Source organism: Acomys minous (genome assembly GCF_964271855.1).
Source record: "Acomys minous genome assembly, chromosome: 15".
In the NCBI taxonomy this organism is placed as follows: Eukaryota; Metazoa; Chordata; class Mammalia; order Rodentia; family Muridae; genus Acomys; species Acomys minous.
This window is the reverse complement of record NC_140497.1, coordinates 785,864-930,042: the sequence shown is the minus strand read 5'-3', so window position 1 is coordinate 930,042 and position 144,179 is coordinate 785,864. Positions and strand designations below refer to the sequence as shown.

At 36.0% G+C, this 144,179-nt stretch overlaps 1 pseudogene across 1 annotated transcript; it reads right to left on the bottom strand.

Moving 5' to 3' along the window:
* Positions 1-2,739: 2,739 nt before the first annotated feature.
* On the bottom strand, positions 2,740-3,116 carry LOC311585043 (large ribosomal subunit protein eL42-like; annotated as a pseudogene). The gene has a single exon. The product of its transcript is annotated as a large ribosomal subunit protein eL42-like (transcript).
* Positions 3,117-144,179: the final 141,063 nt, after the last annotated feature.

The following is a 144,179-nucleotide window of genomic DNA, read 5'->3' as shown; positions in this document are numbered from 1 at the left end:
CCTTTCCCCTCCCCCATGTGCTAGTCCTCAGCGAGGGGGAGCCATCCTCCCCTACCAACTGACCCCAGCCTATCAAGCCTCACCAGGACTGCCTGTATCCTTTTCCTCTGTGGCCTGGCAAGGCACCCCACCAGACAACAGAGACTGACCCTTCTTCTCTTATTAGGGGACCCATATGGAGACTTAACTGCCAAGGCACAGTCTTAAGATCTCTCAGAATTGTGGTACCCAAACTTGGCAGAATAATGCTGCCAGTGCCACGTGCTTTACTTCCATGAACACAATGAAGAAACTGACTCTGGCTTCATAGACATAAGCTGTGTTCCAGTAGCTATAACTCACTGACCTCAACTTCACCTTCTGCTAGAGAAAGGGTGCTGGAAGTGTGGTTTCCGCGGCAAATCCATAAAATTCCACCCAGTGCATAAAGACACACAATGTGGCTCCAAACACAGGAATTCTGCTATTCTGATAAAAAATAACCTCACCACAGGAAAATCACTTATAGGCCCCTGGTGGTTGGGCTGGAAACACATCTCTGGTTCCCACAATGGAAACTAAGGATCCCCTGCATCTCTTGCTACCCAGAGCTGTCATTGGCAGAGATCAGCATTAAAGACATTGTGGATATGATTGATAACTCTACACGGTGGGGTCGGCTCCAGTCTGAGAGTTAGAAACAGTTTAGTCTGGTTGTCTTTGGAGTCCCAGGCTTGCTGCTGAACTTCCTTAGGAACCTGGTTTAGCTGTTTTCTGACTTCTCTCATGTGTGTGCATCCTGACTCTTTCCCTCATCAACTCCACCTGAAGCTCCTGCTCAAAGCTTATCTTCCTTACTGCTTCTACTCTGGTGAACAGCAGTGATGGTTGCTGGTAATGGCAGCACTGAAGGTGAAATTGACCAGATACAAACCATTCTACTAAAAATAGTTTTAATTAAATGGAAACAAAAATATGAATTTCCATATTTCAACAAAATATTAAGTGTAGCAACTTCCAATGATTTAGTAGTAATGGTAGAATTAGCAAATGTCTCTGCTTCTTTCAGAGACCCTGAAAAAGGGAATCCTTGGTTAGTAGAGACAGTAAGTGAGTAAAGAAAGGGAATACCTTATGTACTTTTACAGAAGGTGATGAAAAATAGTCTAACTGACCTAGGATTAGAAAGAGAGAAACAGGAGAGTGTGTGTGTGGGGGGGGATTATTCACGGGCAATACAGAATACAGAAGAGGAAAACACAATGCCAGAGTCATGAAATAAAACATCACAATATCCATGAACACACTCAATGTCATACAAGGAAGAAATATTCATGTTAAAAAAAAGAAGAAGCAGCAGCTACAAAGCCATCGCACACTAGAGGACCAGGAGAACTTCTGCCTGACTTTTACTGTGTCCACCTGAGCCCACTGTACTATGGAAATTTACTATTGGAAGGATTCTGTCTTTTTTGGGGGGAGGGATATTGAGTAAGCTATTTTCATCACCAGCTGGAGACAGAAGCTGTTGTGATATCTTTGCCTTTTGTGTTTATGGATGACTCTACTAATTCCTTTTCAATATTCTTGACATTAAATCCATTCAGGAGTATTCAAATGTATATAGTAAATGTGAGAAGTGTGAGTCAATCATCAGAGCAAAATGGTACAAAGGCAAGGTGAACAACTGGTCTATTATAAGTAGTCTCTTGAATGATAACAGCTGTGCTCCAGCTTCTAGACATCTTTTTCTGTGAATACGTTTTAAATTCATTTACATTGTTTCGTGCATTCCTGTTTCTGTGTGTCATTATCTATAGTACACATATCTTCTCTCTAAAACTAGTTTCTAAAATGCTCTAAGAATCTGACAGTTTGGCTGATTTACCTTGTGTGTTACAATCGGCCCACATCATGGTAGCCATAAAATACCAAGGGAAGGAACCTCCTCGATTATAAAGTACTTTTATTTCTTAGTTGTAGTAACATTCTTTTACCAGTATTAACATTATTATATCACAAGTAGTAACAATAAAAACTATTTACCGCCATTTGTTATAACAATTTTAAGGAGACGTTTGACTATCTTTCTAGTCATAAAATCATGAAAATATGGAAATTGTTGTTAAATGTCCCTATGTTGTCCATAGTCCCTATGGAGGATTTTGCAAGGTGACATAACCAATTAGCGGAACAGCTTGTGCGCAGATCCAATATTCCAGACAGGTGACCCAATGCCCTTTGCAGTGTGTCTTCTGATTCTGAAACAGCAGCTGCATTTAAATCAGCCACTCAGTCATTCTTATTAAATAAATTTAACCGTTAATTTAGTGAATGTAAGAAATGAAAAGATCTTGATTGCTTAAAGCATTTCTTATTTCGCTGTGTTTGATTGTGGTCTTTTGGAGATTTGCTCTTTTCTGATGTCAAACAGAAGTGGGGAAGACAGGAGGTGGGCCCAGCCAGAGGAGTGGGAGAAAGCAAACTGTGGACTGGATTTAGTACATGAGAAAAGGACCTATTTTCAATAAACACAAAATAAAAACATTTCCTATATATAATAATATCCAATAAATTGTATGCAAAACCCCCAAACTTCATTAATAATCATAATGGAATAATATCCAGTGGAGAAAAATAATAGAGTTTTGATCTCCCGATTTATATTTTGCTGGACAATTAACTGTACAAGGAAGTTTAATTTCTTTTCTTTCTTTTTTCTCAAAGATCATGATTTATTGTCTTCATAACAACATCGCCTTAGAACTGGATCACTTGGCCCTTTCACTTCTTATTGCCTCCCAGTTCAAAATGTTTGCGTCTCTAATAGCCAGCGTTCTCTTGGATCTGCAGTTGGGCGCAACACGCTCCAGTCTCAACACGCTCCAGTCCCAACACGCTCCAGTCTCAACACGCTCCAGTCTCCTTTGTAGTTTTAGCCTTTTTGCGGAAAATATGCTTAGTCTGCCCACTGCAGCCGCTCTGCTTCCTCTCACCACAGTGCTTTCCCTGGCAGAGAAAGAATCCTTGCCCTTCTTGTACTGTGTCACTTTGTAGGGTTGGTGCTTGCCACATTTCTTGCAGAATGTCCAGTGGGTCTTAGGAACATTCACCTCACAATTCTTGTCTTCAAACATAATAAGTTTATGTAGAAAAAAAGAGAGTGCTATCAAATGAGCAAGGGCAGTAGAAATATGTTTGTTTAGCACCTATAAAATTTGCTAATTCATTTCAATAAATTGTATTTATTGAAAATGTTGGCTCTTGTAAGAATAATCCATTCTTAATTCATGCACAGTGCACACAAACACATTCTTATATATTGAGGAATACTTATTTGTAAAATCAAAGTAAAGCTCTTAAGTGAATTGTGCATGGGCTTATCAGATTGCGGGTGATTTTTCTTTGACATATACGTAGTCAGTATTTCAATAGTGAATACTTATTTCACATCTAAAAAAAATGTGGTTGTTATTTTTTAGGACCAAATTAATGGCTCAAAATATTTCTTTAAAATTATTGATTTCTCTCAGAAAATTTCTTTTTTTTAAATTGTATTTTATTAATTTATTCATATTACATCTCAATGGCTATCCCCTCCCTTGTATCCTTCCATTCCTCCCTCCCTCCCATTTTCCCCTTACTCCCCTCCCCTATGACTGTGACTGAGGGGGACCTCTTCCCCCTGTATATGCTCATAGGGTATCAAGTCTCTTCTTGGTAGCCTGCTATCCTTCCTCTGAGTGCCACCAGGTCTCCTCATTCAGGGGACATCATGAGTCACCAGAGTATGAGGCACCAGAGTACGTGGGAAAGTCAGTCCCCATTGCATGTCCTGTCCATTGGATAGATCTAGGTAGGGGTTTGAAATTTACAGCCTGTATTGTCCTTGGCTGGTGCCATAATTTGAGCGGGACCCCTGGGCCCAAATCTGCCTGTCATAATGTTCTTCTTGTAGGTTTCTAGGATCCTCTGGATCCTTCAACTTTGCCATTCTCCCATGCTTCTCTCATCTAGAGTCCCAATAGGATGTCCTCCCTTCTGTCCCAGTTTCCTGGTTAGTGAAGACTTTCATGGGACATGCCCCTTGGGCTAGTATGCAGATATAAGTGAGTATATACCATTTGAATCTTTCTGCTTCTGGGTTAACTCACTCATTATGATCATTTCTAGTTCAATCCATTTATCCACAAATTTCGGGAATTCCTTGTTTTTAATAGCTGAGTAGTATTCCATAGTGTACATGTACCACAGTTTCTTTATCCATTCTTCTACTGAGGGACACTTAGGGTGCTTCCATGTTCTGGCTATTATGAATAAGGCTGCTATGAACATGGTTGAGCAAATTTTCTTGTTGAGTGCTGGAGCATCTTCTGGGTATATTCCAAGTAGTGGAATAGCTGGGTCTTGAGGAAGCCCTATTCCCAGTTTTCTGAGCTAGCACCAGATAGATTTCTAAAGTAGCTGTACTAGTTTGCATTCCCACCAGCAATGAAGGAGTGTTCCTCTCTCTCCACATCCTTGCTAGCATGTGGTATCACTTGAATTTTTGATCTTAGCCATTCTGATGGGTGTAAGATGGAATCTCAGAGTTGTTTTGATTGGCATTTCCCTGATGACTAAGGAGGTTGAATGGAAAATTTCAAACTCAATAAAACATCCACATATTATTACTAATTTAAAATTAATTTGCAAATTGAGAAAGAAAATTTATAAAATTTAAATTATACTGTGAACATTATGATAGCAAGAACAGATAAGCTTCTCTTTTACCAGATTTCAGCCTTTGCCTCACTGGGTCAGATGGTCTTCCTATGTGCTTTCTTTTTCAAGGCACTGCTCTTTAAGAACAGACACTCTCGCCCAATTCTAGGCTGAGAAACTAACAGAAAGTGTTAAAAGTGCCACAAACTAACTTAGAGTAAAAGAAAGTTTGCTATCAGAGATTGCTTATGTCTTGTCATTTTTTCATAAAGATGGGAGTGTCTGTCAGTCCCAATCTGAATGTGTCACTGAACATGCTAACTAGTCTTAGCATTCTTCAATCTGGAAAACATACATGAGCACAAGTTCCCAGCCTCTTTGGAAGGAGATGGTAATTTGTCCCTGCTCAAGGTTATCCACTAGAGCCCATTTAATGCTTGGCTGCACCTTGCTCTCATGTGCTGCTCTTGAAGTCCTGCCCTCCTTTTCCAGTGTTCCGAAATCAGAGGTGCATTCCAGTCTCCAGCGTGACAGATGCCTGCTCAGATGACTGTAAGGGGACCTCCTCAGGGCTGGCTTTCCAGCTCTTCATTCAACACCCCGCAGCTTGCTTGTTTTAGCTGCCTGACCCCTAATCATGAGGCCCAAGAGTAAACAAAAGGACACAGAAACAGAAAGGAAAGAATTGTTTTCACTATTCAAAGACTTCAGACCATAATAAAGTTGTTTTTTTTTTTTAGAGGGGGAGGGTTGTGACATATATTTGTAGAAAAGTAAGTTTATTGTACGTAAGAATTCTGATTAATTTATTATATGTGCACAATTAGAGATTTATCTAGAAAACTGTAGATGTGAACTTACAGATAAGTGTGATTGTGAGGATTATGTTTAGAGGATCATTTACTATGCTGTAAATGCTTGTAAAAACAAAGTTGTTTTTAGTTTTAAAAGCCATGAGAAAGTTGTTCCTACCTTGATTGTATCCTGTCAGCTAACCTAGTCAAGATGGATGATTTCCTGGTGAAGTTGGGCTATTCTTAAAAACGGCTCATTATTGTAAGATATTTCACTCAGATATTCTTACAAGGCAATAGATCCCAAGATTAAACAGGCTAGAGGCTGCTTTCCACTTTTGTAGGAAATGCTTGCTTGCATGGATGGCTGAGACACCTGCTGAACCTCAGTTACAATTACAAATTAAGTCTTGCCTACATTCAAACAGCACATGAGGTAATTTGGCCTCCCAAAATTATAACTTTTGGGGTTTGTGCTTTGTAATCCTTGGTCTAATAAAACTGATGCCTTACCTAGAGAACTCTGATTTTGGTCCTGGCCAGTTATTTTTTTAAAGCCTCCCCTTTACTAAAATCAAAGCAAGGAAGACTGGTGGAACTCTATGTGACCCCAAACATATAACAATAAGGAGAGAATGGACCTGGTCAAAAATAAACATTCAGAGGATCAGTTTACCTGCTCCAATTAGACAGTAATCTAGACCATGGGAAAGAAACGAGCAGTTGGAAAAAAGATAATTCTGACATCATAAAATTAAATTAATACAACATATTAATTTAGGTACTGAAAAGTAAAAGTCTTAAAGGACATCTACTCAAAATAATAATTAATTATGTATTATGAAAGGAATAAGGACTGTCAAAGAGGTGTCAAAAGTGTCTCAACATTGGCCAAAAACATGACATCAGGCACAGCACTTCGGAGCCCTCTCCTTGGTCATAATAAAGACCACAGTGGTATTCTGAGCATAATGCTGCAACTCCTAACTGAACAGAAATATAATGTCATGGATAAACTTTCAAATTAGTCAATATATTGAAACTAAAAAAATGAACTTTACAGGTGACATCTGATAAATAAATGAAAGAAATACAACAGATAAATAAGACAAAAAATTTTTAAATTACAATAATTATAAATAAGAGGCATATAAACTCTAATTTTATAACCCTTTATAATAAGTATCTGTGTTTTCTAATGATTAACTTTATAGTGTATTTACATTATATAAATTTGTACTACATATGTATAAATAAACATTTTAGATGAAAATTGAACATCTAGAAACATTTCCATAGGACATTGATCTAAATGTGAAAAATATTAACTTAGAATAATATACACAATATACTATATAATATATTTAATTGCATATATAGAGAGAGGGGGTAGGGAGAGTGGAAGATATAAAAACTTGGTATAAATAATATAAACTCTCCAGATGCTATGTGTTGCTAAAAGAAACATAAAATACTGTGATATAAAATAAACAAAATTAACAAGAAATTAACAAGCACATGATGAGAAATATTGGACAAGAATCCACCAAGGTTTCTTTTAAAAATCATTATAAATGAAGCAACATGTATACCAACTACTGAACCATGCTTCATTTTTAATTTTATAAAATGTTTTATAAAATAATTTACAAATAAATAAAAACAACACTCACAAAATATGAGCTAGGCTTGAGGTCTGTGTATCTCACTGAGCTTCTGTACTGTTGGAATAATCATTCTGAAATGAAGCCGTGAAGTTCACAGCAAAGTTCAGTGTGAAATATATTTTTATACTCACTCACTACCAAAGCCAAAAACCAAGTGACAGAGTCAAAACAACAAAAATTATCTTTATTTTATCTTTTACACACAAAGCAACACAAAAAAAGCATGAAAGGCTAAAATTGAGAGTTTGAGAAAAACTGAGTGCACACAGTAAGCACGAGTTATGAATGAGCTACATTTAAAGTTGTAATGCTCGCTGCTGTGCTTTTTGGACAGAGGAAGCTGTAATGATGTGGAAGTAAATTTATAGAATTTTGTACACACTAAGACAACAATGTAAAAGTGAAAAGAAAGATATATTACTTTCTAAATAGCCTGAGGCCACTTTTTAAAAGATGAGATTAAATTTTCTCTTCCCTTCACCATAGTGCAGATGTAATACAGAAAGATTGCAAGAGATGATATTGAAAATAAAGCAGAACAACATAAAACAAATGCAAGGAGACATTTTCATCATCTGAAAAGCAACTTTTATAAGTACTTATACAGAGTAGAGGTTAGAGTAAAACACTATATTAAGTTTAATACAACTAGATGACACATATGCAAAAATACAAATGAAGTAATCTTAAGAGTCTGTGAACTAAATTTTTATAATATATGAGAAATAGCTGATTATATAAAGATATTCATACTGACTTAAAGAATTTGGAACACTAATAATCAAATAAAACAAAAATATTATTGAATAAAGATATTGATCATACTTACTCTCACAAGCACCCAAATTATAATTATAACTTGGACCTATGAGAATATTTTTATGTATTAATTTTGAAAATATTATTAGAGAAATTTACATAAAATGAAATTTATCATACATTTTATACTTAAAAATAATCAGTGGCTTGAAGTCACTTTCATTACAGATATAAAATTTACTTCAGAGCTCTGATTAATCAGCTAAATTGCAATGCATGGTTAAATGCTTACAAAGCTAGCAATGAACCAAGTCCTGAAGAATATCTGTGGATACAGTAATTACCCAGTGAAAATGAACATCACTGCAAGTGGCCACACGTGTCAAATCTTGCTCATTCGTCTGCTTCAATCTCCCTGTGTGCACCCTTGTTGTCACTGATTGCAAGTGCCGATCAGGAACACAAACAGGAAAATGAAATATTTTTAGCTATTATGAGCTAACAAACCTTAGCTTGTTTTGTTTCTTCACAATCCTATAGTTTCACTTTAAAAAATATTTTTATGACACACAAAATTATAGTTATTAAAAGAACATTGCATTACATGCATAGATTTGAAGTTTATGAAATTATATTGTGTTATACACATAATAATCCTTAATATAATTAACTTTTATGAACTTATGTGCTAATTAGTCATTTTCTTGTTTGCATTACAAAAGTGCTGTTTTTCTCAGGTCTAACAGTTAGCCATTTTGCTATTAGTTTTCTCTTAGGCACGAAGATGCATTTCCTAGTTACCATGCTTTGAGTAGCCTTGACTCACTCACACTGAGATCACCTCTGTTTGTTTAGCTTCCTTTCCTAATGCATGCTTCATAGAAACCAGGAAGGAAAATTCCTAAAACCTGTAAAATCTGAAATTGAGAATCTTCCAGAATTAAATAAAGCCTTGGATGATGATTTGGACAGACGATGCATTTAGAGTGACTTTTTTTTTAATCTCATTAGCTCAAACAATAGAAGTCACATAATATACTGTTATATTCTCTGAATACTGAACCTGTTTCCTAGAAGAAAGAAAAATTTACACTGGCAAAATATATAATCTTTCCAGTTAGTGCAGGATATCCAAGCCTCTTCCAAATATTGTATAGAATTTGTATTCAACAAATAAGTTTGGCAAAGGACTTTGATTTGATTATGAATATCATGAAAGCATGAAGTTTTAGAATTTCTGGTTTTTATATTCCTCTCTCTCTCTCTCTCTCTCTCTCTCTCTCTCTCTCTCTCTCTCTTAAGTAATGAAGAAACTTAAGTAATGAAGAAAAAGAAAATGAGAAGACTGAAGTAGGGCAAACGTTTTTCCCTCACTTTTTAAATCTTGAAATGTCCCCTGGTTAATAAGATTTATGACCAGGGCTTACTGGACTTGGCCTCAGGGCCGTTTTGTTTTCACTGTATCCATTCTGGCCTTTGGATGTCTCTGTTCTTCCTCACAGACTGAACTTTTTACCTCCAGGAATCCCTGTGCTCTTCTGACCTACAGAAAATGGCAAGTGTTTTCTCATTGTATCTCTACCTCAAATATTATAGTAATTATTCTTATTTCAAACTTTGCTGATTTATTCCAAACTTTATGGCCAGTGAAAAAGCACAGAAAAGGACAGAAACATTCCACATTTAGATGAACATGTGCACTTCACTAATAATTTAAACTAAACACATAAACAGAGAAAGGTTGGGGGGTCGTTCCGTCTTCAATTGCACATTTGTCTTCTTTTTTGTGTTTACTAAATTTCATATAAGTTATGTTTCCTGATTTTGTGTCATTACATTGCCTAAGATATGGATTTTTCAAAGTATAGTATTCTTGAAAAAATGTTCCAAGATGTTCATGAAAATGACCTCACGGTATTAAAATAAACATACAGATTCTGTGGTACTGTATTTCAAAGTAAGTTTGTGCAGGGCACTGTGAGGCTGCTGTACTCTGCTGCTGCTCACCATTTGCCTCTTGTTCAAGACTCATCCTTCAGAAAATTAAGAAAAAAAAACTCTCCATAGACACCCTTAATACATTTTGTAGGAGTCAGATGATGCACTGTAGTGTTGACTTGCTCATCCTGTAATAAAAATCAGACATATAATTGACCAAAATACTTGTAAACATTAAATAGTTGAGATGGTCACCATGGAAAATCATAGCAAAGAGACCCCAACCCTGCAATCTGTTGGGAGAATAAGTCAGGGCCTTATCATCTGAGCAGCCACCTTCCCAGCAGCCTCCTATACTTGTCTGTTTCTGGGCCGGTGACATAAAAGAGTGGTTTTGAATCTGCTGATGTGCAGCATCTTTTGGCATATTTTTAACGTATTTTTAAAACATTTTATGGTAGGAGAGAGATGAAATTTCCCATCTCTATAGATGTGTACTTATGAAAGGAGAATTTCCACAGCAAATGCACAGTGTGCTTAATCCTAAATTAAAGTAGTTGCTAGAATGTTATTCCTTAACCCTGAGGCATGTGCAATTTCTAAAGAAACAAACTCAGTGTTTAATTAACTCTGAAATCCTCCCGTAAATGGAGCTTATGTGTGTATGTGTGAGTGTGTATGTGTAAAATTCAAGGCAGGATGAATTTGGAGAAGAAAACTGCTCGAAGGGCTTGCCTCCTACAGAAGCCAGTTGGCCCTATCTGAGTTAGACAGACTCCACACAAGGTTACATGGACTAAATTAAGGAGTGCGGAGGTTCATCCAGAGTGCACAGATTAAAATTTTCAATAGACCTAAAAATGTCTCTAAGGCATGAATGAGCCCGTCACTTCTCTGCCTCTTCAGCAAATGATGGATTCACTCAGTGCCCATAACACACCCTGTGAGCTATGCCTGGGTTGCTCCGTTCTTCTCTCTCCAGTCATGCTGAAGCAGAAGTTGTGGTTAAACAAATGTGCTTTCATGGAGCAGAGTGCTGTGAAACAGAGCTGATTAGGGCCTGACACATCGAATTAGATGGGGGCATGAAATTGGCAGATGACTCTATTGTTTCTGCAAAGGTTCCTGCCTCGCCATTCTCCTGACACAGTGAGGAACTGATTTGTTTCACTCTAATTCAGGAACTTTGGCTAGAATGTGGTAAATATTAGTACAACTCTAAAAATTTTGCTTTGAAAAGAATCCTGCCATGTGTTTATTCTCAACTAGTTAGACACTGAATAAAAAATGAACTAACCCACAGGAGAACTTATTATTGAAAACATAGTTTCTAAAAGTAACAAGAACAATAAGATAAATAAAAATAATTGTACATTAATTTTCATTTTTGAAACTTCATAAATTAGCTACAAATATTATTTAATACATGACTCAATAATTTTACCTAGTCTATAACCTAACCATTTTCTAAGAGTAGGGAGACTCATATGAATCTTTATGAATCTTATGCTCATATGTCACATATACACACACATCCAAGCATGTGTGCATATGCATATATAATATGTGTGACTGTATATTTACAACATACAGATAAATAAACATTTTCAATAATTTACTCAAGTGTCTTGAGTAACTTTTTTGTAGAAAGTCTCTTTAACCACTTTCCAGGCAACTATATTTTACTTGTCTTTCAGCTCAAGAGAACAAGGAAATAGGCCTCTTGTGTTATCTCTCCATTGTGAAGTCAATAGCATTTTACCAGGCTTATGTGCATAAAACAGTAAGAGTTTACCTCAGAAAGAAAAGGCAAGAGGAAAGAAAACAGGAAGTATGACATTTTAAGTCATCAAGTAGCTGCATCTAGCCTCCGTTTTTTTCTCAATGCATCACATTGACATTGTGATGAAGGGAGGAAACTGCATGTAACTGGAAAGTTCTTGAAGGAGTTATGGAAGCACAGTGCTCACTGAGCAACGTTGTAGTGCACTGCTAAGACCAGGGCTGTGCTATGTGAGCGGCGAGTCCATGTGAGCCTCTGTTAAATACTCTGGTTCTTACCCCTGTCTTCCCTGCTCTTTGGACTAGTACCATAGGTGTTTAGTCTTTGATATTTAAGTAATGAAATGATAAAACATGAAAAACAAAGCAATTATTCATGAATTTCTCATTTTCTTTGATATCTTTTGTTAATTTAAAGTCTAGTCTATTTTCTGGGAGACTTTGGGATTATTCCAGAATTCTAAATCTTGATAAATGATTGAACAAAATTTTAATTTCATTTTCATTTTGAGAAAGACTGAACTGATATTTTGGTGAAAACTAATATTGTGGTTGCTGTGAATTTAGACTGTGGTAAGGAGCACAGTTCTGTTTTTATGGAATGTATGTCATAGGCAATATATGAGTGTGGTGGCTGGAGTTTTTTCCCATATTTGACTGCATATGTAAAACAGCAACACTTTCCTGATGAGTATGTTCACAGGGATATGATGGCTGAGGACCACCCACAATCATTATGTGGTATGAAGTGGTCTGGGTATGAATTCATAACTTTTATTGTTCCCACCACTTTTCTTACTACATTGGCCATGGACATTTGCAGTGAAGAATTTCAAGGACTTGTGTTAGACAGAGCAAAAGGATGCACTATGCCAGAGTTGAAGCTTAGAGGGGACTCAGAATTAGCATACTAACTGGGTTCTTCCTCCAACACTTGTGATACCTGTATCAGCTGTTCTCAGATGTATCTATCTTCAGACACAAAGAGGCATTGTCTGGATTTCTGCATTGGATAGATTTCTCCTGATAATACTCTGTGCATGAACTTGCATTTATCTGGCCATGTGCACATACATGCTTTAGATGTGCAAATTTAGCAATAAGTAATGGGAAATATAGTACAGCAACTAGTGTGAATGCTATTATGGCTATATTTTAAAATTACAGAGGAGTTCCATTTAAATTAAATGCTAAGATTTAGCTGCGTTACATTAAGCTACATTTCATTAGAACATATTATCTTTTCCTGATACATTCTCATGAAACAAAATAAAGAGAATCAATGTCCTATATCGAGGGAAGATTTTAAATTAGTTAATCAGTGTAAAACCTGAATATTGAAATGGAGAAATGTTCTTTGTGTAATCTGCCTAAAATTAAGCAAGAGAAACAATGCTAAAAATAAAATCTAACAAGGCCACTTTGACATAAGAAAGCCCACAAGGCCTCAACCTTTCACAATGAACTATAGATAACTAAGAAATATTGAGGGTGGAAGGGATAACTAAATTTCAAACACAGCAGCTTGTCTACACAAGAGAATATAACTAATTTATTATCAATTTATACCAAATTTTATTGATACAAAATACAAATCCATTGGAAAAAATCATTCACACTATGAATACAGTTCTACTTAGATGCACACTTGAACTTTAATTTTCACAAGTTAATATAAATAGTATTAAAAAACATAAAATTGTTATATAAAATTAGTGACACAACTGTGATAATTACATATATAACTATAAAACGGTAATAAAGATATTAATAGAACTATTAATTTTTGTAACAGGTTAGCATTATAATGATGTTCATTCAGATGTCCAATTAATTATAATATTGGAAATATATGCAGAATATCAGTTAAAATCGTCTCATGCAATAAATATTGAAGGTGTTGTCAGTCTGTTGACAGATATTTTGTGGACACATCCTATATAATAAATGTCTCCTTATAGTTGTGAATATAATGTGAACAAGAATTATAATTATCTGTGTTTATACTCTTTATACTATCTTTGGAAACCTAAAAAGTACACAAGCAGAAAGATATTAAAATAATCCTAGCCAGGTGTGGTCTGAGCATTTCGGGAGGCAGAGGTAGGTGGATGGTTGTGAGTTTGAGGACAGCCTAGTCTACAAAGTAAGTCCAGGAAGCCAAGGCTACACAGAGAAACCCTGTCTCTAAAATCCAATAATAATAATAACAACAACAACAATAATAATATAATCCATGCAACCAAAAAGTGCTTTTGATAGAATAGACCAGTGCCTCTCAGAAAGCTAAACAAAGCTCAGAACACATTGGATTTTCTGGATGGACCCAGTTCAAATTATATTACTACTGCAAGTAGTTTCTCAACATTATAAGATATTCACATTTCCTTAAACAGCATACTACAACCCCTTTCTAATCATATGGTCCTCTAGAGATCGAAGAAGGTTCCAAATGGTGGAATAATGTAACTTATCTTTGTGTGTCTCATTTATTTTATGTAACCATATATCCTCCTGGTTTATCTGCATTGGCACAAATTATAGGTTATCATTTTATGTCATGATACTATATTACTGTGTGCAAATATCATATTTTCTTTATTTTAATTTATAGTAGATGGATGCTTAGCTTGATTATATATTTTAGCTATTATGTACAATGCTCCAGTGAACTTGAAGTACCGATATCTTTTAATCATTCTAATAAAAATATATACTCAACTGTGGGATTGCTGCATCAGAGTATAATAACTTGGGGGAAACATTCAGGTATGAAATATTTTGGCTTTCATGCTCAATGAATCTGTTTCTCTAGCAACACCCTCTCTCTCCTTCTCTCTCTCTCTCTCTCTCTCTCTCTCTCTCTTCATACATCTAGTTCATAGAGCTATAATGTTACCTTTTTATTATCTTATCTATTTATCATCTATTCTTCTGTATTTTTCTCACCAATCTATGCACCTATATACTTTAAAAAATCTTCCATTCATCTCCCTACTATCTATGTATAATATGTCCATGACCAATCCATATTTCCTGATTGTTCTCTCTTTCTATAAAATAAATCAATTGTTTGACTTATATGATGGTATGCATTCTAGGCCTGTTAATTGTTTGGTTAAATTTTTTATACTTTATACTAGTATCATTCTCATTTATGGCGTAACTCACTGGTTCAGTGATTTCCTGAAGATTATCCACACACAGAAAAAAATAGGAAACACTAAAGTAAACAAAGAGAATGAAAAGAAATTTTCATCCTCAAGAAATTTAGCAAAATAATTTGTATGAACCAGGCCATATTAATGTTTAATGCAACTGAGACATACAAATTAAATTTAAAGGCATAATTTTAGAGAAAAAGTATTCTATAATAAATTATTATTGTCTACATTGTTTTTATTTTCTCTTATACTAGTAAAAGAGTTGAAAAATACCTGGCTTTGAATGCAGATCTCAAAATACAAAATGCAGCAAGAAGTGCCCTTGAAACTGAACAAATGTCTGAAAGGCACAAAAGATCGGCAAATTCCAGGGCATGTATGTACACGGCAGACAGATTACAGCTTGACTATTTGTAGAGAAGCAGGCAGTTGTAAAAGTCTTAAATTTACTTGAAGATAAAGTTACCTGATTAAAAAACTTACAAGGAGTAAAAATTGTTCTTACACATAAAACTTAAATATATAATGTTACTCCAAGATAAAATTTAGTGTAAAACCTTTCCAATATTAAACCAAAATAATAACAACTGAAGTAGCCTGAGGTGGCTTTTAGCATAATATTTTCTATTAAGTCACAGACATTTAGATAATGAGGAACTTGTGGTCTGGTGTGGTGGTGTTCAGTTGTCATCTCAGCACATATGATGGAGAGGTAAAGTGTTATACATCCAAGGTCAACTTGGTTTACATAGCAAGTTCCAAACCAGTGCGGGCTCCATTGTTTCAAAAGAAAAGAATAAAGTGTAATATTCATATGACATTGAACCTAGCTGCAGTATCACACTGTAAGCAAAAATGGTATTTTTGAAAGGAAGAAAGTAATTTGAAATAGTGAATAATAAGGCTTATAATAAATTTATATCACAATAATGTGCCTTACTTAACACAGAATGAATGGAAGAAAATATTAAAGTGTATCGCTTCCCATTCATTAATAAATCATTATCTGACTTTGGTTTGCTATAAAATTCATGTTATACTTTCTACTGATTAATGTAGAGCTCAAATGCACCCCTTGTTTATTCATTAGATGACATGAGGGCACTACCTTCATGCTTGTGCTTTATGGCTCCTTTAATTGATAGTAAAAGAACAATTAATTAAAAACAAAATTCATCTGAATGGATTATTATGAATCATATAAATATTAAACTACTTAATTTGGATTAAATCTTCCTGTCAAGTGGAATGAGTGAAAATATTGACATAGTTAGTTACATTATAATTTATAACATGGAAGGGAAGAGAGGCCAGGGCCATCAGTAGGACATATCATTAAATGATTCCACACCTTTACTTAAAAACAGACATTAAATAGAGAATTAGGACAGGAATTTGTGTCTAAGGTTGTTTGTCAAATGTGCCATGTCTTATTGTTTGGTTATGATACCAAATTCCCCAATGGACCCTGTTTTTTACCCACATGCCAGATTTCTCATAACTAGTGATATTATCGTTGTGACTATAAATGCTTTGTCATGTCCCCTATGATTCGACAAACTACATTCAAGGAGGCAATTAAAACTTTACAAATCCCTACAGAAATGTGATGATTCGAAGAAGGGTAGTGATAATCACTGCTTTAAAATTTAGTTGTATTTTCTAGAATAGCGATGTCTGAGGGACAAACAGGTTTACTTTCCTGCTATATCAACTATGCTAAAATCAGAGAGATCAACAGAATCACCTTATAAAATACTACTGATTTCCAGGATTTTACCAATTTATGGAAACATGCTAATTATAGATCTTTAAAAAATATTTCAGAAAGAAACTGTTGTAGTTATCAAGATTCTAGAGTGACTATGTGGGTGTAAAGATCACCAATTGATTATCAATTAATGAATGGGCAGATCCCGAGAATCCATAATGAAAAACAGAAGCCAGAAATGAAAAGTTGTAGAAAGTGAAAGACAAATGCTTGCAATAGGCATAAAAGTCTCACAGTTTAAATGGACAGAGAGAGCCAAAAAGGAGGCATTTATGATATTGAACATTTATCTTTTAATAGACAGAGACTTTTAATTATATTATTTTCTTCCCCTCCTCTGAGCCATTTTATAGGACAAGTTTCTTGAAGCTTAAATCATAGACACAGGTTATACAAAGTTACCTTGCTATTATCGGTTAAATCAGAATCCATAATCAAAACAGAATGGATAGATATTCTACCCACATTTTGGCAGCTAAATTCTTGCTGAATTTACTTGGGTCCTATACACTGTCAGTTTCTCTATCTGTGAGTGTGTGGGAAATAAAAACTTTTGTATCATTCCTCAGAAACAATGGATATTTGTCTTGTGGAAGTCTGAAGGTATGTTCACCCACATCTCATTTTCAGAAGCAATGAGCTGAAATCACACTGGAGGATATAAACACTAAAAATAGAACTCTCGGGGTAGGATCTATCAAGAAGGAATGGAAGTTTACAGAGTGAGTTAAGAGTAGAAGTGCAGATTATCTGCTGGTGGTCTTTTATTGAAGGTCAGAGGGCCTGATTTTGGCAGAACACAGGATGTCTCAGGCATGGCCATATTGTAGCACAGCTGCAAAGAAGGGGGAAGAAAAACAGGAGGAAGAAGTGGAGGAGGGGGTAGAAGAAGATTGGGTGTGAGCTATAAATTACTTCACAAATTATATGCCCCATAGTTTATGCATTCATACCTCACATGAATTATGCAAGCACAGTGCCCTAAAAGGAAGCTGGGTCTCATATTTTGCAATTTTGAGAGTCATTCTTCAGAAGACAAAATGTTAGATATAGAAAAATGTAACGTAAAAACTTAAATATTTTCTATTGGACAACGATTATTTCAGACAACATGTTATGAAACAATAAGATACTTTTAAAGAGATTAGAGGACCATTTCTAATAATAGGGCTTAATTTCCTATAATAAACCACTCTAAGATGAAGGTCAATCCTTCAGAGAAAATGCATTACCTGAGATGAGTCACATCCATAATAAGTCAGTGAAAAAACTGATTGAGATGTGAGCAACACCAGAAAAATAAAGAATAAAAATGCTCCAAAAGACACTGACACCTTTGCCAAAAGTCCTTTCATGCAGCGTGAGGGCTGCTAACATGTGAAATGGATTTTGTAAGTAGAAGCCTGTGTCTGTGAACCAGTGAGAATTACAGTGAGTTGAGCTGATGGATTTCATAAAGTTAATCAAAGGAAAATGATTATGAAAATGAATTAAATGATGTCAGCTATGGGTATATGTGCACTGGATACAACATGGCACAAATGGAATAGAAAGGTGATGAGGACTGAAGCTGAGGAAGTGGCCTGGTGATGTAGTACCCTCTGTGGCAAGCATATTGCCTCAGGTTATTGAACAATATGTTGAGGTGATGAGATGGGTAAAATATTGTTTAGTGAGGAACAAAATTAAATGAGAAACTTGAATGGAAAGTAAGCCCCAGAAGGCATGGATTCAAAAAAAAACAAAACAGGAAACAATGACTCCATTTCAGAAATGGGAAAGGAAATCTCCTAGTAAGAAAGTGGTAAGAAAAGAGAGGGAGCCAGGGAAACTAACGAATGTCGTAAACACTCAGAGAAAATGGCATGGAAATCTAGCCAATCTCCACCTTAGTCTAATAAGTGTGATAGTATCATCAAGCCTGGCTAATAAGTGAAGGCTGATAAAAAAGTTTCCTTCAGCTAAGTCTATACACGTAAGTCAAAACTTATACAACAACACCGTCTAAAAACCGAATCTCACTGGGAATGGTGACGCACTTATAATCTCAGCCCTTGGGAGGCAGATGCAGGGGCGTATTTGAGTTTAAGGGTACTTCGGTTTATGTAAGGAGTCCCAGGCCAGCCAGGTTTACACAATGTGACCCTTTCCAACAAACAGACAACAAGCAGACAAATAAAATTGGGTCTTTTTGCAAAAGCAATAGAGATGTCAAGAAATTGGGAGCAGGTAGTGGCAGCACTTTGGGAGCATAAATGGGAACTATAGCCAATCTTTGAGGTCAGCTTGCTTGCCACTGAAGAGCAGAAGGAATAGGCAGAAGAGGCTTGCTGAGACCTGATGGCTAATACTCAATATCATTACAAAAATAAAAAAATAACAACAACAACAACAACAACAACAAAAAACCCAAGACCTCTGACATCCATCCTCCGCACTGTGAGAAAGGATTAAAGGCCTTTGTATTTGTTTGTTTTCTTTGGTCATTGTCTATAAAAACCCAGGAGGGGCTAGAACATATTATATACCTAAAAAATACCTTGAACTCCTACCTCTAACCCCAAATATTATGATTGCAGTCATGTGTCACCACAGCAAGGGCACTATGATTCCATCCCAGGCTTCACGTGTTATAGGTGAGCACTGTATCAGCTGAGCCTAATCAGAAGCATGGAAAGGGATCCTTAAGTAGATTGTACACAGATGATACATCAGTTATTATGCATTTCTAAGACGTGATTAAAGTGTTGGTAGATATCACTTCACTCGAAGTCTTGTGTGGCGATGGGAACACTAGGGATAAAGGATGTCTCTATTTCACCTTTCAAAAGGTAGTTGTAATTTTCTCGAAGTCCAAAGATTATCAGAGCCAAAACGGAGTTGAAACATCATAAAGGCATAATTAAATGCTCAGTCATATGCCTCATCTTGTATTTCTAATATGTTTCTTCAAAGTCCAACTCTTTGGTAAGATCTCATTTCCAAGATCTGTGTCTATATTTGTGGATGAGCCACACACACTAGAATTTATAATTTAGTATATAGGCTCATTGTAAGGTCCTAAAGACCTGATGATTAAAAAGAGAATGAATGAGAGACAATGCCTAGAAAACACCCACCAGACTTCTCTGTGTTCTGAAACAGACAATAGAATTTAAGTCAATCTTTCCAGATAACTCTCACGATACAGAAACATATACATATCATTGCACTTTCATTTAATTTTTTTATAACACAGGGTTTCTGTGAGTAACTTACTTTGTAGACAAACCTGGCATCAAAATCACCAATATCCTACATCCTCTGGCTGCTGCGACCAATGGCATGCCACACCACGCCTCGCGTGTCATCAGCAGGTCTGGAACGGGTGTAATGGGTGAGGATGGTGAGACCCAAGCCCCAGTCCTCTGAAGGAGGACTTGTCCCCTTAACCATTGACCATCTTTCCAGCCCATACTTATATTTCTCATTCTGATTAGGTTTTTGATGGCTGTGTGATGTTGGATAGTTATTTCCTAGCAGTTTTGCTCCTTTATTTATAAAATAAAAATAAAGTAACACATTAAGGAATTATTTAGAAATTAAATTTGTTATTTTGTTAAAGATTTTTTTAATTTTCCTGGTTTACAATAGGCAAAATACAAAAGGAATCACTTTTCTTCTTATTATTTTTGTCATTACTAGTGTGTTCAATTCCTGCCTCCAAGAACACATGTTACTACTTAGATCACTAGACTCAGAAGTGTTTCTTGAAGACCTCTTATTGACCCTGCCCCATGTTTGTATGTCCCCAAGTTGACTGCTGATTTATTTATTAGGTACCTAAGACATTGCTATGGTGAGGTAAGGAAGCTGTATAACCTCTGTCTCACAAGGTGTCCTGGAATAACTGTGGCCCCAGGAGATGATGTCTTAGAATCAGCACGACATTTCATATGTGAAACAACTGTTTTAGAGTAACGTAGCAGAGTGCTGGACCAACCCTCCTCATTCTTATTTACCCTGAAGGTCAGCACTCTAGAGTGAGCACCTGCAGAGACTTCCTCCAGGCCATGGTCCTTCTTGGAGCTTCCTTCCGCTTAGAGACTGGGTGACCTGGAAGGAGGAAACCCATGTTTCTGCACAGCATCAATCATGGAAAAAATATAGAAAGTCTCAGAAGATTGAACAGCAGGACCACCCCAGGATGCATTGGAAAGCCACTCACTAAGTCCACGTTCACAGTGGCTCTCCCAGACATGGTCTTCTGGGTATAACAGACACTTAAAGAGAGAAAAAAAAACTTTTTCTCAAACACTATCACTATTCCTTGTAGCCCCTTTGTCGTGATGAATTTCTAAACTCATAATACTCCCATTGCCTTAAAAGCTGGGCCCTTACTACTCAGTAAAAATCCTATTTCAGTATTTTTTTAAACCTGAATTTTGCTTTAGGACAGTGTAAATATGGTGAAGAGTGTTATGAATTTTATTTTTAATCTCTTAAACTTTAAACTGTTTGGGATTGCATAATGCAATTATTTGATCAGTGTTCATGTCTAATTTATTATTTATAGGCATATTTGGGTGTTATCTGAGGCTGTTAAGTTATATTTAGAAAGTAAAATTTTTATTTATTAATATTAAAAAAAAGAACATTATTCACAAATCATTTGATTTTCTTCATTTATTATTGTATCTATGGCTAAGCCTAAAATTTGGGAACTATTTCCAATTAAACATAAGTTCCTGAACAGCTTCATGTTCTCCTTTTGAAACAGGATGAAGCTTGACATGTAAGGTCTGTTTGTCCTCACTCTGGAAGGTCTGTGCTTTACTGGGATTCCAGTGACTGACTATGGAAGACGCACATTGTGAAGTAAGCCGATTGGCATAACCATGTATCTAGAGTAAAACTTCATTAAAAAATGAGTGAAAGTCACAAATTATAACCTGCTTTCTACATTAAAAAAAACAAGAAAACAATAAATACATTGTGCTTTGAAAAAGGAGGTACATATCAAAGCATATTTTTTCTTCAATAGTCAGATCTTAGTAAAAAAAAAAATACAGGCTGATTTTGTCATATTCAGTATAATTAAAATAACTGAAACAAATTAACATTTTTACTTGAGTTCAATGATCAGAAATTTAAGTATTTAAGTGAAATCCATTCAAATATACTTTAAAGCAATCAGATTTATTTTTATATATAGAAACATATTAAATAGGATCCCTTAAGGGAAAAAAATACCTGTCTTTTAACTTAACTTGTTAAAAAGTGTATGTTCTGGTATTATTTGTGACTAATATCAGCAATGAGTTACAAAATATTATTTGCTAAAACTTGTAACAATAAAAACATTTGGTTTTAAACTGACAAACTTTATTAAATTAGCCACACTAGTGATGTCAAATACACATATGTCCCACTTAATGAGAAGCAGCAATTATAAGATGTACAGAAATTGTCTCCCACTGCGTGCAGGAGCAATTTAGTACACAGTCTGGAAGCTCAGTGGCTGCCGGCCTTCACAACTAACCCAGAGACCTCTGGGTGCTGAGCTGGAAAGGATGAGGTCTGATTCCCACTTCCTCCTCTAAACAGAATGTCACCAGCACATCACATTCCACCCACAGTGAACCCCTCGCTAATGATTATAATCTTCACATTCAATCAAGTGAACTCTGTGACAGGCAAACAGCTGAGCAAAACTGACAGTTCAGACTGTTGCCAACCAGAACAAAACTCCACAAGGTTTACTTGTAGACGGGTATGTCCAGGAGGAAGCAAACTTTCCTAACAGAAGGAGCTGGCCATGTCCGTTGGACGACAAGGCATAAACCACATGCAGAAATTGATTTCTTTTAAAGGTCACTTTCACACTAACAGCCTCACCATCCGAATTAAGTTGTCAGTTCTTTGGTCTAGGACAAGTATCTGGACTAAAATTTTAATATTGCAACACTTTATTCAGATGCTCTCACATTATTTCTTTTATTTTTAATTCAGTTCATCTTTATTTATATATACATATTTTTATTTTATTGGAAAGAGCTTTTGTTCTCACCTAATACACTGTGATTGTGGTTACCCTTCTCTCTACTGCTCTTCAGTTCCTCCCAGCCACATTCATTCCATTTCTGCCTCCCATTAAAATATAAGCAGGCTTATAAAGGAAAATAATAAAATAAAATATAATAAAAACAAATACTAATTTATCAGACTGGGACAAAACAAACTGAAGGAAATAAAGTCCAAGAAAAAGCACAAGAAATATACAAAGAGCCACTCATGCATACACTCAGGAATCCCAAAAAGCACTGAACTGGGAGACATGACATATATGCCAAGGACATATAGGGTGAAAAAAGGAACAGAAAAATATAAATAAAATAAAAGTAAAAATTATATGTACACACACACACACACACACACACACACACACACACACACACACACACACACACGGTAAAATTGAACAGCAACAAACAACAAAAATCCATGACATGACATGACAGTACTAGGAAAGGGGCCTCTAAAGATGACTTTGAGTTTGCTTTTGTTGGCCTCCTGATGCAGGGAATGCAGCCTACCCTTAAAAGCAGACTTCTTCCTTGTAAGACGCCCTTAGAGAAAACAGAAATTTTATTTGTGAATTGTTATGAATTGGAGATTGTAGCTGGCTTCAGGATAGGGCATGTGTGCACATCTCCTTTCAGTTCCTGGAGCCCAACTGTTTCAGATGCATGCAGGCCCCATTCATATTGTCTCAGTGTCTGTGAGTTTTCATGTGCTTAGATCATTTTTATTAAGAGGACTTTGTTTTTATTTTCAGTGTCCTTTATCCTTCTGGCTATTGCACTCTTTCCACCCGTGCTTCAAAATGGTTTCCTAATCCCTGAGAGGAGGAATTGGTGGGGTCATCTCATTTAGAGCTGAGTGTGTCAAGGTCTCTTACTCTGCATAATGTCTGGCTGTGAGTCTCTATATTTGTTTCCATCTGCTGCAAGAGAAAGCATCTCTAGTAGTGGCTGAGTAAGGCACAGATCCATGAGCATAGCATATGTAATTAGGAGTCATTTTAGTACAACATTGGTATTTGGTTTTATCCTAGGTCCCTGGGCTATTTGGTCTCAAGATCCTGGTTACCAGTGCAGCATTGGTTATGGATTCTGTTTTGTAAAGTTTTGTAAAGCCTTTAATCCAATCAGATATTGGTTGCCTACTCTTACAAGCTTTGTGCTGTAGATGCGCTAGCATATCTTACCGGCAGGGCACCATTGTAGATCACAAAGGGTTTGTGGTTAAGTTGGTGTTTACACTTCTTTAAGAGGCTTCAGAGTTCCTTCCTGTACTGAAGATGTTAGCACACAGGGGTAAAGACTATATAGGCTTCGGCTCAAATTCTCTGTGTTTTATGAGTTGTGTAGATATATGCTGTCTTTAGCAGTAGGGCCTTGTTTGATTGTGAGAGCACTCTATGGTCTTGTCAACAGGCTGAATTCCTTGGGGGTTCCATGAGACCCCTTTGAGCACAGCTCAGTTCGATGTAATCCATTCCAATACTGAAGCTACATTTGATGACAGTAGATGTCCAGTTGGGCTTCTGCCTCTCCCTTTATTTGGCAGTTTTGTTTAAACACCTTCATGAGTGTATATATTTTAGGAAGTTTCTATTGTATTAAAATTCCACACGACCCCTCAAATCGCCCTTAATTTTAGCTGTTTCTCCTCCTATTCCTTCCCTATCCCCTTCCATCCCACTGCTGCCTCCCCCAATCCTCCTGTAACTGTCTGATCTATTTTCCTTTCCTAAGGATCTATCTTCCCCACCTCACTTTATACCTAACTACCAAGGATCTATGGATTGTACCTTGGTTGTCATTGATTTAACAGTTAATACCCACATATAATTGAATACATACCATATTTGTCTTTCTGGGCATGGGTTATCTAACTCAGGATGATATTTTTTTTCTAATTGCATATAAACACTTCCATTTGGGTATAAAGGAACACATAGCATATCTATCTTTCTGGGTCCATGTTACCTCATTCAATGTGATTTTTTTTTTCCAGTTGTACCCAAACGATTCCATCCAAATCTAAGAATTTAATTATTTTATTGTCTTAACAGCTGTGAATGGTTCATTGCGTAAACATACCACATTTTTTATTCATTCATCTGTTGGTGTTTAATTACTGGCTATTATGAGTAGAGAAGCAATAAACAGGTTGAGCAAACTTCTCTGGGGTATGATGGAGCATCCTTTGGGTGTATGCACAAGAGTAGCGTAGCTGAGTCTTTAGGTTTATCAATTCCCAACTTCCCGAGGAACTACCACACTGATTTCCATAGTGACTGTACAGTTTTGCAATCCCACTAGCTGTGGATGAGTGTTCTCCTTACTCTACGCTTGTATTATTGATCTTTGACATTCTGACAGGTGTAAGATAAAGTATCAAAGTACTTTTGATTTGCATTTCCCTAATGGCAAGGCTGTTAAATATTTGTTTAAGTGTAACTGGGTTAGTTGTTTTCTCAATATCTAGGTTTTTGAATTCCTTATATATTTTGGATATTAGCTTTCTATTGGATGTATATTTGCTCAAAATCCTTTATCATTCTGAAGGCCACCATTATGATTTCTTTTCAATAGAGTGTTTGAGTTTGGTTTGTTCTTTGTTTTGTAGGTCCTTTGCTATAACCTTAAATAATTTATTGAGATAGCTCTAAACTTTTATCATAGATAGTTTTAATTATGAACACTGCTTTTATGACTGTTTTCATTGTACTCACAGTATTTTCATTCAATTTTAGGAATTTTACAATTTCTTTCTTGATTCTTTTATGGTTGAGTCATCACTCATGTGATATTCAGTTTCCATGATTGTATATATATATATATTATGTAGTTTTTTGTCAACATTTCATTTTATTCCATATTTCTTGAACTGAGTACAGAATATCATTTTAATTTCCCTTTTTGTGTGGCTGCTTTATGTGGTATCATTTTTAGATATTTTAGAGAGTTTCTGGGTTCCCTGAGAATGAAGTGTATTCTCTAATATTTGGAAAATATACTCTAATATATAGTAAGTCTGGTTGCTCTGTGACATAATTCAACCCAAATGCTTATTTTTCCATTTTTATTAGGATAACCAGTATATTGCTGAGCCTGGGTAACTGAAGGAGCCCACTGTTGTTGTGTTGGGGTTCTCCTATAATCTCCCTCCTAGTAGAACTTGTGCATGAAACTGTTGGTATACACTTAGGAGTGTAGTAGTCTCTTGATAAATGGCTCATTTAATCCATGTGAAGTGAAATTTTTTACTTTTTGGACTAATTCTGTTCAAAGTCTGTCTTGTCAAATATTACAACATGATCATGTTCTGCTTTTATTGGAAATGTTTGAATGTTGTGCAGTCTCATGGCTGTACTTCTTTTTGATAGGGATCAGGGGAGGAATTGGAAGAAAGAGGACGAGGGATGGAGGTGATTATAAATATATGTAAAAATAAAAATAAAATAAAATGTGAAAAGAGATAACTATGCAAAAGAGTTGCTTTTTTCTAAATAAGGTTCTCTGTGTAGTCATAACTTTCCTGGTACTTGCTTTGTAGAACAGGCTGGCCTTGAACTGAGAACCAGCCTCTGCCTCAGATTGATGGCATGTGCCAACAATGCCAAGCAAGAGTTAAGAATTTTTAAAAGGTAAAATATGGCAAAAGTGAGTAAAATAAAAAGTGAAGTTTAATGAAAGTATGTTGGATTCATGACGTCATTGGGTCCTTCAGTATTTCTTCCTTGGTTAGGTGGGTTTTGAACTCCTTCTTCCTTATGATGCTTTTTGTAGCAAATCATGTTCATTGGGAGTTTTAATTAACAACTCCAATTAAAACCTATAAACCAAAAGTGAAGTATATTTCCCCAGTGCAATTTAAACAAATTACCATTTGGATTGAGATTCTGAAAAAAAATGTGCTGAATTTGAACACTATGGTTAACTTGCTGTAGCTTGGCTTAGCATGAATACTGTCCTAGGCACTCTGGAGGCCTCATGTCAGCTCCCATGTGCTTGTACCACACTCATCTGTAGCTCTTTCTTGCACTGCTCAGTTCCCCTCTTTCTGGTCTGTGTCATCAGTGTGAAAGGAGAAAGGAGAAAGGAGTGGAGTGTTTTAACCCTTGATGATAATTCCTAGGATCCTCACTGGATGCTAATTATGGATGCTGCATCAGACATGAGGTGCCACACTCAATCCTTGAGGCCTCAGAGCCTGCACTGCTCAAGAGCTCTGGGCTTCTGGAATCATCCTTATACATTTCTCCTTGACAGGTGACTGGAGAGGCGAGATGGTCAGCTGTTTTCTGTGGTTCTCAGTGACTTCAGTAGGAGTTATGATGACACTTAATCTCTGCCTCAGAAGCTGTCAGTGTGACGCCATCGCACTAATAGTTTGCACAGTCCATCCAACTCATTGTTCTCAGAGCCCTTGTTTCTGTCCCCGCTGACTAAACTGGACCCTCAACCTGGCCACAAGCAACTGCCACTTCAGATTTTCCCCTCAGTGTCTCCTCTGGACTCAATTCATCCATAGTTGTTTCCTTTTTAGGAATGAGATGATTGTGTGTTTCCCTGATGTTATCTTTCAGGAAGTTCTCCATGATAAAACTTTATTTTTTTATTTTTTTATTTTTTCTGGAACATAGAATGTTTATTTTTTTTCCTCCTTTATTAATTTATTCTTGATACATCTCAATGGTTATCCCATCCCTTGTATCCTCCCATTCTTCCCTCCCTCCCAATTTCCCCTTATTCCCCTCCCCTATGACTGTTCCTGAGGGGGATTACCTCTCCCTGTATATGCTCATAGGGTATCAAGTCTCTTCTTGGTAACTTGCTGTCCTTCCGCTGATTGCCACCAGGTCTCCCCGTCCAGGGGACATGGTCAAAGGTGAGGCACCAGAGTACGTGAGAAAGTCATATCCCACTCTCCACTCTACTGTGGGGAGTGTTCTGTCCATTGGCTAGATCTGGGTAGGGGCTTAAGGTTTACCGCCTGTATTGTCCTTGGCTGGCGCCTTAAGCACATAACTTCTCTAGGTTTCTCAGAAGATAACTTGCTATCACAGGAGCTGTTTACAGGCAAGGCAACCTTGCCATGTCTAGTCTATTTCTGTAATATTTCCAATTACAAAATTTTTTATTTTCAAAATACAAACCACCAAATATCCTATTTTTATTCAAGTGACAACTTGTGAACTTTGAACTACTTAGGAAAATATTGTGCCAAGACATCGATACTGCTTCAGGACATCAGCTATTTCTAAAGAAGTGCACATTCAAAGAAACACTCAGCACGTATACGTAAAAACGAGAACTAGTGTAATGATTAGAAGTGTTATTGATGATTTTGCATGATTATGCAAGGAGTGAGAATGAAAAGTTTTAATCTCTTTCCACGGCTCTGTAACACATTGCTTGAGCTGTCGACATTTTATTAGAGAGGAAAACAAACGAGGGAGAAAACAATCGAGTACTTTAAGCTTCAAATGATGGAGTGATATCAAAGGAGGAGATTAGAAGTGTTGTTTATTCTTCCCTCATTGATTCTGGTCTGTAGACATTTAAACCGATGAAACAAACAGGCTGAAAATGAATGGGAGCTGAAGTCACTTTTTCAACTTTACAGCCGTGGAAGCAGCACACAGTGGCTTATATTCCTGAAACTCCTGCCATCTGGCTGCTCCTCAGAGAGATGACAGTGAGAAATAGAATGATCAACTTTCTAGAATAACTGAGAAGTAAAGACTGAAGGATAATGAAGCCCAGAAGAAGCAAGGACAGACATGAAATCAGAGTTCTGCCGTCCGAGTATATTCATAATTTATGACTAGCAGGAAAACATGGGTCAGTACAGGCACACACACATACAGACATATACAAACACACATGGAAAAAACACACACGCAACACCCATACGCACATGTGTGATTGGGCACATATCTACATGCATAAACACACACATCCACACACAAAGACATACAAACACACACGCATACTCAGAGGCAATCACAAAGACACATACACAATCACACAAATACACACATATGGACATGCACACACATGCACACATGCCAACACACACACACACACACACACACACACACACACACACACACACACAATTATATCCTCATGAAGGCAATGTAGGAGCCAAAATTTTTGTCGACAGGGTCTCATGCCATCCGGTCTTGCCTTGATTTTCTATATGTATCAAAGGGTGACTTTAAAGTACTGATTCTACTACCTCTATTTTCAGCATCCTGGTATTACAGGCATGTGTCACTACAGCTAGCTTATATTGTTCTTGGGGGGAAAAACGCAGGGCACTATGCATGGTAGGTAAGCATGCTATGAACTGAGCTATACCACAAGTCAGGCCATTAACTTGCTTTTATTTTCATGTAATATAGGATAATGCCATATGTAGACCTCGATCATACTAAATAAGTTGCTATATGCCTTGTGCTTTGACATTACCCAGTGACACAGAATAGCAAGACAGGAAGAGGTGCAGAGGGCCCTGGGAGACAGAGGTGGTACTGAGACTGTTATGCTTTTAGGCAGCCTTCTTTCCCTTGCGCCTCATCCGTTCAGCAATCTACTTCTCTACTCATACGAGGCTGCAGATGTACATCTGTACTTCCTATGGGGATTTTGGACAGTAAACCTTCAATAATATTCAGACTTTATTGAAACTAGAAATGAAGGACAAAATAGAAAAGATATTCCAGGGGTTATCAATGGAGGCTTCTGGTTTTTGGTCTTCAATTCTATGTTGAAGTGGAATGTTTCTGAACATTTACAAATGAACTAAATATCAGAATATGATAGTAATTGCGTCTATAAGTTTGTTTTAAAGAACACAGTGAATTCAGCTGACTTTTCCATCACAGTTGTGCAGTTCTCAGAAGCATGCTCTCCCACAGCAACAGTCCAGACCACTCCCATATGTGTATGGTAAATTCTTCTAGGATGAAAAACAAAAGGTTGTGCATTGCTGGAGAAAGCAGGGTGTCTTAATTGCCAAGCTCTATACAAGAGTGAAAGGAATGCTTTTGCTCACCCAATCTAAATTTGACGTGAAAACTTATATTACCACTTTATTTCTCAAAGCTTATTGAATGTGATTTTCTCATAAAAAACACCCACAGAGCTACAGAGCTGACTCAGCAGCAGCACTTCCTTTTCTTGTTGAGGAACAGTTTGATCCCTAGCTCAGACATGCCTGTAATTTCAGTTCCATGGAGCCTGACTCGTCATCTGACATTCATTGACTCATGTGTACTCATGATGAAGGCAAAACACTCATTACATTAAATAAAACTACTTTAAAAATTACCCGAGATAGGTATATCATGAAAACTCCGAAAGACTTTATATAAAGACTGAAGCAAAAATCAAACCAGAAGCAACATTACTTTCCGTAAGGTTGGGTTATGTCACTGGCACTCAGAAAGCTATCAGTATTGTGCTTGGCTTAAAATTCCAACATTGTTGGGAAAGACATTGCTGAGACCCCACCCCATCACCAGAGCTGCTGGCAGCTGATGGCTAATGAGAAAAATGATAGTTACTCTCCTTGGAGAGCACGACTGCTTGTAGGCTTTGGTGGGGGGGGGGGCTGTTCCTAATGTATGGCTGTACACCTATGTGCGTTTGGGAAGCACTAAATGAATTCAAAGTTATTAACAACCAAATCAGAACATATGAAGGGACATATTATTGGAAGAGATAGGTGATAAGGTATCTGGAGGGAGGTAGTGATGAGTGTATGTGATCAAAATTCATTTTACATATATATGGAATTTTAAATTAAAATTATTATTAAAAATGGTGGAAAATTCCTTAAGAATGACATCTAATCTAAGACTCACCTCTAGCCTCCATGTTCAGCCACACTTACATGTGTATGCATCTATATATGTGTTCATCTTCACACATACACACACAAACACACTTTATTATATATAAAGTGTTTGTATTTCAATAACTTCATCAGTCATGTTCTCCTAGGTAAACAATGCCATGGCCCATGCGATACTTCTGGGGCTATGGGACTGTGGGAACTTTACCTCTCAGTGCTCCCTAGATACTTAGGACTCAAAGCCCATGTGTTTGTTCTGACTCACAGAGAACAGTGTAAGCAGATGGATTCCATACCACAGTCGGCCCGTCCTTCCAATTGCCATTTTCCTTCCATATTCCTACTTCAGAACTGGAGCTCATACAACAAGGCAGGCTGACTAACACATCCTTCGTTCTTCAGATATAAATATCAAAAAGGATCTAATGCATATATTCATTTGTAACGAAATTGAAATATTTAAGTCAGATTTCTAAGGTCTCTTATATAAGTTGTTTCTTTACATAACAGTTATTTCTTTTTATAAATGAATACACATGCCACAAAATATTCTCCCACAGACCTGATCTTCTGTTGTAGCAGCAGAATTTTGTGCATATTGAGAGAACTGTTGCACAAGATCTTGCCAGAAGAAAATATACTGTGTTTCTCTGGAGTAGATATTACTTTCTTTCACTTAAGAATATGCCATAAATGATCAAAACAAATCAAAAGACATTTTTCCCACTTTTTTTTTTTAAAAGTGAAATAGCAGAAATTTAAAAATAGGATATTTGTCTTGCAGTTTGGTAGGAATGCATTTTCATTAACGGTAAACTATTTCTCTTTTATACTGACAAGCTGGTTTACATTTCAGATATTTTTAATTTTCTTCACAAATCTGCTTTTTGCATGTGAAATATTTTTGTACAAAAACAAATACCTTAAAAGTAACATATAAGAGGCCTTTGCCACAGACATTAAAATAGCACAAGGTGTTCAAAGCCTATAGTAGATAGCTTATACCATTAATCCTATTATTTGAAACAATACCAAATGTACAAAAAAAAAAAGTCCAAGTAGACAATGAGGAACTTTTGTTTGTCCTAAGCCATTTGAGCCTTTTTATCCAAGATTCCAATAACTATGAAGTTAATGTTATAAAAGTGTCCTGGGAATTCATTGTAAAACAAACAAACAAACAAACAAACAGAAACAAAACAAAAACCAAACTATAGAATTGTCACCAGTACCATACTCAGACCCCAACCACACTGCAACAACTCAACAAAAATTCCAGTAATGTCTTTTTCGACTAGAAATCCCTTAAGAATCACGGTGGTATTAAGCTAGTGTGGGGGGGGCGGGGGTGTCTGCATACGTGTGTGCATGTGTTTCATGCAAGTGCTCTTGTGGATGTGTGCAGGTGTTTTGTTTATGTGGGTACATGTTCCTTTCTGTGTACATGCATGAGGGGACCAGGAGGTGCTACCTGTTATCTTCCTGGATTGCTCTCTACTTTACTATTTGCAACAGCATTTGCAAAACCATCTAGCTTTTTATAGATATGGCTGCAGATTCAAATCCGTACTTGTAAAGCAAGAATATATGGATGAGTTTTCCTACCAATCTTCATATTCATATTTGACTTCAAACTTATCTTTTACTGTGGAAAAGTTATATAACTCTCAGCACCTATTAATATTCCTCACTAGACATATATGCAATTTGACCTTCCCTTTGACCTTGGGTTGAGTTGAATTTGATCAGTGTGTTGATACTCAAATGGAACATGTCTATCATGAGGTGATGTGTTTTCCTCATCACCACCTGTGGGCGGCATAACTTTGCTATTTTTAAGATATATCTATTAATATTTTATGTGTACGGCTGTATGTGTGGGCAATATATGTGTGCAGCGCCTGCAAGGATGAGAAAAGGGTGTCGGATACCTTGTAGCTGCAGTTACAGGTGGCTGTGAGCTGCCATGTTGATGCTAAGAACTGATCTCTTAACTCCGGTACGCCCATGTGACTGCATCATCAGGATGCAGCCAAGAGTTTCAATGTCATCTCCGAGTTACTAGGCTGATGCTTTGATCAGCCTTTTACTACTTCTTGGCTCTCCCTGGAAGCCCATGGCACAGACTAAGACACAGATCATTCACACATTTCCTTCTCAGCTTTACACAGGTACGTTTCGCAATTAGATACAGCTTATAACTTCCCCTTCCCCTCCCCTCTTCTCTCCCCTCTCTGCCCGCCCTCCGCAAGTGGAAGCATGCTAACATTTCTGATTCTATGAAATTTTCTCATAGGCCAGCATTTAAGTTCATCAATTTCCCTATGTTATCTTTAATCAAGTGAGAGGACGTTGCTGTGATATTTTATATCTGGAATCCTATTTTAGATATATGATAAGTTTCCATTTCAAAAAGGCTAACAATTTTCTACAAACAGAATCCCCTTTGTGTTTCCTAGAATCATCCTTGGTGTAGGCTTTTCGCTGTCATCAAGAACCACACTTTAGCTCTCTAGCAGGCAAGTCAAGTGGCTTTGTACATAAGCCCTGGAAATTGTACTGGCTAGATATCTTGTTCTTACATAAGTTTTATCTTTGATTTCGCCACAAGATTTTCTTGTCTGCTCATATCCTAGCAATATCTCTCAGCTCATTCTTGTTTGATGGAATACATTTTTCCTAGTCTCATTTTAAAAACTGAACATGTTATTTTGTTGTCCATGCCTCTCCTTGCTTCTGAACAGGTGTTAGAAGCAGAAGGGAACACTAGCTTTACACACTTCATGCAGAAATTTAACATGTAACCTTTCTACCATTTTTCAGGTTTTAAGGATAAAGTACACAATACAACAAGATTAACTCTGGATTCTATTTCCCTAAACCTTCAAACTGTTTTATAAAGGAAATACACCTGCCTCTCCATATGCTACATTTTTACTTGAATACCTAAAGTACTCTCACATGTGCATAATAGTCAATGATTATAATAGGTGAGACTAAATTAGAAAAGTGGTAAACAAATGGTAGCTCTTAGCAGTATAAATTTAAAAAGGAGCCAACTGACAAATACATACACAATTACAAAATTCTAATGCAGAATAAAGGATGAAACATAATTTAAAATGCATGGGTGTGTGTCTGTAGCTGAGGATACACAAGGCTTCTTCTGTGTTCAGCAGTCCCTTCAACACAAATGTCAGCTGAAGAGTACTCTACTTCAGGAGCTGGCAATAAAGTCAGTTATAAAATCCTGTGAGTATTTCAGTAGAATAATCAGGTAACAAAATAAAATAATTTTTATTAAGTTATTTTAGCAAATTAATAAATTATAAATTAAAGACTGACACTTAGGAGTTCTTTATTTTTAAATAATAACTCCTAAATTCATCATATTTATTCATACTTTTTTGATTTTTCAAGTTACACATGATATATTTTTCATTGAATTGCTTTTTTTGTTTGTTTTGTTTTGTTTTGTTTTGTTTTGTTTTTTGAGACAGATTTTCTCTGTGTATACTTGGCTGTCCTGGACTAGCTTTGTAGACCAGGCTGGCCTCGAACTCACAGTGATCCGCCTGCCTCTGCCTCCCAAACATTGTGTTTAAAGGTGTGCACCACCACTGCCTGGCTAAATTGCTCTTTTCAGTCAATATATTAATGGACTAAAGAGCATTATTCAGAGAAAAAATCAACACTTTATCTCTTTAGACAGGTAAGTGTATCTAGTTTTACAGCATAGATTTATTGAAACAATAAGGATTATTAAAGTTAGATAAACATTGGTGGTATAAATGAAGGTAGAGATGAAAATTAGCAAAATTTTAGAACATACTTATTTTCATAATTCTCATATTTTAAATCTTAAAGTTATACTAGGTATGGGAATATTGAAGGAATCATAAACAATTAAAAATGGAAATATTGAGTTCACAGAAAGTGAGACCAAGAAGTTAAGAATAGGCCATGACCCTTTGGGAAAAATACTGGTATAATTCTACTAAAGAAACATGGCAATAAAAGGACTGTTAATAACTTATTCCCAGACTCAGAGGTCAGTACATCTTTCATCCTGCGTGAGAGAAGCTACTTCTTACAGAATAGGCTGAAGGATTCTAAGGGGCATGTGTAATGGATGACCCCAAAGATAAAAAGACTTCTAGGTACAACAGGATTGATGAACATATGACTCTGTTGACTGGGAGAATATGCCTGCAAAAGTTCAAACCAGAAAAACAAACAAACAAAAACAAAACAAACAAACAAACAAAAAACTAGCAATGACAAAGGGAAGTAAACACAAAGTTGTGTTAACCAAGAAACTATTTTCAACTGATACCTGATACCTTCTGGAAAAGAAAAATAATTTACTCCAACAGAAAGCCACTGGATATATCAACTACACTGTACAGCAGACCCTATGCCCAGGAGAAGTTGACCAAGATAAAATAAATATCATATTTTGTTTTGTTTATTTTGCTTTTGTGGCCTTTTTGTTTTCTTTTGTTGTTGTTGTTTTGGTTTGGTTTTGGTCTTATTGACTTTTTGTTTGTCTTGATTTTTATGGTTTCTTTTTTGTTTACGAGAAAGATGGGGGCATGGAACTAGGTGGGTAGGGATACTGCTATTGTGAATACAGTGGTGCTGAGCAAGTTATATGCAGGAGGATTGTGAGTCCTTTGGCGTATCCTTGGTCATATAGTAGATTTATTTTCATTATTTTGAGACAGCACAAGGTTCTTAGGAACACTTAGCTCAGATTGTGATGAAATTGAGATATTTTTCTTTAAAATACCTTTATTATAATAGTACCGCAGTCATTTATCACTTGTTAATGGAATATAGATATTTTTATTTATATTGAGTGACTATTTTAATAATCAATTAGCATTTAAATGTTTAACTAAGATTTTACAATCAAGTATTCTCTGTGATATTTCTGAGAATTCTTTCTAGTTTGAATACATGCCCAAGGACAGTCATGGCACCCTTACTAAGAGTAAATGAGGGATTCTCAATTTTTCTTTTCTTTTCAAATGTTCACATTTTAACACCTTTTCAACTGTCTGCATCATAACACTTCACAGAACTGGTCCTGCTGAGTTTGCTTCACAAGACTCTATAACTTGGAGTTTCAAAATGGAAATCTAATTTTCCTTCTACACTTAAGATTTAGAACTTTTTTTTACCAGTACTGAGATTTTCATCTTTTCGAGGCAGCAATTTTTTTTTCTGTAGAAATATTTAGCAACTGTGGTATTTTCTATGTCTGTGTGTTTTATTTTGGTTTGTGGGCCTCTCTTGTTCTCTAGAAGTTCATCTATACTTGAATAACAGGACGCAAAGCTATTACTCACACTGCTGACTCCTCCTTACTTAATGACCATGACACTAACAGCAACAAGGTTGGTAATCATCTCTATTGATATTACACTTAGTATATACCAAGTTCTAGTATGAAACACACACACACACACACACACACACACACACACACACACACACACACATCATACCAACTCTACAGCTTGGGCACATACTCCATCTTACAGGTGGGAAATATGAAGCACAGAGTGGATAGACTGTATAAAAGTCACAAAGCTTAAAAAGGGGGCTTCCAAGGAAAGCCACGAGAGATGACAGACCCTTTTAGAACTGTGCACTGCTGTTATCTACAAAGTTTATTTCTAAATGTGTCTTTCAGGAATTTTTCTTCCTTTTGAAATTTCAAATGATTATTAAGTATTTACAAGAGCTCCATCATATCTCACACACTCTTACTGAAACTTTGTCAATTAACTTACCTTGTTAGTTTTATTGTTAAATCATTCAGTCTCCCCCTTAAAAACCATGTGATGTGATCAATCTTTAGACATAATATCATAATTTATAGTTTTGATTATATGCTAGTAAATAGAATGTTGTCTTGTTTTCTATTGCTATAACAAAGGACTGAACAAAAACAACTGGAGAAGGGAAGGGCTTATTTAACCTTCCATGTCTGGATTATAGTCCATCACAATGAATTTAGGACATGGGAGTTAAGCAGGGCAGAAATGTGCAATAAAGGGCCGACTAAAAGGCCATGATGAGATACTGCTTGCTCTCCATGCTCATGTTCATCTTCTTTTTGTATATTTCCCAGAACTTGCCCAAGCATGGCAGCACCTAGAGCAGACTGGGACTTTATACAGTAACCATTAATTTAAAAAATGTCTCATAGACATGTCCAAATGCAAATCAAGTAGAGATATGTTCTCAATTGAGGTTCCTTCTTCCAAGATTAGCATGGCTTATGTCAAGTTGACAAAAACCTAACAAGTGTAAATGAATGAGTTATGCTGATTGTTTCTTCTAGATTGAAATAAGCATCTTTATTATATGTGAAGTATACCTACATTATAAGAGTCAAAATGAAGTCATTAAATATACTCTACATTTTTCTTATGAAAGCGTTTAAGATGTTGCATATTCTGAGCTATATTTTATACAATATGTTGTTGTTACCCAGTCACTATGATCTGTTGAACAGATTCTTCTCATCCAACTGAAACATATTAATCTTTCAGCTCTTTAGTCTAGAGTACTTATCATCTTACTGTCTGCTTCTATGAGTCCTACTTTTACTTGTTAAATATATGCGATGAATACTTTTGCTCCACACAGTTTTTGCCAAAATGTTCTCTTAGTTATTACTTCCAGAAAGAGGGACATTTACATGAAATATATTCTTCCTACTTTGTTTAAAAATAAGTTAAGATAATACTTCACAAAATTAAAGGAATCAGAAACATACTTTGGGGTTTGTTTTCAAGACTTCTCCTTGGGAATGTTAATAATCCACTCAGATTGGGTCAATTTTTCGTAAATTTAGCACTTTCTGAAAATTGCATGGCATAAATACTAAGAGATAATGTCAGAGTAAAAGTCTGCATATCTCAGTAGATTCAGATCACATTCTGTGTTTTCAGAGAAAGTGCCATAGGTGGATGACCTGTGTGTTGGCTCAAACCTTGTAGGTCTTGGTTAAATACAGTGGTGTGGCAGTCTTTGAATCTATAGCACTTTTGAATTAAACGTTCACACTGCATTTAACTTTGTACTGAGCCTCATGAGTTGTATAGCTACTTTGACAAATACTTTAATTTGGATTGTCTCAAAGAACAGGAAGAAACATATACATGAAAATTCAGGAACAGAAGTTAAGATGATAAGATAAAAAACGCCATTCCTTTGAACAATGTAGTATAAGGCTCTCTGGATCCCTCTGGGGTGACATAGGGAATGGAACACTAGTGCAACTGATGGACACACAGAAAGGTGATACTCTTCAATCCTGGCACAGCTACAGCTGGCCCAGAGTGCCCTATGCAGTTACTGACTCTAAAAACTCTAGGTTAGTGCTTTCTATAATAAGTAGATGGGATTTTCAATGTACTCTACCACAAAGCAAAATACTTTTGTTCCAAATTAGAGTGTTTGCAAAACAGACACTGGGAAGGGTGTAGTTTTGTCTATGGAAGATATGTAGAGGGTTAATATCATTTTGACAGGAGTTAATCAAAATATGAAGAGTGAAGGAGGAGTTCACCAACTTGAATATGCAAAGAAGTTTCTGGCAGCCTAACAATGGTTCTAAAGTCAATGTTTTCTCATTCAGGAAACCCATGTGGGAAGAAATAGTTGGGTTCTTTATCACCCTGTTCTCAAATTTCCAAGAAAATGAGACTCAAAGTGATACCTTGTCCAGCTTCTGACTAGAGGTCACCCAAAGAGCAATACTAGTTTGACTCAAGACTTTAAAGAATTAGCAGACAATGTCTGGTAGCCTCCTGCATGCCTGGCACCAAAGCTCTGCTCTGCTTCTTCAGTTTGTTTCTAATACAGTCAGCAAGCAGAAAGTGAATGATGTATAGTCCAGGTAAAAGTCTCCAAGATTATATTAGTGTATCCTTACACTGAAGCTTTGAGGAAGAGGGTCTTTACTGTTACTTCTCACAGTTTGCTAATTCCCTCAGCTCTCTTGCTGTGAGTACTAGGTAACTTCTTCATTCTTAAACCAATAACTTTGCTCAAGGAGTGCTTCATTTTTGATAACTACATTGTCCTGGAGTTACTAGACCTCTGTTCCAACTCTGCACCAATTTGTTCCAGGGAGACTGCCATAGTTAACAATGTTTAACATTCTCTCTCTCTCTCTCTCTCTCTCTCTCTCTCTCTCTCTCTCTCTCTCTCTCTGTGTGTGTGTGTGTGTGTGTGTGTGTGTGTGTGTGTGTCTTTCTCTTCACTTTCTATGTGTATGTGTATGCATGTTCATGAACAAACACTCCATTGCATGAAAATGTTGGTTGGTAAAATTTCAACTTACAAGAACTGGTTCTGTTTTCACACCCCAAAAGTTTGCAGGATCAAACTCAGCTCATTAACACTGTCAGCAAATGCCTCCATGTCCTTATTAATGTTACTAGCTTACTCTATTTTAAAACATGTTTGGGATTTTATAATTTAAAAAATAAAATGCACACTTGACGCAATACTCATATATATTGTATAGTTTGATTTAGGGCACTAGGGAAAAAAAAAACAGGAATACGGCTTATTGGATTTCCATAAATAATTGAGTGATATTTGAACACAGGAATGTCACAGCGACAAGCATTGCTTCAGCAAAAATCACCTTAACAAAATAATGATAAATGCTTTTTTTCTATATATTTCCCTGTATCCCTTCCAAAAAAATACAATCATACATATTTGCTGTTATTGGCACAAAACTTGGCTATGGCAGCGGTTTCCTTGGAAGTGTTAAAAATTGCTTTGCATTTCAATAATTCAATTGTTTACAAGTCCACATCCTCTTTGGAAGCTCAAAATTTCTGTTTTGTATACATTTTTTCCTGTATATTCGAAAAACAGTGAAAACTAATACAAATATAATTTTATAAGTAACTTTTGCAAAGCACATGTACATACTTCTATTATTATTACAGCTTAAAATAACTGCCAAATTCTACACTGGAATTAGCTCTGAAATTAATTGAATTCTATCAATCATAAAACAGTAGTCTTACTTCATTTTTGTTTATCGGATATCAGATTTCTAAGTAATAGCAATCCTATTTGTGTAAAGGTAATTTAGCCTCACTTCCAGGTCAAAATAGGCTTGCTAAAGTAAACATTAAAAAAGAAAACATTTTTATGATTTGTAGCATGTAAAAATCAATATAGGAGATTATGGTCCATATGCTTTTAAAAATAGTGGGCAAACTAAATAAGAACCGCATGATTTTAGGTCATGGAGTCAAAATCCTTTTGGGACTGTACCTAAAGCAAATTCTACTTTTGGAGTTGAGAGAAACTTATAGAAGTTTAGAGTGGATAAAATGTTTTAGTTCAGACATTTAAAAGAAACAAAACAAAGTATTGAACATCTGTTCAATGTAATCACATTGGGGAATACAACATCTTGAAATGAAACTCCAAGAAAATAAAATCACAACTTTCCTGAAGTGCGGTTGGGAGTGTAAGTTTTACTGCCTTTGAGTGACTTCTGTTGATAATTTTTCAGAAAACTTTAAAAAACAAAGCCAAATCTCAACAGCATTACAAATGATAGATAGCAAACAAATGTACAAGAGAGCATAATTAATCTGTACTTGAATCTGCCTTTATGTTTCTAGTGCTTACTGCCTGGATGGAGGTCACTATATCCATTTTATCTTCCTATGTCTAGTTTATCCTTGATGGCTGACAGAACAATAATGTGGGCACTTGGTGGTCTGGAACACACAGGCACCATTGATTCAACCAATTCAAAACCTGGCGCATAAAAGAAAAATAATTTAGAGGTGTGCTCTTTCCATAGCTTTTCTTGGTCACCTGATCCGAGGATCACATGACAATAGGAGGATTAATGATGGGGAGATAGCATCAGATAGCTGTTGAGAGCTACTAGCCTTTGATGCTCTTCCCAGCTTAGATGTAAATCATATACAATGAAGACGTAGAACATTAAAGATTGAAATTCTGTAAAACCGGTTGAGCTGATTAGAACCAAATTACTGATGCTCCATCTGATAGGATTCTGATTTCTTTTTTAACTGCCTCACTGAAAAGCTTCATTTCACAAAGAATCCATGTTCTGCCATCCTACGGGATATACTTTATGTATGCACAGCAAAGAGATAGTTAAAATATATAATCATTTTTTGAGAGTTTAATGCCACCATTAAAGAAAATTGGAAATTTATAAATGAAGGCATTAGGAAAATATGCCTTCAACCGATCATGCAAATATAAGTTGTGTTATTTGGCTGAAAAATGGAAAGTTGGGATTTGAATCTCTAGATTTTTATACATACATACAGACAGACAGATGTAAATATATAAGAATGAAGAGCTGAAATTTTATGTCATATTTTATATCATAATTATGTCAAAATTTATGTCATATTCTATTTATGTGTAAACACTATGGGTATTATCTAGCCGTAGGCAGGGAATGTGGAGTGTTTTACACCTTTATAAACTTTATTATCTTAGTTAATGTGAATGTATCCTTGGTGTATCTAAATTCTTTCATAATGAACTTGTGTTTTTATTTTATTTCTTGTCTTTTATAGATTTACTTTGAAAAAAAGCATACCCAAGTCTTGTGAATACATTGTTATTTTACTATCTTTTTTATGATATCACTTTGAAAATAATTCCAATTGTTGACAAGGTAACCTGCTACCATAATATTACAAATCATAAAGCTTTAAATATAATGTACAGTTTCAGATTCTCTGTATTAGAGATAATAAAATCCCAGATGAAGTTGTAATTATTTTGATAATGAGCAGAAAATATGAATTAGACAGTATTGCAAAGAATAGGTATAAGTAGATAAAATACATTCTGATAACTATACATCTTACTGATTATTTCAACAATGTCATGGAATTGAGTGGGGTTTTTTTCAAGCTCCTTTCTAGAGTGAATGGTGGTCACATGTATGAATGATATGTTCTCATTGTGGGCCCTGATGATTCTCTGCATCACATTTATGCTAAAATTCAGCCTGCAAGAACAGCCCCATCTTCAGCATCAAAATGAGTGTAGTGAAGAGAGGAGAGAAGGAATGAATACCATGGTGTCCTTAAAGCCTGTCATTACAGCTAGTGTGTATTTCCTCTGCCCATATCATACTGATCCAGGATGAAGAGCCAAGCTGGCACCAGTGTGAAGTGGATGCTTAATCATTGTAGAAAAAATAATAACAGCTCTCCTGGCAGCCAGAATGTGTTATTTCCAAACAGAATACAAATAGCACTCAAGTAAGAACCATGGTACAAGCTTATCTTGGACAGTACAAGAACAAAGAATAGCATGGTCTCATCAATGACAACATAGTAAGCTTCCACACAACATGATTGCTGCTCTTTACAGGGACAACTCTCTCCCTCATGTAATGTCCTTTCTAGGTAAAACATAAGATGTATGCAATTGCTAGGTTTTTTCAGCATCCAGGAAGAATCAATCTAGAATATCCTATATCTCAGACATCTCTCAGGAATCATGCACGTAGGTCTTAGTTCACCAAATCCTGACTCAAATGCCCAGAGGCTGTAACAGACTGTTTGGGACATAGTTTCCTTTCCCCCAGAAAGTTAATGAGGCCAACTTGTTAGATTAGAAGTATGTACCCATGTAGTCAACATACTGATGATCAATTACTTTTAAATCGTATTGTCCCAAAATATATATAAAGAACTCAAGAAATTAAATACTACCAAACCAAATAACCCAATCGAGAAATGGGGCATGGAACTAAACAGAGAATTCTCAACAGAGGAATATCAAATGGCTGAGAAACACTTAAAGAAATGCTCAACCTCCTTAATCATCAGGGAAATGCAAATCAAAACAACGCTGAGATTCCATCTTACACCCATCAGGATGGCTAAGATCAAAAATTCAAGCGACACCACATGCTGGTGAGGATGTGGGGAGAGAGGAACACTCCTTCATTGCTGGTGGGAATGCAAACTAGTACAACCACTTTGGAAGTCTATCTGGTGCTATCTCAGAAAAATGGGAATAGGGCTTCCTCAAGACCCAGCTATTCCACTCCTTGGAATATACCCAGAAGATGCTCCAGCACACAGCAAGAAAATTTGCTCAACCATGTTCATAGCAGCCTTATTCATAATAGCCAGAACATGGAAACAGCCTGTGTCCCTCAAAATAGAAGAATGGATAAAGAAACTGTGGTACATATACACTATGGAATACTATTCAGCTATTAAAAACAAGGAATTCCCCAAATTTGTGGATAAATGGATTGAGCTAGAAATGATCATAATGAGTGAGTTAACCCAGAAGCAGAAAGACTCAAATGGTATATACTCACTTATATCTGCATATTAGCCCAAGGGGCATGTCCCACGAAAGCCTTCACTTACCAGGAAACTGAGACAGAGGAGAGGACATTCTAGTGGGACTCTAGATGAGAGAATCATGGGAGAAAGGCAAAGTAGAAGGACCCAGAGGGTCCTAGAAGCCTACAAGTAGAACATTATGAAAGGCAGATTTGGGCCCAGGGGCCCTGCTCAAACTAAGGCACCAGCCAAGGACAATACAGGCGGTAAACCTTAAGCCCCTACCCAGATCTAGCCAATGGACAGAACACTCCCCACAGTAGAGTGGAGAGTGGGATATGACTTTCTCACATACTCTGGTGCCTCACCTTTGACCATGTCCCCTGGACGGGGAGACCTGGTGGCAATCAGAGGAAGAACAGCAAGTTAGAAAGAAGAAACTTGATACCCTAAGAGCATATACAGGGGGAGGTAATCCCCCTCAGGAACAGTCATAGGGGAGGGGAATAAGGGGAAATTGGGAGGGAGGGAAGAATGGGAGGATACAAGGGATGGGATAACCATTGAGATGTAACAAGAATAAATTAATAAAGGAGGAAAAAAAAAGAAAAAAAAAGAAAAATAAATAAATCGTATTGTCATGTTTAGGGCATGCTAGCAATTGTGACCTATTTTTTTAGTGTTTGTGCTATTCATACATTGTTGCATGACTAATTAAAAGCTGCTTGAAAGATTTTCAGAGATTAATATTTCTTCATATTTAAGAGAATTTTATATAAGTGTTTTTGTGACATGTTTTTGTTAATTCCAGAATATATTCTTTCATTAAAGACACAATTTTTTTCTCAATTAAAGGGAATGTAGAAAACATATTTACTGGGTTCTCTAATGGTAAGCATATATTACTTGGAAGTAATTTATTCAAACTAAACATTTTGAGAGTTCATTTTAGCAACCTTTATCATATGTTAAAAATTAACCTCCAAACTGACAGCTAAGATGTGGTGTCTTTAAACAGAGCTCATATGAATTAGTGGAATTTTTACATGCATTGACTTATTTATTCACCTTACATCCTTATCATGGCCCCATCCCTCCTCTCATCCCAGTAACACCTTGCCTCCCCCTCCCACATTTCCCCTACCCTTTCCTCAGCAAAGGGGATCCTTCCTTCTTATCCACCCAGCTCTTCAAGTCAGATCAAGACTGAGAATGTCCTTTTCCTCTGTGGCCTGGCAGGGCAGTCCTGCCAGGGGGAAATGAACAACAGAGTCTATTAGAGACAGACCTGTTGCCCTTACTAGAGGACTCACATGAAGCTGAGCTCCGCATCCTGTAGAGTCCCTAGGTCCAGTTCATGTGAGGTCCTTGGTTAGTGCTTCCGTGTCAGCAGGCCTCCCTGGGTCTGGGCTAGTTGGTTCTGTTGGTCTTCTTCTGGCACTCCTTTCACCTCCAGGTCCTTTTCTCCTCCCCCTCCTCCACATTTCCATAAGACTTTCTATGCATCACCCAATGTTTGGCTGTGAGTCTCAGCATCTGTGACTCACTGGGTGCTGCTAGGTGTTCCAGAGGACAACTCTGCGAGGCTCCTTTCTACAAGCATAGCAGAGTATCCTTAATAGTGTCAGGGGTTGGCTCTCTCCCAATGGGGTGGCTCATGGGTTGGCCAGGCATTGGTAGGACATTCCCATAATCTCTGATCTATCTTCTCTATCTTTATCTCTGCACATCTTTTAGACAGGGTAAATTTGTGGGTGGGTTGGTTTCCCTCCAATAGGAGTCTTGTCTAATTAGAGGATGTCCTCTTTAGTCACTATGGTCCCTATTATTAGTCCTCCTCATATTCTCCCAGGAGCTTAGCCTGTCTTAGATCTACAGCTTGTCACAGAGATGCCCCACCCCAGAGTTTCTTTTTTCTACATTTTTTTTGTCTTGCTGGCCCTGCTCTCTCAGGTCAGATTTCCACCCTGATATTTCTCTGTGCTCCTTCTCCTACTTTGTTCCCTGTCTTTAACCACTACATCTGTCCTTTCTATTTCCCCTACTGACTGACATTTGAGCATCCTTCCTTAGATCTTTCTTGTGCCTTATCTTGTTTGGGTCTGTGCATTTTAATATGTTTATCTTGTACTATATGGCTAAAATCCACTTATAAGTGAGTATATGTCATATGTGTCTTTCTGGGTCTAAGTTACCTCATTCAGGATGAACTTTTCTGGTTCCATTCATTTTCCTGAAATTTTCATGATTTCTTTTTTTAAAATTAGTTTGTTCACCTTTCATCTTGGTTGTATACCCCTCCCTTGTTGCCTTCCAGTTCACCCTCCGTCACTCAACCCTCTTCTACCCATTCGCTACTCCTCAAAAAGTGATAAATAGCCCTCCTCCCCTAACATCTGACCTCAGCATATCAGGTATCCTCTGAACTGCCTGTATCCTCTTCCTCTGTGGCCTGGGAATGCTGCCCCACCAGCGAGATGGTCAACATGTGGTCATCAGAGTCCATGTCAGACCTAGTTCCTATTCCCCATATTATGAGACCCACAAGGAGACTGTGTTTCCTGTCTACTACATCTGAGCAGAGGGTCTATATCCTCACTATGCATGGTTCTTGGTTGGTGCACTAACCTCTGCAGCACCACCATCGCCCAGCCACCCCCTGTCCAGATTTGTGGGCTCCTCCAGGTTCTTCTGTATCCCAACTCTTACATAACACTCTCTGAGCTTAACCCCAAAGTTTGGCTGGGAGTCTCAGCATCTGCTTCGATCCACTGCTGGGTGGAGACGTTCAAAGGACCTCTATGGTAGACTACCATCCTGTTCCTTTTCTTTAACCACTTCCAGGATCTATTTTATTTGCCCTTCTGAATGAGAATTAAACACTATTCCTGGGGTGATTCTTGTTATTTAGCTTCTTTAGGTCTCTGTAATTGTTGTGTGGTTATCCTGTATTATGTGGCTGATATCTGCTTATAAGTGAGTATATGCCATGCGTGTCTTCTGTGTCTGGGTTACCTCACTCAGGATGATATTTTCTAGTTCCATCCATTTGCCTGCAAATTTAAAGATTTCCTTGTTTTTGATAGTTGAATAGTATTCCATTGTGTAAATGTACCAGAGTTTCTTTATCCATTCTTTGGTTGAGGGACATCTATGTTGTTTCCAGATTCTGACTATTACAAATAAAGCTTCTATGAACGTAGTTGAGCAAATGCCCTTGTTGTGTGGTGGAGCATCCTTCCTGTCTATGCTCAGGAATGGTATAGGTGGGTCTTAGCTAGCACTATTCCCAATTTCTGAGAAAGTGCCGGATTGATTTCCAAAGTGGTTGTACTAGTTTGCACTCCCACAGCCATGGATGAGTGATCCTTTTTCTCCATATCCTATCCAGAATGTGCTGTCACTTGTGTTTTAGATCTTAGCCATTATTAAATGTGTAAGATGGAATCTCAGAGGTGTTTTGATTTGCATTTCCCTATGACTAGGGATATTGAGCATTTAAGTGTTTCTCAGCCATTTGATATTCCTCTGTTGAAAAGTCTCTGTTTACCTCGGTATCCCAATTTTTAATTGAGTTATATGGTTTGGTGGTGTTTAATTTCTTGAGTTCTTTATATATTTTGTATATTAGCCCTTTGTTGGATGTGGGGTTGGGAAAATCTTTTCCCAGTCTGTAGGTTGTCATCTTGTTCTCTTGACAGTGTCCTTTGTTTTACAGAAGCTCTTCAGTTTCATGAGGTCTCATTTATTAATTGTTGACCTTAGAGCCTGAGATGTTGGTGTTTTGTTCAGAAAGTTATCTCCTGTCTCAATGAGTTCAAGGCTCTTCTCTTTTGCTTCTAACAGATTGAGTGTATCTGGTTTTATGTTGAGGTCTTTAATCCACTTTGGACTTTAGTTCTGTGCATGGTAATTAATATAGGTCTATTTTCATTTTTACATGTAGACATTAAAATAGACAAGCATGATTTGTTGAAGACACTATCTTTTTTCCATTTTATATATTTGGCCTCTTTGTCAATAATCAAACATCCGTAGGTGTGTCAGTTTATTTCTTGGTCTTTGCTTCAATTCCTTTGATCAACCAGCCCATTTCAATGTCAGTACCATGTTGTTTTCATTACTGTTGCTTTATAGTACAGCTTGAGATCCTGGATGGATATTCCTTTTGGAGGATCTTTTATTATACAGGATTGCTTTAGCTATTCTGGGTGTTTTGTTTTTCCATACATAGTTGAGAATTAATCTTTCAAGTTATGTAAAGAATTGTGTAGGAATTTTTATTGGAATTGCATTGAATCTGTAGATTGCTATTGGTAAAATGGCCATTTTTACTATGTTGATTCTCCAGAATCCATGAGCATGGGAGATCTTTCCATCTTCTGATATCTTTTTTAATTTCTTTCTTCAGAGATTTGAAGTTTTTTCATACAAGTCTTTCACTTGTTTGATTACAGTTACACCAAGATACTCCATATTATTTGTGGCTATTGTGAAGGGCATAGTTTCCCTAATTTCTTTCTCAACCCATTTGTCATTTGTATATAGGAGGACTACAGATTTTTTTAGTTGATTTTGTATGTAGCCACTTTGCTGAAGGTGGTTATCAGCTGCAGGAATTCCTTGGTAGAATTTTTGGCATCAATTATGGATACTAGCATATCATCCACAAAAAGTGATAATTTGAATTCTTCCTTTCAAATTTATCCCCTTGATCTCCTTTTGTTGTGTTATTGCTCTAGCTAGGACTTAAGTACTATATTGAAGAGATAGGAAGAGAGTATGTAGCCTTGTCATTTCCTTGATTTCAGTGGAATTAGTTTAGGTTTTTCTCCATTTATTTTGATGTTGGTTATAGGCTCACTCTATATTCTTTTATTATGTTTAGGTATGTGCTTTATATTCCTGATCTCTCTAAGACTTAAAACCCCAATGGGTGTTGAATTTTGTCAAATGCTTTTTCAGCATCTAAGGAGATGATCATTTTTTTTCTTTCAGTTTGTTTATATGATTGATTGCATTGATGGATTTCCATATATTGAACCACTCATGCATGCCTGGGACAAAGCCTACTTGGTCATGATGAATGAAATTTTTGATGTTTTCTTGGGTTCAGTTTTCTAGTATTTTATTGAGTATTTTTGCATCTATGTTCATAAAAGAATGTGGTCTGAAATTCTCTTAGTTGAGTATTTGTGTGATTTAGGTATCTAGGTGACTGTGTCTTCACAGAATGAGTCTGGTAATGTTCCTTCTGATTGTAATTTGTGTGATAGTTTGGAGAGAATTGGTATTAGCTCTTCTTTGAAAGTCTGGTATAAATCTGTACTGAATCTATCTGTCCCTGGGATTTTGGCTGATAGACTTTTGAAGACTGCCTCTATTTCCTTAGGAGATATAGGACTATTCAATTTGTTTACATGATTTTGATTCAATTTTGGTAACTGGTAGCTATCAAGAATATTGCCCATTTCATTTCGATTTTCTAATTTTGTGACATATAGGCTTTTGAAGTAAGATCTAATGATTCTTTGAATTTCCTTAGTGTCTGTCATTATGTCTCTCTTTTCATTTCTGATTTTGTTGATTTGAATAACCAGTGGTTACCGGTTATTGTTTTTTTTTTGTTTTTTTTGTTTTTTTTTTTTTTTGCTAGTAATGGTATAGTATGAGTTTTTCTGATGTGGAGTTTTTATTTCTGTTGTTTTCCTGGCTATAGTTAGCATCTTTGGGTTGAAGTTTTCCTTCTAGTATCTTCTGTAGGGCGGGATTTATTTAAACTTGGTTCTGTTGTGGAATATTTTGTTTTCTCCATCATAGTAATTGAAAGTTTTGCTAGGAGCAGTAGTCTGGGTTGGCATCCATGGTCTCTTAATGTCTGCATCGCATCCGTGCAGGTCCTTCTTGCTTTCATTGTCTCAGCTGAGAACTCAGGTGTAATTCTGATGGATTTGCCTTTATATGTGACATGGCCTTTTTTCTTGCAGCTTTTAATATTCTTTCTTTGTTTTGTACATTTAGTGTTTTGATTATTATGTCTCAGGAGGAGTTTTTCAGGTCTAATCTATTTGGAGTTCTGTAGGTTTCTTCTATATTAATGGGCATTTCTTTGTTTAGGTTGGGGAAGTTTTCTCCTATGATTTTATTGAAAATATTTTCTGGATCTTGGAGCTGGGAGTCTTCTTTTACTTCTCTTCCTATTATTCTTATGTTTGATCTTTTCATAGAGTCCCAGATTTCTTGGATGTTTTGTGTCAGAAGATTTTTAGATTTAAGATTTTCTTTGACTTATATGTATTTCTTCAGTCACATCTTCTATCCCTGAAATTTTACTCCATCTATTATATTTGTGGGTGATACTTGCGTCTGCAGATCCTCTCTTCTTCCCTAGATTTTCCATTTCCAGGATTGTCTCTAGTTGTGTTTTCTTCATTGCTTCTATCTCCATTTTTAGGTTTCAACCATTTTATTCATTTCCTTCTCCTGTTTGATTGTAGTTTCCTGTCTTTTGCTCATTTCTTTAAGCAATTTGCTCAATTCTTTCTTTGTGTATTCCTGTCCTAGTTTGAGGAATTTATTTTCCTCCTTTCAGGCTTCTATCATTTTCATAACATCGTATTTGGAAACTTTCTCTTGTGTGTCAGATGTGGCAGAATCTCCAGGTCTGGATTGGTGGTGGAATTGCTGGTTTCTGGTGGTACCAAATGGTTCTGGGAATTGTCCTGTTCCTATGTCCTCTTCCTATTGTGATGTCTCTTGTGTTACCTGTTTTGGTGATCTCTGATGGTCAGAGTTTGAGTGTAGGTATAAACAATGGGGCTTCAGTCACACACCCTACTCACTTCTGATGAGGTCACTGTCTCTGCTGGCTCCCTGTTTATGAGCTAGGGAGGTCAAGCACCTTTGTTGAATTCATTGTCTCAGTTGGCTCCCTGATTGTGAACCATGTAAGTCAGGCAACTGGGGAGCAAGTGGAAAGATATCCATGCAGAGAGCTGCTCCAGTGGTCCAACTTACCTCCAGGGGTCTGAGGACAATGTGCAGCACAGTCTCCTTGTGTGTTCTATAATGTGGGGAGTAGGGTCAACCTCTCACATGGACTCTGGTGCCCAACTGGTTGATCACTTCTCCTTGGGGAGGTTGGCCTTGTCAAGCCACAGAGGGAGAGGATACAGGCAGTTCAAATGAGACGTTACAGGCTGAGGTCAGATGACAGGGGAGGAGGGATCCCCTTTTCTGAGGACAAGGATAGGGAGAAGAGATGAGGGACATTGGGTGTGACCCAGAGGCAATGAGGCAGGGGGCTACGATTGGGATATAAAGTGAACAAATTAAAAATAAAACTATTAAAAATTGAAAATATTTTCTATGTCTTGGAGCTGGGAGTCTTCTTCTTCTATTCTTAATATTTGTATGTTTGGCCTTTTCATAGTTTCTCAGATTTCTTGGATGTTTGTGTCAAGAACTTTTTAGGTTTAATACTTTCTTTGACTGAAGTATCAGTTTCTTCAATTGTATCTTATACACTTGACATTCTCTTCCATCTCCCTCTATCTTTTTTTTTCTGTTGTTGATGCTTGTGTCTGAAGTTTCTCTTCTCTTCTTTAGGTTTTACATCTCCAGAACTGCTTAAAATTGTGTTTTCTTTATTGCTTCTATTCCTATTTTTAGGTCTTGAACACTTTTGTTCATTTCCTTCTCGCAGGGTTATTTGATTATATTTTCCCGTATTTCTTTAAGTGATTTATCCAATTCCTTCATCTGTTTGTCCTTTCCTGTATTTATTTGAGGGATTTATTTTCCTCCTTTAAGGCCTCTATCATTTTCATAATCTCAGATTTATGATTGTTTTCTTGTTCCTCAGGTGTGATGGTATCTTGAGGGCTTGCTGGGGCAAGATACCTGGTCACTGGTAGTTTCGTATTGCTCAGTGTTTTGTTGCTTGTGTTTTTATGCTGACCTCTAACAATCTAGTTGTCTCTGGAGTTAGCAAGCTCAGTTGTCCTTCTGTTGACCTTTTCCCAGGTGTGCCTTTGCTGGCTCTTCTGGCTCTTCGCTGTCCATGTCCCAGATGAGTCAGGCACATGGAGTCATCTGCAGAAAGAGCCCTAAGCTGAATGTTGCTCCAGCCTGACACAAGCCCTTTCAGGATGGTGGAGGATGAGAGTTAGGTACCTCATACAACTAACCTCTGCTGGCTCTGCTGGATGTCTGCTGTCGCCACAACTCATAAAACGCAAGATTAAGTGCTACATAAGTCCTTCACTGGATAAAAACGATCTTGGATTCTCTTGTAATGGAAAAAAGTAGTCTTGGCAGAAAGCTGGATTATGATTTTTATAGTATAGGTTTTAAAAGCTTGTTCACATCATGTGACATGAGAAGTCACAGTTAGAGGCAACCTTTGGGGAGCTAGCACAATTCTCGGAACACACTGGGTCGGCCTTGTAGCTTGACTGTAAACCTATCAGCCTTCAGAGCTGGAATCAATGTATTTGCAGATTCTAGAGTATCCAATATAAACTGTCTTTTGTATAAATTTATGTAGATTAATACACATATTTAAAGCATTATTTATCAATTCTTTAGAACAACATCTCCAGTGGCCTGAATAAAATGATCATTTATCTGTCTCCCATGAAGAAAGTTACAAAGGCAAATTTTTAACTGGTAAAGTATGGTAGGTAAAAGTTGTCTCATCAGTTTTATGCCACTTTTAAAGTGTGTTGATGAGAACTGATATAAATATCTTGGTCAAAAAAGGAGAGATATTGTAAACTTTCCATACTGCTGTTGTATGGTTTACTATTTAAAGTATGCATGAAACTAAATATATTGAAGATATTAGCTATAGGGTTGTTACAACATTATAGCTCATTTTAGCTTTTATTTTGTGTTTCTCTCCTTTTTTTTCTTTTTGTTTTATGTTTAAGATGCCAGAATGGGATGAATAAATTCAGAAACACTGAAATGGTTAGAACTAGTTTATTAGGCATGTAGGCTGCCTAAGTAGAACAAAAGCAGTGATGTGGAGTGATGTTGAGAGCTGTGCAGGGCATGGGATGGATGCTCGCTGGCTGGAGGATGGACCAAGGAAAGATGTGTCTAAGTCAGATCCTATTGTGCAAGATTCATGGAGGACGTAAAGTTCTACAACTGTAGGTAGTGAATCGGCTGTGAGCTAAGTGTTGAATACAAGTTTAGAGACATGAAGAGTGAAAAACAGAACTGAAACATCGCACTGCAGACTAAAGGACTATGGAAGTGTTGGCAGATCACAAGACCTCTCCAGGTGGAACTTCTAATAAGGACATGTACACAGTGCAGAGGTTACGGTTGATGTTGAGGAAAATGTGGCATTCTGAAACAAAATGAGGCCTTCATGTCACTCTTAGATGTGAAATCTTCTGTAATCCCACAACCGTGACAAAAGCAGGTAAATACTTTTCTACCTAGTATCATCAATATCTGAATTATAGCCTCCTGAACAAACTCAAGCAGAGAAGTAACGCTACCCAGTGTCTTTGTTGTCCTTCGATGCTTCTGCAGTGTTATTCATACAGTCCCACAGCATCTGTTCCTACAGAAGAGAACCTGGACCACCTCATGATGACCCCGACATGAGAGAAGCAGTGAAGAACCTATGGGTGACCCATGTGACCCCACAGCAGAAGTCTAAATGCCTCTCAGCCAAAATTGACCATACTGCGTCTGACACTTCAGTTAAACAACAACGTCAAAAATGTAGAATAAACACAAATAAATTGTTTCCTTAAAACAGACATACATAAAGTGAAATTTGTTCCCTTGTCGAAATTACATTCCTTGAGATTGAGCTGAAGACTGATGAAGCTGAACACCACAAAATCAGCAGATGTTCATTTGAAGCAATGCAGACAGGGTTAAGACAAATAGGGTTAGTTCCATACTGACTAATCTCTCATGAATGTTTATGTAACTCTTGGGTGGGTAACAACATAGTTAAACCAGAGCTCCGCTAAAATAACAAGGATAATATACAAGAAATTTAATTGTTCTACAGCTTTGACAAGTACTTCCCTGTTCTCATTGGCCAAATGCTTAAAAACAAACTCATTTATTTGTTCTAAATGATGAACTTGATAAGGTCAACATGAAATATAGGTAATTTTCTTTTAATAAAAAAGTGCTACCTGTTAAAGTAGAAGAATGGGACACACACATTAACTCAAAGGAGGGATGGAAAATATTGACTATGATGATAAGAGAAATAACAGAAAAATATTTTGAGAGAGAAAATGAGAAAATATTTGACAAACTATTTATCTTTGTATACACACATTTCAAATGAATGAACAAAAAAATTCTAGTTTCTCAGTTTAAATAAACTACAACATGAGCCCTCAATTTCTTTTTTTTTTTCTTTTTTGAGCCCTCAATTTCTATCCATCAAAATGACAGCATAATCAAAAGTGTAGTGAAGCTAGTAAGCAAAGAGATGTATATTAAATTTAATATGATTCAAAGAATATAATCCAGTGAAATAGGATTCATTGCAGAGAGGTCCATGAAAAGAACATTTTGGTAAATAACACTAACACATTGCAATTTAAAATGCAGCAAAAAAAAGTGTAGGCCTGATTGAAGTACACGCTTAAGAAGTTGGTGGTCATAAATTGAGGAAAGTATTAGAGCCAGGCATGGTTGCAGGCGTTTGTGTTGAGCACAACCGGGTAGTCGTGAAGGCAGGAGGGTTGAAAATTCAAGGTCTTCTATTAGCTAGATAGTAAGTTCAAAGCCATCCTGAGATCCTTGAGACCTCGTGTCAGAAGCCAAACAAAATTCATTAGAGAACTTGGAAACTAACTTTGAAACAACATTATGCTAAATTTTAGGAAACACACTAGCAGTAAATAGAGAGATTGTAGATTGTGTAAGTGGAACAAATAGAAGGTCACACACAGGCCACACAGCAGAGCTTAGTATTAGAAGAGAAGCAAAGCCGTCTGATGGCGCCTGTTGGCTCTCCCTCCTCTACATGATTTGTAATACTCCCACAGACATCAGAAACTGAAGCTTCATATTCATGTGAACATACTTCGTTAAACATTAGTGAGACAACGTACGGTTGAGAACACTGACTCCAACCTACTTATATATCTATTTTAACGTTTTGGAATCTATAATGGCCAAGAATTTATTCTGGACATGTTTTTGGTGTCTACTTGTGTGATATTTTCAGACTCCTATTCTAAAGTTAGTTTAGCTCTCTGCTCTGCTATTCCTGAATTTTCTGGATCTTAGAAAGTGTAAAAGTTGGCACTGTCCTTGGGCAACCTGATTGAAATTTTAATTTTTTTAATTAAGTTTTTTTTCTGTGCAGCATTAGCTTATATTTTGAAAACAATTATTTTTAGTTTCAGTGGACCCTTATGAAATTTTTTAACAGAAAATAAGAATATAGTTATGAAAAAATAAGAGTTATGAGTTAGAAATACACATTCAAGTTGAAATCATGTTTTATTATTGTGTAAAAAATTATCAGCAGTCAATTTTTATACAATAGTATGCTATTTATTATGGATTATAATACAGAAAAACTTAACTCACATACTTTCAAGGAATTTGGTTTCTATTTGGTAGATATGATTAAGTAAAAATATAAAACATAATGCACGGAATTTGTGTTTACTTTGCGTGAAGTAATATATGTAATCATTTTCTGATTTTTTTTATTTTTAATTTATTCACTTTACATCCAGACTGTAGTCTCTGCCCATGTCTCCTCCAGGCTCCTCCCTTCCTCCCTCATCCCCCCTTCCCTCTACCCTAGTCTTCAGAAAGGGGAAACCCTCCTCCCCTTCCCATCTGACCCCAGCCTATCAAACCTCATATGGACTGACTGTATCCTATTCCTCTGTGGCCTGGCGAGGCTGCATTGCCAGTGGGAAGGGATCTACTTTTTATCTTTTAGGTAAAGAATTAAACATTAAATTTATCTGTTGTATCTTCCTCTGAAATAAGTATTTTTCATATAATCATTTTTAAAATTATTTATCACTTGTTGCTTTTAACTTACAATGTGTTTCTAATTTTTCCCTTTGGAACTACATTGCCTAAACAAATGCATGCACCTGAAATCACACAGTATTGCTGATGATCATTTTAAAAATTTTTTATTTCCAATATTGCTGTTGTGCATACTCATAGCAGTGTGTGGAAAGACTTTGTTTCAGTTGAGGAAATAAATTGGCAGTGGTTGTCTTGGCATTATCATTAAGTTTCATGGGCTTTTAGCTTAGGTCAAACAAGTGATAAAGTTGATAAATAGTTCAATAAATAAAAATGACACTAATTAATGAGAATTATTTCGCCATGCCCATTAAATGACAAATAATAAAGAAGACGATTACAGCCATGCCTAAAGCTAAATTCTGTCAATGCAGCAGGCAGCATCAAAGAGATAGCTCTAGGTAGAGTTATGCAAATATGGAATACTTAATACTGAGTAGCCTGGAGCATATAGTCTGAGACCACAGCATTTGAAAAGAGGTCAGCTGAACAGCTTAACTTCTTTCATAGCTGCATTTGTACACACGTGACAAAAGTTCTTGGCACACAAATACTGCATGACATCATTTGAGATGTGTATCTGTGTAGAATGTAATCAGAGTAGAAGAAAAGATAGATTTTAAACATCAGGACCCTTTCTTCCTACTGGCTTGCCTCATCTAGCCTTGTTAGGAGAAAAGGTATCTAGTACCTTTGGTACGCACGGCTGTGTGATATCCTTGGGAGGCTTGCCAGTTTCTGAAAAGAAACAAGGGAAAGGGAGAATTGTGGATGGTGGGGGAAAGGTAGGGTGGGACTGAGATGAGGGAAGGAAACTGCAGTAAGGATATAGTATATATATTACATAATACAATATATGAATATATATAGAAACAAGCAAACAAATGTCATTTTTATATTTTCATTAAAAGCATGCTGCCACCAATCACTAACATTAGAGGTACACATTCCCTGTGTGATGTAAGAGATTTACCAGTATAGTAATTTGGTCCAGTTTACTGTTTTTGTCCTTTTTAAGTCATATCCAGAGTGACTTATTTTGTGCCTTTTATAAAATGTAACATAGCAAGGTACAGTTCACCCTCATATTCATTAGGGACAGTTAGTTTCTTTGTTAGGTGCTCCTACTTTCATTTTCCGTTCAGTCTTGCTCAGCATTTATTTTAATTCAGTGTCAAGAATTACAGTTCTAATAACACTATTTTCCTCCAATATGTTTTGCAAGCTGTATGGTTTATTATTAATCTGTGAACTGTCATTCTTTAATTTGAATTGTCTTAAATTAATTTTATGCATATCTTGTCTATCTCTAGAACCTTCATATTTAAGTTTCTCTCTGTTAAACCACTTACCTGAATGATATATTTATTAATTTCTATGCTTCAGATCAATGAAATGTTCCAAATATACATTTAGCACTCTCAAGTACCTAAGTGTAGCATGAGTTATGGGATAATGATATAGTAAGAAACCCATAGAAGGGTACCGTAATTTTTATTCTTAATCCTATGTGTGAGATAATTTCTCTTAAAGTCCTTTGCATTCAGATATTCCTTTAAATGTATGTTGTTACATTATACACTAGTGGAATGATGTGAACTTCCAAGTCACTTCATTTCAGTGACCACATTTCACTGACAGTAAGATAATGTTCCCCTCAGGCACTGACATCTTACCACAATTGCCACCTTTCAGCATTTTCAATTATCACTTTTCTGATTGACACCTTTGAACATTTGTCAACATGTTCAGTTTATTTTTTTTCTGGATGACATAAGCACATTTTGAAGCAGTCAGGCAAGTCAATAAGGTGGACTGCTCAGAGACACCATTCTGGCAGCCAACAATGAGACAAGCTGGCCAGAAAAGAAAAAAGCAATGAGCTGAGTTCTTATATTTAGCAATTGCATGGTGCAGACCAGCCGGTGAGAAATCCATGATAGTTTTAGCAAAGAAGCTGACAAGTAAAAGTCAAATGATACTGCAGACTATGTGACTTGCCATGAGCACAAATCAGATAAAAATATGAATATGTATGTTCGCATATCTACATATAGTGTATTGATTTTAAGTGAGTGTGTGTATTCCCATATGTATGTGTGTTGCTTTACTGTGTATGGGTGCATGTATGTGTGTTGGGTGGGGCCTTTCCATTGTGAGGCATTTGACCCATGACTTTCTGTCATTGATGTTATACTAAGTTCTGATAGGCCTTTTTTAAATGACTAAGGCTATTACAGTAATTGGGAGAAAAAGGGGAAATTGGAGCCATTTCTATTATACCCCAGCTTGTCCGTAAGCCTAGGCAGAAGTGGTAATAGACATTACATTCAGGGTCAGTATTGTGAGGCTAATACTGCTATATTATCCACACAACTGAGCTGTTATCCATAGCAAAGACTAATTGTCTGCAGCTTTAAACATTTATATATAATGTAATATGTATGAACATGATATATTGTGGCATTCACACAAAGTACCAGAAATAAAATTCCATAAAATCTAGAGTTAAATTATTTACCTATAATTATAGGCAAAAAGAAGAGAAATTTTTATCACGGACCTACTCAAAAAACAACAACAACAACAACAAAAATACAACTTTCCTAAGGAAAAAATACACTACATTTAAGGGGAAAAGCTCTGACAGATGAGTGATTAATGAATGGATAGTTTGAAAACAGAAATACAATCCAACATATATAGAAAAATTTATCTATCATTGTGTTAATTTTTATACAATAAATTATGTTTTAATTCATAAGTATACAAAGAAAATACTGCTGAACTTCCAGTGCTAAATAAAGTTTTAAATCTATAGCTATAAACTTTTGAGATGGTATTTCTAAACCATACTTATTTTGCACCTGTTGAAATGCTTTTAAAACCAAGAGCTCATGAACTGTCACTGGAGGCACATGAGATATTTTTCATATATGAAACTTAAATGTATTTGAATACTAATTAATAAAAATTTAGATATTTGCATAATGTGATAAACAGAAAGAATCTTCTCCGTAGAGAAATGTTGTTTTCCTAGATGTATTAAAATGCTTGAGCCACTAAGTTTTTGCTTTGCAGAAATACAATATTAAAATCTACATGACAGGAAAACTTAATTAACTTAGTACAATCACCAAAGGGAAATTCCCTTTGTTATGATAAGTTACTTTTAGTTTGAATTAGTTTTCAATTAACCCAATTACACATCACCATCCAAGTGTAATATTAAACTTAATAAGTTAAATGGTGTGAAAATACTTTAAAAAATATGTTGTTAACAATACAAAATATAAAAATGTTCTGTTCATATTAACAATATTAATTATATATTAAAATTTTAAACCTATATCATCTAAATCAATATTCAAACGGTTTTTTCTCACTTCTGTTATTAATAATTCATAATATTATGACAATAAAGCAGCTATAGTCCATTGTAAATTCCTGGGAAAAAAGTTTATGTGATTTGAGAAAAAATGTGATAAGCTTTCTGTTTTGTTTGTTTGTTTTGTTTTTTGTTTGTTTGCTTGAGACAGGGTTTCTTTGTGTAGCCTTGGCTGTCCTGGACTCACATCTTAGGCCAGGTTGGCTTAGAACTCACAGAAATTCACCAATCTCTGCCTCCAGAATGCTGGGATTAAAGGCATGTGTCACCATGCCCGGCTTTTGCGCAACCACACCTGACTGTGATAAGCTTTCTAATGAGACAGTAAATGCTTAAAATTTTGTGATATAATCTAGAACAAAAACTTGTAATGCATTGCAAACATGTTTTCTTTGGAATGTTCTTGGATGTACCTGCAAGTATTGCAGTTCTCTGTATGTCCACTGGGTGTGTCCGTGTATGCAGGTGTGTGCTTGCGTGTAAGTGGAAGTCCCACGTCAAACTCAGGTGTTCGTGTAACTTCTTAGATGTGAACCACATTTAGTTAATTACTTCATTCGTTTCCAGGAAAAGTCTCTCACTGTTCTGGTTGGTGAATCCCAGTGGTCTTCAAACTTCTGTAAACTCAGCACTGGCGTTTAAATGTGCAAAGACACACTTGTAATTGTGGGGATCAGTGCCCGGTTCTCATGCAGGCAAAGAAAGCACTACATAGACTGAGCAACCCTATTAGTGGTCCCCTCAAATCTCAATAAAAATATTCTTGAATTCTATCGTTTTTTTTATACTACATTGTGATGCAATGGCAGATAAGTTTAAAATTCATTAAGTAAACACAATAGTCTTACAAATGATACAAAGGATAATTCTTACCAAAACATATGCATAGGTGCTCTCACCCCACCTGAATTCAGATGCATGGCTAGCTTCATGCGTATACATTTTTAAATTTTAAATTTATTTTTAAAATTTTATTCACTTTACATCCCAATTGTAGCCCCTTCCTCTGTCTTCTCCCTCTGATTCCTTCTCCTGCTAATCCCTTCTCCCCTACCAACTGGCCCCAGCCTACCAAGTCCCATTAGGACTGTCTGCATCCGCTTCCTCTGTGGCATGCTGAGGCACCCCACCAGGGGGGAAGCGATCAAAATGCAGGCACCAGAGTCCATGGCAGGGACAGACTCTGCTTTTTTAAATAGGAGAGCCAAATGGAGACTGAGCTGCCCATCACCCACATCTGAGTGGGGACCTGTGTCCTCTCCATGCATAGTCTTTGTTTGGTGGGTCAGTCTCCACTGGCCCCTGGGCCCAGATTTGTTGGTGTATACCCAAAAGTTGTCCCACCATACAAGGACATTTGCTCAGCTCTATTTATAGCAGTGTTATTCCCAATAGCCAGAGACTGGAAACAACCCAGAGTTCCCTCAACCAAACAGTGGATAGAGGAACTGGTGCATCTACACGATGGGATACTATTCAGCCATGAAAAACAAGGACATCATGATATTTGAAGGCAAATGGATGGAGCTGGAAAAGATCATCCTGAGTGAAGTAACCTAGACCCAGAAGGACTCCTGTAGGCTCAATTTTCTTAGCAAATATAATTTATCATGAACTTATTAGCCGAGAGTACCTCAATTATAATCCTACTAACCTAAACAATAAGGAAAAGAAGATTAAAAAATACAATAATGAAACTGTAAGGATATCAGTTCTGAGGAATTATTATCCTGGCATAATCAGCAGCGTTTCTTCTGCTGGAACCTGGAGCAACCAGAACATGGAACCGCAGCAGGAGCTCAGAGCCCCGAGGCCTTCCCTCAAGCCGTTCTCTCTAGGAGCATCTCGAAGTGGAGCTGTGAACAGACAAAACTATCCCAAGTTTCCAAAGGCCCCACCTCTTGTTTGGCTCACATTTATACCTCAACTCAGAAATTGTTCAAAGATATTTTGCAGCTGCTTAATAAGCAATCTCCTCCAACACGGTGGTTTGACTTCTAAGGTGATAAACATCACCTGCTTTCTCATAAGTCTTTTTCTCATCTCCCACTTGTGATCTAAACAAAAAACATGTTTATCTCTCCTTCATCTCCCCCTTTCTATAAAATGAAATAAGCTCTATACAACAGACTCCCATGGTATATACTTACTTATAAGTAGATATTAGCCATATAATACAGGATAACCATATTACAATTCACAGACCTAAAGAAGCTAAGTAATGAGGAGGACCCTAGGGTGGAGGGTTAATTCTTTTTCAGAAGGGAAAATAGAATAGACACTGGAAATGGTTGAAGAGTGCAAACAGGCCTCCATATACTTCCTCTGAAAGACTCCCCCTGACTGGGATCCAAGTGGATGCTGAGTCTCTCAGCCAAACTTTAGGCGGAGCACAGGGAGTCCTACAGAAGACCAGGAGAGGAGATAGAATGACCCAGAGGGGACAGGAGTGCCACACGCCTGTACTTTCTAAAAGGAAAAGATACATTATATGAGAATTACGTTTTTAAATGAGATAATACAGGAATTAAGTTATGTTCAGTATCTTAGGCTGCTAGAAAACAATAATCTTAAAAATGGTGTGAGGTGCTCTATTTTCCTTTTGATTAAAATGGACATGAAGTGTAATTTCATGGTGAAGCCAATGAAGCTGGTCATGTCCTAGGACATGATGTTCTTACTTTGATCAGCAAGCAAATTATTACAGTTTTTCTAGATTTAAGTGTGCTTCCTCCTGGTAAGTTAAAGGGAAAACATTTAACAACATTTTACCTACAATAGAACTTGATTTACAGTTGAATCCTAATGAGCCTGGAAGGCATCATTTCACACAGTTTAGTCAGGACAGAACTTTACTTTGTCAGTTAAAATTCTTGTTTTGAGAAAATAACAATGAAATATTTCTTAGAACATATATTTTTATTAGTCTTATTATAAGCTGGGCATTTAACAAAAATTAAATTTAATGGAAATATTTTATAGTGTATTGGCAATAGTTATATAATTTTTAAAAATCTTATTTATTATCACTCCTAGAGCTTCCAATTTCATTTATATACAATACTAAAAATATTAAATGTGTTTTTAAGTTTTTAATAAGTACATTTTATTATTTAAATATCACACATGCTATATCAGAGGAAACGCTTACTTGTTCCTTATGTATAACAAATACTATTAACTGGGCTCTTTCATTACATTTGTCTTTATAGGTATAAAATAGCAGATTACAGTTGCACACATTTAAGGTATAGAGAGATGTGATTTATTAATAAGTCATAGAATAACTAATCAAATTAACTACTCTATCAATATATTACATGCTTTTTATATTTATGAGAACATTTGAAATCTCCTGTCTTGGAGATTTTAAATCCACAATGTTATTCTTTATAATATGTACCATGAAGTGTATGTGCATCTCAAAGGTGAAAAACTATTTTTATTTAACTGAGGTGTAGAAGAATTTTAATCAGCAACATGGCTGCTCTGATCTAGAAAGGGATCTTATCCAAAGACCACTATGAATTACAGTACAGCCCAGCTGGAATACAGCCATGCCCTTTAATCACATAAAATAAAATTAAGATTAGCTTACAGAAGGAAGAAGCCATGATTGAAAAAAAAATCTAATTGAGGGTCAGACAGTGACAAATCAGAGAATGAGTCAGAGACAGAATATCCCCAATTCTCAAGAGAACAGGAGAGGGAAAAAAATCCACTTAAGAACAATACTGAGAGAGAGGGAGAAGTTTTTGTTTGTTTTTTTTTTTATTTTTTATTTTTCTGAGAGTTGATTATTGGAACAGTTTTACAGAAACAGATTGCAGGCAGAACAATCTAAACACAGGTGAAGACAGAATGGGACAGAGAACAAGAAGGAGCCAAAAATAAAGGTTAAAACATACTGTCAGAATTATTCTGAGGCTAGGCAGAGCAACTAATTCAGAAGCTAAGAGAAGCTACTTTGATTCAGTCAGCTTGAAAAAGAGTTTTGGCCAGACCTGCTGAGTTGAATCAGTCAGTGAGAGCTCAGCAAGTGTTAGAGAGGCTGGGGAATGGCTCTTATCTCATCCCCCTCAACTCAGAAAATAAAAACACATTTACAATGAGGCTATCTGTCTGTTGAACAGCAACTCTATATTCTCCACCTGAGCTTTCCGTAACTGCAGTTCTGCCACCTTAACTGAAATGCACGATTACTGTGGTTTGAATGAGAATGGCCCTCTAGGCTCACCAGTCATCACAGAAGGACTAGTCCGTCCGTTAGGGCTAGGGTCATGCTCATTCAAGTTTCTTGCACATTTTAAGTCAGATTTTGAGTTTTTTTGATGATAGATGTTTTAATTTCTTTCATTGTTCGTCTTAGTTATTTTGTGACAAGTAATGATATTTTCTCTGAATTTGCTGGTTTGCTTTTAATTATTTCTTTTGCTATCAGAAACCTTTTGTTTGACACAGTGGTACTTATTTTATTTTTGTAGTTTTTGTGTTGATTAGAAATAATAGCATAAATAAAACAGAGAAAGTAAGGTCATTGAGCACACTGAGTTGTATACATTTTCCCCTGTATTTTCTGCCTTCTATGATTTTACTTATGAGGAAAAAAGTAAAATTAGGTGCTCATCAAATTTTTAGATGGCAAAAAAAAATTGTCTATTTTCATTATTTTAATCTACATTTTCTTTTTTATTTAAAACAGTTTTCTCCATATTACTATTACATTTTCTCCTCTTTCAGCTCAACCTCCCCTCACATCCAAATCCATACTCTTTTTGTATTTCTTAGAAACCTAAAGGGATCTAAGGAATCATAACAAAATATAATATAATAAGATAAACAAAAAACCAAATTGGAACAGGACAAAACAAATAAACAGAAAAATGGTAACCAAAGAAAAATCATAAGAAGCACATATAGAAGCAGCAACACATTTATTTCAACATACAAGATTTCCATAAAATCACAAATCTGGAAAAAATATATTATTATATTATATACATAATGGCCCTGTATGGACAACAAAACAAAACAAAACACACACACACACACACACACACACACACACACACACACACACACACACACAAATCTAAAAACCCAAAACCAAACAAACAAAAGGAAGCAAACAAACAAAAACACCAAAACCCCACACTCCTGCCACAACCTTCTGAGACAACACCCACCCAAGGATGCCATTGAGTTATTTTGTGTTGGGAACCCACTGCACATATGAACTCAAGATTGTGATAGTGTGCACACAACCTGAGAGGGCCTGCATCAGATCTGTTTTCAAAGCTGAAAGAAGTTGATAGACAACCCCATCCCGTACCCAAAGGCTATCTCCTAAAACTTCTAATAGTTCTATAGTTTTAAGTTTTAAACTTAAATATGTAAATAAATTTGCCTTGGCTTTTGCAAATTATTTATGGTAACCAGCTAACTTAACTCTGTGGCAGATAGATACTAAGTTTTGTTTAATATTCTGCCCTACTACATGTTCTGCGGACCTTTGAGGAAGACTCAATTAACTTTACATATATGAGATCATGTCTGGGTTTACCATTCTGCTGACTGGTTTTATAAAAGTACAAAAATATTTTGAAGACCACTTAGTTGTAGTATAGTATGGCATTATACAAAATCAAATATATAATTATGTTGTATTTATATAATAAATTGCTTCTAGCTCTACTTTTGGCTAATGCTTGTCAACACAGCTTAGTGAACTTGTATTCATTTGTAAAAAAATCACTACATATGTTTCCTGTATATTACATCATTTAGTATTGCTTTAAGACAGTATTAACTTTACTTATTTCACAGACAGAAATATACTTCAGAGCTCAATCTTGTATTTCCAATTTTTTGTTAACTGGAGCTGTCAGTTAAAAATTACATTTGTACAATTTATATATTTGCAGAAGCCTCTTTTTCAAGTGGTTAAGATTACAATTCCAAAAATAAACTACGATAACAATAAATAAAAAAGCTAAAATTTCAGGAGCTTCACAGGGAGACCACCAAAGCCAGTACATCTGCACGAACTCATGAACCAATCACTGACGATGCATGCAGAGTACCTAGATTGCCTGTTCAGATGTAGCTCATGCTCCGTGTGTATAGAGAAGGTAGAGAGAGGGGACTGCCTCTGACATGAACTCTGGTGCCTGGCCCTTGGGCGGTGGCATTGGGGGCCCACAGAGGAAGGGGATGCAGGCTGCCCTGGAGAGACCTGCTAGACTGTGGTCAAGTGGTGTGGGAGGAGGCCCTCCATCAGGGGTCTACGGGAGCGGAATAGGGCAGAAGAGGGAGGAAGCGTGGGAACTGGAAGATAAGAGAGAGGGGGCAACATTCAGGATGTAATGTAAATAAATTATAATAAATAAATACATTTATATAAAAATCATTCATTCTACTATTTTTAAAGAAATTTAATATTGAAAAATAATATATTTTAGACGGTGATACGAAAATTTTTTCTCAAAGACTTTCAGTTTCAAAATTCTGCAAATGACTAACCCTTTCCATGACACAGTACACAAAAGATGTGCTATCTAATATTTCATGAAGAAATATACAAATGGTTTTATTTCCTCTCTACAGGTAAACAAAAACTTGGTACCAAATATGCAAAAGAGAAAAGTACCTACATCCAGTCCAGAGGACCCTTTGTTTACATGGCTTTCAGCATGATTGTTGGGTTCTTATTCATGGGTTTGCCTGATGAGAGACCCTCATAAGAGTGTGCTGTGTGATCTAATGCCTCCACATCCTCACGCCAGGAGGGTCACTTTTTATATTATTTAATTCCTAAAAGATTAATCTCTTTATATAAATATATGTATGTATGAATGAACATGCATATACATTACATTAGTATGTTACACTTTAGACAGAGCAAAATAACTAAACATAGGTATATGTCAGGGAGAGATATTTTAAAATTCTAAACCCAAATAACATCTCCCTTTAAGATGTTTCTGCTCAGGTATTTGGTCATACCCATTAGAAAAGCAACTAATATAGGTATTTCTTGTCGCACAAGCTTCTTCCCTTTCTCTCTTTTTTTTTCTGCTCATTCTTCAGGAAATACTTTTTTGTTTATATTAGGTGATAGGTATGAATCTGGAGGAAAATCAAGAATTTCTGCTAGAATTCTCATATATAGGATGCTAGAAAAAAAACTGTATTGTCCATTGAAGGAAAATTCTGCAATTAGTCTTATCTTTTCCTGTTTAATCTCCTGTGAATACTATAATAAAAAGAATACATAACTTTATCTTTCTTATTCTAGGGTTCCCACAGCCTTATCACAAGGTTTTAAAATTTTTTAAGAGGATTTTAATATCTTCCTTTAAGATTATATGATTTGTTTTGTTAAGCATGAAGATAAATGATAACAGGACCTAATTTTCCTCTGTTAAACTGAAGAATGTTATATTACAAAGTTGTCTTTGCTATTGGCTTAATTGTGCCCTTTAAAGATATATACTTTGATTAATATGAATATATACAAATATGTTTTATTTAAGTATCATGATGTTATCATACATTTTTATTAGATTGTTAACTAACAAGAGTTCAGGAAAATATTTTTATTAAGTATTAAGAACCCTGAACAGTGAAAATAGATGTATACATAATCACAAATAAGACTTGTATTAAAGTGGTCTAATGGGTTCATTGTGAAGATGAACTTAGGAAATTACATGTGTTTCTTCCTCCTTCTTTTATATACAATAAATATGTGTCCTTGCACTTATATATGGCTTACCAAAGAGCTTCCCAGGTTACTGGAAGTAATAGTAGTTTCTGTGTCGTTCATACAGCGTGACGGCTTTCAGAAACCCAGAATTATTCTCCTGTTATCGTGTGATCTGGCCCAAGCCTGTTAATTGTCAGTGTGGATTTCTGTGCTAAATTACTCCAGTTGTCATTTGAGACTGAGTAGGTTGGACTATGAATATTATTGTCTTGAAGAAAATAAGTAAATCCTGCATCAGTAACTAACCCTAAAAGAATAGGTGCTCAGAAGTATACATGGATTTTCATTGTGAAATATGGAAAGTAGACATATTCCTGTTAAGAAGGGACAATGGAGAAATGTAGGGCTCTGGGAAACCACCTCAGCGTTTCTTCTAGCTCTTTCTCATACACTCGGTAGAAAAGCTATAACATAGAAATTTGCATTTGGTTTCTTATACACTATACTTCTGTTTAGACTTTCCTATCCTTCATCTAGACAACAGGAAAGATATATACTAACTATGATTACATTTAAATAAATTGTAGTGTAAAGTGAAAAAACAAGTAGGAAAACATAGTTTTAAATCAACTCATGTTCCCAATTGATGAACAGTTTTTCGAGATAGCAGGCAGGGTCTCAGTCCATTGTCTCCATGAATTCTAATAGAGACATCTTAGAGTCAACAGCTGGGTGCTAAGATCATTGTCTCAACGACTCCCATACCACAGTATGAAGTTATGTGAGACGCAGATCATGAAACAGAAGAGTGCATGCACCTCAGCATTGTGAGATGTCATTTTCATGCAGTATTTCCTTTTTCTAAGTGATGTGATAGTAGGTTAGGTGCTTTAGTAAGAATTAGAAAAACTCACCTTTGAGAATCATATCAAACACAAGTTATGAATTGTATAATGTATATTCATCAAAATTAAATATATTTCCAGCAGACTTTAAATGATTATATAAGTTAATACATGCACAGTGTTGTAAAAGAATATGTAAAAACCCATGATCATGGAAAGTTTTACAAAAGTTGGAATAGATGAATACCCACATTTGATAAATAGGAGTGATTAAAAGCAGATGAGTTTCTTCTATTTGCAAAAGACCGAATTCTTACCCTGGGATCAGGAGTAAACCAAGGTTGTATACTTGTGGCTTTTATGTAACACAATGCTTAATGTTTTAATGTAATAAAGCTGTTAAGAATGAGTACTCTGAGTTACAATAGTGACTTGTCAGGCAAGATACACCCTTTGGTGCAATTGTTAGGGGGAAATTAAAAAAAAAACTGCTTTCTGATCACAAAAGGTCCACATCACAGGAATTTATGCATGATTCCGAAAATCTGGTCCTGAGCCATTGATGGAGGAGGTGGTAAGCCTAGAGGAAACTTACTACTGTTTTCCTGTATAATGAGATTTTTGTTAAGCTGTCTTCTCTATAATCATGTTTGTCCCCATAGGTTAGTGTTAGGTTAGTGTTGGCACAGTCTTCATCAGAGTTGCTTCACAATGCAGTGAGTGGTAGCTGAAGCAAGGTTCTCAATATAAGAGATGGCGAAGTGGTTTGTTCTAATTGGAAGAGCTATATCATCCCCTCCAATGCTTGAGAAATGACAGAAGAAGGCTATAAATGATGTAAGAGCCAAAGGATGAAGAGATATGTAGCAGAAATACACCTTCTGGACATGACTTAGTGTTTGCTTTTTTAAAATGGTAGCTCTGTTTATTTGCACATGACCAGCACAAAATAGGACTTCTCACTACGGCTGACATGGGGACCTATGGAGGCCTACACCTTACTACAAAACTTTTGGAAATTAAAGTTATCTAGAGAAAGGAATCTTTTTTTTTTCCAGTGGTTTAGGTACATATAAATTGTCCTTACTGCATCAAAGTACTTCCAGTGCAAACAAGTGGCTACAATGAAACCCAGCGGGCTGCAAATAATTAAAAGGCATGAAACCAGTAAATGTGTTTAGAGGATGATTCCGGTGAGAAAAAGACAGGGTGAGAGACAGCACAATGAATAGGGGTTGGAAAAAACCTGAAATTGTTTATGAAAATACTTTAATATGGTTGTCCCATATTGTATGACTAATATTCACTTATAAGTGAGTATATAGCATTTGTTTCCTAGGCCCCCCGACTCAAATGTTGCACATTAGCATGGGCTATTCCTGCTATGGACGCTGTTGCTCTTTGATCACTTCCCCCTGGTGTGGTGCCTTACCATGCCAGAGCGGAAGAGGATGGAGGCGGTCCTGATGAGACTCCATAGGCTGGGGCCAGTTAGTAGGGAAGCAGGGATGCCTGTCTGGACCTGGAGGAGATTAGGGAAGGGGTACACGTGGATATAAAGAATAAATTTTTAAAAATACATGTAAATTAAAAAATACCTTAAACTATCATGGTATGTTGGTTTTAAAAAATGTCAAATATAAGACATGTAAGGGTAACTGAAAGACACTGTGTTATACACGACAAAATAGTGTAATATACCATGTTACTGTAATGAATAAAGAACCCTATTGAAAACTGATAAAATATCAATAGATAATTTTCATAACAGGATGCAAATAGTGAGAAGTCTTACTTAACTCATAGCAAAAATTGCACGTGCAAAAGCATGTTTGTCTCTTAGAATGACAGAAAATCAATGGAGTGAAATTACATGGTATTTTCTACATAGATTGTGGAATGAGGCTCTCATACACTATGGTCATACAGAAATGAAAAATTTCAGGCAAGTAATTTAATGAAATATTAAGTCTAAATTGTTCCATTAATCGAGACAGTAGTAAATTATAATTATAAATGATGGGGAGAAGGCACAGTGTGTACTCATAACATTTCCGTTCTCCATGTATAGATTCTGTTCCCCAAATCTATAGATGTATAGATGTGTATAGATGACTGTTTCCAGTTAGCAGTGTAAAAAATCACTAAAGACAGAACTGGAAACTGATGCTGTGATGCAAAATTTAATTGTCAACTTGATACAACCTAAAATTATCTGAGAAGAGAGCCAAAGTGAAGGATTAGGTACATCAGATCTGTGCTAACATCTGAAAGTATTGTCTTGCCTGAATTAATTTGTTTGCAACAGTCCTGTCCGGAAGTGCATGGCACAGTTTCCTGGATCTGAGCTCAGAGTGCATACATAAGAATAAAGAAGGGGAAGGTGGAGAGATGGCTCAGTTGTTAAGAGTACCGCCTGCTCTTCCAGAGGTCCTGACTTCAATTCCCAGCAAACACATGGTGGCTCACAACCATCTGTAATGTGATCTGATGCCTTCTTCTGCAGGTAAAGTACTCCTATACAATAAATACATTAATTAAGAAAGACTAAAGAAGGGCAGCTGAGGCATCAGTATGCATTCCTTAGTTTTTGTCTGGTCTTGACTTTGGTTGTGTTGTGACTAATGGTTTCAGGGTCCTACTGCTTTGACTCTCCTTCAGGAATAGGATTTAACCAGGAACTTTGAGCACAAAACAAACCCTTCCTCCTATAAGTTTCTTTTTGTCAAAGCATTTCATTTGCAGCAACAGAACTTTAGCAAAAGCAGACTGCAGTGCTCTGTGTTGAAAAGTGAAAGCTGAGTACAATACACCTTGTGACATGAGTCCAAGCATCATGGGACTCAGGACTTGAATAACTCCTTGAATGCCGAAACTGTTTCTGATCACCAGATCAAAGGAAATTTCTAAAGGGCTTTGGTTTATAAGGAATCACATACTTATATTTTATTGTTAGACTTCCTTTGAAAGAAGCCATGAAAGAACTAGTATAAATTTACTGCTATCAAAAAACATTTTATTTTCTATTAACTATATTGTAAAAGTCCATACAAATGCAATGAACAGATGTGTCTCATTTCTTATTGTTAGTCATTAAATGTAATTATTATACTCAATGCCTAAGAATAACTTGAGATGACCGTCAAAGAAAAATAGAATAAAATAAACACTTTGAAAGTGAAAACCAGATCCATAAGGAAAAACAATAAAAAAAATACTAAATTCCAGTTTCACTTGGGTGATCCATGTAGTGATATTTATGTAAGTTAACATGGAGTGGCAGGTGGAAGACCATTTATTTTTCATGTTAAGTACTGATTGGGAAAAACTGTAAGAAAGTAATGAGATATCCTGAGGCAAAGAAAACTAGGGGCACTGGAACTTACTGTGATGTGGGCCTGCACATCTGTCAGCAATAACACAGTGGTGTAATCTGTGACTGTGGGTGATTACCTAGGCTAGACACCAAGGCTGTGCCAATGGAGCCTGCTGCTGAGATAAAATCTCAACACGAAGACAATTATATTTGTAAATATCAGAGGAATTACAGACATATAGTGAGTGTTCGGGTTAGGGTTAGGGCTAGGGTTGCTTGTATTGTTAGGGTTAGGGTTAGGGTTAGGGACTTTTCTTAATCACCGGGTCTCTTATGTTAAAAACCATCAGAACACAAAGGTGAGCTGGGTTGTTTGTTGTTGTTGTTGTTTCTTTTGTTTTGTTTTGTTAGTTTTCTGAAGTGAAATGAAGATTTCTTTTAGAAGTAGGTTCATACAGGATCCAGTTAACCCTATTTATATCCAAAAGGTGTTAAATTAAAAAAAAAAAGATAACTAAGAAGACACTCCTTGAAAAAATGGCAAAAGTATAAACAATGTTATGAGTTTGGAACTGGACCAATAAAGATCTTTATAAAAATCTGTGCAAATAGACATTATATAACTAAAGAGACCAAACACAGTGATAATGTGCATGAGTTATATGCAAAATATTATTAACTGGATTTAATGTTAGTACTCCAAATACCCTCCCCAGTTTCCAAGAAATGAAGAGAACCATAAGCCAATGAAGAGAACCATAAGCCAAGTACTTCCAGAATCAGTATAACTTTGTCAATCAGCTCCATGCATGCTGTAGTGAGAGACACAATTGAAAGGAGTCATGTTTTGTATTCCCACGGAAAACTCTTTATAGCCAAAGTTCTGCCTAGCAACTTTGGAAGCATTAAACTTTTCAGAAGTGGGTGACTATTTTCAGACCATTTGAAGTTAATGGAGCAATTAGACACTAGACACAGGTTTCCATTTGGCGTACATGAGTAATCACCTCATTCCCCTGACTCACTCTTGACACCTAAAAGCATCTCATACTCTGTTCCTGAGAAAAAAGTAAAACAACATTTTAGTGCCCCTGCAGCTATGTATGGTTACATTGAGTCAGCTGTATTTTTCAGCAGTATCTTTTTGTCCTTAGCAAAAAACAAAGTAAAAATAATTTTCTTTTCATTTCCTAAAATTATTTTCCTACATAGGCAGTTGCATTTAGCTTGCAGTGTAAAGAGTGGTGTTCTGCACACAGTTAGTTTGTCCTAAATCTTTGAACCCTGGACAACTTAGCAGGCAGATCTAACCAACTCTTCAAGACTGAGGAAGTTACTAGCCACTATGCAAAATGTTCTCGCGGTTTGGAGTGTCTTGTCTGAATGAATCCACTTTCCAAATACTCAGACCTTCTAAATGTTCTTCAGCAGCGACTAGAAAATCCAAAACTTCCATCCAACTTTATTATGCCCATTCACCTAGAATTTAAAAGCAAGGTTATGGATATGGGCTTATTTATCTTAATTTTAACATATACTACTTTATTCCATTATTCAGTTAGATTACTATTTACCCTAAAGCTATAAAATGCATGTATGTTAATTTACCAACTGACTAGTTTCACCAAGTTTTAATTATCAGGATAATGCACATGTAAATATAATTTCTGAGACTTGATTTATGTCTATGATTTTAGAGGTCATGTTGTATTTTTAAAAAATACTGATTGTTAATCTCATAGATTTAAATTGTTTATAGTAAAACAAGGGTAAAATAGCTGGTTTTGAAATTTTGATATATTATTAAACATTTAAAATGCCAAGAAGTATAAAATCTTGAAAAAATTATATTGTATTTCCTTTTTCCATTAATTAATTTAGTTACTCACTTGGCATCCTGATCACAGGATATTATATATCAAAAAATTATTTCAAAATTAAGCATTGTATGATTTTAAATTTTGGAATATTTTGTATTAATTTATTGCTTATATGGAATAATGAGGTTCACTCGGTGACAAACACACACATACACAGACTTGTTCTGTAGTAGTCTGCACATGTACATATTTATATGTAATGAAAAATAATAAAAAAGGAAGGACTTAAAAGCTTACTGAAGAGAGAACATGGAAAGAGTTGGAGGGCAAATTGATAGGTAGAAATATACATACAGCACTGATATATGAAATTCTCAAAATATTAAAAATAATAAATTAGCTGGACATGTTGGCATATGCCTTTAATCCCAGCACTTGTGAAAAAGGCAGGCAGAGCTCCATGTGTTCAAGGCCAGCCTGGCCTACAAATAATATCCAAGACAGCCAGAGCTCTGTTACACAGAGAAACTCCGTCTCTTAAAAAAAGTATTAAATTAAAAAGTAATATAAATTCACTTAAAGTTTTATTTTATTATCTTTATACAGAGCACATGGAAGTGAGTACAACAGAAAGGTAATTGATTACTATATGATGTCTATATAGTGTCAATATATTCACAACATATTTTTCAATTGCTTTCTACAACTTATATTTTCAACAATTTTATTTGATTTAAATAACTTATTCAGATTATATTTCTATATTTTCAATTTACAATTAATAATTTTTACTTGTACATAAATAAAAATATAGTATTTTCCATTATTTGTTGACAATATTATTTCTTATGAAATACAGAGGGCTTCGTGTTTTCTCTCAACTATGAGTGCTTTCTTCTATGTGATGATTGGCTTTCATTGTCATTTGATATATCTGGGAAATGGAAACCCCAACCAAAGGATTGCTTCCATAAAACTGGCCTGTGGGCACAGCTACAGAATGTTCTTTTTTTATTGTTAAGTAATATAGGAAGGCCTGGTCCATTGTTGGTGTTACCATCCCCAGGAGGTGGGCCTGTGCCATATAAATGAGGGATAGCATTATGTATAATGATAAGCTATGATTGTGTGTGTGTGTGTGTGTGTGTGTGTGTGTGTGTTACCTTAGCCCTGTTGTTTTATCACAGTAGCAGAAAATTTAATACATAGGTACATACACATATATAAAACACACATGTGTTTGTATACATAAGGATGTAAATACAGTCTTCCAAGAAAAATATGTAAAAATACACTTTTTAAAAAGAAACGAAATAACTATACATGAGCCTAGGAAGAAGACCATAAGTAGAACACTTATGTTGTTTCTGCTTAAAGTTCCTTCTTTGACTTTCCTTAATGATGGACTAAAACTTGTAAGGTAAATTAACCCTTTCTTCTTCAAGTTGTTTTTGGTCAATATGCTATCACTACATTGAAAAAGAAACAAACAAAAACAAAAACCAACAACAAACAAACAAACAAGGGCAATCTATTGTTGCCTTCATTTCTTTAGGGGAATCTAGTTCTGATGTTTACATCAATGAATAGTGCTATCATTTCTGGAGTCATTTAGAGACATATTTTTGAGCTCCTTCTCATCTCTGTGATGGTGTGAATGCTTATGAATGGATTTTATTCACTAGAGGCATAGGACAGCCCTGTGATATTTTAAATGAAAGAGTTCTGCAATTCCAGGAGATACGTAGCTAATACTTTGAGATAATATTCTTTTTTCAGCAATTTGTTCCTGTACTTAAAGCTAATTTTAGTACATCAAATGTTTGATGTCTTGTATTTATCCTCATTATCTTGTTCTTTCAGCAATTATTTGCATTTTCCTCCTCACTCTCTGCTCTGTATGGGAATTACTTTTCAAATCTGTACTCCATCTGTTTTAAGAGGCCTTTCTTGATTTCAGATCTATTTTGCTAGGACATGTCTCCTATATGCGTCGCTCCCTTTACAAGCTTTCTTCTTTCAAGAAACAAAATGCAGTTTCATTCTTATTTTTCTTGAAGCTATATCTACTTTCTTACTCATCTCAAGAATTCTGGAATTTAGTTTTTCTACATTAATCTTTTCTTATAATTTATATTGAATTAATATCTATATACAGAAAACTTGCAAAATTAAAAGCCAATTTCATGTGCATTTTCAAACCAGCACTCAACATTTTGTCATATTTTCTTTCTATCTTAGTGCTGATTATAATAATAAAGTTAGTAAACAATAATATAAACAAATATGCTTCTTTTAATGTAAGGCGCGGCCACACCTGATAATGGTGGCGACGTTACCACTTGGTGGCAACTGTTACAGTTGCTACAGCTCCCGCACATGCGCAGACATAAGCCCTCTCAATGCACCCCTCCCGACAGGGGTATGCAAATGAAGTACTCCAACACAGCCTCTCATCTGCGGACATGCTAATGCGGGCATGCTAATGGGACATGCTAATGAGGCATCCGAATGTAACCAATGAGACATTGACACGCCACATCCAGACAGTATTTAAGCGGCGTGCTCCCAGGCATTCGGAGTCTTTCACTTCAGCTTCAAAGGATGCTCCCAATAAAGCGTGATTGAGAAGAATCCTGGTGTCTGCATCGTTCCTGCCGGCAGGAGGACGCGACATTTTAATATGTTGTCAATTTCATAATTTGTGGCTGTGGTGGTTTAAGTGAGAATGTTCCCTACCAGCTCCAGTTGCCTTACCTACCTGCTGCTAGGCGGCCCTCATATTTGATGGACTCATGTCCATTTGGAAACATAAATTCCAAACAATCCTTCCATCTATAAGTTGCCTTGGTTATGCTGTTTTATCACAGCAGCAAACAATTTAATACACATATCAAACTGCCTTCCTCAGGATATAACATTTTCTTTGTAAATCATATAGCAACAAAGTTGAGGGATAATTGCAACTACATTTAAAGTTATTTTTGATTTATAATAAATTTTTATTTTCAGAAAATATGTAAGTAAAAATTTACATACACTAGGCATAGTATTTTCTATTATTAGCTAATTTCAACTTGATACCATATTTGTAGCAATGAACTGGCATTGACATTATTTGTAAAGGTAATTCATATTTAATCCAGCTTTTCTTTGCTTGAAGTGAAAGTTACTTTTCTGTCCAAAGATTGTACTCAGTATACTACACTAAATTTACAATGTTCATACGATTTTATATTTTACTTCACTGCTTTTATGAATTAAGGATTGCATGACTCACATATTTGGTCTAGAATATTCCATAAGAAGTAACTTATAGGTTTTTTTCTCTAAAAAAAAGAGATGCAAGTAGTATTTATTCTTGTTCCCTATCGCACATTTGATATGATGGGTTTGGCGAAGGACTACCAGCTCCTCTGTATGAGAAAAGCCTCCTGTCTACAAAGCTTATAGCTAATGGCATCCAATAAACAGGGATGAAAGTATCAAAACTAGAGCTATAGACTGGATCTAAAATGTCAGAGGAGTATACTGGTTGCTTGACTAGCTTAGTGAGCATGAGACTCTTAAAAATCAGAAGATGTGATTTATCTCTTTTGTAAGAAAACCATAGTTTTACTTTTACTTCATCCATAGGCACTTCAGTCAAAATCTCTGCATAACAAGACTTCAAGATTTTGTCTTTAGGCTCATGAATAAATAAGACACCTCAAGTATCTGAAATACTAAAATTAATTTTTAAAAATACAGAAGAGAAGGACACTGTTATTTAGATGTACTCTATATTAATAACTACAGTCTCATTTGAGATGATTGTATGTTCTGTAATTTTACATGTACATCTGTTTAGAACAGTACCAATCCAATGTGAAAAACATGATATGATATGGTTTGTGCCAACAATGAAGATCTTAGGTCATAAAATATTTTTCAGTTCATTTATTTTTTTTATTGCTCTTTTTTTGTTTCAAAATAAAGTGAGAGATCATTTCACCTAATATACAGGCTGATTTTGTGTATCATCTTGACCCAAGTTGCAATCATCAGAGAGTAAGGAGTCTTAATTCAGAACATGCTTCCATGAGACCCAGCTGTAAGGTCTTTCTCAATTAGTGGTCAATGTTGGTGTTGTCATCTATGGGCCTGGGGTTCTGGGTTCTATAAGACAGCAGGCTAAGGAAGCAATGGAAATCAAGCACCAGTCGGCAGCTCCCTTCCATGGCCTTTGCATCAGCCCCCGCCTTCAGGAGCCTGCCCAGTTCCTGTCCTGATTATCTTCAATGGTGAACATCAATGTGGAAGTGTAAGATGACTAAATCCTTTCCTCCCCAATCTGAATTTTCTTCATAACCTTTCATTGCAGCAATATAAATCCTAACTAAGACAGCTAGCATCAGTAAGAAAATGAGAAAGGAAGCAATGCCTTATTAGGATGGATATACTCATCAATTAGTAGGCTTTCTGATTGAGTCTCCTCCCTCACCTAGCTTTTCAGTATATAACTCGAGCTTGCACCTTGGAGAGATGAAAATTTAATTTGCTTCATAAAAATTTCAATAAACTCTGAACTTAAATCCATAATCTTTAAAGCTATATTAGAATGGATCATCAAGGTAAATTTCATCTTGAGTTTACTGATCTTGAAATATAAAATGCTGCAAGTTACCAAGAAGAGACTTGATACCCTATGATCATATAGAGGGGGAGGTAATCCCCCTCAGGAACAGTCATAGGGGAGGGGAATAAGGGGAAATTGGGAGGGAGGGAAGAACAGGAGGATACAAGGGATGGGATAACCATTGAGATGTAACAAGAATAAATTAATAAAGGAGGAAAAAAAAAGAAATATAAAATGCTATCTAATGAGGCCATTGACGCTTAACCAGGCATCTCAAACTGGAAGTATCTTCTAGATGGTTCTCTTATTCTCTCAACAGCACTCATTAAATATCTTTGATTTTCTCTCTTAACTAGGATTTCTTTATCTTTTTATGAGAAGCTATGGTCATAAAATAAATGTATTTCCACTGAAAGTATTTCAAATATTTTTAGTTCATTTATTAAAATTAAGTTTGTTTGAACAAAAACATATAAACTAATTTCACATAGTAATGGGAACACTGTATTTTTTTTACATTCTTGTATACAGGTTTGAATTATGTCAAATCAGATAGATTAAAATTTTATTTTGACCACTTCCCCTTGATGGGGAGGCCTGGTGGCACTCAGAGAAGGGGAAGCAGGCTTCCAGGATGAGAACTGATAGGCTGTCATCATATGGTGGGGGAGGAGGTCCTCTTCTGTCGCAGGTCTAGGGGACATGAGTAGGGTGAAAGAAGGAGGGAGGATGGGAAAGGGAAGATACAAGTGAGGAGATAACAATCGGGATATAATCAAAATAAATTATTTGAAAAAGAAAAAGAAAATTTCTTTAAATTGAAACAATTTGTCAACTTCTGCTCTAGATTGTTGACATCCAACATTATAAGGTAATGAGGGGTTTCTTTGTCTTATCTGACAATATCTTAGTACTTATTCACAAGACAGCCCCGCCCCCTCACAAGACAGCCCCGCCCCCTAACCCTCCATGTGTCTGTTTCCCACCGTTGATTCAGCATCATTATGCTCTCAACACTGTAAAGTCAATATTTTAGATTCTACATATGAGTGAAATCATGTTTTTGAGATCTGAGCTTTTCTTTTCTTTTACTTAACATAGTAATGACCAATTTTATTTGCATCGTCACAAATTGCAGTACTTTATAACTATGCCTCCATATGCCATTTTGTGCTTTGGTTGCATCCTATTTACCCATCCATGATTTCATGGACACTTACATTTCTTCCTTTATGTGAATGGTGCATCATGGTGACTTTATTTATTATTTTTAATACATACATAGTGGCAGGTTTGTTGGGTGATAGGCTTATTTTATTTGATGAGGGCTCCCCACTTGCTTTTCATATTACTAATATAAATTTCAACCTACAGTGTACAAGGGTCTCCTATTAATCATTTAGTGGTGATTTCTCTTTATTGCTTATATGTTTGAAAATTGTCACTCTCATAAGAGTGAGATGAAATCACTGTATTCTGGCTTTCATTTTCATATTCGATTTTGTCATCATAAAGTCTTGATAATGTATCTGTATTAGCAGTTCCTTTATATTTGTGTATGTGGCAATTGTTATAAAACTACCTTGATGAGGCATTTAACAAAGGTTGATTTTTTCATGAGTCACTTCTTGATTACTTACTGTTAAATTTTGTGAAATATTTAGTTACCATTACCACAGACATAGTATGTTGAAGAATTTGTTATCAATAGATTTGGACATCTTATGTAAGAATATTGACTATATTGATCATCATATTGTTGTTAATTTTGAGATATAATAATCAGTTAAATGTCTAGTAATTGCATCTCATTGTAAATTCCATAGGAAAGAATAGTAGACAGAAATTTAGGAGAATTTGTATTCAGAGTGCAATTGAAGAAAGCACACAATACACTTTTTAGAAATGTAGAATAATTTTGTATACATATATCCACATAGTATATAAAATTGATACTTTTTTCACACTTCAAATGCTACATTTTCAAACAATATATATTTTTGTTTGAAAGCAAATTAAATGCAAAATTCTTTAAAATGCTAATACTTAGCTGATTAATTTTTACTTGTACATTATTATACTTATTTTATCAAGTATTTTTAAAATAATATTTGTATGATAAGAAGTATCATTTCTTACAGATATTATAAGGAAAGTATAAATGGTCCATGAAAATTAGAAATGATTTTTTAAAATGATTTTATATAACTGGCTGGATTTTGACTAGGGATAGTAAAATAGCAGTGTTAAACAGCATATTTGTCCTTTCATAGAGACAACTTATTACTAGAAAAATTTAAAATATGACTAATGAGACAGTAGCTGGGGCGACATCTGCTATTCTGTACCTTAATTAAATGTATGATATCACAGATGTGACCAGGAGGAACGGTGGCGAGGACAAAAGTGGAGCATTAGTGGACAAAAATCAAGGTAGAAGGACAGAACAGGGAAGGCAAGAGGAGAAAAGTGTAGTCATGGCTGTAAAGAGATATATCACAATCATAGAAAAATCTTATAGTAGGGTGGCTACTGAAGTTAGAATTGAACTAAATAAAATTAAACATTTTAGTTTGAGAAAGAAACTCCACACATCATGGAAAATATTCTTGTTCCTTTTATCATTATGTATTTATGTAATCACTTTACAGCCTGATTGCCTTCCCCCCTCCCCTCATCGGAGTTCTACCCTGATCGCCCCTCCTTTCTTCACCCCTTCTCCTCAGAGAAGGGGAGGCACTCAAGAGGTATGAACCCACCCTGTCGTTTCAAGTTTCAGTAGGGCTAAATGCATCCTCTCCCAATGGCCCAGAAAAGGCAGCCCAGGTCGGGGAAGGGGACTGAAAGGCAGGCAACAAATTCAAAGATAGCCCCTACTCCCATTATTAGGGACCCACATGATTACCAAGCGGTACATCTGCTACGTGTGTAAGAGGTCTAGGTCCAGCCCATGCATGCTCTTTGGTTGGAGGTTCAGTCTCTGTGAGCCCCATGGGCCCAAGTTAGTTAAACTCTGTAAGTCTTCTTGTGGTGTCCTTGACTCTTCAGGCTCCGTTAATCCCTCCTTCTGCTCTTCTACAAACTCCCTGAGCTCAGCCAATTTTTTGACTGTGGGTCTCTGCATCTGTTTCCATCAACTTCTTGATGATGCCTCTCAGAATAAGGCTACACCCTGATATGGAGTTTCTTAAATCACCAGTTAATTAGCTACAAGTGAAATGATGTAATTTTAAATCAATTTTGACATGAGCAGACTAATTGTTAGTGATAAAATGACATAAAAGGAAATTTATATAAAACTTTTTTAATATAAAATGACTCTATCACTGCTGTAGAAGACAGAAAATTTGTCTTATAGAGGGCTACTGAGCCAACATAGATGACAAGAGCTGCATAAAATTGCACACACACACACACACACACACACACACACACACACACACACACATCATTAAATTATGATTTCTCTTCCACCAGTTAAGCAATAATTTCAACTGTCAGTGTCAGCATATAAAATTACTCTAATAAGTGAGAAAGTGCTCTGTGTAGAAATACTTCAAGATAAGGTCAATCGGTGACTAATCATCCATTTCTATTACTTAATTACATTTGCTGAAAACCTTGTAAAGAAAGTAAGTATAAAATAAGATAGTCTTTGACTTAAAAAAAGTTTAAAACAATTACTTTGTATATTAGGAAAACTTTATTCTTATAGTTTTATGTGGTTTCAAAACGCTTTTTAAAATTTTCACTCATTGGAAATGGAATCAATTTTCTAAAGAGATATGGCCCCGGGGAGGCTACATATACTCTATTAGTACATGATAATGCAACCTGCACCTTCTGGCAGCACTGAGTGAGGTCAAGAACGTTCAGACAGAGCATATGAGTTGAGAGGGAAAGGTATTGATGAGAAGACGGGAAAGACATGGAAGGGAAGCAATGGGGAGATGTTATATGACTTCATGAAATCACAAACAATAAAAATTTATCCTTTCTAAATTTAAAGGAAACTTGCTATGCTTAATGGAGAGATACTATTTGTGTACTTTTAACCAATTATTTTTATTTTGGGTTTCTTAAGTCTCTTTCTGCCTACTCCACCCCAATACCTTCCAACACCCCATCATCAGGTAGGAAAAAAAGCAAATTAGTAGCAAGAGAGAACATAGTTTTTCTTAGCTGATTCCTGCTGTTTAGAGTCCTCAAGGTCTTTGGGGAAAATTCAATCCTCATTTCAGGATAACTCCAACATCTTCTTGTCAAACTGCATCAACAGCAACCAGGAATAGCAGCAGGAAAGCACCAGTATCCTCTTCTTTCTCTGATCTCTCAGTTTACTCTGGGTCGGGCTTTTTTTTTTAATCTAAATAATATATTCAGATTACATCTCAATTGTTATCCCCTCACTTGTATCTTCCCATTCCCCCTCCCTCCCTCTTTCACCCTACTCCCCTCCCCTAGACCTGTGATAGCCCCCACCATATGATCACAGCCTATCAGGTCTCAACCTGGTAGCCTGCTTACCCTTCTTCTGAGTGCCACCAGGTCTCCCTACCCAGGGGAAGTGGTCAAATAGGGGGCACCATAGTTCACATCAGAGTCAGTCTCCATTCTCCACACAGCTGTGGAGAATGTACTATCCATTGGCTAGATCTGAATAGGGTATCTAAATTTACTGCATGCATTGCTCTTAGTTGGTACAATCGTTTGAGCAGATCCCTCCTAGGTCCATATACACCAGACTCTATGGTCTTCTTAGAGGTTTCTAGGACCTTCTGGGTCCTTCCATTTTCCTGTTCTCCATATGTCTCTCACCTGGAGTCCCAATAGGAAGTCCCAGCATCTATCCCAATCCCCAGCTAAATGAAGGCTCTCAGAGGACATCCCTGTTAGGCTAGTGTCCAATTATAAGTAAGCATACACCTTGTGTATCTATCTGGGTCTGGGTTAACTCACTCAGGATAATCATTTCTAGTTCCACCCATTTGGCTGCAAATTTAAAGATGTCCTTGTTTTTAATAGGTGAGTAGTATTCCATAGTGTAAATGTAGCACAGTTTCTTCATCCATTCTTCTACTGAGGGACATCTATCTGGGTTGTTTCCAGATTCTGGCTATTATGAATAAGGCTGTTATGAACATAGTTTAACAAATGTCCTTGTTCTGTGGTGGAGCGTATTTTAGGTATATTCCAAAGAGTGGAATAGCTGGGTCTTGAGGTAGTCCAATTCCCAGTTTTCAAGAAAGTGCCAGATTGATTTCCAAAGCAGTAGTACCAGTTTGCACTCCCACCAGCAATGGAGGAGTGTTCCCCTTTCTCCACATCCTTGCCAGCATGTGCTATCACTTGAGTGTTTGAACTTAGCCATTCTGTTGAGTATAAGATGGAATCTCAGAGTCATTTTGATTTGCATTTGCTTTATGACTAAGGATGTTGAGCATTTCTTTAAGTGTATCTCAGCCATTCAATATTCCTCTGTTGAGAATTCTGTTTAGTTTCTGAGCTCCATTTCTTTCTTTAATATTCTTTATTATGTTTGTTTTTTAACATACACATTTATAGTATTACACATGATTAAAATAACCTACATACAGTGGGAAGAACCATGAAACAATCAGGTGTTATATAAAGTTACATTCATAGTGATTTGCCTGTGGCAGAAATGAGGACATTTTTCCTAGTGGCTGTTTGCCACATTTCAAGTTAACTCCATAAGGAGGTTCTTTGATACACATCTTCTTCTTTGAGGCAGGCTGGGTGTTGCCAATAGTTAACTCATTTTTTTGTCTAAGAATCTTTAGAATAATAAAAACATATTTAAATGCCACATGCTGTAGGTCTCAGAGGTGTTTGAAGACCTTATTTAACTATTTTACCTTGTATAGCTATAGAATCATATCTATCTATTAGACCTACAATATATATTCTGGTGATAAAATTAGACTAGTTTTTGACATGAACATGATTTGCATTGACCGTTGAGTTAAAAAATAACCTTATTTGACCTATTTGCCCCAAATCAGCCTGAAGAAAACTTAAGAGAATGACATTGCATTTCCTCTAAGGGGAGTTGGATAGGTTTCTGTTTACTCTCTTAGTCTACAGATACATATTTTCATTGGGAGTTGATTATAAGTATTATTGCTCTTTTACAGCAGGGGAAACGATGTTTAACTCAGGGACATATCTCTTTTCCTTTATCTTTTTTTTTGTATGTAAAGAGATAAGAGCTGAAAAGAAAGGGGGGATATAGAAATATAGACAGAGGATAGCACAAAAGGTAGATTATTGAATCTACTCCTCATCTCAAGGCCCTAACTATTACTCATAAATGAGCCCCATTTATTATTTGGGTTATTTGGTTTAGTGGTGTTTCAGTTCTTGAGCTATTTATATATTTTGAATATGTTTTATCCCACTAACAAAGACCATGCCCCCACATAAGGTAGTTCAAAGTTGACAAACATCATGTGTCCTCTCAGGAAGCAGCTATCATCTGTGGACAAATGGGGGCAGCCCACATACCTACATCTGGGATAAAAACAAAATATATGTTTACATATGAACCAAAACTTTGACAAGAGACAATACAGTATAGGAGACAACAAACAGAGCTGTCATATAACACGCATACACACACACACACATGTTCTATTTCATTTTTATCATATACATTTATATTATTACATACAAATAAAATAAACTACATATAGCAGGAAGAGCAACAGAACAATCAGGAATTATATAAATGTTACATTCATAGTAATTTGGCTGTTTGTATTTTGGCAGCCTTGAAGAAAACTTCTTTCCTGTCTTGTTGAGTCTAAAATACTGAATGAGATCAATTTCTATCATATCTCATCTCTATTATCTTAAAATATCTATTTAGTTCTAAAAGCTTCTTAACTCCTAACTAACTAAGCTTAATTGCATGACTAAACTATCTGGTCTTCAATTGCATCAGAGACTTGAGAAGGAATAAAACTTAATTACCTGAATGAATCAGAAATGAAGGTTAGCAGCTTCCAAAATGAAAAAAAAAAAAATGACTGATACACTTTATTGCCTAAACAGTCACCCAACACTCTCTATAACATTGGAGCATCATCTTCAGCCTTCTGGCCCAATATTTTTGACAGACATATTTGAGGCAGGAACTATTGAGACTTGCTTACGCCTACATCTATACTTGCCCACTTTTAGGCAGAAATCTGTCTGTGGCAGAAACGAGAATATTTTGCCCAGTGGGTTGTTTGACACGTTTGAAATCTGTCCTAGTAGATGTCCCCAACACTGTGAGATTATACTAAATATAATCCTTTTATTGTATGTTGAAAGTCTGTAATTTTAGTCTAGCTTTGAAGTCTATTCCTTACTATTTGCCATTTATGTATGAGCAAGCAGAATCTCCTTGATCCTAGATATAAATCAGTAAAAAAAGAAAAATGTTAGTACTTGGAAGTATAAAGCATTAAAAAATCTGTTAAATTATTTACACAATTTAAATATTTAGTGCTACAGGTTTTTCATTGATATACGTTATCAATTTTAGTCAACATTATTAAATATACCTCCCATATGCATATAGAGATCCCTAGAACTGCACTCAAATTGTTTTCCTTTAAATATATTTTAGAGAGATTTATTTTATTTCATATGTTACTTTTCCTGCATGCATATGTATATGAATTAAATCCATGTTAGATGGGGACAGAGGTTAAAAGAAGGTGTTGAATCTCTGGGTCTGGAGTTACAGGTGGTTATGGTCCACCATATATGTACTGGAAGCAGAACACGGGTGCTCTCTAAAAGTAGCCAGTGCCCTTAAAGTCAGAGACAACTCTTCCTCCCCTTGTGCTGCCATCCCTCTAATTTTATTATTGTCAAAGGGTTTTTTTTTTCCTGAGCTATATGACTCTCTGGCTAAAAACAGAATCTTTATTTTCTATTCTATTTTACTCCATTCATTCAATATATATCAAGTAATATGTTTCAGATAGAGTTTTCCAATGGATATGCTACATTCCTAAAAATACTGTAGACATAAATAATATCATATATTATATCAGAAATATCTACCCATGATCTTAACAAATATCATTAAATATTAGTTGTGCTATTCTAATTTTTTGGATGTATCATATCTTTTCTAATGTAAACTTAGCAGGTTAAATGTGAACTTTCACTCTGACTTGTTATAAAAATTTGAAGACAAGCATTAGTACAAGAGCAACGAAATCTACATATGCCATAATTGCTTATTTTAATCTTACAATATGCAAATGGCATGCATTTACTGCTTTCTCAGTCTCCTATTAAGATTCACAACTCATATTAGGCCTTTAGTTTTCTGAAGGGTGAGAGCTAAAAGCGGTTTCTCAAAAAGTCCAAGTTGTCCATATATCCAAAAGAATGTTTACAAAGGCCATCCCTTCTAAGATATGTGCAGATTAGTTGCTTACCATTCAGAAAGTCATCAGTACGTCTGCAGGGTCGAAATTGCATCATTAGATGCATTATCAGTAATATTTTAAGGTGAGAAATACTCATATCAGAAACTGTTCCTTGCAATGTGACTGACATTTTCTTGGTTTTGTGTGCTCATTTTTTGGTGAAAGCTGATATAGTAAGAGTCAGACTCACTGCTTGACACAAGGACCTGTTTGTTATGTCAGCACTATCCACAGCACCATTTCACTTTTCAGGCATGATTAATCACAACATAGATCAAATAAATGAGAATGAGCTCCAAGTTAGTGCAATATGTAACTCAATATATTCGTGATTCCTCTTGACATGTAACCAAAAATCTAGAAATGATGTTTACAGAATCTCTGAAAGATGATTTGTCTTTCCAAGTTTGAGACTGCCCCACATTACTTCTGCATGCTTCGTTGTCCTTGTTTTAGCTATGCATACACAATAAGCATCCCCCAGTTTCTTACAGAATATTGATTTGAATATATGAGCAAAAGGCAAATTTACTAAATAAACAAAACACACATCATATTCTTAAAATATTTTAAGACTACCCAAGTGTGGTGGTACCTGCCTTAGCACTCAGGATATCAAATGAGGCAACAAGATATACATACTTTTTTGTTTTATCCACGCTAGCCAGGGCTACACAACTAACTCTCAAAAATTATTTTTTCCCAGTTTTCACACAAGTGCTATTAAATACAGGCCAGGACGATGGACACTGGCCAGGTCCATATTTGAGATTCCCAAAGAATAATCATGAATTGTGTTAGTCAGGTGCTAATGAAGGCAAAACTCACAAGACTACGTACTTCATGTCTCTCTCCAATCAGAGGAAAGCTACAGCCTGATGTACTTCCTACCTACCTGCCTCCACCAGATACCTATGTGTAATCACCCACATCTTGTGCAGTTGGGGTAATCAACCAGGTGTATAGAAATAAAAACACATGGCTTGTTATCTTACATGAACAGCAACCCCCAGCATTTTAGGAAGTTATCTGTTCTTGGGCAAGTAGAGCTTATATGCTTATCTGTTTGGGGACAGCGAGAGTTAGAGGCATTTTTTATTTTATATGTCTCTTAAGCACAGTAATTCAAATGTAACTTTAGCCCTCACACATGCTTACCAAAAGTTGTAGCAAGAGGGATTATAATTGCTCATTAGGACATTCCAAGTTCTGTGTACATGAGCTAGTATGGGAAATTGGGGTTTTCTTGCCACTCTTGGAATTTTTTTAGTAAAATATGGCTGCCTGCCTATGATGTCAGTGGCTTCAACAACTATGAGACTTAGACGTTTTTATGAGGTTTATGGGTAAGAGAGGTAGAATGATTGCTGGGCTGTCACATCCAGGATGGTCTGACCTTCACTGAATCCACAGATGTTCCCCACTCAGGCTTGAGTGTGCACTTACTAGATGTTTCTGGAACAAAGGTACCTTTCTCACTGTTTTACAGGCCAGAGTTACAAATAACATTTTAGGTAGATATGCCTCAGTTTTTTCTTTTTCCAAAAATCATTCTAAAAGTTAATCTCGGACACCAAATGTTTAAATCTTTTAGCTAATAACTGTATGGCAAAAGTTTTTTTCTAAAGCATAAGGTACAAGGCAAGGTGATCTCTTGAGCCATTGTTATCATAAAATTAATGAAGACTATTTATTCCACATGCACTCAACTGTGGCTCCTTGACTGCAATGTCTCTATTAGAAGAATTAATTTCCATGGACACCAACCCTAGAATGTTTCTCCTACGCTACAAGGGTACAATGAATTCATCCCATTATGATACCCCTTGAAGAAAGCAATAAGACATTAGGAGATGTATTCATATAATGTCAAAAGTGGCTACACAGAAGGAAAAATATGAGCTAAGATAGTCAGAGCAATCTGTTTATCAGAAAATCCATTATATGATAAACTTAAAATCAGTTCTATTAGTAATTCTTTCCTTTGTAAAAAAAAAGTTAATAAAATAATAAAAATTTATCATACAACTAAAGTTGAATTATTTTTTTAATATGTCATGTGCATAGGATTTTGGCATGTTTTCTAAGTAATATTAGGTTGAAGAAATAGATCAGTAGTTAAGATCAATTACTGTTCTTGTAGAGGGCCTAAGGCAGTTCCCAGAACCCACACATGGGCTCACCATCATCTGTAGCTCCAGTTCCAAGAGATCCTCTTGTGACTGATATGGGCACCAGGGATACAGGCAAGCCACAGAAATACACTCAGGAAAAACATCCATACAGACTCAATGAGAACGCCTATTAAATCTCTAAACTAAAGCGTAATAACATGATAATCCTTGTGAAATGGATTCTCAAGCTTGTAAAAAGATTATTCTGTATTTTTCTGGAATATAGAAATATATACAATAGATTACATTGCTCTCTATAGTCAGAATATAGCTCTTAATACTTTATTGTATTTCTAAAATGACATTTATTTGCAAAATGATAAAATATGGAAAGCAATTTTATGCACACAGATATAGAAAGGAAGTTGAAAGGATACGGGAAGAGTTGGATATGAGAATTAACATGATAAAAATATGTAGTATGAAAACATTAATAAAAGAGAAAATTCTAGTATTACATTAAATAAGAATTGTTTTGAATTTTCTAGCATTACTTAATATAATAGTTTTCCTTCAAAATAAGTGCCTTGAAAACTTCAGCTCAGTGTGTATTGACTATGTGAATTTTAAATATAAAACTACGTTAAGTCCAGAAATCAAAACTCAGATTTTCTCTGAGATATGCAATAGTATCGGTCTTTTAGAAAATTCTAAAGAAAATTAGAAAAAGTCAGTATCATTTTTGCAAGTAATCAACTATATTAGAAGATGGTATTGTCTTACACAATATCAAGTAGTTTAGTTTTCATTTTGTAGTGATATGTGTTTTAAGTTTTTATATAAGCGGAAAATAGGAAAATGTAATTTTATACGTTCATAAGCACTCAGCAAATCAATACTCTAAAATAGCTCCAGAGAGGCAAAAATAAAATTTGGATCATATATTGATTTCTTTCTGTTACTTTCCCAACCATGAGCCTTTCTCCTGAGAAGAAGGTGCGTAGGTCTTCTGCCACTGTCCGTAGCAATAAAAATGAAGTCAGAGAGGAAAGAACATGCTGAGATAATTTCCTAAAATTACATAGAAAAAAAGTCTGAGAAAACAGTGCTCTGGTTTTGACTCTCAGAAGAAGCATTTATGAATATGGACTCAGTGCAATGAAAGGAAATATTCTTAAATCCAGAGAAAATATTGCATGTATAACGTGGACCAAATTATAGAGAATATAGGACTTATGTTTTATAAACAGGATCATAAAAGGTGTGCCATTTTAGCCAAAGCTAGTAAAGATTTTGTTGGAAATTCTAATCAATAGAACGAAAGGAACAGAGATGAAAATGTTTGCTGTGAATAAACATTCATGGATCCCCGGACTCATATTTTGAAAATCTAACCAAGATAAAATAACAAGGAAATAGTATTTTGTTGGAAAAGCTTTGGTCCTGCCTCATGAAAGTACTTAAAAGAGCTAATTTATATATTTTTGTAAGTTTTAAAATAGGACTTAAGATTAATCTTGCTTGGTATGACCTTGTTTCTTCTTTATAAAGGTAATTGGTTTTTTTTTTTTCAAAAAAGGAGAGACTCACAGATATCTCAGTCTTATTTAATATTGTATTGGTTAGTATTAGTAATTTGCATAAGGTGGTTTGGACTATAATGCATCCCGGGGCAGATATTCGGTCCCCTTCAATGTGTATGTTATCTTCTCCACCACTGTTTCTCTTTTCATGTGTTTATACAGTAACAGCTGCTGCAGAAAGAGCTCCCAAATGAAGTGTTAACTACATTTTCTTACTTAAGTTATCAGATCGCAGACATTTTACTGATGCTCAGATTGATTAGCAAAATGAGACAAGTTTAACTTGTAAGGAACTATTCTTAAAATATATGCTAAAAATAAGTTTATTTCCTGATTTGTACTAAACATGTTCTGATTTATGGTGCAATTTAGCTGAAGTGGAAAATATCATGGCACAGAAATATTCTTTGCTTATGAGTGAGGGACAATTTCTATTTCTTCTCTAACCAAATACTATGAATTAGTATCTAAGCTTGTATTATTAGATACATATATTATACTAATATTATTATTATATGCACACAAGCTACTGCTAGCATAAGACATACATACATACATACATTTATGAAGAGAGAAAGAGAGCAGAGAGACAGAGATAGAGACAGATAGAGAGAGACAGAGCTATAGAGACAGAGAAAGACAGAGAATGAAGAAAGGAGGGAGGGAGGCATGGTCTCAGTCCTTGACTTTGGCTTGCCAGGATTTTCTATGTAGGAGCGATCCAGGTGTTTCTTGATTCCTCTGCCTTACCAGTAATGACCCATCGTAGAGTTTCTATCATGGCATAGAATTTTTCTTCTGATAATCCTATTCTGAAAAGTTTGATATCTAAAAATATCTAAATTATTTTTATATAATCAATGTATGATACATTAAATCCCATGTGCCATTTTCTAGCAATTTACCTTAAGATATTTTTTGAGACAAATGTTGAGTTAAACTGTATAAAGGTGCACCTGGTATCTGGGAAATTTTTAAACCGTATGCTAGAAGCAGACTATGAGATACAAAGAAGCACGGCCATGCATAGATTTAGAGAGCAAACATGTACGATCTTAGAAAGATAAAGACCATCACAATTAAAGCGTTTACGCAGGAAACAGAAGTTTTTAGCATGCTTAAAATGTTTAGGATATGCTAGAACTAGATATTTTTGGTAGCTAGAGAATAAAGCAAGTAGCAAATTTAGTTTTCAAACAAAATTCATAAGAACCAAGCACAAACATAATACATTCTTTGCATATGTGTTGAACAAAACTTACACAGTATTATGTAAGTATTTATATATTATAGATCATATTTATATATTTTCAACATAGATATATATGACTTTTTAATGTGAGAGGGCCAACCTAATGCAATTACTAAAGTAATTAGGTACATTTATTGTGTGTATAGTTGAAATAAACAGAAAACAAGTTTGCAGAATTTAAGCCTAAGTACAAAGACAATGATGTATGTTTTGTGTATGGGTGTGTGTCCCTCTGTGCATATATTGGGCCAAATATTCCTCTAATGTTTAGTGTTAATTGTCAATTTAGCAAAATCAGAATCATCTGGTATATGGACGTCTGGGGTAGTATATGTGCCTATGAGGGATGGTTGTGTCTTGGTTGGCTTGAGACAGTAAGTTCTGACTTCCGTGGACTCCACTTTTCACTGATTGGGTCCTAGAATATACAAATACAGAAACAGAACTGGGCAGCAGCTCGACATAATCTCGCTCGGCTTCCTTATTGGTTAGAAGGTTAAAAGAAACAGGAAGCTAATCTCATATCCCTCGCTTAGACAACAGGAACAAAACATGTATGAGAAAACACTTCAAGTCTGAATGGATGCGCTGAGCAGTTAGGTCTAAGAAACACAGAGCGCGAGACAATCCAGGAAAACCATCTCTTTAGCCAGCTTTAACCAGCTTTAACCAGCCTTGAACAAAACTTGCCATTCCCTGCAACAAGACCTATGATGAATATAACAAGGGAGATAATTTACCAAATACGTGAAAATGAAATTGCACACATCTCTATTTCTAGCAATAAGACTTTTCTGAGCATCCTGGTAAGAGCTGTTGTGGCTTCTGAATCTCTCCTATTGTAATGGCCAATGCCTAGATTGATGTGGTAAAATGGTAGCAGCAGTGTCTTCTACATCATAGTAGGGGCCAGCTGAAGTACCAATCTCAGTCAGTGAAGGTACAGAGTCCAATTACGCCAGCAGACTATGACAGGGACCGACCACAAAAGGCAGAGTTGAGAAGAGCCTGGAAGTCTGATCACACTTTTTCCTTCCTCACCCTGAACATGAGAAGGTGTTGAAACATCTTGTGCATAAATTGGACTTAGATTGAACTAAAAATTTATTTTAAACAAGATACAACCAAGTAAAGGATAAATCTAAAGTGCACTATTAATGTAAATCATATACTTATCCTCTAAATGATTAATAGAAAGGTAAATATATATGTATACATTCATATATCTAGACTGCATCGGATGTGAGGGATTAGGTTTTTATGTAAGTGTTTGCATAAATATTAGCAAGGGTTGAAATAAATGAAATTTTCTCTACGTTCACAGCACTTGAAAGATTGCATGAGTAACAGAAATACAGAAAAGATCTCACACATGTCACTCACCTTTGTCACTCATAAGCTTATTAAAAGTTGAGCAACATAAATATTCCCAATTTAATAAATTTTAACAATACAAATGAAATCTGCTTTTATGTGTAGCTAAGAGTTCAAGCAGTCAGAAATGGATAGAAAAACGGAGCAGATGGTGTCAGTAGTAGAACTCAGTTTAGCTTGCTACCTATGGAAACAAAATTATTTCGAATATTTGAAAAGGGTCAAGTGAGTTTTAACAGAAAAACAGAAAGCACATTTTAGTGAGGACCAGGAAGCAAACCTAGTATGCACATCAAACTGGGGAGGTCATTCTCGCCTTCCTTAAGTCTAACACTTATTTTCTCTATTGCAATAATCCTTCTAGGCAGGCCATTCCCCCCGCCCTCGCCAGACGAAATAAATTCCTGCTCATTTTAAAAAGCCAAAATTGAGACCCAAATGAAGTTAAGTATAATGTATAGCATAGGATCTTCTGTGTAACACAAATTAATTATGGAACAAATGCTTTCCATGTAAAATCCTAGCATAGCATATATGAACACAATGATTATCTTATGTATTATGGTGGCATTAGTAAAATACGCTTGAATTTTAAAAGTTCAGTTGAGAATGAACAATGTGCCTATAAATAACCATCTCCATTCTATTTTGTTTACTAGAGAGTGTGATTTTAGAAAGTGAAAGTAGATAGAAAGGAGGCCAAACTTGAAGCACTTAGCACTGTAGCATTTCTTCATCCATTAAAAGGACAAATATAGACCGGACATGCTTATAGCACACGAGCTGAATTTTGCATGCTGACAACTGGACAAGCCTCTCCTGAGACAGCAAAGGAGCTAATCTGGCATAAAATTCATTTGTACATTTTATTATTTATTAAATGATGGAGATAGTACTGTTTGTTTTGAGATTTATAAAAACAAAGGCAAACGGCTCCAGTAGCTCCTAGAACTAACTATATTGATATAATGGAATGAAAACTGTACCATTTAGGAAGTCATTACAAGTTTGGTACTTTTAAACTCTGTAATTATTTTGTAGAGTCCTACTGCAGCACAGAAAAGAGATATCAAACCTACAATGTATTGTCTAGGGAAAAATTCATGGTAGGTGTTCATATAAACATGTTCCAATAAGAAAGAGTAATAACTCAAAATAGCATTTACAAAAGCATGCTAAGAATGTTCTGTCTGCTGGAACACAGTCCTCCTTGTCTTTGGGCTAGACCTGGGCAAGATGGTGCCCCCCAGGCCCACAGAGAGCGGTGGGCATGAGGAGTCACACAGTGACCCTATGGCAACAGCGAACGCTGAGATGAAGTAGAGAAATGGCGCATAGAAAGTGGCTATGAACATGAAGGTTACACTGGGTAGACACAGAACTACAGTGAACTGTATGGTTAATATACATTGTTCCAATGACAAGATACAGACTCACCAAACTGGCCCCTGGGCCCTGGGCTGCATGAAAGGAGAAAGCTGGCTGAGACCCAGGATTTTGTCCTCCTCAGGGGATCACCTGCCTCACACTCATGCTTCAATGTCTTCCCCTGCTGCAAAGAACTGCATCTCCTCAACCTGTGAGACAAAATAAATTTCCCCTCCCTTCAAAAATAGTCTGCCCACTTATCAATAATCAACATTATCAACATAGGCAGTTTGATGTGGCCTCCCTGACACATTGTCAAGAGAAAAACTTTTATGTTTGTTACTTATATGTTATTTTAAATTTTGATGATTAAAATCTTCAATTGGAATTATAGTCTACAGGCAATCCCACTAGCCTGCCTTTAGTGCCCTTGCAATGCCTTCTGTCATCACCTGCCACCACCGCCGAGAGTGCCAGGTGATGCCAGACTTAAAAGGGCTCTCTAGCCACCCCATGCCCTTTTTCTTTCAGTTTCTCAGTTTCTGTCTCTCTCAGTGCTCCTCTCCCAGTGTCTCTCTCTCAATCTCTGCTCTCCTTCTGTCCCCATGTTTTCTCTCTGTGTCCTTCTCTGAGTTTATGGTTCTGTCCCTGCCTGCCTGCCTGTCTGCCTGTCTTCCTGTCTGTCTGCCTGTCTGCCTGCCTGCCTGGCTGCCTGTCTGCCTGTCTGTCTGCCTGTCAGCCTGCCTGCCTGTCTGCCTGTCTGGCTGCCTGCCTGCCTGCCTGTCTCCTCCACCAAGTAAAACCAGATATATTACATGCGCTAATCATATAACAGGTATTTTTACAAAAAACTAATTACATGTGTAACATGTTTTGTGTATATATCATTCACTGGAGTTGAGAAGGTTATATTTTCTATTTCTATAAATCTCTTTAACTTTAACAAATTAAAGCATTATACAATGCAAATAACTAATGGCATATGCTTCCTTCTCTTCAGAGAATCTCGTCCTTCTATTCTTCTACTTTTTCTAAATGATCATTACACATTCCATTGCTCTAGACAATGAAAATCATTTTTAGAAGCACAAATAGAAACATTTTTAATTTACTTGCATAAGACAATGTTACATAAACATGAACAATATATCTTATGTATTAAAATATAAAATGTATAGTACATATTTCTCTATTTTTTCTTTAAGTTAGCTATTGTAGTTTGTAATTTTTAAGGTTTTTTAATTTTTGTGTGTGCATGTCTGTGTGAATGTATGTCATGTTTGTCCAAGTGACAACAAAGGCAAGAAGAGGACATAAGTTGGTTCAGAGGTAGTTACAGGCAGTTGTGACACTCTTGATTTGTGAGCCAGGAATTGAAATGGGGGAATAGCATAGAGGCATAACCACTGGGCTAACTCCATCTCTGAATCTATCTTTAAGTCCTAATTGCATAGTGAGGATTTTACCTTAAATATTTATATCACATATCAATATTGTTTCCTACTGTCTTCAGTGTTTGATTTTAAAATTGTGTACCATGTTTCCGTTAGCATATGAGTTATTATTTATCTCAGATCCATTGCATATTTAGTCGTACAGCTCCCTCACAAAAAGATAAAAGCAAGAACTTTGTTTTGATACCATTGAAATTATGTAGTGACTTTTACCATCAAGTAAGTAAAAGTTAGTATTTTTAAACATTCTGAATCAAATCTCATCCCACATAGTGTAATTAAACTATGTGTTTCAATTAGTGTTTTTGATCACCTGCATTATTCTGTATGCATCCTGCAGGAATAGGAAAAATTGAAATCATCTCCTTAATATAAGCATCATAGACATGAGAATTAGCTCAAGTTCTGTCATACTTTCCTTTCTGTATTAAAAGCGACCAGTTATGCAGTTAATGCAGAACATGTCATTGTGTTATCAGCAGTACAGATGTCGAACTCTGACAGCTCTTATAAATCTAGGGATGCTAACTAGGTCATCAAAAATAAATACTAAGACATTTGTTTTTCTGTCTAATCTACAATCAGACAATTGTTTTCTTACTTTGCTTATATTTTTAAAATAAGGGATTATAAATTTTGATAGGAAAACAGAAGTAAACAACTAAATGGAAGATTGTGGCTATAACTAAATGAGCTGAGTGTAAATATAATTCCATATAGTAATTACAAATGACAGTCTTGGTTTATACATTTACTTAGAATGAATTAAAGGTGGCTGGCTGTATGTTTTAGCAAACTAGTTGTATATTGGTGAATCTTATATATTGGATATCAAGTCTTTATTGGATAATTGTAGTATCAATGATTCAGGGATGAGTAATGTTAAAGATTCATTAGCATTTGAAGTCATGCTTTAAATGTATGATTTACAATATTTTGTGCCTAAAATGAATCATTGAATTAATCTATTGTTAAATATTCATTCTGTAGTACAAGTATTTATTTCTAAATGATTAATATTTATTATAAGTAATAGTTTGGTATCTAAAGAGTGTACATTTGAACAAGATTTTGTGTTTAATATTCTATAAAAAATAACATTTGTAATATATTTTACTTTTTCTGTGCTTAATACTACCTTCATGTCATTGAAGTTTTTCTCTAAATTATTAATATGGCCATTTTGTATCCATCAAAAATATGCTTCCTGCATTCCTCAGTTTCTGGTGGTAGCCAGTGGTATCAAGGTAACTTGGCACCTTAGGTAACAAAGTAACTTAGAAATAAATTTGAAGAATGTCACTTCTGAGCAGACTCCAAGTCTGGCTAAAGTTCTGCATGTACACTGAAGTGTATGACAGAAGAAAACTGGTTACACTATACATTTCAGAGAACAGAGACTGTTGGAGAAGGGCAAAGGGACAGGGAGTGATGATTCTTCAAAGAAATGCATCTGTACTTGTTTTTAACAATATCTCAATCATCCAGTTTTACCAGTAAAGACTCAGGAGCTATATTCTATCCAAGAGAGACAGAGAAACCACCCAGCTGACCTTCCTCCTCAGCCAACATCCAAAAAATCCCGTTCTCCCACACCTTTTCCAAAACCTCCTTCAAATCAAATGTCCCTCCCTCCTACTTCCTGTGCATCTCTCTATCTGCCCTCCTGACTTCCTCTTCCTCTCTGTTTTTTTTTTCTTAATAATCCTATGTCCACTTCTTGTCAACCACTTGTTTGCTCTACCTTTTGACCTTTACTTAGTTGACTTTATTTAGTCCTGTTTGCAACATTCAAGTAGAAAGCTCTTGGATTAAAGGTGTATGCTAAGGCTGAACCACACTGCAACTAAAAGGAGGTGTTTCCAGAAAATAACACAATCTTAGGATTCACAGTGTGATAAAATATCCTGCAACATTTCTCATTTTAAGTAAAAACGAAAGGTTTTAACACTGTAACAGTAATAAAGCTGTTTGTAGTAATGAAGCTACTTCTGCCAAGTTTTTCACAGTGTCCAGCTTGATTTTATTTGGCAGTTTTAGAATTAAGTATTTTGAGTCCAAAATTCTGATGTGTGTGTGTGTGTGTGTGTGTGTGTGTGTGTGTGTGTGTGTGTGTGTTGCTCTCAAATGAACTCAGCAATGTGAATGTCCTGAACGGGTCTCAGTCCAAAGCTGATCTTTGTTTGCTGTCTGTCAGCTTAGTGGCAATCCTGAGTGGGAGAACACAGTGATTACCCAAAGGTGTCCACTGTTCGCATTGAACCTGGCGGCATAAGATGCATGGGACAGACTCACACAGAGGTTAGCATTACTGCAGTCCAGGTGGATTCCTTGTTGCAGGGCCCCATCATCTTCTCGGATACCACAAAAGTTAATGATAGGAATGGTCATGGTTTATTATAGAGAACTTAAACATTTTAAATACTGTATTCAGAAGATCTCTAAAAAGTTTGATATTAAGATATTCAGGAAAGTAATAATACCATAAGAATACCAGAGCATACACTCTGACTATTGAACTGGATCATAAGGACTTTGAGTTACTTTATTTATTTTTCCTGACTTATAACCTGCCTTTCCTGATTTGTTTGCATCAGAATGCAGGGGCTCTAGAAAGTAGTGTCCTTTTTATTATATGAGAGAGAATCCAATTAGTTCTTTTTTTATAAACTGAAGTCTCTTGTTTGGGGATTTTTGTTGTTAGTCTTCCTCCTCCCAAAATATTGCAATGCTTTGCCAACGTTCATTTTCTGACCATAATGAATCAATTTCAGCATTAGTCAAAGGTACCACAGTTTTTGTTGGGTCTATTCCTGCTAATTGACAAAGTATCATTTTTCCTTTTAGTATCAATTCAGAAAACTTTTCTACCTGTGTCTCTAAATTTTTACTCTGTTTGTGTAGTAAAAATATCTTTTTTAGATATTCTCTTCTCTCTGTATAAGAATTCTTGAGAGAACGAATATAAGGCAAAACGCAATCCACATGTGTTTCCTGTAGTTTCTTTTCTATCAGAGCCAACTCTTTCAACCTCATCGGATAATTTTCTTGGACTCTTTAAGTCCTTATCATCTTGAAGGTTTTAAATAAATTTCTAAGCTCTTTAGTAGCTAATCCACTTGTGGGCCTTAACCAGTTAATATCTCCCAGCAATTTTTGAAAAACATTAAGAGTTTGTTATTGGTCTCTCCTGATTTGTGTTTTCTGTGCTTGAATTTCCTGTGAACCTATAATATATCCTAGATAATTGGTAGACTCTCCATGTGTATTTTTTCCCTCCTAAGGTATATGTGCCTGAACCATCCAGAAAGATATCATCTATATAATGGTGAATTACAGATTGAGGAAACTATTTATGAATCATTTCCAATGGTTGTTGTACAAGCTACTGACATAATGTGGGGCTGTTTAATTTCCTTATGGAAGAACTTTTCATTGATACCTTTCATTGATCCTTTTAATAGGATGAGAATTATTGTAAGTAGGCACTGTGAAGGCTTTTTTTTCATTATTATGATTTGTAAAGATATGATAAAACAGCAATCCTCTTGATTTCCTCCTCCTTTCTATGGTTTTATCTTTATGATCCTATGTTCACTTCCTGTCATCTGGTTGCTTGATCAGCCCCTTTACCTATTGTTGAATTTATTTAGTCTTGTTTACAATATTCAAGTAGAAAGCTCTTGGATTAAAGGCCTGTGCTAAGGCTGAACCACATCACAACTAAAAACAGGTTTTTCTAGTAAATAACTCAATCTCAGGTTGACAGTGTGATCAAATATGCTGCAACATGCAGTAATCTATTTTCTCTATCTAGGACCCTCATTCTAATATCTCATATGAGGACCAAGATTGTAGCATCCAAACCTTGGTTGGGGAGTGAGTGGTGGTATAGTTCACATTCAAGCCATAACAAATACTTTGCATGCCCCCATGACTCAGTTTCCACTCTCAGGTATGAAAAGGGTAGGAACTCTACCCAACAAAGGTGTCAGGAGACCAGGCCTTTGGACAATTATTATGATTAGATAGCATCATTGAAGTGAAGATGTCTTGCTTGAAAGCCTATGGCTCTGTTAGAAACAGAGGTGGACTCTTAATACTCATATGAATGGACACACACACACACAAATGCATATTTCCCCTTGACATTTGATGGCTACCCCCAAATCTGTTAACAACAATGCTAACAATTGGCCTCTAATCTTGGAAAGCCATTAGTCAAACTAATTATTTTTTGTTTCCCTAACAAGAAATACAATAACATACTAATCCAAATTTAACTATGTACCTAACGTTTGTTAATACTTCTAACTGAAGCCTTCCTTTGATCAGAATTTCCATTTTGATCCTCAATATATAAATATACAATATACTATCTAAGGACCACCATAATATTGTTCAAATCAAATTTAAATAATTAATATTAGGCAGGTATTCTTTGCTACACTGATTACATGAAAATAGGGATGTCAGAAGATATGATTTAGTATAAAGATTAGGAAAATATTAAAAAAACTAGAGGAGTATGAAACAGAGACCACATACATAAGTCCTCCGTTTCCAGCAGTACTACGATATGCACACTAGCTACCATATAATTTTATCTTTTTTTTATAATTTTGTGTGTAGAGTTCTTCCTTCTCCATAAAATGCTCCTCTTTGGAATTCTGTTCATCACATAGATCCTAACACAGCAGTCAATTGCCTTATATGTTTTCATCCTTGAAGCACTGTTTATTAATTAGGCTTATTTATTTACTGGAGCTTTCAAACTCAGTTATTAAACATAGTTTACAGATGACTGGAACTGAGCTGAAACTTACTATTTTTTTAAATGGTACTAGGCTCAAGCATGCAAGCATGCAGTCACAAACCCTCCTCACTAAGACTTGGATTCCTCTGTTTTGCCTGGAATTGGTCTTTAGGGAGTGAGTAAGGAGGGGTGTGCAGGATGAAAGGTAGTGTTATGTCATCAGTCATAAAAACCCCAGAGGAAAGCAAAAGGGTCAGTTTTCAACATTCAGATAAATAACTGCAAGGAAAAAGCTTTATTAATTTTGCTGTGTCCTTCTCTATGTCTGGTCTATTTTGTGATTTCAAAACCTAGCTCACATTCCCACCTTCCAAGAGTGGGTGGAATTTACAAACTCCAGAATTGCAATACAAAAAGGATTTCACCACAAAGCAAGAAAGGCATTGTAGACAACCAAAGTAAAAGATCCAGTAAGAGTAAACCAGAGTTAATAAGGAAGAAGTGATTTTTTTACTTGATGTGCATGATTGTAACTTTGGTTTGATATGTTAGTATTTAACATTATTTTCTCATCTTAATGTATATTTTTGAAAAGACAAAGAATAGTTTGTTTAAACATGACATAGTAACGTTCAGTTTACTTCTTTTGTCCAGAATGTTGTTTCACAACCTTTCTTCTCTGTTTGTTATCTGCTAATCATATTGTGATATTGTCCTTTGTGATAAAGATATAACACAGATGAGTAATTTTGTGATTGCATTATATGTGGCTTGTTGTGGGGAGCCTCATCTTTCTAGTGTTTCCCAACATTTACAGTGATGCGCTGGGAAAATGGCCCACTTAATAGATTGCCCTCCACTGTCCTTCAGTTGATCATATCGTGTACACTGTATCTATCCATTTTTTCTGGAAGCAGACTCCTGCTTTGTCTCTGAAATATGTAAGGTAATTTTCCTACATATTATACACATAACAAACTATTGAATGAGTTCTTTTTGTCATTACATTGTAGGTAACCAGGTGCCCATCCTCCCCTTCTTTCTGCTCAGTAGAATCTGACTCATCACAGAGTTTGACATATGTTCTTTCCTGTTCCTGTTTGCTCCATGTAGTATTTACATGTTATTTAGAATGAGAAGGTTTTCTGTTATGATCATTGCAAAAAGAGTCATTAAAATAGAAATATAGTTAATGTAAGTTTATATTTTCAGTTAAGGACTAACTTTTTTTCTAGTTTCAAATTCCTAAGGTCTCCTCCTTTCCATTCCTGCAACTATAAACCTGCTAATGCTCTAATTTTGATTTGTTTAAAGGGGGGAAAAAGAGGGTGAAGAGTTCATGCTGTCATTTTTATATGCCACAAATAAAATAACTCTGCCTCTTTTTCAGCACATGCCAAGGTATGAAAGCCTCTCAGATTCCTGACAGAACTGTCATTGTTTACCATTGGCAATGTCATATTTGTGAGCCTTGTCACTCCCATGCAGCAGTGGCTGGCACCCTGCCTGGAGCTGACTTGCAGCTCCTGTCCCAAGATAATTCCTGAGGAAAGTGTGCTCCCTAGCGTTAAGAGTGGCTTCTGCTGGACTCCTCCAGCAAGGAGGCCTCTGCCGATCTCTCCAGCCTGATTTACCCTAGGCCCCAGTTTTGTGTGGTTCTGAGTCATCCTGAGATCTGTGCTCTTAGTTTAACACTCCAGATGGGCAAAGGCACCAAATACCACTTTCTATGACATACCTAGGTTTCAACTTGCTTGGTCTTCAGGTAGACTGATGTCTTTTTGAAATTATTGACTCCACTTATGGCCTAGCAGCATAACCCACCCCCCTTATTTCCCCTTAATCTAACTCCTTTAAAACTATTTGCACAGAAAAGAGGCAAAGTTTATCTCCTTTGCTTATTTTTCAGATAAAATCTATAGTTTTTGTTATATTGGAATTTTGGTACATTATTTCAATTACATCAGAAACATGAGAAATTAATATATTAGTTAATAAAATGCAAGTGTGGAGTGTATAATTCATTTTTGTAGACTAACAGCTTTATAATTAAGTTTATTTTCAAGAAAAGATTGAATTTTATTACAATAGAAGTAAAACATTTCCTGTAATGACAAAACTCTTATTTTTTGTTGGAAGAAATGCCTGATCTTTGGGATGCTTCATTAAAAAAACAAGTGGAGTCACTTGTAGACTTTGCAAGCGTTATATGTGCATTTTGTTTACAGAGGGAAGGTCTAGTTTAGTTTTGAACTTTGCTTCTATATTTTAACACTTTGACATTTAACAGATAAAATAAAAGTCAAAGCAGTCTTAATGAAAATGATAGGAAGTTATAATTATGAACGGTCAATCATTAAGAAGTGACTGTAATAAGTGGCAATACTTCAAAATTACTTTACAAAGTCTATATTCTCAAAACACACACTGTACCATACAATATGTGTAGTATGATCAATAATACTTAATATTTTTGATAAATGCTTAAAGTTTTAAAGAATAACTTTGAAACAAATAAAATTTCCAGACTCTTAGGACCAATCCTGTTTTCTTTTCTCATTTTATTTTCTAATTTTTCATTCCCTCCTTCCCTCCTTTTCTTCTTTCTTTCTACAAACGAATGCATTTATTTATTGTTTTTGATAAAATAAAATACAGTGAGATAAGACAAAAACTTTCACATCGAGGTTGGACAAGGCAATGCAACAGAAGAAAGAATCCCAAGAGCAGGCAAAAGAGTCATAAAGCAACCAATTTACAGACTCAGGAGTCCCATAAAATACTAAGCTGAAAGCTATAGTATTTATGCAAGGACCTGATGTAGACCTGTGCCGACCCTGTGCTTCCTGCTTCAGACTCAGTGAGTTTGTTCATTAGCTGATGAAAATGGACTTGCTCCTCTGGCTCTTGCAATCTTACACCTCCTCTCTCTTGGGTTTCTCTGAGCACTGAAGGGGAGGGGTTCCGTAGAGACGCCTCATTTAGAGCTCTGTGTGTTCCAAAGATTCACTCTCCACATAGTGACTGGTTTTAGGTCTCTGCATTTGTTTCCATCTGCTGCAGGAGGAAGCTTCATTGATGATGACTGAATAAGGAGTCATTTTATTGATCCTTGCCTTTTTAGACAAGTAGTGTTTAGTTTTAGTAAAGGTCTTGGGCTATCTAGTGTCTGATAATCGGTCACTCAAGCAGTGTCAGGCATGGGTTCGCGCCACCATGGTACCGAGTCAAGGCCAAGGGACTGCAGATTTAACACACAATAGAACAGCGGATCCTTCGTGCTAAGAGAGCAACTGCCTTTATTCAGTGTCCAAAGAGCCTTTTTATAGGCAGGAAAGCAGGAATGCCACTCGCAGGTGAAATTCCTCAAGAGGTGATTGCTCACACTAGGGAAAGTCCCTAGGAAGGGGGGGGGGGTGAGTTCTCAGAGCAGTAGCCATGACTAGCTAACCAACATATGCACAGACACAGAAGCGGCTAAAAACAGGACATGCGACAGCAAGACAGGCAGGCAGCCCAGCCGGGCCTGGTTCCCACAAGTTCTGTTTCATGGAGTGTGCCTTAAGTCAAATCAGACATTAGTTGGCTACTCCTACAATTTCTGTGCCACCATTGTTCTAGGATATCTTTCAGGTAGGATATATGTAGGCCAAAGTATATGGTGCTGCATTGGCTTCCATGTTTATCTGTTGGCAGGCTGAAGAGCATCTTCTCATACTGATGACACTGGAAAGCAGGGGTGAACGCTCTATGTAGGCGTCAGCTCTACTTTTGCCTCTTCAGTGAGTGATAGGGATGTGGTCCTCAGCAATGGAGTCCCACTGTCAGTTTGCAGAGAGCAACCCATTTCATAAGAAACAGACTAGACTGTATAGGGATTTTCCTGAGACCTCCTTGACCAACAACTCAGTTGAATAGAACCCAGACCTGCCAATGGAAGCCTTGTTTGGTGATGAAAGATAGCCGGTTGGGACTCTATATTCCCCATTATTAGACTTTATTGGGATCTCCTTTATGTAACTTAGGAGCTTTCCCCTGTGCTAGGCTTCCATACCCCCATTAAATGCCTCTCAGTTACAGTTGCCCTTCTCTCCCTCAGCCCTACTTCCCCTCAGCATCCTAACCTAAGCCTCCTGTTCTCGTCCCCACAACCCAGTCCAACGTAAAATCTATTTTGCTATCCTCTTTCATGGAGATATATGTGTCCTCTTCCTCCTAACCTAACCTCTCTGTGGCTTATCATTTATTGCACGCTTAATATCCACAAACAAAGGAATATGTACATGGTTATATGGTGGTTTTGAGTTCACTCTAATTCTATCTGTTCATCTGAAGAATTCATGGTGGCCTTTTTAAAAGAGCTGAGTAATATCCATTTTTGAAATGTACCATATTTTTTATCTTTTCTTTTGTTGAGGGGCATCTATGTTTTTTCCAGTTTCTGGTTATTATTATAAGTCAGGTCACAATGTAGTAGTATGGCATGTCCTTTGGATATATTCCCAGGAGTGGTATATTTGGGTGCTGCGGTAGATGGATTCCTAATGTTCAGCGAGGCTACCATATTGATTTGCATAGTGGCTGCACAATTTTTTACTCCCACCAGCAATGGAGGAGTGTTTCTCTTGTTCAACACCCTTGCCAGAATGAGTTGTCACTTATTTTACTAATCTAGCCATTTCTGGACTCTCTAAAATGATTGTGTGGTACAAGTGCGAGCAATAACAGGTTTGGTTACAGATGGAGACTCTGTTATTAGATTTGCAATGGTATAGGTATTTACCCTCGTTAGATGGAATCTCAAAGTAGTTTTGATTTTTATTTCCCTTATGGCTAAGGTTGTTGTGCATTTCTTTAAGTTTCTTAGATATTTTAGTTTCCTCTAGTGAGAATTCTCTGTTTACTTCTGTTCTACATAGTTTAGTTGGATTATTTGCTTTTTTTAAATATCTAGTTTCTTGAGTTCCTTATATATTTTGGATACTAGTCCTCTATCAAACATGCAGTTGGTAAAAGGCTCTTTCCATAATGTAGGTGTCACTTGTTCTGAATGACAGTGCTCTTACCTACAGAAGCTTTTTAGTTTCAATGTCATGCTATAGATACCATTTATTACTTGTTGACCTTAGTGCCTGTGTTATCAGTGTTCTTTTTAGGAAGTCTTCTGTGCCAATAAATTCAAGGTTATTCCGCATTTTCATTTCTATCAGGTTCTTCATCTTTGTTGAGGTCTTTAATCTGCTTGTGATTAAGTTTTGTGCAGTGTGAGAAATATGGATCAATTTGCATTCTTCCACATGTGGACATCTACTTTGACCAGCTCCATTTGTTCATAATGTCTTTTATTCCAGTGAGCATTTCTGGCTTCTTTTTCAGATGCTCATAGATGTGTAGATTTACATCTGGGTCTTCAATTTGATTCTCATTGATCAGTGTATCTGTCAGTCACTGAGAAGCCAGTATCATAAGTGTGAGTATTTCATATATACTTTAAAATATCTAAATTCAAAGCACACATTCCAGTATGTGCAGTAGTATCAAGAATACTTAATATTTTAGATGATGAAAACTTAAATTTTGTAAATATTTAAATAAGTAAAAATTTCTGACATTTTACAACCATTCCTGTTTTCTGAACTGCTCTAAGGAAAGATGCAAGGAAATGAATTAATACTGAAATGTGGATGTTAAATATTGAATAAACACAGAGAGAAAAATGAATAATGCTTCGTTAGTTGAACACTCAATGTATTGTTTTAAATATATGTTACTAAAAATTCTTGAAAGTATCAAAGGATACAAAGAAATTTTTGGTTATTACAAGGAAAATTCCTACAAATTTCACCATTAACCTTTCAAGTTATAAATTATTTTCTCCTAGGGATCATAGGAAAATCACAACGTTTTTCATTATACAATATTGTTCAGGTATATCTAAATCAATTTACCTATCATAGTAACTAAAATGCAGTATAAGACAACTTTTGCATATAGTCATTATTAGAAATTTATCTTGGTACAAGAAAGGGTTCACATTTGATGGTTAAACAGGCAATGAAAATAGTATTTAATAGTAAATAAAATATTTGTCTATTGAAAAGGAGGCCAAATATATTACCAGTATCTAATACCCATTTTTACTCAGTTCTAATGCTCATACTTCTAAATGTTGATCATGCAGAGTGACAGAAGATCTTATGTTTAAGCGTGTAGGTTTTTGTTGTTCATACATATCAAACTTCTTTTTCTTTTTATTCAAAGGGCATAAACATAGTTAGGCAAAATAAATAGGCCCTAGAGATCTGGTGTACTGTTCAAAACTCATAACAAACAATATGATATAGAAACACATATGAAATTTTAGCATTGCAATTTATACTCAATGGGATTTAATATTGCTACATAAATTATAATGCATGTAACTTGGAATATTGGAGAGCTATAAAGGACATCATATTTTATTATATACTCATACAATTTCTTAACAGATTAGATCTCATGTTAGTTGTTCATTTGAAACAGAAGAAAAATAAAATTATAAAAAGCTAAATTAAATAAAGTAGGCAGGGAGTTTTAAAATAGCCATGTGTACCCGATTAAAGATAATCATAGCAGCAATAATGTGAGGACTGCTTTAAGAATTTATAAATTTCCAGGCATGGTGGTACATGCTGTAATCCCAGCGCTCCCAGAGGCAGAAGCAGGTGGATCTCTGTGAGTTCCAGCCCAAAAGTGAGTCCAGGACAGCTGAGGCTACACAGAGAAACCCAGTCTCAAAAAATTTTTTTTCAATTGCCTTTTTTTTTTCTGTGCTGGAGAAGGTGAGATTTCCACAACTCACAAGGATAAACTTTCCTTTTCATATCTACACAACAGAGAAGTGTAGTCTGTGACTCAATAGGCATTTCACAGTGAGGAGAAAGACTCAGAGCAGCCTGACTCCTCTTCCAGTCCTATAAAGGGATGGAGGAGGAGAAGGTGGAAGCAAGTAAGCATGGTGGCTGTAAGTAAAAGGAAAGGTAGCTCCATCCTGCCAACAGAAGGCTGACTCCCACATCCTAGAATATAAAGTACCTACGTTTCTTGAAATGACTGTGCCCTTTCTGTAACAAAGATCAGATAATTTACCACACAAATACTCTCTTCTTTCAGTATTGGAAAGAGTTTCAAATTTGCAGCAAGCGTGTCTTTCACTTGTTAAATAGTTTATACTAAATTAATTATTCTTTTAACTATCAGAGAGTTGACTTTAGTCTAACAGCCTTCATAAATTTTAGGAAATTTTAAATTAGCTACTTTTATAATTAAAGAGAGTTGGGTTTGTGCTTACTGCTTTCAACTTTTAAAAAAATGTTTATTATGTTATTTTTTCATTTATAATATTTAAACAAATTTAGTGAAACTAGCATTTTAGTTGCATTGTGTATCCACAATTGCACATGAAAATAACATATAATATATGTTCCTTACATATCTTCAATATTCCAAGTTACATGCATTATAATTCAGCTATTAATATTAATTTCCATTAAAACCTGTACAGTAATGTCTAAATTTCATATGTAATTCTCTATCATATCCATATGCTGCCAAGGGAATTTTCTACCAAAATTGAGACTGAAACTGTTTAAACATTTCCTGTTGTGGAAAGATAAGGCAGCTCTCAGAATAGGCAATTGTCCTTGCCTGCTGACACAGATCAATTGGCCCCCTGCTGTGAAGAAGATTCAGGGTGTAGATTATGAACAAGGCAGAACGTGTCAGTTTCCAAATTTGAGATGATTTAAAACTGGGAAGGATAAGTAATAAATGACAAAATTGAGATTCAAGTTATCTCAAAGAACTTGAATGCTGGATGAATACCAAGGATATGGAGTTTGATAAAGATAAATCTCAAGTCACTCTTTGGCTTTAAATTGAGAAAGAAGGATGCAAAGCACTGAACAAGACAGACAGCAGTTCATGGTTACTACATCTGAGTTAGCCATAACTCAGTAATTGCCAAGGGTACCAAGAGGATGCTGAAAGGAAAAGCATATGGTATTAAGAAAAGTCAAATGTGCAGAATTGTGGAATGTATAGCTTCTTGGAAGGTTGACTACAAATATATGAAACACTGATCTTGATATGTGAGCAGGAGGTAGGTGGACATAAATAGCATTTTGTAAGAAAACTGATGAAAATCTTAAATATTAACAAGAAGGGATAGCTTATGAAAACATAAAGATATACCTTTGTTCCAACATGCTTCGTTTCTGTTTCATCAGAATTACATGTCATCATCACTGTCTTGAGTTAGAACAACAGGTATCACCCATGTAATACTCTCAAAACATCAGACCTACTAACATGGAGGGATATGGCTACCACATAAGGCTTGTGAGACTTGTATGACTGAGACAGCTCACAGACCTCGGGAATTTACATGATATCCTCACTAGGCCCCCTGCCTTGTAGGGCTTACGTAGGAGGTGGGAGTTTTATTACAAGGAGTGCTTTGTGGCTGTGAGTCCACCCACAAGTTTCCAGGAGATACTTATATAGCTAATTTGAGACTCTTCAATTGTACAGTTTCCTGGAGATTGCCCATGGGACTTCCTGGTGCTGTAGCTGCTTTCTAATCACTCATGTTCCTGTAAACAATCCCAGTAAACTTAATTAATCATCACTGAGTTGGACTTTCACGGAATCCTCTCTTTAGTTTACCAAGGCCTTATCTAGAATGAATTGCCTCCTGATGGAAAGCCTAGAAATAAATTTCAAAGAATGGTACTAAAAATTAATTAAAAAGTGTACAACTTGCCATAAGGTAAACACATCATTTAGAATAAAAATAATTAAAAACCAAAGAAAGAATCACTCCATACACGAGCTACAGAAAATGAACTGACTTCCCAATAAGAAAATGGCCTACTAGGAGTCAGTAGAAGTAATGTCCCAAATGCTTAGTGATTATTCCAACATCTCCCGTGCTACTTCTGAGATGCTGTGTATTTCACAGACATTTCAGGTTTCATTAAATATTGATTCTAAACATTGTCTGTTGCTATTAATGCTTTTCCATCACACACACACACACACACACACACACACACACACACACACACACACACACACGATGGAGGTGCCCATGTCCTATGGTGTCTTATGTGTGGAAGTTAGAGGACCATTTGAGGAGGCAAATATGTTTTCTTCTTCCATCGTATTAGTCCTGTGCATCAGAGTCAGGTCACCAGGTCGCAGTCCGTTTTCCATCTCACCGGCCTCCATTTCTTTAATGGTCTTGGGAAAGACACAGAATATGAGCAAAATAGGTAATCTTCCGGTACATAACAAGTACAAATGGGATATCCTGGAACAGCTAAGATTAATTAATTTGCAACCTATCAATCTTTATCATAAAATAATCAGTGTAGGAAAAGACTTTCCCCCAAATGTCCAGCAATCATATTTACATTCAGGCAGCACAATCTTTCACATCATTTAGGAGTTTCCTAGACTTTCTTTTTTCTTTTTCCTTTAGGAAATACAAGAAGAATAAGATTATTAAAATCTTGCAGTAGTGTTGATCTTAACTCATGAACTCTAGTTAATTAAAACCTTGTTCATGATGATTCTTTAAAGTTTGCTTTCTCTATAATGTTTAACCATTATCTTCAGCCTTCTGGTCCAGTATATTTGGCAGATATAATTGTGAAGTAGCAAATGCGAAGGACTTGCTTACCCAATCATGACAGATCTTGGCAGTCAACTCAGCCTGCATTCAAGTCTTGTCCATATTCATCTGGGAAAATTTTTGCTTTCTCTCTTCTACTTCTAGGATTATGTGAGAACAATGGTCATTGGCTGGGAAGCTAGGAAGATAGACCAGTATGTGAAAAAGTTGATATACAAGTATAAGAACTTGAGATTAATTTCCAAAATCCCACATCAAAGGTAGAAATGGAGTTGTAGGAAGCTTTCATAGTCCCAGTGCTTTTATGGCATTGTGAGATGCAAAAACAGGAGAATCCCTGAAAGCTTGTGGGCCAACATGCGGTCTACACACTTTGTAAACACAAGAGAACCTGTCTCAATCATTGGGCAGTAAGGACAAACACCCAAGGTTGTCCTCCGAGGGCCACACAGAGACTTGTGGCAACATTTGTACTCACCCACATAAACAAAGACACACACACAAACACAGAAACTCATAGGTTTTTTTTTTAAGTTACTTGGTAAATATCCATTTTTCTTCACTGATATAAAATATCCTAACCATTTTTGGTAAAATGCCCTCAGACAGATGTGAGTGAGCCAATTGTGAAAGCCAGACAAATAGTGTTATTGATACCTACAGGTTAAAATACTTTAACAGTTTTTACTGTCAATAGGCAACTGTGTCTAAAGGATTAGACCATTTCTAGGTTGATCCTAATGTACCATGAGGTTTTCTCAAACCACTGATAGCTGTGTCCTAAGCGAGATGTATTTTGGACACTCTGCAACTGCCTCAGGTAAAAAGGCTGGGTTGTGTATAATTTATGAACTGATTTCCATACACTCCAGATACACTTCTGCAGCCTCCAGGCTATCTGGGTGTTGCCTTATTTGGGCCTTATTTAAATGCACCAACTTTCTCTTTCCTGGTGCTTGGTTTCATCCTCCTACATAAAATATGTTCAATGAAATGAAGTTAAAAAAAACATCATATGGGAATAAGTAATAATACAATGTTTAAATAAAAATAATACAATATATAAAACTGCAGAGGAAATAAGTATATCTAATTTTCTTCATGGAAAAGAAAATATTTTCTATAAGTGAGAAATTCTATTTAATGCCCTGTTAGAAACTTTATCAGAGTCAGCTAAAGAACTCACTTAGTGTAAGATAATTTTTTTAATAAAGCAATTAATTATTAGCATAGAAAGAATATAGTGACTAATATGATTATATTGAGAAATAAGCTTAAGTGGATTGAGAAAATTACCAAAAACTTTGCATTGTTGAAGATTTGATAATTCAATTTGAACTCAGTGTTTATTGAAGAACAAAAACATTTTTATTATCTCTCCTTTTTTGTCAATGAGCACTCAAATATGACATTGGACTCCAATGAAGTCCCAAGCTCATCTGATTTAGAAACATGATAGCTGCCAATTTTTATGCTTCTTCACACTTTGCTGTGTGTCTAAGTTCAGCAAGAACCTACTGAAGCCTGGAGGAGAGGCAACCTCCATCCAAAGTCTATTCCTGTTGGTTAAGAAATTTCTCTAGATGCCCCAAACTGCTGACAACTCTATGACATAAAAACGTTGTGTAAATCAATATTTTTTAATCTTTCTCTTTTTATATTTAATTTTTTATTAATTTATTCAGATTACAACTCAATTGTTTCACTTATATCTTCCCGTTCCTCCCTTTCTCCCACCCCCATCCTATTCCACTCCCCTAGGTCCACGACCAACGGGGATTTCCTCCCCCACTTTATGGTCACAGGCTATCAAGTCTCATCTTGGTAGCCTGCCTATTCTTTCTTATGTAGTTCTCCTCAGAACACCCCAGTTTATTTGACAATAGCTATGTGTCCTAGCACCATAATGCATATCCTTCTTGCCTTGCTAAAGGCTACTGATATTTACATAACCCAATTTTGTCTAATTGTTTGTGATAGTGGACCACCAAAAAAAAGAGGTAGGCCTCTGAAAGGAAATGAGACTTGTCAAAATTCAAGGATCCCTGCTATCAGTGTAAACACTACATTTTAAGCAAGTGAAATAGACATATTGGTTAGTTTAAGGCAGAACATTTTACAGGTAAACCTTTGACCATAATATGTTCCTGAAAATATGTAAGGTATGTAAAACAGAAAAAATACCCTCACTGTGAATTCCTATACAAAATACCACTGACTAGCTAGCTGTAACAGCAGAAATTTATTTTCTCAAAATTCCAGTTGCTAGAAGTCAAAGGTCAATGTGAGTGCTCTTTATCTGTCTTTCATTTGACTACCATTCTCTGGCTTATAGGTGATGCCATCTTGGTATATGGTGATTGGCCTCTTTGCTTACCTAGACAAAGAACAACATATTTGATGTCTCTTCTGTAAGAGTCAGAAGAACTTTCAAGAACTTGCTTAACTAATTCTCTCCCTATGGCCTCACACCCAAATTGTGTCACACCAGAGACATGGCTTCAGCATATGTTTTCTGTTTACATCAGGACAAAACGTTCGTATACAAAATATGCCAAATAGCAATAGATCTCAGAGTCAACTTCCTCAAAAAATATCAATGAATGAAATCCCTTTGAGACTTTTTTGTGTCCTAGTAATTTAATCCTTTTAATCACAATTAAGCTTGTGATTTACTAGCTCAAGTTCATTGGACGTCCAACTGATATCACAAACTCCTTTTTCAGTCAGACTAATACCTCCAACTCTGACTCATTTATATTATATTTATGAGACTCTCAGCTAAGTCAGCTTCTCAGACTTGTTTCCCTGCACTCAGTTTTTCAAAGAAGGAACAAACACGTTAATAGAATTAGACATACAAAGCATGGTAAAGCTCTACAAAAGTATGTGGCACAAAACAGACTTCAAACTATTTTATCCAACTGTGTAGAGGATTAAGTATAAAGTCTACAGTTAAGGTTCCTTTGATGACCCTAGTAAGGACTCCTGGTAATGTAATAGCCAACCAATGACAGGTCTAATTTGAGGACCATGTCATGAGAGGGAGCCCATGCCTGAAAATACCTAAATGACAAGGAACCAGAGTGTGTATAATAAAGAGTATGGGATAGAAAAAAATCAATAAAATAATTCCAAATCACATTCTGCCATACTCATAATTCAGTGCATAGCCCATTCTGTTTTCAGAGAGGATTGCAGTGGTAGATGATGGGACCAGATGCAGAGACTCAGAGCCAAATATTAGGTGGACAGGCATAGAGCCTAAATTGGAGATCTCATTCAAGTACTATCCCCTTGGACCTGGGGGCAAGGAAGAATTATAGAATCCAGAGGGGTCCAGGACACAGGAGAGCACTGGCCATTGAATCTACTAAGAATAGCTCACAGGGCCTCACAGATGCTGAATCTATAAATACTAAACCTGTAAGGATCTGTGATAAGTCCTCTGAAAGTATGTTAGGGATTTTAGGGGTTTTTTTTGTTGTTGTTGTTGTTGTTGCTGTTGTTTTGGTTTGGTTTGGTTTGGTTTGGTTTTTTTGGTTTTTTTTTTGTTGTTGTTAGTTTTTGTGGGACTCCTAACAGCTGACTTTTTTGGGAGAGAAGGCTCAAAGTTAAGAGCACTGGTTGTTCTTCCAAAGGCCCTGAGTTCAATTCTTAACAACCACATAGTGGCTCACAACCGTCTATAATGAGATCTGGTGCCCTCTTGTGGCCTTCATGCATACATGCAGGCAGAACACTGTATACATAACAAATAAATAATCTGAAAAACAATTCCTGGTCTAGTCCCATTTCCCCTCCCCTCCCAGTCATTCCCTCCCTTCCTCTCCCCATTTCCCTTCACCTATTCCTCAGAAAAGGGGAGCCCACCTTCCTATCCACCACAGCTCATCAAGTCACATCAGGAATGCAAGGCAGTCCTGCCGGGAGGAAGTGATCAAAAAGCTGGCAACAGAGTCCATTTTAGTGACAGCCCCAGGTCCCATTACTAGAGGATGCACATGAAGTCTGTGCTGCAATAGGCTACATCTGTGTAGGAGGCTTATAGGTCCAGTCTATGCGTGTTCCTGAGTTGGTGCTTCAGTCTCAGCAAGCCCTCTGGGCCCTGCTTAGTTGGCTCTGTTGGCTTCATTGTGGAACTCCTGTCACCCCCATGTCCTTTTCTCCTTCCCCCCACTTTCCCACAAGAATCCTGACACATCACCCAACATCTGGCTGTGAGTCCCAGCATCTGTTTTGAGGAACTGCTGGGTGGAGCTTCTCCCAAGGTCTGAACTCCATCCTTGTATCTCTTTGTGCTTCACCTCCTACCTTTTGCCTACCCTTGAGATCCTTTTCTTCCTATTAGGTTACGTCTTCCAGTCTTTAGTGAGGTCTTGTACCTATTCTTATTGTATCTTGTTATGTCACGGTCAGTTGATACCCTTGAGAGGCCTGCTCTTTTCTAGACGGAAACTGAGTAGGAGTTGATCTAGGAGAGAGGGAAGGTAGGGGAGAGGTTCTGGGAGAAGGAGAGGGAAATGAAACCATGGCCAGGATGTATTTTATGAGGGAAGAATAAAAAAAAGTTTGCATACTATATTTTTCATTTTAGTGAACAGTTGGAAATTTTATGTACACTTTTTTTTTTTAAAGAATTCTTTATTACTAAGTCTTTATCTAAGACTAGGATAATGGTTCAGCTGATAAAGTTCTGGCACAAAAAGCATGATGGCCTGAGTAAAATTAAAAAAAAAAAGTTAGGTATGATGGCACAGACTTATAATCCCAGTTCTGCAGAGGAGGAGTCAAGCTTGTTCTCCCAATTTCCTGGCCATCTCCCTGCTCTACTCAGCTAGCTAAATGCCAGTTAAAAACCCTTTCTCAAAAAAAGAATAGTGTACAATACCTGATGAGTGACTCCCAAGATGCTTCTAGCTTCCATGTGCAAGCATACATGTATGCATGTTTATCCACACACATATGAATTTCCATCTCATGAAGCTATATACTCTTTACTCTTTATGCATTATTAGCCTGCTTGAGTCTCTTCCAAACAGCATAATGCTATATTAAATATGCTTGTTTACAGTTAGCTTCATTGACCTAGAATAGATACTTTAGACAGTATCAGTGTCATAACATGTCCATGGTACCATGGGTTTTGGCACTTTCCAGACAATAATTAAGTAATGAACACATAGCAAGCAATGTTAGACTTCAAAAAATAGTTTCATTAGAGATCATCTAGCAATCCAAACATGTCATATCCTTCTTTTGCTTTCTAGTTAAAACAAAGACGACAATTCATATGGTTTGCTGATAGTGTAGTCAATAAATATAAATTAAAATAAAAATAGCCACCAGCAATTAAATGGTTTTATTTTCTTAGAATAGGAAGGTATTATATATATAGCATGAGGTAAAACATTCTGAGGTTCTGTAGAAAGAAGTATTTCTTTAATCTCAAGTAATATGAAAAAATATTCAGCAGGCAATAATGTCACCCCTGACCTAATCCATACATGCCGTAACATCCTTAGTCTCAGATATGACTGTGGAACAATTTTTTACACTAATAAGAAGGACAGATGTAAAGACAATGTCTGCAGTAGCAACATGGGCTCTGCAATCAACTCCTGACAACTGGGAGATTAAATAGACTTTGAAGCTCCCTACTAAAATAATCTTCTCACAAGTCTAACTGTCTTCACATGTCAGTAAAACCAGATATATCATGTAACTGACAACTTTATATTGAGAGAGATCACTTAGTCTAATATGGGGCCATAAAACTTACTGGCTTTTGAATGAAAACATCTTCTAAAAGTAATTACCTAGTCACCTCTTTTTGTCTAATTTTCTTCTCTCCCAGTATCCAGTCAAAGGGGACCACCTACTTAACTTATACCAGCACATCTCTCTCATTTTATGCCTTAGCCCTAACCTCATTATTTGTAATTATATCTTATATTCATTTGCTTGTTTATTATAGATGCTGTCAGTATATCCAATTTAATAAGTCTCATAAAATCATGTCCCCCCACTTGCTTTTGAACAATCGTGCAATCTCAAAGAGCAGATTAGTAACATACATATAAATGTAAGTATTCTGTAGAAAATGAATAAATAGATGAAATAATGAATGAGAAATCCTAAACATAATAATTATAACAATAACAATGTAGGGACAGAGAGATATCTCAGCAGTTAAGAGTGTTGCTGCTCTTGCTTAAGACCAGAGTTCCTTCCCCTGAACCCACTTAAGGTGGCTTACTTCTGCCTATAACACCAGCTCCCAGAGTGTGGGAACCCACAAACACACAGGATATACTCAACGGACACACACAGACACACACATGCACACATATACAAGTTAAACAATTTTTTAAAAGTTCCATAATACCTACATAAGCTGTACAAACAGGAAGAACAACAGAAAGTAAGATCACTGAAGCAAATATTTACTCTTTATTATGTATTATTAAATGCACTATAGCTAAGCAAAACAGAAAGTGGAAATGGTGCCATAGGCAAAATCACACAGTCTATTTGGCCTGAGGGATGTGGCCTCGGAATGCTCTCTCATCTGTTCATTTTAAGACAATATCCCCAGACTTTCCCCTCTACTCCTGGGACTCTTTAAAAGTTCAGAAATATTTTAGGGTTTCATTGTGTTTTGAAAGTGGTTTTGAGGTTTCCTTCTTCCTTATTCAACACATTTTATATCCTATCTGGAACTAGAAGTTAAGTTATTTCAATACCCCTAGGGTTTTAAATGGAAACAAGTTTGGCTAATTTTGACACTTAGCCATTAAATTGTGCAGACATAGGAAATTTAGGCACTATGCTTTTCATCTGAATATCTTTGGCTTATTAAAGCCCTTCCTCAGTGTGTTTATAAGTACACTGCACTATAAAATCAGCAAATTTTATAAAAGATACCATTCTCAATAAAGTTTGTTTGTTGATTGGTGTAAATAATTTTGAATATTGACTAGACAATTAAATGTATTGCCTTAAAAAGATCATTAAAATTAAACAAATTAATAGTAAAGTATAGACAATATTGTTGCAATCCAGGTTGAATTGTTCACAAGAGGTAAAATTGAAATATTATTCCTGAGGAAATCATTTAACCTTACCTGTGCTCTGTGCTAAAATTCCTAAACATCATAATAGCTAAAACACATTGAATCATTACCATTTCAATCAGTTCCTTCTCTGTGAATATCTCATGAGCATTAATTTGAGAAGCCAGTACATAAAACCAAGGTAGTTAGGTAAAAAAGAATTAAGCTTATTAAGCTATCCTGTCACTCTGTTTGTCAATCTTATGAACCAGGAAAAGAAATAGAGTAACCATAACCTATGTCACCCAAATCTTGAGAGTATGAACTTTATCTGAAATGGTCTGAAACCAGGAACAATTAAATGGCATATATATACATGAATGGGGAAAGAAACTAGGGTATAACATACAATATATTTATAAATCCTATTCCAACAACATCTATGACAGCTCTTCCTAGAATAGTATAGATGTAAAACTTACATTAAATAGAATATATTTAGCCATTTACTGTACTGGATAAAATTCTTTAAATTACAGGATTATAGAGATAGAGTGAGTGAATAAACACAAGGTATTTGCTCATGTTCATAGCAGCTTTATTTGTATTAGCCTAGATGTCCATGGACCGAGGAATGGATACAGATATTGCGGTACATTTATACTATGGAATACTACTCAGTGTCCTAAAAAAAAAAAAAGCAGTCATGAAATTTGCAGGGAAATGAATGGAACCAGAAAAGATCAATCTGAATGGGGTAACCCAGACCCAGAAAAGACATACATGGTATATGCTCACTTATAAGTGGACATTAGCCCAGTAGATATGTCTTCTGAAAGACTCCACCCACCAGATGCTGAGACTCACAGCCACACTCTGGGCAGAGCAGAGAGAGTCCTATGGAAGAGTCAGGAGATGGAAGGGCCCAGAGGCGTCAGAAGATCCACAGGGATACCATCAATGCTGACAGATCTGGACCCAGGGTGGGGGCTGCACAAACGGATGCACCAACAGAGAACAATGCATGCAGAGAACATAGAGTGCTGTTTATATGTATCAGACGGTCAGCTCATTCTCTACGTGGATACCCTAGTAAAGGGAGCAGGAATACATCTGACATGGACTCTGGTGCCCGTAATGTCATCACCCCCACCCCCTCGGCTGGGCAGCCTTGTGGAGCCACAGATGAAGAGGATGCAGGCTACGATACCTGCATAGGCTGGGGTCAGGGTTAGGGGAGGAGGGGGAGGGGAACACGGAGGTCGAGAGAGAGAGAGAGAGAGAGAGAGAGAGAGAGAGAGAGAGAGAGAGAGAGAGAGAGAGAGAGAGAGAGAGAGAGAGGATGGGAGCAGGAACCGGAGGGTAAGAGCAAGGGGGTAACAACTGGGATGTAATGTGAATAAATTATTTTTAAAAAATAAAAAACATGCCAGTGAGACCATGAGGATCCCCTGGAAAAGATAAGCTCTGTATTGGGGAGAGAGAAGATTCAGGGAAGAGCATACAGGATCTTTTTGTATGTGCTATGACTCTGTATTTAAGTATTAGTTGCAGGACAACCCTCTGTTTTAGTTTTTCTCTTCAACTTTAAGTTGCTTAGTCATTTAACTTCTTGATATCTTTGTTAATTCCTTTCAATAAAGTAGGGAAAATAACATTTTTCATTATAGTGGCATTGTTAGTTTTCTAAACTAAAATAAATATTCAAAAAGGAAAAATATTTCCTTTAAGAGGGATAACTAATAACAAATACCATTAACCTCAAAGATAGAGCACTATACTTCTGCTTCAAAAACACAAGCGCTAATCTTTCTGAAACCATAATACAAAATGGTTTTACAAGAAACTCACTCTGCATTTACATAAATCTAGACAGTAAAATTAATTGCCATAAATTATTTTTTTCTCTGTGTAACCCTGGCTTTCTTGAACTCATTTTATAGACCAGGCTGGTCATGACTCACAGAGATCCTCCTGACTCTGCTTCCCAAGTGCTGGGATTAAAGGTGTGTGCCACCACTGCATTCATAGTGTTTTGGCTATTTGTATTTGGCAGCCTTGAAAAAAACATCTTTCCTATCTTGGGGAGTCTAAACTTCTGAATCTAAAATGGTATTTATCATATCTCAAAATCAAATCATGGTCATATAAGTTACTAGACTATTTTTATCACAAAATCTTTATAATATTGGACTTCTATCCATGGTATAAATGTTTGTTTTACTTCAGTGGTATTTTACTTAACAAAGTAGAAAATTATAAAGTCATAGTTACTCATTTTTAAGGCATTTACTAAAAACCATATATACTAAGGATTCATATTTATAGTTAAAATGTGTATAAATGTAATATATATGGGATAGTTTGATTCAAAATACACAGGAACATTTAACCTTACATTAAGTCTATTCATCATAAGGTAGTATTCTTATATATAAACCATAGATTGAAGATGAAAGCAAGAAGCAAAAATATTTTCCCCATTTATTGATGGGAATAGCTTTTCTCCTTCTCCACCTTCAAGTTGTAGATAGGAAATCTTTACTCTTGTTGAACAGTATAAGATGCTGACAGGTCATGGTAAATTAGATAGCTTTAATTGTAAATATTTTATATCTCTAGAGCTTTATGTTTTCTTGTTGTTCTTTTTTTCTAAATTGCATCAGCTCTTTAAAAAAAAAGAATCTGCAAGTATATATTACCTTTGAATTAATATTTCACATGAATCAACATTTAAAACAAGGAAGGTTTCTTTAGGAACTTGGAAAGTAAGATCTTTCAGAATCCTCTGTCACATGGCATAACTGCCCTTATATAAGTAGACAGAAGAGATGCAGGTGATGTAGAGCCAGTTAATGCATAGATGAAGCCTGGCACACTTGTGACAAACTCATACATAATCCCTCTGAAAGAGAGGGTGTTCATCAAATATTTGATAAAAAAAAATGTTGCAGTAACTGTCCACAAGCCTTAAATCAGAGCTAATCTTGAAAAGTCAGTTTGAAATACCATGTCACTATGCCCATACATCAGTAGACCTCTCAACTCAGTAGAAAAGCTACTAACATAGTAGTGCAAAGCTACTAACATAGACACCACAAGTGTCAGATTAAAAACAAAAACAATAACCTCTAGTGCTCAGCTGCTGCTGAGACATGTGTACCATACCCTTTCACCCAAGGCTTGGGAGCCACACAGAGAGGAGGAAGAAAGACTGAAGAACCCAGTGTGGCAGACGGCTACAAGAAAGCAGTGATGTCCAGACACAACAAGACAGTTGCACATATGAACTCACAGTAGTTTTGATAGAGTACACAAGATCTTCAGCCTAACATTAAGTAGGAAGAAGATACAAATTCCCACCTTTGGATGTGAACCTATAGTCAATTTAGGACTGGAGAGAGTGAGAGAGCAAGAGAGCAAGAGAGAGAGAGAGAGAGAGAGAGAGAGAGAGAGAGAGAGAGAGAGAGAGAGAGAGAGAGAGATTTGATGGCATAATCCTGGCAAATTGACCATGCTCCAGGGGATGCTGTCACACCCAAGAGTATTTGGCAAGAACAGTTGGACTAGATGGGCTAAAACAATAGAGGACATAATATTTAGTGGGCAAGGAAGGGGAGGTGAATCGCTTAGTAGTTGGCAAAGAAGAGTAAATATCATCAAAACATCTTGTATAAAATTATGAAAAGTTAAAATATGATAAAAAAACAAATCCCAGATGCAGAAGGACACATATTTGGCAATATATATTAAAACTTTCAAGATTTTCTGGTTACGGAGCAAGTATCAATAAAAATAGCCTAATGATTGTGTAAATGCTCAGGCGTTTTTCTCAACATCTTAGATTTTAAGCATTTGCTATTATGTATGTAGATATTTTGCCACCACAAGTCTGCATTACAGGAAGGTGGTCTCTCTGTAACCAGCCCCCTTTAGACACTAAAGTGCATGTTTAGCTCTCTGGCTAAATATTATTCTTTGTAGGTCCCTTAACTGCCGAGCCCTTAGGCAACAAAAAACCAATCTGGACTAAGTGGTTAAGAAAATATGTGCAAGACAACCTCACAATCATTGTTATAAGTAGTGGCAGGGTTAGTTTTAATTTTAAGAAAGACAATTATCACTGCTGATACTGAATTTAATTTGAATGCAAGGAAAACATGGTATAAGGGTGAAAGGCCTTCTAAAAGTGATTAGAAGTCTATTAAGTACAATGTTAAAAGAAGCGTGCCTACTCCTTGCAGAGCACAGAAGAACTTTATGATTGTGGGGCACTGGGGAGAGTGAAAAGAAAGATCTCTTGGTAGCAGAGTTTGCTTAGATTACTGTTCTGATTCTTCCTAAACAACTTACAAACAAAGAAACAATTAAAACCATTCACCAATTTAGCTGTGTTTCAAAGAACACTTACAGGGTTATAAAAATGAGTACCACACTCAGTATGAGGTTCACTATGTCTGGTCCCTATTCAGACTCTTGAGCCAAAGAAGCATGCAAGTGCAATCTACAGCTGGAAAATAATTACTGAAAACTGCAAATTGGTAGAGAAGTTAAATTACAAGGCAATCACATAGTTATAACTTTGACCACATATTTGATGTGGTCAAAGAGATACTTATAAAGCTATAAAAAGGATAAAAATAAAACCAAAAGATGTATGTAATTGTTATATCTGTGATAGGAACTAGATGGCAAATAATCTATACTGCATTTACATTGGAGATGAAAATATAAATGAGCTTGAAAGTATTATAAATTTTACAAAAACAAAAGACAGAAAAGAAAAATATATAATACAACAAGAAATGGATAGGCTTGTGTGCTGGAATAGAAGTCTTTAAGAAGAGAAATTGAAGAAACTATTTAACGAAATGATGCTGAAATATTGTCAATTCTATTGATTCCCATGTATCTAAGAAGTTATTGAAACTAATATATAAAAACATGAGAAATTTGCATTCAAATATTTCCTGTTTTCCTCAGTCTCATAATAAAAATAGATTTAGAAATAAATCAGTATGAGAAATTTTATCAGTTAACTGTAATTTAAAATAATAATAATAGATTTTCTTTTTAAAAAGTACGAAGTATTAAGAAGGGATGGAATCTGTGATACAAATACTGGGAACATTACCATAAACTTGAAAAGATAACCAGAAGCAGAAAAAATAAGAGTAAATGGAAATTAAGACAGAGTCTGCAATGCCATGAAAAGTTTGAGAATAAATAAAGATAAATCATCAACATTGCCATTTTTAAAAATAATTTAATGTCAGTATTTCTAGAATTTTAGTTGCGAAATCAAAAAGCATGAGTAGTAAAAAAGAATTTAATTGATTTATATTTAAAATGGAATTATTAGTGTTATGTGAATTTAAATGAAATAAACCATAATCTTTCTTTCTTATCTTGATTGGTGTGATAATTTCATGAGTGCCCAATTTCATCAATCTGCCAATATTAAGTGCATACAGCCCCATGTGTATATGCCATCACTTGCAAAGCATTTACAGATCTTTTGTCTAGGATTGAGATTATAGGTGTGAGGTAGATTTTTTTTACCTAGCATTTGTAAGGTCCTGGGCTCAATTGCTGTCTCCACACACACACACACTCATAAAAATGCCATTTGATTTTCCTGTTATATGAGGAAAATGTCATTTCTAGCAATTTCTTTTAAGCAAATATAGGTTATAAACTGCAATTATTTTTAACCTGGATGGTAATTCTAAAATAAATAAATTAATTAAAATAAAAGAAAAAAGAAATATATAAGATCTAGATATATCACTTCTGAGTCTAACTCCAAAGAATCAAAGACAGCATAAAATAGACCCCTGAATACATATGGGTCTCCACAGTTAATCATTTTAAAAGGTGTTTTCCCAACACCTCCAGAATTTCTTGTTCTATCTAGTGGATCTGCTCTTCCCTTAACTTGTGGATAAGACCAGAGCAGTGCTACCTTCTGTAACATGAATTAGAGTTTTGAAGAAACAAATTCAATGAGATATCAGGATGTGAAAAGATCTCTCATGCTCAGGGATCAGTAAAACTAAGATAGTAAAAATAGACACACACACACACACACACACACACACACACACACACACACACACACACACACACACCAGGATGGCTAAAATAATTCTGAATAATAAAAAAATCCATATTCTCAATATATTAGGTATCGAGAAAGGGTCTATGTGGACACATGGATCTCCCTGAACGGAGGGAATAAAATAGATTTGCAGGTGAATTGGAGGGAAGGGCAATTGGAAAAGAAGAATCAAATGGTGAGGGGGAGGAGAAAATGTATGGAGAGACAGCTAGAATTTGGGGGCATTTGAGGGATGGTATGGAAACCTAGTGACGTGGAAACTTCCTAAAATGATTGCAGGCAACACTAATGACCTATCCAAATAATGAGGGAGATCGTCCCAATTGGCCATCTCTTGTCACTAAATGAAGCTGCCACTACTGGGACACGATTACATTCAATTGAGTTGTTGGTCAAAGAGATCACATGGAACTCCTCAAACAACCCAGCCTGTTGCCAACACAATAGGACGTTCTCCACAAGCTGACAAGGACCCATTGCTGAGAACTCAACTCATTGAACATGAACAGTTCAAGTTGGTGCCTGCATGGAACCTATGTTCTAGGGTCTTTGGTACGGGCAGGTGCTTTGCAGGCTACCAACACAGAAATGCATAAATTAACCCATCCAAACAAACCTTTGATCTACAGTGATGTCCTGCATGCAAACTATTCTAGGGCAATGGTGGCACAAAGCTTGTGCAACTAACCAATCAATGTCTGATTTGATTAAAGCTCACTCCAGAAGAAGAATACATTTCTCTCACATCAAGAGAATTATATTATAAGTGGAATAACATGAGAATCAAGTAGGAACACAATGACTATGATGACATGTTACTTTTTAAGGAAGTACTCTAACAGACTCAATGTATCTAAGAGTTACTTTTAACCAGGTTTTATGAAGTTTTAAAATGATGCAAAATAAAATGGTTATAAATTACTTACCTATGCATTTATATATCTCTACCTCTATCTCATTCATATCTATATGTATATATAGATATTAAGATAGAAAATACACATGTGCAGACACCTGTTATAAGTTGACAGTAGATAAATACAAACTGTAACTACAGCAAAGTCTGAAAAGTTAAAATTTAAATGCTGACTCTACTGCTATATTGTCCAAATCAGGAGGTACATGACTCATGTAAAGCTAGTAAAGAATTATTTTTTAGCTTACTCTTCATATATCGATCACTATCTCTCTTCTACCTCTGATTGCTCTGAAAGTGCGAACAAGTCCACACCTCTTCAAAGCCATGTGTATAGATGTTTATTAGTCTTGTACTAGGTACAAACTGTTAATAACCTAATTAAGTAAATTGTATATACTATCACAATAAAGTACTACTTAGCCATTAAAATGTATAAATAACTTCCACATATTTCAATGGGAACGGTTCTTGAGATTGGCATGACTATTAATGACGATAGATACAAAAATCATTTCTATTTGAGTCATTCCTATGAAATCCTAGAGAGCACAAATTAATGCAAAACAAGGAAAGTCAATCAGTACTGGATTGGAAAGGTCCAGTGGAGAATGGTCATAAAAGAGAAGTTAAATGGTTATGAAGTTTTGGAGTTAAGTGTGACATGCTCAGAATTTTCATCAAGGTAAATTATTTATGTGAATCTGTATATCAAAACACAGAAGAGTACACTATTAAAATTTGTCATTTACTGGAAAACAATTCTCTTAAACTGAAACTTTTTATGGATTTGCACAACCTAAAGTATGAGTTAAGCATCCTAAGTAATGCTATGTTAGAAAGAATAGAACTATGAAATGTATATACAAAATTACTGTTTAAAATCATGGTTTTTCCTGACTGTGCTAAGCTCATAGTTGTAGAAAGATGATGTGCTAACTATGCATGTCAGTTTTTTCCACTGTCAGAAAACAATATGATATTTGCCTCATATTAACCGATTGCTGGTTGCATACAAGAAGCACTGAGTGCATATAGGTCCAGAGTATATCTGCCCTAATGCCATCAAATAATTTTATATTGTATTCTCCCAGCCACACATCCAGTTAGAAGAATTACAGTACCCTATCTGCTGAGTTATTCTTTTAAAATTTATACTGTAGTAAAATCTGTTTACAAATGTAAGTAACACAAGCTCCTTCTAAATGGGTGGAGTATCATATATTGTAGCTTGAAGAATACCTTCTAAATGAATGAAGAAAATAAGATTAAAAACTCTTCTAAGTCCAATGAAGCATCAGCAGTAGTTATGTGTTGGCACCATGTTAATATTTATAAGTACATACTAAGCCTAATACACACTAAGAAGATAAGTAGTCATCTGCATGAAAGAATGACACTTTTGGCTTTCTATTGTAATTCAATCACTAATTTTCAATACATTTCCAGTAATCAGAATTTGGCAGAATGTGGCTAAAGATTTTTGATGCTTTTATTGGATGTATGCTGTGAGAATAAAATTCCTGGAAGCTGAATTGCCAGTCTCTTAAAGCAATGGCAAGACAGATGGCCAGTTGTTGCATAAGTCTGGAGTTGAATATTTCTCTCAGCAACCCACTCCTAGCTAAGAGTAAGCATCTGGTTAGGATGCGCGAGGCATGGAGTGGATTACAAGGATGAGAATGGAGCCACTTGGCTGCTCTGAGCTGCGGAAGCTCTATCAGATGCAGCTCCATATGCAACCGTACTGGGAGGAGGGAAGTTCACACGGAAACTAAAGAAAGAAGCAAGCTGAAGTAAATTAGAAGCAGATATTGAACTGAACTGATTTTTTGCAAACTAAACCAGAGTTCTGCATTTTTTTTGGCTATTGCATATTATTTATTTCATGATATTTTCCTGCTGATCCTGTATCATATAAGGAAAAGATGGTGTGATTCACATGTTCCTATCCATGAAGATGTGGTAATTGTGTTTCAGAATTATTTACTGTTTTCCACATACTCTAGTCTATTGTTCTAATATATTTACAGTATTTCCTAGATTAAAACAAGAATATTACCATTTTTTTCAATGTTTAAAAACTAATGTACTGTGTTTCTCTTTGGTAAATTATATATAACCATATATGTCAATTGTTTTGATACAAATAACAGATAAAATTTTATGGAGAAGAAAAATGTCTGCCTCATTTTAAAGGTCCATCTTGCAATCACCTTTCACAGAGTGTGTAGTGTGTTTGTAGTTTGTAGAAGGAGAGGAAATTGTATACAGAACGAGAGTGTTACCTCTAGGATCTGGACATTTCTTGGTCCAGAAATGTAGACAGAGGCCTTGTTGACAGGATAATCACTTCTATAATGGGGATGTGTGTGTCAATCTGTGGGAGAATGTGATGGGCATGTAATTGATTCTGGAGTGGCTGGTGAGAGAGATAACTTCTTGAAATGGTTCCGTTGCAACTACAATATGCCCCTAAAATCTCGCTGCCAGAGACTTCATCTCTAATGTAACATTTTTGGATACGGGGGCTGGCGAGTGAGGTTTAGATCTTGTCATTTTAACCCACCATCATCAATTTAATATTTTCATAAAAAGTTCATAAAGATAACTGTTTACTTTTGTTCTTTTTCTTTGTGAAGACAAATGTTTCTACTCCTGTGGAGGAAGCAACATTTTGATGACACTTAGAGGCAGCGGTGAAGACAAGCTGAAAAACTACTGGTGCACTGATCTTGGATTTCCCAACATGCAGAGCTGTGAGTAATACGTTCCCCTTGTTTCTTTTATCTTTCCCATTCTTGGGTCTGGTGTTCTGTTAGAGGAACACAAAGACATGGTGAAAGGTTGCCATCTCAACTATAGCAAGAAGCCAGGTCCAACCTAGAAGAAGGAAGAAAAGTCTGGCAGGAACATGGTATTATCTACAGAGATGCACATGCTGGACAGGCCTAAGCACCTGAAGGACGGTGGAGTGTCATGACAGCAGTGGGGATTCAGTTTGGGGAGACTGAGATAAGCCCGTAACAAAATTAATATAGGGTTTAGGCAGATGGCTGAGCAAATAAAAGTGTTTGATGCTCACAGAAGCCTGGAGTTTGGTTCCCAACGCCCACTCAGGCTGCTCACAATTACCAGAAACGCCAACTCTATGTTTTGTGACACCCTCTTCTGTTCTTACCATGTACCCATATCCTTATGTACAAGGACACCGAAGCACACATATACCCACAAATACATGACAAAATAAATCTTGGATAAAACATTAATATGGATTTCTCATCTGGAAACAAATTCTGAGTGAGAAAAGCAGGTACAATATATCCCAGAGAGGGCAGAAAGAAAGATTTAGAAACAGCCCAAGAAGCAGGTCAAAATAATGAGGATGATAAAATTGTCAAGAAAATAGAAATAGGAACAAAACGAATGCAAGGAGCTGAAAGGGAAGACCTGAGAAAGTGCTACAGGTGGCTTTAAGAAAGCTGATGTTTGTTCCTTTGTGATGATCAAACTGGATTCTGTGAACTAAAGTGCACTGAAAAGCAACACATACAAAGAATTCAAGACCATCTTCATAACAGAAACCTGAGACATTACATATCCAGGGTTATCATCTTGGACTGTCTTCAGTCTTCTTAATGGCCACATTTTTATTAGAGATAAGATCTCTTTTGACTATGAGATAAAACAGTTGGGATATATTCTTTAAAGGACCCTAGCTTTTACCGGTCCCAAAGCCTTAAGAACAACATGCTTCCTTTATTTATGGAACCTGCTTACTTGATGTCCCCACAAGTATACTTAATAAATTCTTGAGTACCTTTTTCTGTGTGTATGAACAGTCATGTAACAACTTCCACAATCTACTGTCATTTAAGATGAGGCAAGCATGTAGGGCAGTGAGTGGTGTCCTGAAGGCTAATTGTAATAAATCTTACCGAGGCCTATTCAGTAGTTGAAAGTTGATTGACTTTTCTACCGCAAATGAGAAGTAGATTGCTGTAAATCTTCACATGTGTGCTTCTGCAGGGTTAGTGCTACGGATGGCAAAGGAGAATCTTACTTACGTTGCTACAAGAAACAAGAAAGATGCTTTTTTAAGATGTGCTCTTACCTTTTGATGTTTTACTTTTCCCTTTGGGTATAAAAAAGAAAAATATAATATTTGGGGATTTTATAGTATACTTGACATCAATGTGATCTCAAAATAGACTCATGCTTGACACCTATATCTCCATCTTTGCAAGAAAAACAATACATGAGCAAAGATATAAAATGTATGAAGGAATTTAACTTACAGATTCACTGCCCTGCCTTCATCCATACCCACATGGACACTGGTGATCTCACCAAAACATTGCTTCCATGAGACAAAGTATAAAACAGGTGCATCAGTGGAATTCACAGAGACAAATCAAATTGTGGGAAAGACTGAGGTAATCATCTTTTCCTTTTAGGGACTACTAGGCACACTAAGAAATGTGGAAAGCCATTTTCCCAAAGGAATAAAATTGAACACCAAGGAATACTGATAACAATTCTCTTGTCCCACCAACCACTTACATTTTACTGGACAAACCATGTAAAACAAATTCAGAATGTTCTTCCTTCTAATGACCATTTTCCACAAACACATCAATATTTTGATAGTTCATCTTGACATCTTCTATCATTTCACCAGCCATGTAATGGCAGGACGTCCTAATTTTGCAGGAAAAATCAGTTTCACAAAGACTAACATACTTGATTCATGCTCCCTGTAGAGGGAGATTTGAAACAAACATATATTTAAATTTTTCTTTAATATCTAAAACAAACATTTTATAACTAAAGAACATAATTCAACTTGCTACCCAGGCTTCCAGTACCCCTTCTCCCTCTGTGGCTAGTGTCTGTGGCATTAAACATTATTTTCTCATGATTTCTCCAAAGGAACCACCTCCATGACTGGGTGTTCATAATCTAGCTGCTTGAGCATAAGTCAACCTCACCCCCAGTTGTCTTAGACAGTCTTACTCAGACTCGCCAGGGTAAGTGCTTCCTTACTTGTGCTGATTTCTTACTGCATTTTTTTTAGTTCTTACACATACCCTGAACTACTGGCAGTCATAGACTGGGCCTAGTTGTACAGAGAACTCATTTAGCCCTTAATGCAATCCTTTGTATATAGGGACCAATCTATAACTTCCAAAAGGGCCCAATCAAATTGCCAGATAAGGAGAAAACAGTAACATATACTTGAAAAATGATCAAATTGTAGAATATGCAATTTGTTTGATAGTATAATACTTAGATTTAGGTAATATTTTCAGACAGATATCTTTCTGGTGCCAAACATTTTCTGATATATTTACCTACTGGTAAACAATAATAAAAGTGGTAACAAATATGCCTAAGAATTCTGCTAACATCCATATTTGCACTTGGAAATCATTATTAATGTCCTTTATAAGCATATGTATAATTTATTTCAGTAACATACGCATAGCTCTATCATGTGTGATGACATTTTGTGATGGCTGCATTATGCTGGGTAATAGAAATCACATCTACTGAAGGTAATTTCAAATGGATCAAGTAAGGCAAGTATTAAGGTAATGAATGCAGGAGAAGGAGCAAAAAGCCAGTAAATAGCTTATATTTCACCTCACACAAAGGAATGTCATACATTTATGGCTGTTGACTGTAAAATTTATAAATATTCACATACAATCTGTGCTAGGCAACCAAATGAAAAAAATAAACAGATTTTTCAGTTCAATAAGAAATAGTGAATCAAGAGATTGCAATGACATTTTATTACGAGTGCATTTTAAATGATAAAGTTGATAAATTTACAGCATTCTTTGTGACTGGCATACATTAGGATATAAACTTAGTCTTTCACATTTATAAGATTAAATAAAAATACTAAAATTATATATATATTAATTTATGGAAAATGTACAAACTGCATGTTGATTCATTTTTATTATATAGTATTTATTTGTAAGAAATTTACATATGAGTAAATCACTATAATAGAAATAATTCTTCTATGATGTACAATGACATAAATATTTTATATTCATAAAACACAAAATATTGTTGATCAAAAATGTCCATGACTATATTTAAATTGTAGATGGCTAGTGTTGAAATCATTGTCATTGTTTTCTCCTTCTTTCATTTTTTCTTTGGGTTTTTGGGATTTACAGTATAATTATCCCATTTTCCCTTTCCTTTTTCCCCCTCCAGACCCTCCTACATATCCCTCCAGGCTGTATTTATATTCATGGCCTCTTTTTTTCAGTAATTGTTGTTTTATACAGAAATGCATATACATATGTAACATAAATGTACAACCTGCTTTGTCTGTATAATGTTACTTGTATTATGTTTCTAGGACTGATGTTTTGGTATTACCTGCCTGTGACATATACATGATTTTATGTAGAAATGGGAGTTACAGGGTTCAATTTTAGCTTCATTATTTTTTCCACCACACATTGTATATTGAATTTCCAGCTTCTTGAAGGTTCATTGTATAACTGGTTTATTTTCAGCCTGAGGTGAGTGGGGTAGGGAAGTCAATGAGATGTTCCCTTAGAGAAGACCTTGAAACCCAGACACCTCCTGTCTTTTCTTTTGCTTCTAGTTGTGGAAGTTTCTATTGCCTCTGATGCCATAAGCATTGGAACAAAATAACTGTGAGCTGAAAGCTCCAAATATATAATACAAAGTAAAACTTTCCTTGGTTAAGCTGATCTTATAGGGTATTTTGTAAGGAACCTATAAGATTATCTTACAGGGTATTTTGTAAGTAAGTAAGGTTGTTAGAGTGTGGCCAGATAAACCTCCATGATTCAGAGTTTCACCCAATTTTCTCTCATGAAGTAGTAACTGGAAGGTCTACATATCAGAATTCAGGAAACCTGTGAATGTGTGTGTGTGAAATTTAATCTAATAGTACCATTTCAAAAACTAGTTTAAATTTTTGAGGTTATAATATAATCACATCATTTTTTCTTTTCAATTTTTGATTATTAAATGTTTTACATATACATTTATATTATTACACATATATACAATAAACTGCCCACAGCAAGAAGAACCATGAAACAATAAGGAATTGTATAAATGTTACATTCATAGTGTTTTGGATATTTGTATTTGGCAACCTTGAAGAAAACATCTTTCCTATCTTGGAGTAATTCTAAATGTAAATCACTATTTATCATATCTCATCTCTACCAACTTAAAACATCTATCTAGACCTAAAAACATCCCAACTCGCAAGCAACTAAGCTTACTTGTAAAACTAAACTATCTGGTCTTCAACCCCATCAGAGACTTGAGGAGGAATAAAATTAATTACATGAGTAGACAGGCAGTGCAGGTTTGCAGCTTCCCAAATGAGAAGATGACAGAGACAGTTTGCTGCCTGAACAGTCACCCAAAACTCTTAATAACATTGTAGTGTTCTTTATATTTTAAGAGTTTTAAGTACTGTATTCAAAATATAGGAGTCACCAAAGAAATAAAAATATTGTCATGGGTGAAAAAGTAAAGTCACTTAGAACATTTTTTTTTCTTTTGCTAATCTGGTTTTCACCTTGACTGGATATAAAACCAGCTAAAACATGACAGTGGACAATTTGTGAAAAATGTGAGAGACATTCTTGGTCCCCAAAATTTGGGTGGCAACTTTTGGTTGCAGCTCAGTTCAAAGGACATAAGAGAAGAAAGTTTGCACCCTGGTAATTGGCTGTCAATACTGACGGCAAGGTCATCTACTGGTTACTGTGACATTCCTCTATGAAGTTTAGAACAAAGTTCTTTACTCTTTTATGATAATCTAAAGATCAGCTGCTCTACAGTAATCCTCCTTCAGAGAAAGACTGGGAGTCCTGATACATCCAGCCCCATGGACTGATCAGTTACCACAATCTTGTCCTCTTTATTTTGAGTCAGCCATCTTGGACTGCCCAGACCACATTGTATCAGCCAATTAATAAAGCACGCACACACACACACACACACACACACACACACACACACACACACACACACATGCACACACACATACACACACACACACACCAGATTAATACACATGTGTAAATGGAAATGCAATGAGATACACAGGGTAAAGACAAAAGCACTTCTAATAGTGTAAGCACATTTTGTTTAAAAATATGAAATAAAATACAACTCGGTGTATCTAAAACGTGAAAAACATGTGCTTTAAAATTTCATGCAAATGAGTTACCTCTAAAACTATCCAAAAATTAATGACTTTAAATACTACATCGTGCATAGTTTACTATTCATCTAAATGCATTAATATTATTCAATTATTTAAATTCAAAACTTTATTTATTTATTTATTTTTGGTCCAATCATGAGGAGCAGTCTAGTCTAGGGTAGCTGACATCCTTAGTGCATAAGAAAATAGAGGAGCATCTAGTTACATAGGTGGGCACAAGTCTGTAAAGGGCCCGGCGTCATATTTTTTAAGAATATGTTGAAACATTGATTATATGTCTGTGCCCAGATCCTAGTACTAACCAAGATTTTTCATCAGGTTGATTTCTCATAAATTATTTATAAAATAAACAATTAAATACCTTACAGTTGAAAAAACAAGGCCGTATTACAGAACAGCTGTTTTGCTTTGATTAAAATATAAAGCAAAAAAATTCTGAAAACAGTGCAGAATGTAAAAATTAGGAATACCTGAAGAAAACAAATTCATGGGTGAATAATTGGATATAATGAAAAAAGTTATTTGCTTTAAACCTTTGCTCATACATCAGTGATTTAATGGACTGGATAAATACATAAATACTGTAATTTGAAAAAAAAGTTAAATTCTAAATGCATGTCTCTATCTAATTGATAAGCTCATCTGCACATATTAAACCTCTTAGAACAAGGGATGTCACCCTTAATTGCTATTTAATAGGGCCAATAAATCACTGAATTATATTGATTGCATTAGAGTCAAGAAAGATTAGCAGTAGCAGAAGCAACACAGAAACATGTGGAAATAAAGTACAACATAACCAAGAGATGTTATAAAATAATCGAAGACTGTGAGAAATAAAGAACCGGGCTATGGGGGAAGCCATGTAATCTTTCTTTATCATCAAGGGTCACTCACTAAATGCTGTCATCTCAAGCTGGCTTGATGAAACTTAACGGAAGTAAAACTCGATGTGGAAAGGCTTTTGGCATCAATCTTTAAACACTGAGAAAGATAACATCTGTCTCTGCCATTTGGGGAGGAAACAATACGGGAAGGAATAGCACAATATCCTTCAAAATGATGTGAGAGAACTTAGGTTCTCAAATGAATTCAGAAAATATTTTAAAATGACTGAGACTAGAACGTCTAGATATTTATACTCATCTTAACTAAATGTCAGTGTTCAGAGCTGGGAGTTGTAGTTCAATTGTAAGGCACATATAATAAAATGGTAATAATAATTAATAGTAACAACAGCAGCAATAACAATAAAAACTACCTTACAGTGAAAGAGAACCATAAAAATAGCTTTCGCTTGTTTGAAATAACAGAACTAATGTTTTAAGCAGGTACGGCTCTTATTTTATATATGTCCACTTTACTCACTGATTACAGCCCCCTCCCCCCTCTCCTCTCACTTCCACCCTCCTCCTTCTACTCCTCAGAAAAGGGGAGCACTCCCCTCCCACCCCACGCCAGCACATCAGGTTGCATCAGGACTGAAGGCATCTTCTTTCCCTGTGGCCTGCTGAGGCTGCCCTTGCCAAGCGGGAAGAGATCAAAAAGCAGGCAGCAGAGTCTATGTCAGAGACAGCACCTGTTTCCCTTACTAGGGGACCCATATGAAGCCTGAGATGCTCATATGCTACATCTGTCTAGGGAGCCTATATCCAGCCTTTGCATGGCTCTTGGTTGAGGTAACCCAGACACAGAAAAACACTCTTGACAGGAACCTAGCCTAGCTGTCCTCTGAGAGGATCCACCCAGCAGCAGATCAAAACAGATGCTGAGATTCACAGCCAAACACTGGCCAAAGCACAGAGAGTCTTCTGGAAAAGTGGGGGCAGGGAGCGGAGAATAAAGGGACCTGGAGACAGGAAGACCAACAGAGCCAATTAACCAGGGCCCAGAGGAGCTTGTGGAGACTGAAGTAAGTAACTCCTTTTAAAGTTAGAATTAAATGTCTACTTTTTGTTGTTAAAAGTATTTGTAACCTTTTTGTCTTTCTTGATCAGACTAAAATAAACATATATGGTTATTTTCAAACCACAATGAAAATCAACACAGATTCTGATGTTTCCAAAAACTCCTGTCCATCAGAAGAGGACCATTTTATTATCCAAACCACACTTAATTTTAATTCTAGGAGAATTAGGATCATCATTAACTACTTTTATGATAGTCATTTTCCTGTCTGTCCATCAAAAGAAGAAAAACTCTGTGTCTACAACTGAAACCACCAAATACCTAAGGCTTCTGACCTTGCCAAGCTCTGATGGCTCTGTCTACCATTTGAAATTTGATCCAAACGTGTCAGCAAACAGCTGTCCCTGTTAGCCTCTGGCACTCTACAAGTCACCAGGGCAGCTGTTGCTATAATATCTGATAAAGGTACAGAATGTGATGATAATGTGATTTGTAGGTCCATCCACATTAAGTGCTTGAGAATGTAAAACAGGAGTGATCCGCTCCCTACTAATTTGTTAATGGCCATCTTAAAACATGATTTTAGTTAAATGTAACTTCCTGTGCCAAATGCATTATATGTATGTATGTGCATGTGTGTGCACATGCACGCACGCACACACACACACACACACACACACACACACACACACACACACACACTTGTTTCTTTAAAGTGCCTCTCAGGATGATCTATAGGGAATTAATCTGTACCTGGAAAATGCATCTCTTTGATGTCTGAACTTTGAATTTTCATTTCATGGCCATAGATAGTTTATCTTGCAATAGTATCAATGTGTCTAATTATCTTCTGTGCCTTTCATATCTGATATATAAACAGAAGATAATTTATTAGACTAATATTAGCACAGGGACTCTAATATGCTTTAGTGAATTTAGAGTAGTCAATAAACCTTTCAGCTTGGCAGTTTGAAATAGAGAGCTACATAGCATATTCAAGCAGATACAAGTGTGATGTGCTATTCAACAGCCACTCAACAATTACTAAGTTCCAAATTTACCTACATAAAATGTGCATATAAGTGTTCAGAGAAAGACTAAACATCTTAATCTTTTAATGATGGGCTGATTTATCTTTTTGTCATTTATTTTTTGTAATAGCATCCAAATCCAAAAACTAACTGCAAATATATTAAGGATTTTTAAAAAGATAAGTATAAAACTATGCTAGCCTTTTGAAAGTACAGTTATCTTTATATGAGTATTTGAAACAGTCCAGTGATTACCAGAAAAGATGACCATGATAGAACAAGTTAAAATTAATACCACACATTTAGATAATGTGTAAGTTAATGTAGGGCTCTTGCCAATGTACACAGATAAAGAGATCAAATCATGGCATTGGATGTCTTCTACCACTCTCCACCTTGAAACAGCATCTCTCACCAACCTGGGAGTAGGCCAGCAAACTCTCAGGATCTGCCTGGAGTTCACGTCAATGTTGGGGTTGCATACATTCAGACTCATGTCTGGGCTTTTATGTGTATGTCTTGGACTCATACTTAGGTCACCATCCTATTAGAGAAAGTGCACTTACCCTCTGAGCCATTTCCCCAGCCCCTAAGGCACACTTTTTAGAAAGAATAATTGAATGATCATTTAGCTGAAATTCAATGGCATATTTGAACAAGGCTATTTGCTAACCTCTGTTCTTGCTTTCTAGAAAATAAGGTTTACTTTAACTTGGAGTTCTGACTCTTTAAATAAATTTATAGTGTAATTATTGAAGATATCTTCTCTCTAGATAATGCAATTTAAACAGCCATACACAGAGTCATTGGTTGATTTTAAATAATTTCTTTGCAGAATACTGAGTTTAACATGACTACAATGTGTAATAAAATGCTTCTTAAAGTTCACCACAAAGCAAATAGAAAACTAGCGATTTACCTGACCTGATACAACTAGAGTGGGATTATCAGCAACATGATGATGTCAGAAATGGTAAATGAGGCTGGAACAAGCATCCATGCAATTGTCATTAGACATTGAAAACTCTTAAGAGTGAGTATTACTAGGTAAACACTCTCCTTGTAAATGCAGTAGAGCTTGGGCTGATGATGGAGTCCCAGGTACAACATTGGCTTAGATTGTGGGAGGACCTGGGCTCTCCCTCCAGTAATACCCAGTGGAATGCATATTTTTAAAATGAAGGGAGTTGACACTCTTTAAAAACCATTGATTTCGATTTACTGGGATATTTTTATACTTTACATTATCAGATTATGTTTAAACATTCTAGGGAATTATAAAACTTAACTTGTAGTAGCTAAAAGAGTTTATATGAATAATACAGAAGTCTAATTTAAGTTTGCATGTAAATTTAATTGTATCTGAATATGATCAGTTAGACATATAGATTCTACTGAATCTTCAGCCTATGGCATTAAAATTTGTGGTTCTTTAGTAGTAGAGACTTGCTCACCAAAGCTGATATCCCAAGGTTCAGCCAAGAGGAGAAAAAAAAAGTCTCATGAGGTTGAACACACATGAAATTAAATTAATAGTTATTCAGAGTCTTCACTGTGGAGACATGATGAAGGAGAAAAAAACAGATTAATACAAAATACAGCACAAAGTGTTCTTTCTGCTATAGATGTGGTTGTTAAAATGGTACTCAGTTTAATAGAAGGCAGCCCTAGGACACCAAGATTGGCACTGATTTCACGTATGTTATGACAACTCACTCCTGGTTCCTGGGAACATCTGTAGTTTTAATGAATCATATATTCCAAGACCCTTGAGGTAATAAGAATAGAGAAAGCAATGATGCTCAATATGGCAATAGACATAATGGGTAAGAAGCATCGGGTAACTGATTACTCTGAATCAATGTGAAAGACTTTAGCTAATGTATTGGTGCTGAAAAGTAGTGAGAAGTCCACAGAATTTGACACCATGGAATCTTAACAGATGCTAAGTCAACTTAATCAAGCAAATTAAGGGATCATAAATTAAAAACCAGAGAGTAGGTTATTTGACATGCACTGTAATTACATTGAAAATATTGCTTTCAACAAATGTTACAGGACAGATTAACGTTAGTTGTGCCAACTACATTTCTAAATCTGCCTTAGAGACTTATAATTAACACCCTAAATTATTACTGCACAAATTAACAATTTTAATGTAGTTCAGACATTGTAATCATCACCATTTAGTTTCTTTTTAAATAGTTTGTCTAATGCAAATTTAAACAACAGTCACCTTATCAAGTGGTAGGTAAACGTGGAAAATAAATTTTAATGCATATGCTATGTGTTCATAGTTTGATCAGTTCTACTTGAATCACACTTGCTGATCAGTGTGGATATGAAAGGCTGGTCTAAAATGTTTTTCTCTCAACCTCTTCCTTGAATTCTTTGCCTCCTTCTAGATCAGTGGTTCTCACCTTTCTAATGCTGCAAATCTCCAATAAAAGAAAATTCCTCATCTCTCAGTGACTCCCAACCAAAAATTATTTTGTTTCTACTTTATATCTTTACTTTTCTACAGTTATTAATCATAATGTAAATATCTGTATTTTCATTGGTCTTAGGCAACACCTGTGAAATGGTCATTACCTCAGATGGGTCAAATGCAACCCAAGGTTGAGCCACTGTTCTAGATGAATATTTTGAGCTAATAATCAAAGAAACACTACAAATAAAATATATATGTATAACAGGAATAAATAGTAATAAAAGGAATGATTGATATTAGGAGGTCTGATACAGTACATACTCTTTTTATTTTATAACAGACAAGACTCAGTTGTAAAGTGGGTAAGCTAAGGCTCATGTATGCAAGTAGTGTTTTCCTTTTCTAAAGTGAACAATAAATGAGCTATGCAGTTGTCAGTTTTAGATTTTAATGAGCACTGGTGACAGTTTCATTAGTGAAAATTTATTTTGGAAACCCATATATTGTAACAGGCATTATTATTATTATTTTGATTCTTTTACTCAGATGGTGCAACCCCAATAATCTCTGAATATGCCTTTGACACAGGAAAGTACTCTTCAGGCTACAGAAACGTAAACCTGGCAACCCAGTCACAAAACCCTCACCTTACACAACCTCACCTCTGTCCTGATGGTGAGATGTGCTGGGGCAATGATGGCATAAGCCGTGTGGGAGTGGCCAGGCAATAAGTTGGACCCCTTGCCCCAAGAGGGAGCGCATGGCTTACACTGCCTGGATAGCCAGGAACCGGAGGCTGGATGGCACAGGGGTCCAAGATGGCTGTCTTGTTCAGTCTTCATCAGAGAGGCACCCTCCAAGCAGTAGCTGGAAGCGGGTACAGGAACATGGTCAGACAGAATGTAGAGAGAAAGCCTAATCTGGAGGTTTCCATTGGCTGCCCAGAAAAGCAGATTGAAAGACTGCAGGAGTTAGAGAGGATGAAGGACACCAGCAGGAGGACATCGCCCGCGGAGCCAAGCAAGGCTCATGTGGCATCACACAGACTGCTTAAAAGTAGGTCTACAAAATGATGCTTCTCATGGCTTCACTTAAATGTATTATAAGAATTAGTCTGAGGATGAAGGACTAAAACTCCTGACACTGCCTAGAGGGCCACGAACCAGCGGGTGGATAGCCAAGGACCTAGGATAGAACCAAATGAAGCGATGCCTAATGTTATTCTCCTATACGCATAGGAGCCTAGAAGAATTATCACCAGCCAGGCTTTATCAAGAAATGGATGGGAGCAGATGCAGAGACCCACAACTAAACGTTAGACAAAACTTGAGGAATCCTGTGAAAGAGGTGGAGAAAGGATTGTAGGAGTTAGAGAGGTCAAGGACACCACAGGAAAACCTGCAGAATCAGCTAACCTGGGCTCCTAGGGGCTCAAGGAGACTGAACCAACTATCAGCAAGCCTGCTTGGTCTGATGTAGTCTCTCCGTGTACATGTTATGGGTGTTTATCTTGGTCTTCTTGTGAGACCCCTAATAGTGAGATGGAGGCTGTCTCTGACTCTTGCCAGCTTTCGGTAATCTTTAGCTGCTACTAGGTTGCTTCCTCTAGTTTTAATATGAGAATTGGTACCTAATCTTATTCCAAGCTTATATGCCATGTTTGGTTGATATCACTGGGAAGCCTGGCCTGTTCTGAAGAAACGTGAGGAGGAGTGGATGGGGTAGCAATGGAGAAGGAGGTAGGAGGGGAGGAGAGAGGGAAACTACGGCCAGGTTGCAATGTATGAGAGAAAAATAAATTTAAAAAAAGAATCCAAAAGGAATGAATGAACGTGTGAAGAGTTAAGGAAAGACTGATAGCCATGACTCAAAGCAAAGAAGCAAATATGCAGCTGTAAGAAAAGGAAGGATAGAAGCAAAAGCTAAGTTTCTTAATTTTATTTTCATATTGAAATGTACCAGAAAACTGAAATAGCATGAAAAAGTATGTAAAAATAGGGTCTTTTTGGTAACAACAAAAGTTATAATATGGAGCTATTTGAAGTTCAAATTAAGACTTTAAAAGCATTATTATTTTGAATCTAATGAATAATCTATATCACTTTATAAATGGTCTTTTTCATTCCTGTGTCATTAGAAATATTCATATAGGCCTAAATATAGAGGGAATATAATCTTTATTTATAAGCAATATAATTTCCTATCTCCTTCAAATCATGCATTCACTTTTCATTTACATTAAACTAGTGGTGAGTGCATTCTGTTTGAAACTCACTGTAGACTTCAAAGAAGGAATAATCCCAAAACATGAAGTGACAGAGCATAAAATAACACCATTATGTTTCCTAAAAGCACAAAACCCTGTGCATATATTATTCCTAAATTCAGAGGGGATGCTGATATATTTTCTTTGCAAGCTGTGAAGAGTTTTAGAAACTTGATATATTCAAAGGTTACCTGAACTCACCAGTGCAGTTTTCATTAAAATATGACTGCACATATTTCAACCACAATCATCTGAGAAATGCATTATTGCCATCTTGCCTCAACCGAGTTGTAGATCCCTGCTGAAAATACTGAAACACAGGATTCATGTGTTCTTGTGTTTAGTTCTTACCACAAGGGAGTATATGGATCAGTCTGTCTACCTTTTGTTGAACAGGTTTGATAATGTGAATCAAGAGAAATGCACATTACATCAGCATATGGAGATCTTCATAGTTTTATCTGTTGTATTTTACCTTAATATTAAAAATATATGGGATGGAGTGATGGTTCAGCAGTTAACAGCACTTTCTGGTCTTGCAGAGGATTCAGGTACACTTCTCAGCACCCGCTGTTGTTCACAAACACTGTAACTCCAGTTTTATGGGATCTGGTTCATTCTTTTGTCCTCCATGGCCAGTCAGCATATAGGTGGTACTCTTATATACATTAAAACCAACATTCAGAAACACAAAATTGAAATGTAAACTTTTAAAGGCATTCATTAATTCAAGTTCTTGTTTGTGTACCATTTGAAATTTTGTTGAAGTTTAATAATAAAAATCAAATTAGTAGTTACAGAAGATAAAACAAACACTATATTAAAGGATGATAAGATTATAGTTTATTATTTTTACATAAGTGGTTGAGTCAAATATTTTTGTTTTATTTATGTTTAAAGTCATTATTTATGCCTGTTTAGTATTCTGCAATAATCACAAAGGAGTTGTATACTTTGTAGTTTTGAATATACCTTCCGAGCTTCTGTAATGAAATTTTTTCTTCTTTGCCAAAATATAAATACATAGAAGAATCGCTTAATTTAAATATCTTTCCTCCTTTTATTTTTAATTTTACATTTATTTGTGGTGATGCCTGAGTGCTATGGCATTAGTGTGGAGGTCAGAGACAACTTGCTGGTGTTTGTTCTCTCCGTCCACTACGTGTATCCCAGGGACTGAACTCAGACCACAAGACTTTGTGGCAAGCACTTTTCTCACTGAGACTTCTTGTTGGACCAATATTTTTCTTTGAAAATAAACATTCATATAATAGTTTATAATTCTGAAAATATAATACACTTTTTATTAAGTACATTACAAATTGAAATTCTAGGTTATATCTATATTAAATAATATTCCATAAGATGAAAAATTCTTATCTTTAAACCAATTTTTTATTTACAAATAAGACTACTTAATTTGTTTATCTGATCTTGATTCATTTTTGGCAAGTGGAATCGACCAAGAACATTTTCCATTTCCCTTAGATTTTCAAATTTTGTGGCCTTTAAAGTAGGATCTTATGATTCTTTGTATTTCTTCAGTGTCTGTTGTTATGTCTCCCTTTGCATTTCTGATTTTATTAATTTGGATAGTGTCTCTGCCTTTTAGTTAGTTTGGCTAATGGTTTGTCTATCTTGTTGATTTTCTCAAAGAACCAGCTTCTGGTTTTGTTGATTCTTTGAATTGTTCTCTTTGTAAGTTATTGATTTCAACCTTGAGTTTGATTATTTCCAGACATCTAGTTGTCTATATTAAACTTATTTTGTATCGATATACAAAATTCGATACCAATTAATTAATAATAACCTTATTAGTAACAAATAAGGCCTTGGTGGAGGAGTAGATTCAATAATCTACTTTTTTTCCTATCATCCATATATGTTTCTATATTCCCCCTTCTCTCTTTTCAACCACTATCTCCATATCTACAAAAGAAAGATAAAGAAAAAGAGAGACATCCCCTAGTCCAACCTCATTTTCTCTGTGAATAAGACCAACTCCCAATGAAAATAAGCATCTGTAGCCCAAGAGAGCAAAGAAAAACCTACCCAAACCCCCTTAGGGGAAGTGGGGCATCATTCTCTTGAGGGTTCTTCAAGATGATTTGGGGCCAATAGTACCTTTTCAGGGGCCCAAATAAAATTGGGAAAATGATTAAAAAGCCAGGATTAGCATTTGTGGTCCATTTTCCAAATGTTGAGAAATTCCAGTTTTAATAGAAGTCCTGAGTGGGACAGTCTGAAATGCTGGACCAATTGGGATCAGAAGCTTTCTTTAAAGCTGTGCTGGGAGATGTCTTGTTCTGATGAGTAAAAGCACCTGAAGCACTTGATGCTGGAACATGGAAGATACAAGATGTCAGTGTCCAGAATACTGATAGGAATGAATCCTGTCAGGTCTGATCCAGCTACAGTGTCTGGATCTTTTTCTCTGAAAACATATAAGTTCTCAAAAGCATTATAGGCTTATTCTCGTGAACGCTGATATGAAAGGACTTTTCTTTGGGTGGAAATGGATAAAGATTCAGGCGCCCCCAGAAATCCATTACTGTGAACAGTGAAGCAAGGGAGGCCATGTGAGCTTTTTGTTTGGATGGAGTTGCATCAAAATAGCAAGATAAGGCAGGAATAGAAACAATCCAAGCATGAGATTGAAACCCAAGATGGAATAATTCACATCTAAACAGTAAAGGTAGCAAAAACTAAATGAATTTGAGGACATCCCCTGTGAGTGTGTGTGTGTGTGTGTGTGTGTGTGTGTGTGTGTGTGTGTATGTGTGTGACAGTTTTTTTTCCAAAGAGGAGAATGTAATCTTCTGACTGTAAGTACATATATTTACAAATATATTAACTAACTAACTTTATATCCTTGATTTTTGTAAAAAGAAAACATGCTATAAAAATTGATATATAATTCATTCTTTAAACAATATTTATGTGAGAAAATATGTATTTATGTCTTTAGTTTACATAATTACACTATATACTATTGTAAGTATGTATCAACATTATATCATTAATAAAATTATAAATATATCAAGTGGACAAACTAAACCTATTTTCATAACTACCAATTTGATTCAGTAGCTTTTATTTATTTTTTTTGATAAGATAACAATTAACTTTTTCTTTTTCTTTTTTATTTTTTTATTAATTTATATTACATCTAGATTGTTAGCCCTTCCCCTGTTTCCTCCCATTCTTTCCTCCCTCCCACTTCCCCCCTTCTCCCCTCCCCTCTGTCTGTGATTGAGGGAGACCTCCTCCCCCTATATATGCTCTTAGAATATCGAGTCTCTTCTTGGTAACTTGCTATCCTTGCTCTGAGTGCCGCCAGGCCTCCCCATCCAGGGGACTTGGTCAGAAAAGGGGCACCAGAGTTCGTGTGAGAATCAGATCTCACTCTCCACTCACCGGTGAGGGGCTTTTTTGTTTCATTTTGTTTGAGCATTTTTTTGTATTGCCTTGTGTATTTTTTTTATTAATTTATTCTTGTTACATCTCAATGGTTATCCCCTCCCTTGTATCCTCCCATTCTTCCCTCCTAATCCCCCTCAGGATCAGTAGCTTTTATATGCATGCATATATACATACATATATGTGTGTGTGTAAAAATACAATTAAACAAGAGGTCATGAATTTGAGATAGAATAAGAGGGAGAGGTTGAAGAAAGGAAAACAGGTGTGGGAATGACATAAGTAAAGTGCTCCCGTATGAACTGCTCAAAACCTTTAAAAATGCAATAAAAATTTCATTTACCTATAATGACTTGTCTTACTTTTCATAACAGATGCTTGGGTGGTGGGCTTGCATTAAAAACATGAACAGATCCTGCAATTGATATTCAACTGCTTATAAATTTTATATGGGAAAACATATTGATATCCGTAAATATACTGATTTTTAAGACTTTCAATAGAAAATAGTGTCTAATGTTATAACCCAAATTATCCCAAATATTTACAAAGTAAACTATATTTCACTGATGTCAATAATACTTTATTTTCTAGAGCTTTATTGCTTATATCCTTTGTTAAAATATAATTTATTTTACCTTTGCTTTCCCGAGAGTACTTATAAATACTTACTAATGATTATTTTAAATTCTATGACTATACCTAGCATTAAATGCCAGTGCTTTATCTCTTGGCCTGTTGTGTCATGTATTTGGAAATAAAAGATACACTTATATCTGTAATATCTATTGATATTCATTTGATGTTTTCCTTACTGATTCTGCCCAACTCTTCCTATATTCATGTAATTCCAGACTTCCTACTCTAATCTGACTCCCACCCTTCCAAAGTGGTCACCTTACTGCAAATGTCAATTAAAGCCTAGAATCTACAAGTTGCCAAGTTTGTAGCTCCCCTTAATTTTACATTCCTCTGAATTATCATAATTCTAAATGTCTGAAAATTAGTGCTTAAACATTATTTTTTAGCCATTATTTCATTTCAACATCTTTTACAATGTAAAATATATTTCTAATGTAACTAAAACACTTGTCTTAAGTCTCATTTCATTGCTATGAACAGAGAAAAAGTCAGCCTTGCCTGAACAAAATCATGGCCTAGGCTATGGAATCAGAGTTATGCCCTTATGCTGCACTTGTACAAGAACTGAGATATGACAAGCTGCCTGACAGAGCAAGGGAATTTTGAGATTGTACCCTCATGGAATGATACTGCTCATTTCTTCACCCCTCTTAATTCTGGGCTTCCCGTTTTATTCAGCCTGCCATGGATTCTTTACTTGTGTAACAGCTTTGTCAAAAAATAGGCATGAAACAGTTCCCACAGATTCTGAGTTCATGTGAAGTCACACATTTGCGGTGACATCTGTGTGGTGTAATTCTCCCATGCACAGATTCTTTATAGGCAGAGTGCCTGCGTTCATTCCCAGCTCTGCCACTCGTCAGCTGGGTGAAGTTCCGTGAACTCCTCTGGGTTTCAGAACTCTCTTACAATGAACTGATATAACAATTTTAAATTCGAACTTGTTTCTATAAGCATTAATTCTTCAGAGGATGTAGAGCTAACTCATTCATGATGTCATTAGTAAGATGCTAGCCAGACAAAGTCATTAAGTTAGCAAGTGAAACTTTTTTTGTGTTATTCTGCTTTTGCTACAGTAACAACTAAAATCCTACAGTATCTTCCAAAAGCAATCATTCTCTTTTTCACAGAACATAACATTTTTGTTCTGTGCTGGATTCACTGTAACAATCTCACTTTGTAATAACGGCTATGTGTATTCTTTGTAGAACTAATGCTAAAATGATGCTTTTACTTGAGCCCTTTACTATGAATGAAGCAACAGGACCCCTAAAGTATTTTGACATAGATGTTATTTGTAAACCTAAAGAGCTACTACCATCTTGTGCCTTATTATTGAATTGGAGTCCTACTTTCTTTACATCAACTCTCCATTGGGGGCGGGGGGAACGGATGTATTAGGAGAACTTTCTTGATTCCTCTAGAATAAGTTTCATGACCTTGGTTCTGACTGCATGGATCCAGATTTCTTTTTGCTTCATACTCCTTTGTGTTCTCTGTACTCCAGATTAGGAGAGCACTCTTTATG